Below are 141,471 nucleotides of genomic sequence, written 5' to 3'. Positions count from 1 at the left end.
AAAAACACACAGGTCAACTTCCCAGGTTTTTTGGTGGGAAAGGTTGGGCTGGATCCTAGAGTAGCAGGGGGTCAGGTTTGGCTAACTTTCTGCCCGCTTAAATCTCTAGGGTATGTGGCTTGAGCACCCACATAACACGTAACTGTCTGGGCCACAGTTGTGACAAAAGTTAGTTGGATTTGACTTTTGCAAAGGTTCAGACTTGTCAAAAGAGATGGATTTTTCTGTTATCACTTTCTTTGGGTGCTTTCTTCCCTTTTTTTTCCTTCTTCTCTAAAAATCAGCCGGACTAAAATTCTTCAAACTCAACAATAAAAACAACTGGCTTTATTCAACCATGTATCATATTCAAAACATCATTGTATGTATATAATCTACTAGCATGTATTGTGTTTTGAATAATTCTTGGAGATTTGGGTAATCTCCCCCTCCATCACAAAAACACCAACTTCACTTGATGTATTCCAGAAATGGAGTTCACCCACAGATTCTACTCATATCCAGCTACCAGAGCCTCCCAGACATCAAAAGTGTAGCTTTTAAACTTTCCGCTGCAGAACTAATTTTGGAAAAGTGACCAAGCATTTTTCAAAACACAATACTTAAGTGCGCAATGTCAAATCAATAAGCACTAAAAAAAAAAAAAAAAAGTCTTGCTCAAGCAGCAGGGCGGTCCTTGTGGGTCAGGGCAGAGGGGGGCCCGAGGCCCGAGGTTTGGAGTGTCTGCGTTTCTTTGAGCTAGCGGGCAGGAGCATGGGGTCTTCGGAGCTTTCGCGGGCCCGTCTGTCGGCCTCGTCGGCCTGTTCCTGGTCAAGCTGGGCCGAAGACATCGAAGGCAAAGGGGGGTTCGGTACGAGTGTTGCAGGGTTGAGGGCAGAGGAGAAGAGCAGGGAGGGGCGGGCGACGGTGCGGGGCGGTGAGGAGGAGAGGACGGGCGAGGCGGGGCGGGGCCGTTTCCGCGAGGAGATGGGACGCGGCTCGGGTGCAGGGCTGCTCCGACGCAGCGTCGACGGCGTCTGCGGGGCCGCCATCATCGCTCCCGTGCGCCCCTCCCGCGTCGTCCCGCTCGCGTGCAGCAGCCGCTTCAGGTACGGCGAAAGCATCGGCGCCGTCGTCGTCAGCACCGACGAGAGCGAGGCCGACGTGGCCATCGACTACGAACGTGCACAACCCAGAAACATCAGTTTTATTCCTCATGGATCAGAAGGAGAAGCCCCGTGGCCGCTGGAAAAGATGAACTGACGGAGCTTGGCGACGAAAACCCGCACGGTTCTTCCTCTGCCCGGCCCGTCGTCGAGGCCTTGTGGAGCCGGTGGCGGGAGATGTCGGACGCGCGTTCCTGGACGCGTTTCTTGAGCCGCTCGAAGAGCGCATTGGTCACTGTGTTGCGCGGATCGAGATAGGCGATGCGAGGGGTGGGGTGGGCGGGGGGCGAGGCTGGGGCGGATTGGCTCAGCGTTGAGGCGCTCGGTGGGGCCTGGAGAGCGAGGGTTTTCCGCGCCCCACTCTCTCTGGACGATGACGATGATGAAGATGAAGGGGCTGAGATAACAGACGAGGAATCCGGATCGTCGCTGGTGTAGTCCTCGTCCTCCGTCCCGCCGCTCTGGCCATCAATCTCGCCCCATTCGTCGGGATCCGCGTCGTGAGAGGGAGGGTCGAGGAGGTCGAAGAGCTGGAGACGGGGGTCGGCCCTTTGCTTGCCCTTGTTGGAGCTGGGCGAGGAGAGGGGCTGGAGGGCAAGCCGGTTGCGGATGTATCCGCGGTCCTCGACCACCTCGAGCCGGGCCAGGTCCACCACGTCGTCCGCCTCCTCGTCCCCGTCGCCCGCGTACCGCGTCGCGATGCTCTCCAGCGCCCGCACGAACTTGCGCATCGACCGGGCCCGGAGCAGACAGATGTTGTCCAGGTCGAGCGGCGGCTCGTCGGCTCCACTTGTCGTGTCCGGGGAGGTCGTCAGGAAGCGCTCGAGGTGTGAGATGTTCATCGTGCTGTGGTTCGTCCTGCTTTTCTGGCCGGGTCAGGCTCGGTGCCCGCCCCTAGCGACTCGCGGCATAACCCCCGGGGCCTGGTCCGTCCCCCGGTCTGACTCTGCCCAGGGCCCAAGTGAAGCAAGTGTAGTCTTACTGAGACTGGGTTGCATACACTGCCCAAAGGTGGCATAAGGTCGGTTGCTTGCTGATGAGGTCTCAGACCGTTGTTTGCCCGCAGCTCATTTGCAATTGAATTGCTGAAAATGGCTGTTTACTGATGAGAACTGCCATATGGGAGCCTAGCCTGTGATATGTATGAATCTTTTGGAAAGGCCAAAAGAAGAAAAACAACAGGAAGTTGCAATTGAGAGAAAACTGAAAAAATTAAAAGAGAAGTAGACATATGATAATCATCAGAATGAAATCAGAAGATCATCCAAGAGACCTTTTTGGTTTCTTCACCAAATTGAGTTTGCTGCATGTGAGTTGACTGGCTGCGGACCATGAATGTTGAAAAATTTAATGAATTGGTTAATGGATGTTGAGTTTCCTGAGGAATTCAATAAAATATAAAATAGTCAATGACAATGGGTAACTGCTAGGTGTTGAGAAACTCAAATGGATTGCAAATGAAAGGGAAGAAGAGTGGAGAAAAGTGAGGGATGGGATAAGGAGGAGAGAGAGGGAAAGCAACAGCATGTAGGCAAGGAAAAGGCTGGAAAAGGACTCAAGAGGCAGTAAGAAGGAAGCCAGGACAATGAGGAAAGGACAGGGAGGAAAGGATAAAGAGACTTGAAGTTGGGGTTGATCCAGTGATTACAGGGCTTCAGGCTCCACATGAGGAATTATATCATATGTCAAGGAGAAATTCCAACATCAGTGTATATCCAAGTTTATTAAAGACACAGTTTTATCTGAATCAGTGGTTTAACATTAAGCGGACCGACAGGAACACCACAAAAAAAAATTGGCAGCATTTCCCCCAGTTGTAAAATAAAATTACAGGTACAATATGACCTGGACCACTTGGCTCTTTAAGCAATTGGCGCCGAGCAAGAGCCAAGTGGTGAACTCAACTACCCCAGACGCCGTATCCTTTTATACTTTTCCCCCCAACCTCAACTGACCACGACTTCCGCCTCGCCTTATTCCTTTTCCGACCCTATTATGTTTCTCAACATCAAGTTACTATTTTCCCCTCCATTGTCTGTGTGCGTTGCAAGAATGTGAAGCCGATGATGTCCTCCAAATCCGGAAAGCTGAGACTATTTCTGTTTCCCGGGTTGGTATGCTATTCCTTCCGAGGCCTACACGTTGCCGGAATACTACCAATTCCGGGATCCTGAGACAGTGTCCCAGGCTACAATGTCTCTCCGGGCCCCGCAATTTCCAGAATAAGATGTTCGCCAATTCCGGGAAGCTGAGACCGTGTCCCAGAATAGATGTGCCAATATTGATACCAACATTATGTCTTGTTTCCAGTCCGTTGGGTTGAAGCTTTCCTGTAAAGATCAATTCCTGATGGAGATGTTTGATGGAGCGCAAGATATTTTTGACTTCGCCGCGATCAGTGCCCGCTTGGAGAAGAATGAAATGATGTTTACTCCGGAGCAGCGAGTCTTCTTCAATGGTGTGATGTATGCGGTCAATAACTAAGTGCCACAAACATTCTACTTGGATGGACCTGGCGGGACCGGTAAAACTTTTCTTCTCGACAGTTTAATTGATGGTTTGACAATCAACCAGAAGAAATGTGTGCTTGTTACATCGACGGGGGTGGCAGCGCTCCTGCTCAATGGAGGTCAAACGGCTCACTCTGCTTTCAAGCTCCCATTAACAATTAACAATGAGACCTTGTGCAGCATTGATGCCTCGACAAAATGCGGTTGTGAGATGATCACAGCCGACATCATTTTTTGGGACGAGATTGTGACGATGCACCTCCAAGCTATCCAAGCCGTCGACATATCACTGCAACTGTTGACAAATAATCCACACCCGTTTGGGGGAAAGTGTGTTGTTTTTCTGGGTGACCTTTGTCAAACTCTTCCCGTCGTTGGGTTGGAAGAGTGTCCGCGGTCTTGTCACGCCACTCTAAAATCTTTGTCCTTATGGGGAGCAGTCAAAAAGCACGCTTTAAACCTTAACATGAGGCTGAGGCAAAGCAAGGACACTGAAGCGGTCAAGAACTACTTGATCTCGGCGAAGGGAGATTGCAAACCACATCAATCAAGAAGGTGCAACTTGGAACAATCAATGTCAACTTGGCAATTTCTCCAGATGACCTCATCCAGAATTCTGTCAAGTATATATATGGAGGCATCAAGACTGAATGTCAAAGAACACAAGACAGTTACATGGAATATCTCAGTTCAAGATGCATCCTGGCCCCACTTAATGTTGATACTTGAGCTCTGAATCACGCGGTACTCAAAAAGATGAATGTAGAAGTGTTAACCTCAATTTTGGTTGATAAGCCAGACAATGAATCCTTAGACTTGTTGGCAGAGGAAAGTCTTAGCAGACTGGATTTCCCTGGCTTTCCTGAGCACAGCTTATCCTTAGCAGTTGGTATGCTAGTAATGTTACTACAGAACCTGAACATTCCGCAAGGCTTGTGCAACAGGAGGTGGAAAATGGGTGCAAATATCTTGACAGGCTCTCATAAATGAAAAGAAGTTACATTAACAAATATAACACTCCGGTACAAGGGTGAAGACCAGGCTAAGATTTCATTCTATTGCAATCAGTTCCCTGTAGTAGCATACTTCTCAATGAACATTAACAAGAGCCGGGGCCAAACATTGAAACAAGTAGTGCTTGTATTGAAATCTCAAGTTTTTGCCCATGGTCAACTGTATGTAACCTTATTGCGGGTGACTTGTCCAGAAAATTTGGCAATTTTTCAGATTGGAGGTTCTAAAGATCTTCTGAATGTATTTAATACATATGTCTTGCATTAGTTGTGTTATTATTGATTATTAATAAGTGTTTTTGTAGCCTTTGTAGGGAAGGTTTGAAATGCCAAGCCAAAAAGCATTTATTTTCTCTGTGAAAGGATATATGCTAGACTAGGCTCTTCGCCATGTTTCAGAGTCCGGGAATTGACATCAATTTTGTTTGACTTCTTGCAGTAATACAATGCAAACAATTAGATTTTTTTACACTTTCACAATTAAAAGCGCCAACAGTTGCAGGGCGGCGCAGCCGCCCTTAAACCCTAGTTGTAAAAAACAGGATCAAGGGTTCCCCCTATAAAATAACAAAAGAGAGAAAAAAAAATCAAGGGTTTCCCCTTATGTAAAACTTCCAAAAAATGACCGCACTAATCTCCATACAATAATCATTCAAAAAAAAAATCTCAACCTAGCCCCCCAACAACAGCAGAGCTGTGTACTCAGGCTCACCCCCCAGCCCGCGTCTAGCGCGCGGGTCAAAAGGGATGGACATGAAGGCCCCCGGCCAGCAGCTAAGGCTACGGACCCGTGGGGGGCCCACTCTTTGCCCCTCAGACTGCGCATGTGCAACAGCGGAGGGGTTGAGGGCGATGGATAGCTGGAAGTGCAGCATCTCCAATCACCCTGGGGGATCGATAGTCTCAAACACTGCCTCTCTTTTAAGCAGTTTGTTCCTCGCTGCGTTGCTAGACTCGCCGCCGCCATTTTCTCAACTCCCTCTGAATCAAATTCACCGTTACCCTTGCCATGACATTGTACATATCCACCGTCGCTATCTGCAACCCACCAACACACCACCCTATCATCACTGTGCACTAACAAACCACCGTGGCGCAACCTGACTCAGACTTGTACGTCACATCTGCCGTTCCTTTGCCTCACATTCCTTTCCCCTGTCAATGCTTCCCCATTTTTCCGCTGAAATTCCTCTGAAGCTCCATATTCGCCCCGCTCGACCAGCTCCTTCCAAAACCAAAACCGAAACGGGCCGCGCAAGTCAATCAGCTTTGGCTTGACCAAAGGGTCCAAGGGTAGCGGAAGTTTGCATTACCTTGGTAGTAACATGGGTGGCGAGATGGCTCGTTGTTGGATCAGCTCGGCATCGAATCAGAGCCTCTCTAGCAGAGGGCTACACGAGACACAGATGAGGATGTCTCAAGCTACCACCTCTTCGCCGAGGCAGATGACGACGGATCGGACGATCAAACCGCCTAAATTGCCGGCCCAAGAGGGCAGTTCGAATTTGGAGTCCGCCAAGTCTGAACCCCTCAAGCCTTCTCACCCGCCCTCCCAGACTTCTCCTCCAAAGCCACCAAAGGAGAAAAAGAAGTCGTGTTGAACTAATTTTTGCTCTGTGCAGGGACTTGGAAGAACGGACTGAATTCAGCTCCTAGACAGCTCTGCAACGCACAAGGGCCAACCGACGCCCTTGACACCCGCGTCCACCCCGCCGATCTCGCGCACATTCAGCTGTATGTCACTCGACGCGCGAGCCGACCAGTCCGCCGCCGACCCGCTCTCGCATCGCTCTCTTGTCTCGACCTTTAACAAGCTCCCTCCCACCCACAACGCATCCTTTGGCTGTGAATGTGTCGCACCCAACAACAATATCTGGAAAATTTTGCTTGCCTGTCCCCATCACCCTTTCCCACTCACCCCCTCCACTTGAAGATGTTGCTTGAGAAAAGTGCTGCTCTTGAAGTAGTGCTCAAGTGAGCCAAGCCAGTTGATCAAAAATTGTTTTTTGATTGTTTCTTTCTGTATTCTCATGATTATTTTGTTTTGCAGCCACAAATTTATGAGAGGTCAGCAATTAGGTAGATGGTAAACAAAAGAAATAAAGAACATACACCAAAACCAACTGCCTGTGAGACAGCAAAAGAATGTCTTTTGTTTTTCAGTTGTATCCAGGATCATACATGTTCCTGGAGAGGTTAGCTGTGCACAGTAGCAAGCATGAATTCTAAAGGTACCAGCCAAACTTTATCTCCAGTCATAATATCCATATACAATCATCTTAGGGAACCTAAGGACACCTACATACAATTGAGCCCTCCTGCTATACCACCATGGCTGGGACACAAGTGCTCAAAGCTAAGAGATTCTGGGCTATAAGCAGGTCCTAGAAAATTTGGAATGATTAAAAAAATTCATGCTTGGGAAGGAATTATTTTTGGTGAAACTTTTCTATAATTAATGGATGGTTGTAATAGAGGGGGGCCAGCCTTGCAAGGAAAACCTGATGTGTCTCAGGGATATTGGATATATTTGTATGAAGTTACACTTGGAGGCTAAATGGGGGGGGCATGAGATTTGAATGCCGGGGAGACAAGGAGAGTAAATAGAGAAGGTGAGTCAACTGAAGCTAAATTTTGCAGCGGCAAAGCTGCCTTGACCTCTATAATTCTGAATACCAAATTTGTTTCATAAAAATTTGATCATACAAATCAGTGAGAGTTGAATTCAAATCACAAAATCATAAAATCATGACACTTTTGAGTGATAAATTTTTATGTACAATTCTGGAACTTTGCTCTGTTTTGAGTTTTTGGTTGGAACCTATTTTTTCAGCTTAAATATGATTTTACGCAAGGCAACTTTGAACACCCTCTAATTAGGAAACTAATGTTAAATTTACCAATGTAAAAAGGGATAATGGTGAACTGTGTAATTAATCTGTAGAGGCCTAACACTGAATTTGCAGCGGCGGAGCCGCCTTGGTCTCTAGTATTCCAAAAGAGAAGAAAAAGGTGAAAAAGAGATCAAGGTGTAGAAAAAAAGGGAATATCAAGTCAAAGAAAGATTAGCAAAAAATTAGATTGATGAGAGAGTGAAAAAAATAAATGATTTGAATTATCAAAAGACTGATCATATTTGATTTCCTGTGAACCATAAAAACTCCTGTCAGCTTGTAGCATTAGAGAGCATAAATATACCATTCATTGACAAAGAACTTCAGTTGCATAAAGAAATAAGAAAAACTTACTTTCTTCTTTTGAAGAAATAAGTCTAGTTGAGTGGGGTTGAATTTTGACTTGAAGGAGTTTGAGATGTTCAGATGTCTTGAAGAAATATGATCTCCAGGGGAAGATTCTCATTTTGTGCGTCTTTGGGAAATTGGTGAGCATGAAGTCTTGGTGATACTTGATCCGGTCAGTCCTTTTGCCAATCCAAACTAAGCATGAAACAAAAATATGTTGGTTCAAAAAAACCTCAAGAAACTTTGCTGGGTTGCATTTTGAGTAATACAACAGCATCACTTCCACTGCAGCCTTTGTGATCAGGTCCATTTTCTTTGATTTGTTTACAGTGATGCCAAAGTTGAATGCTTCTAAGATTATTCCCCTGCCAAACTGCGCAAGTGCAACAGCAGACAGGGGTGAGACAACCCCCTGGCTGGAAGCCAGCCCGAGGAAATAACTCTTCCTTCAGGTTGAGTATTCATAGACTTTGCTCTGTGACCAGTCTCACCATTGCCCCACCTTTACAACAACCAATGCCACTGCTGTGGCGCTATCACTGCATTGCTCCGCCCTGGCAACCGTGTCTGCATCCCCAGCAACATTTTGTCTGGTTGCTCAATATTGGCTTCCATCCATGCAATTGCCATGCCCCTTGTCATTCCGCATGGCCCCCACACAACCTTTACCAGGCCCTTGCAACCATCCTGACTACATACACCAGTTCAGCTCTGCCGCCAGATTGTTGTTGCACAGGACCCAGCAGCCTACCAAGCAAAAAGACTTCCCTCCACGCAAATGGCCCACCCGCTACTTGAAATTTCTCATGGCCCCCAAAAAGATTGTTTGGACTATACTTAATTGGACAAGGGGGAGAAGGTTGGGACAAAATTTGGAGGCTCTGGGATGTTTATTTGTAGAGGCAGATTTCAATGTGGTAAGGCTAGTGGGTGGCGAGTTGCAATCAGAGTGATCTTCCAGTATGCAACGCTTCTTGACGCGGATGCGACTGGGCTGTTGTTTGGATTCAACGGCTGCTTCAAGTGGTGGGTGGGTATCCCGGCGTTGAGCAGACTGGCGGACGGGTTCACGCAATTCAGAAGCCTTCTTGCGTCTTAATTTGTGTGATCTCTGCATCCCTGCCTTCTTACGTATATTTTTATGTGGGCTTTTCTCTTTTCCTTTGCTTGTGGTGTGTCCCTTTGGTGGGTCATGGCACCCGCAAGGTAGATTCCTCTTGTTTTATCTCTGAGCAGAAATAACACATTGCCTGCCTGTAGCCTGCCACAAGCCACCCTTTCTCATGAATTCCATATATATCTGACCAAATTGACTGCTGCTAATGACCAAACATTGAATGCTGCACTGAAGCACAAGACTGAGTACCAACAAAAGGCCTTGTATCTAAACAAGAGTATTGAATTAATATGATTAATAAAATGGTGTTGGAAGCAATCTGTTGAATATGATAAATCTATGCTTAAGTCTACCTAAGTTGTGACATACCAGCATATTTCAGAAAGAAAAATTAACAACTTCTTTTCAGGTACTATAAGCAATACTAGAGGCCAAGGCGGCTTCGCCGCTGCAAGGGTAATTTGCGGTAATTAACTAGTCCAAGCACATATTTCCAAGAAGTACATTGGACATCTGCTATAGCACCAGATAAATAAGTGGAAGTCTCAATTTCTGAAGGGGCAGGCTAAATGCACACCAAAGGTTTACTTCATGCACTCCAAAAATGGAGTGAATAGTAGTTCACTCCAAAACTTTTGGAGTGGATGATGGTATACTCCAAAAATCCCCAAAAATTGGAGTGCCCAACCATGCACTCCAAAATATTTGGTGTGGAATACTCCAAAAATCCCCAAAAATTGGAGTATGCACCCCAGGCTGGTGTGGAGTGAAAACCTGGGCACTTCAAAACCAGCACTCCTCCCATCATGAATGGCCGGTCTGGGCCGCCCCCCAAGGGCAGGACATATCCCTCTTGATGACTGGGACCAACTGGTCATTGAGAGGACACAACCCCTCTCAATGACCGGCACAGACCAGCCATCAAGAGGAAACACCCCTCTTAATGACTGGGATGGACCGGCCATTGAGCAAGAGGACACAACCCCTCTCAATGACTGGGACCAACCGGTCATTGAGAGGACACACCCCTCTTGATGACCAGGACCATCACTCCAATAAATACTGGAGTGAACTTCTGAACACTCTAATTCAGCACACTTTTGGATTGAACAAAGGATGACTCCAGATATATATTGGAGTGAACTTCTGAACACTCCAATTTAGCACACTTTTGGAGTGAACCTTTGTTGACTCCAACATTTATTGGCGTAGACACACGTTCACTCCTTTTTTGGAGTGCATGTAGTAAATATTTGGAGTGAATAAAGCTGGCCCCATTTCTGAATTCACCATTGATTCCAATTTTTTGCAAAAACATGAGATTACCGCACTTGGCTATGTAAAAATCAGTTTCCAAGAATCATGAAGAAAAACATATGGCACACATTTCCAATTTTTGATTGAAAAATTGGATTCACAACCTGATATTCCTAACAAATTGGTGTACAGCTCTGAAATTGACAAACTACCCTTCTGGAAACCCAAAGTGTAGCCCAGAATATTTGTGTTAAAACTTCCAAATGAGCTATTATGCTGCATAAATATATTCTAATGGTTTGTGTTTTTGAGGAAAGTAGGACATTTTGTCATTTTCACCTGGGTTTAGATAGTGATACTTGGCTGAAAATACACACTCTTTAAATCAATCACATTAGCAAAAAAAGGAAGTAAATAAAGAAGAAAAGGGAAGGAAGGGTGAAGAAGACCATTGTCTAATCTCAATACGACCGCGGAATGTCTTTGAAGAAGATCCAAACTTCAAAGGTTGCCGTATGGAAAAAGGAAAAATGACCGCTTACATGGGAAAACCTTATATTTAGAAATCAATCATCTGCTTTCAGAATTTCATTTTCCAAATACTTGATCAGTCTGACTTTGATATCTGTTTTATCTTTGCCATAAAGTAAATCTAAGACAAATTTAGCTTTTATGGCCATGCCACCCTGTGAAGAATTGAAGAACAAGGGATATCAATTAGCATAACAAGCAGGATTCAATTGACAAAGGGGATGATGATGACAATTTCTAGTGCTACTCTGATTAACTCACAGCAAATCTGGCTGTCCCACATGCCGCCAACTGAGACCGCGGCAGGTCCAGGGTTAGCTTCTATGGCCATGCCACCCTGTGAGGAATTGAAGAACAACAGATATCAATCAGCATAACAAGCAGGATTCAATTGACAAAGGGGATGATGATGACCATTTGTAGTGCTACTCTGATGAACACACAGCAAATCTGGCTGTCCCACATGCCGCCAACTGAGACCGCGGCAGGTCCGGGGTTGACTTGTGCACCAAGAGCGTCTTCAGGAACTTCAACAAAATCAGCAAGGACTTTTTCGTTGAAGGAGAGGGAGGGTAAATCCAAGCAAGTCGCTTGTCACTTGTGGGCTGTGGCTGGTGTGAGGCAAGTAGTTCAGGAACATTTTGAAGGCTACCTTTGACACCACCTTGCCCAACTCACGAAAGTTGCTGCATCGCGACAGCAAGGACCGCGCTAGGGGATAATCTATCCGGCTGTTTGCTTTGTTGTATCCCCTGTTTAATGTGCCAATCATATGAAAAGAATTAACTTTACATATTAAAGGGGCAGATGATTTTTACAAAGTCCTTTTTACGGGGTACAAGGCCCTGTAAAGCAAGGGCCCTGTAAAAGTGTACATTTGGGGGGGCTATGTGTAGTTTTACAGTGGGGTGGCCTGATTTGTCACCTTGCAAAGGGAGGCCATGTAAAAAGTGCCCCATAAAAGTAACAATGAGATTACCTATGCAGACTTTTACAAGCCCCGCTTTTGCAGGGTGGCACTTTGTAAACTGAACACCCTGCAAATCTCAAGTTTTGACCTCCAAACTGGATTTTAACAAGTGGTGAGGACTACCGAGCAAAATTTAGGTTGTAAAAAATCATTTTGGGCGTTGCAAAAGTAAATTTACAGGCTGCCCAATGAAATTCACAAGGTTCTTGACTACTTACAAAACACTAAGAAAAAAGAAACCGAGCGATAAAAAAGAGGAAAGATCAAGGAATTACTTCCTAGAGGACCTCTTACTCCTTCTTTGGATTGCCTTGACTTCATTGGCAGACGATTCAGGTTGATCGGCTTGTTCCAAAGGGGGAGAGTTGGAGTTGGGTGATTTGGGCTGTTTGGCTGGATCGGCGACTCGTTTCTGCGGAGATTCTTGCGCAGGGTGTGCAGGGAGCTTCAGTTTCAACTTGATTGTTTTCTTGGCGAGGGGTTTGGTTGTATTCGACACCACAGAAGTCTCTTCATCGCTCAAGTCAGGTATAGCATTGTCTTCTTCACCCAATTTGGATTTGGTCTTGCTGGAATCGTCGTCCGAGTTGTCATCAGGCTCGCTAGCTTCCAAATATTCAAAGTTATCCACAATGTACTTGTCATCGTCGAAAGGTCTTTCCTGTTTGCAACTAACCGGGCTGGAATTAACTTGTGGATTGATCAGATTGCCCAAGTTCACAAAGGGGGTGTCGCCATTGGCATCTGGGTGGTCAGCGCTTATCTTGCTGATTGAATCCTGTACATATTTCTCCTCTGAAGCGGTCCAGCGACGGGAGTAAAAGAGCCAACTTGTAAATGGATGACAGCCCCCAATGGACAAGGCATCAGTGTTCACGAGTCAAGCAATACCTTTGTTTTGCTGATCATCGTGTAACCATACACCGGTGGTGCTGCCACGACCGCTCTGGACCACCTTGCACCAGTAGTGGTGTCCGTTCCAGAAGCCGCGAGAGAAGAGAGTGTATTTCTCGCCGGAAACCTTTAGTTGGTATGGCCAATCCATTGAACGCATGTATTGTTGCTGCTCAATTGGATCTGTGATTGAGGTGACTTCGGCAAAAAAGTATATATGTTGGGGAGGCAGTTCTTCTTTGAAGGCTAGCCAAGAGTTCTCCCGAACATACTGGACCGAGTGATTTGTATCTCTCGTGGTTTGAGAGAGCACCTCGACTTTGTTTGTGAGATCGTCCTTCTTGACCTTTGGGGGTCTGCCCCTTGATTTGGGCTTCTTGTTTTTTGAAGCCAAGACAGATTCGCACCGACACACCAGTCCGGGTGATTTGGAAAGCCCAGTAGTTGTCCAAACATCGATCAGTCCCTGTAAATCGGATTCGGCAACGTTGTTCTCCTGAAACATCTTCCGTTCTATTTTGACGGTTGTCACCAATCGGACTTGTTTGTCCAGGCATGGCTTGGCCGAGTTACACACAAACTTCCGGTGCTCAACAAGCTCAAAAAGTCCGTTCAAAGCCTTGGTTGGATTGAACTTGGGGTCCAATAGGAGCTCCAAGAAGAAGTCACACAAAGCAAACGCGCCAGGCCAAAAGTTGGCTTGGTGCTGTTCGTTGCAGATCTTGAACAATTTTGACTGTCCATTGGTCAAGACTGTTTTTATGCGGCCAATCTTGGTGATGTTGAAGGTCGTTTGGGAACCAAAGTGGAGAACAAGATGATAAAAGAGGGTCGCCCCTTTCCCCTTGCTGTTGCGAAGCCAGAGGGGGTTGTACAGTGCAAACAAGGACTCCATGTCTGCGGCCATCCAACAATGGTTTTGTAAGTGTTCCTCAGAGGAGGCCACATACGATTGGTAGGTTGACCACTCGCTTCGGTCAACGTTCGGAGAGTTTTTTGGTCGGCCGAGATTCTTTTTCTTGGTTGATGGATCTGGTCCGTCCAAAAGAGCAGCAGTGGTGTCGGGGGGTCAACCATCATTGATAAATTTGCACTTGGTGGGTTTGGCCCACCCCATCGAATGCAAAATGTTGACTTGCATTTTAGTCTGAGATCCATACTCGACCGAGATGCCACACATGACAGCATTAAATTCTTCCTCTAAGATGTTGATGTAACTAAAGAGCTCAACCATGCCTACCATTAGGCATTTCTTGCCCAAGCTGAAGATATCATAAGAATCAGCATCAAGCTTGGCGCAACATAGCAGGCCAAAAAGACTCACCTAATCATGTAATAGACCCGATGCATGCTTTCGATGGCATTGGTTGTATCAGGAAGTCCGTCGTCGCCATCAGGATGATCATCTAGCATAGGCCGACGAGACGGAAAAAGCATGGCTTGGACATCGGACATTGTCCACCACTCGAGCCAACGTTTGGTTTTGGGGAAAAGGCGGCGTATTTCGTCAATCTTTCCCTCATGTGTAGGTCCACCTTCTTCAATCGGATCGAGCAAGGCCATGCACTTCTTTTGGAAGTCAGCCTGAAAAAAGCTTGTCAGATCTCTTGAAGCTAAGGAGAACATGATGAAAGGTCAATTAATACTTACATCTTGATCGGCTGCAAGGATTGAGCGATTGCGCCTGACCCTTGTCACCTGGGCACGAAAGTGCTGGTGACAACCCTTGATCATCTTAGCTGCTCGAGTAGGGTCTGTACATGCGAAGACTTCCATGTACGCCGCTTTGAAGCCTTCCGATTGTGCAAGCGAGAAATCAACAACTTGGCGAACCATCAAGTCCCGCTCGGCAGGTGTCAGGTCTGGCCGAACAATCTGTCTCAACAGCGCTGTGAAGTGGAGCTTGTAATAGTTCGTGCTGAGGCCCCAAATCCACGATAGTTGTACCGGAATCCACCTTGCGGTTTGCTCGCAAAACATTGACGTTGTAAGGAGATAGCCATTCTCAAAAAAGCGATATGTCACATCGGATATAAGGCCTCCCTGGTAGACCTCGTTGTTTTGGTCTCGGGCCATCAGCCGGTCGGCCATCCACTTAGTTTGGAAGGTGAAATTTTCAGAGTTGGTCTGAAATCCCAATGAGATCACCAGCAGACCGCGCCTAACAGAGAATAATAAATCAACAGGGGGAAGAATTTAATTGAAACAGCAGGAACAGATGTGATGTGACTTACTTGTTCCATTGGAACATGTCCATCATAAATTTATCGCCAACACCGGCTCCTAACTTGTCAGGAACAATGTTGAGCTCACAAAGCATGAGGCGACGGTAGTATCTCAAACAATCGGCATTCACCAGCGAGCTGTGGATATCTGTGACACTGGTGAGGGGATCATCAAGGCTTTTGGATTGACCCATCTGGCAATAACAAAATTCAGGGTGGATGATCTGAATCTATGTGTGGCAGAACAAAAAATAAAGCCATACCTTTAATTTCAAAGCACCCTTGGTCGGGTTCTTGACGATCTCAGCTTTGAGATCCGCACGTGAGAGGGGGTCGGGTTTTTTGGATTCAGGCCATGGATGATCATGCACACCTTGATGTCGGAGTAATGCCCACCCGGACGGGACATGAAAATCAAATCGTGTTGCTGTCTCGTTGCAAGAAACCCAGATGACTTTTCCTGGGCATTGGCCGGCGGCTCCTGGGCACTGCGGCTCCCTAAAGATGAAAAAGAGCATGATGATTTTAATTTTTTTGCGGAATCAACAGCAGAGTGACCAATAAAACTCAAAAAACTCACCTATCAATGTACTCCTGGATGGCACCTCTGGCAGTTGGGGGTGAGCCGACCCACTGACAAGTGTCCATATCACAAACCAGGACCCCAAGGCAATAGACCCTCTGGACTTTCCAGATGCCTTTGGCTCGCTTCTCTACTCCGGTGGTTTTCGTAAATCCGACGGATCCAAAATTTACGATTATCTGATTGGCCTCCTTGACAAACGTGGTGGCGCCATTTGGGTAGATTGGGTAGTTTTCACGGTCTAAGGTACATCCATGATCTATGAACGTCCGGAAGCTTGCAAAATCAAGTGGCAACTCCCACTTGGTAACTACACTCAACGGATTTGAGAGGACTAGATCGGATGGGTTATTTGAGAGAACTTCATCTGATGGGTTGGACCCGGGTGGGTCATGGTCTATTGAGGGAGAGGTGGACATTGGACTAGCCGGACAGGTTTGTGGTCCGGGATAGGGGGAAATGAGCCACGAAAGAGGGGACGAGCGCTTATATTGGGATGGATCAATTGGGCTGTTACATATGGTCGGCTCCGACCACGTCCTCATCTGCTTGATACACACATGCACACAGTTCCATCTGTGCTTGTATTTTTTAATGGAAAACCGCAGAAGCTGTATTTTTGCAAGCCCTGTTATTGATTATTTTGGCTGTATGATAGTAAAATTCCACGTGGGACCTCCAATTTGGAGATTTAAACAGTACACCTGGCCGCACCGTAAACTTGGTAGTGTAATACTGTAGTTGAAACAATGAGGGTAGCATAATGCAAAGTGTTTTTTGCAGGGAATCCCTTTGCAAGGTGGAAAATGGGGCCGGCACTTTGTGAAACTACACATAACCCCCATGTTTTGATAATTTTACGCTGTGCAACTTTTACAGGGCCTTGCACCCTGTAAAAGGCACTTTGTAAAAATCTATGTCCCCCATATTAAATCTCTCTTATCTCTGCGCGCAAGAACACTGAGTTTGCCCGATTGCCCGATCGCCCGATCTATTCCAGAGTTTGCTTGGTTGGTTTCTTAGGGTCCATCACTGCCAGTGGCTCTGCGTTTGTTTCTTTCAGACAATTTGTTTTTGGGTGCTTCTGTCGCCGCTGAGGATCAGGCAAGGCAGGCGCCGAGGAGAATGTCATGGTGGGTGGAGCAGGCTGGGTCCACCTGTTTGCCTGGCTCAGCTTGGCGAGCAGAGTAGGCAACAACAGCGCCAGCTAAGGATTCTACGCGGCGCATGGCAATGTGAAGCCAATACTTCATCCAAACCCCAATTGGCACAAGTTAGTCAGGGCAAGGATGGTGTGGCGCACGGGCGGGCAGGGGCCTGGTCGGATGACGCTGTGGCTGACAAGAATTTCATGGAGCGGGTGGGGCAGGGTCCACCTGTTTGCCTGGCTCAGCTTGGCGAGAAGCGCAGCCAACAACAGCGCCAGCTAAGGATTCTATGCGGCGCATTGCAATGTGAAGCCAATACTTCATCCAAACCCCAATTGGCACGAGTTAGTTGGGGCGAGGATGGTGTGGTGCACGGGCAGGCAGGGGCATGGTTGGATGAAGCTGTGGCTGACGAGTTTAGAAAATTCTTGGTTCACATGGACGTGTAGGGGTCAAACTTGGTAATGGCTACAGTTGCAGCAAAGGTTGCTTGGGACATGAGGGAGTACGGAAGAACGGCTTGTATGTTGGCAATGGTTGTTAGAAGCAAATGAAGTGATGTTTGGTTTAGCCACATACTCATGGAGTTTTTGAGACGAGGTGGGGAGTGTGTCATGGTAATAATTGGGATAGGACCCAGTAAAGCCCCTATGGAACACAGTAACCTAAATTTCCATATTTTTGAATAATTCATACATTTTTGGAGCTCATTCATACATGTTTTGTGTGTAGGTTCAGAGCTTGGTCTAAAAATTCATACAAATTTTGTGCCTACGTTTTTTTGGGCAGAATTGATGCTGCTGCCAGGGGGGGGGGGGGGGCGTGGAGAGGGGAAGCAAGAAAGGAAAAAAACTGGGAACCAGACTGCTGTAACTGTTGAGGGGGGGGGGGGGGGGGGGGGGGGGGGGGGGGGGGAATGGGGTCACTTGGGCAGGGTTAATAAGAAGGGCAGAAAGTGGGATGCAACCTGTGGATGGATTGGGTGGCGCAGGGGGTGGTGGATTGATATACTTTGTATATACTTGTGGCGGTGGTACTGGAGCCGCAGCCGGAGGGTAGGTCATGAGTGTGGCACCGCTCCAGCCTAGAACTGTAGACTTGATTCAGACTGAAAAATCATTACAGACAAGGCTTTCAAACTTAGCTTGAGCCCCTGATTCTCATACATTTTTGGTTACTACCCCCCTTGCCCTCAGAAAAAATTCATACAATTGAGGTGAGTACCTTTACCGGCCAAAATGACCATTCATACATCTGGGGTGTGTAGGTTTTTTGGTTTTTGACAAAAAAATCATACATTTTGGTTACTGTGTTCCATAGGGGCTTTCCTGGGTCCTGTTGGGATGCACCAGCACTTGAGGCAAGGAAGAGGTGGCCAGTGGCCACCAGGAATTGGGAGGAGCGCGGGATATAAATACAGGGGGTGAGCCAACAGTTTCTGCCTCAGGAAATTCCTCCAGCTGTAATTCCAGCTGTGAGTTGCCTCAACCCCCTCCACTGTTGCACTTGCGCAGTCTGAGGGGGCTTCATTCGGTGGCCCCCCTTCTGCATAATGCCTTTGCGGCGCGCTGGGGGTCATCCTCTCACTGTTTTTTAACCCTGCTAGACAGGGATGGACAGTGGGCCACGGTGCATAAGCTTGCTGATGTTGGGTGGCTTGGTGGGGGTTACTTTTTGGCATTTCTCTCTGGTTTTTGTAGGTATTAGATCTTGTAATATTTGTTTTGTAAAGGGGAAACCCTTGATTTTTTTTTTTTTTGTGATTTTTGTCAATTTGTAGGGGAAGCCCTTGAAGTTTTGTTTCATGATTCACAGGCTTTAATATACTTGGATTATATTTACCAGATGATCCATCAAATTGATGTTTTGTTTTCTATTCCTTTTTCATATTTCCATTTAATTAATAAAACACAACCCATGCTTAGTTTTTTCCCTATCACTATACAGGCCAGACCTAACGTTTTCCAGCTTATTGCCACCTAGTGTGTGAAAGAATTTGTTCATTGCATAAATTTCAACAGACAAGAGAGAGAGAAAAACTTGACAGGCAAGAAAAGAGTGGCAAAAATGTACTTGTTGAATGAGAACAGAAAAGGTCTCACAGAGAGTGACATACATGGGGCAGAAAGATCACTGGGAGCTTTTCACTAGGATTCATCTGCTATGACTAATACATTGCTCCACAAACTGCTAAGAAAAAGAATTGACCAACAAAACCATGGCCAAATTACAGGAGATGAGGATTGTGTGGAGGGTGTGTCTGGCCAGAAAATGGGAAATTATACATGGTCATTTCAAGTTTTCCCATCCAATTTGAATAAATCTAGAATTTCAGATTTTGCTGGGAAATCTGAACTCTGGAACTCTGGATCTCTTTGGGGATCTTCACGGACCTAGATTTCCCTGTGAAATCTTAAATCTCTCAGCTCAGATCTGGGAAGTCCTCCAGTTATTGGAGGACTTCCCGTCAATCTGGGAACTCAGATTTTTCCAGATTTTGCGGGGAAATCTGGGCCCAATCATCCCAAATCCTAGATCTGCCTAGATTTCCCTGCGAAATCTGGGAAAATCTGGGTTTCCAGATCGGCGGGAAGTCCTCCATTCAGTTGGACTCAAGGGGCACAAGAGCCCAGATTTCCCTGAAAAAATCTAGACTTTTTGGGTCTAAACCAAAATCTGCGGGAGTCCCAGATTGCATAAGAAGTCCTCCAATATTCTTTGCCTCATCACTTGGCTCTCAATCAGCCAAGCTATGCGGTCAAAGCTAGGTATTGAGGGATGTTTTTGAGGCCTGAAGTCAGGGGTAGTTAATCCCTTCCTGATTAATTGTCAAGATATCCTCAGGGATATATGAGGACCATGTTGCGTTGATACATTCGCAGACATAGACAGGCGTCGATGGAGAAACTCAGTGTGATTAGATCGAGGCATGTTTCATATCCGAGATCGCCGGAATGTTCTTGTTCCGCGCAGTGCGCATACATGCCAGTGGCAGAGTGCGCGCGTGCGAGGCGTAGGTGGTCAGCCAACATGCCGAGGTCCAGCCGGGGCTCGGCCAGGCGCAGGAGAACAACAACCGCAACAACCACAAAGCAAAGCACCACCCAGCCAGCCGCAAACGATGTCGCAACCCAGCCTATACAGCTCAAACAACCCGCCCAGCCTGCCCCAGGACAAGTTCCACGAAACGCTGGTCAACTACCAGGGCAAACTGAGATCAGTACGCACCCAGGACATCAAGCTAGGCACCACCTCCGTCATCACGATAGCCAGGATCAAGATCCCCGCGCCAGACAAAGTGTCCTCCCATCTCATCAAGCGCTTCGACACCAATGCCATCTCGGCCAGCTCCTTCTTCAAATCTGCCTTCCCCCATGCGACCGAGGAAGAAGAAGCATGCCACATGAACTACCTCCAGGAGATCTACGATACTCGCCGGGCCGGCGCTCTCGACCTGGGTCCTGAACACAGATTGACTGGTGTCTGGTCAGTATCCTCCTATCTCTTGATCCATCTCGATTTCCCCTTTCTGACTACAATTTCTCTCCAGGGTACCGATTGAGAACGCAGCTGAACTGGCCGAGGAATATGGTCTCACACGATTCGTAGTCCCTCTGATAGCCATCCCCAACCCGAACCCGAGCCCTTCATCACCTGCCGCGATAAAGAACGCAGGAGAAAACGAGCCCTTAAGCACTCAAACGCCTAAAGCTATTCACCCCTCCAAGCAGTCTGACCAGACACCGGTCACTCGTTCCTCCAAGCGATCCAGGGCTGGGCCCCTGAGCTTCGGAAACACCAGTCCTTCGTCATTCAACCTCAGCACCTTCAACAAACCGCCCACTGAGATCAAGAAACCCAGCACTCATGATTCTAAGCCAACGGGCATCACCGATAAGGATAATGAGGAAAACTCCGCATCGCAGACAGATCCGGTCACTGCTGGTGGACAGAAGAATTCGCCCATCAAGACGACCACGACCGACGAGAATAACGAGCTGCCTGAGCATGCAGAGGAGACCGCCAGTCCACAGCTGATTGGGACCGACGAGATGGTCAATAGAGCCAAACAAGAAGCGCTCCGGCTAGTCTCCGACTTGAAGAACTCACAAATCAATGTCCAGGCAGCCAAAGAAAGCCAAACTAAGGCCATGGACGTCGAGAGCCGGACGAGCCCCGAAAAGACCGATAAGCTGAACCGCAAACGCAGCGTGGATGAAGTGTCAGCCGAGGAAGAGGGTGTCCAAGAGGCCGAAGAGACGCCGGAACGCTCGACGAGCAGAAGCTTCTTGCCTAAGCTGTTATGGCGACGGTCCGCGACTCAGGCCCAGGCGAATTCCAAGAAAGTTAAGCGATTCAACCAGGCCGGCTCGGCCGGCAAATCCTTTGCTCCTTTGCCGGCAAATACGCCCGATCCTTCAGCCGACCAGTCCTTGTCGCCGCTTAATCCCAACAAACGCAACTTGGCTATCGCTGGCATCGTTATCGCCGGCGCCGCAGCGTAAGCCTTCTGCTCTTTCCTCTTCTCTTCTGCATATCTGATCCCATCGTTCTTGTTTTTTTCACTTTTCTAGGTCCATCGCCCCGTACTTCTTTTGAGCCGCGTTCTTAAATCAAATACTCAAATTTATGCGTCTTTCATGATTTTTTATTCAGCTTTTATCACAGATTTCACTGATCCCAGAACCCGCATATCTGGAGGCAAGAATGCAAAAATAACTGGTTCTGATAATATATTCCTGCTGAGGGCCTTTTTGTTGCCTTGGTAATCTCATCCAAATCTGTCCCTGATCAGAAAGCATGCACTCTTGTTAAATGTACTCTAGCCTTCTCTAATGGTGCTTATAACAGATTCTGGCTGTCTTTTCTCTCCTCTCATTCTTTCACATGCCCATCTCCTCTCAGCTAGCTTGGAATATAACTTGGACTATGGGTAGCTTAATGTGGAATATCAGCAGCTCTAGGCTACACTGGTGTTATAGACCCCTGTACCATCATAGTGGTTCCTGAATGTCTGGTGCACCCACGAGGCACACCAATTTTTTGCAAATCACCCAAATCAATGACAATAGGCTCAACTTGCTGTTGCTACTTCATAATTTAGGCCCTGTGTGGACCTCCTGTGACAGGTTTGTGAATTTCTAATTTTATGATGCAAAAGACATTTGGAGAAGTTTCTTGGAAGGCCTTTAGATCCCCCCCCCCCCCCGCGGTTCACGTGCTTGAGCTTAACTAAGCGTCTCCAAGCGTCTCCAAGGAGGCGCAAAGCGTCTCCGAAGAGAGGCTTAGGACTCAAGTCAGATTCTTGGCCTGACCCTAACAGTAACATGGTTTTTTGAAGAAAATGAGCAATTTTGTATTTAAATTTATTTGATGATTAGCTCTACGTTTTTACTCCAAATCTCAGCTGACCATGTTGTAGCCCTTGATCTCAGCTATCTTGTACATATTTTTTCAAGTGATTTGAAAAAGAATTGGCTACTCAGCAGCCATTCTTGCCAGGGCTATTCCTGAGCAATGTCAAGGACCCATTGGGCCACTTGCAAGTCAAGATTGGACAGTTTCTCCCAATTTTGGCTCACAAGACCTCCCAAGGCAGTGTTTTTACATCACAATTACTTCCAAGGGATGAGGATACAATTTTGATGGGATACATGGTAATATGTACAACTAGAAGCTGGTTCTAATGGTACTGGAGGCTGTGAATAAATTAAAGGGGTATGCGGTGATGTGTGGATTAAAAGGATTTTTTGGCCATTTTGCTGGGCAGCCTCAAGCCTTGGACATTACACTGCAAAAAAAACTTGGTCAACTGCTTTCAGTTGACATGCAGAGATCTCAAGCCAAGCTGCCATTGTAACTCCACCTGAATGCACAAGTGTCTTTGTTGGCACAGTCACTGTGCAAGGTGCACAGTGACTGTGCATTAAAGTTTGGGTTGAGTCAAACCTTGAGTAAGGCTGGTGTAACACCACAAGCTTCCTCAGAGTTACCACATGTCAACTGCTCACAGTTGACACAGTTTTTTTTGCAGTGTTAGGTACAAGTCCTTCCTGCAAGCAGGAGGATGCTTGCGCCCTGCGAGCACAGGGAGGGACTTGTGTTAAGTTTGTCACATGCTATGACTTTGCACATTTATGTATAACAGTGCATCTAAACAGGGACTTTGTGACAGCCGCCGCAACTCAAGACTTGTGTGATATTAGCTCAACTAGTGAAAGTGCTCTTACAATTCATAATTTGATGCCAGGTGGGCACTACATTAATCTATAGCCTCCAATGTTTTCAATAACAAATTGATTGAAGCTGTAAATGAATGAATAAAAATTTTGAAGCAGAAGTTTCCTCATTTTTAAACTGTTTCAGAGGCTTAAAATTAATAATTTTCAAATCTAAATTCATTGGGAAAAAAATGATGATTTAAATATAGAATTATCTTGTAGATCAACTCAATCAATTCTTGATGGGTTTTTTATTTCCGTTGTGGAGGTGTGTTTGTTGGTGGACCTCTGCCTCTTATCTCCACCCAAGTTTTGACCATCCTCCAAGCTGTTGCCATGGAACAACCTGAATTATGCCTATTTATTGTATAGTAGGTTTCACTTTGTTCACATTTCAGTAGATCATGCAGTCTACCTTCATCTTTTTCTGGTTTTAGATCCCAACCCTTTCCAATTCTTCTCCAGAAAGATTCAAAGAAAGCCATAAGGTTTTTAAGATCTGTTGCTTTCAATATTCCCCCTTCATGCTTGCCAAAGAGTGAAAGATACAAAACTATCAATGTTGTTGTGATTTTGGTTATTTTCTTAATATGTCTAATCCTAGCTGGCATCAGATTAAAACAAGACCATCTTTGTGTTTGATCAGAAAGGTGGAATTTGGCTTCAAATTTTGATTTAAATTCATTTTCAATCTTTGTAAAGAACCCAAAATAGTCTTCAAGTTGTAATCTTCCATCAGAAATTTTTAATATAATGCCAAGGGTTGTGTTTAATCTCATGCTGTGTGTTGAAATATGGATAAGGTAGTTTGTCTCTTCTCGTATGATATGTTTGGAGGAATTTTACATCTTTATCCCTCAACATGAAAGAGAAACTTCTGCAAGGATCTTTTGCTGGTTTACGCTTCAGGGCTTGAAGAAATTCAAATAGCTTTTTTATAGGTGTAACTTCTCCAGGAATCTGCTTGTTTGAAATGGAATGTTCTAAACTTGGTTCCACTATGAAAAAATTCCAGTCCAAGACATTGAAGACTAGTCTAGATTTTGTTTATGAATTGGTTCAATCCCAATATTACAAGTGAAGGAATATTTTGAAATTTCTGTTGATTCTCTTTCATGAAGCTCTTGCACTTGCAACTTGTTGGAACTTGAGGCTATTTCATTCCTTGCGATGTAAGCTCCAACTGGCTTTTTGGGGAAGCCAGATTTATCTTGCTCTCTTTTTGAAATTCAGGAAGCCACTTTTAGGTTTGTATGGTTGAGTTGAATCAAGTGGAGTCAAGGAAACATCCTGCCTACCGCCTATATGGCTAAACAATTCTGTTGGCTCTTCTTCTGCAGTGAAAGCTTCTGCAGAAAAAATAAAAGGAGTGATCTGAGGATGGGGAAGGGGATCCAGTTGAAAAATCTTCTGATGGTAACTCATTCAAATCAAAAACAAATCTTTCTTTTCCTGCTTCTGTTAGAAGACCAATCCAGCTCTTGCCAACTAGATTGAACACCAGGGGCAAGAATCTGAATAAACAATGCTTCATTTTTTCTGCTGGATTTCTTTTCCGATGCAATTGTTTGATAAAATCAAGCAATAACATATCACCCAATTTCTCAGGTTCAACAAGAAATTTATATGGTGGCTGGACTGTTTTACCCATCTGAGATTTGTGTCACCATTCTGATGAGATTATAACAGTGCAATCAAGTCTTGTGTGGTAGCTGGCACATGACTACTGGTTGACTTGACACCACTCATATCATGTGGCTTGGGCTTCATCATCATCATATTTGCAGAGATCCGGAATGTTGAAGGGGTCTGTTTCAACCATGTTGCTACACCACACTGAAATCACCGGCCAAAAGTTTTTGCCGGTTGGACTCAAGGATGAGAAACAAATCAATAAGTTTTTCTGCTTGTTTATTTCAACTGGAAAGAAAGAATTAGAAATCAAATGATTGCCTGAATATTTCACAATTTCAATACACATTAACCCTATGAGAGAATGTTAGAAACAGGAGAACCTTCAGCCATGATAATAACCTAACACGTTGTTCCAATGATGATGACAATGGTCAGGATTTGTGCAGTAGAAATACTAGATAGGGAAAGTAGAAATATAACGGAGTGTGTGTTTTGGCACACTCCTACAAACGGAGTGTGCTTTGGCACACTCCTACAAACAGATATGTACTTTTGCACTTCCCATCCCACTTTGCCAACCTCTGGAAGGAGCACATTTTCTCAGCTTGTCATCAGAAATAAACTTGGTCATTGTTGATCTGCTCACATTGCATGACCAGTTCACTATGTACCATAAAATAATACATATCTATGCATATATTGCTTGTTGCTTGTGAATAAATGATGATTTGTAGCTACCTGGGTGCCACCACCAGAGTAAAAACAAGCTGGTTAAACACATGATGTGGGAGAAACTGGAAGTCAACACCGCGGCCACTCAGCCAAGAGCTGGGTCAAGAGTCAAGCTGACACTATGTATGTATGTATTTGCTACCAGGACATTGGAGGACTTCCCGTCGAGTCTGGGAGCCTCCCAGATCTCAATTTACAAACCCAAATTTGTAATTCTTGACAAAAAGGAAAATGTTTTCCTAACCCTACAGTTCATTAACTCCATGTACACTGGCTGAGTTTTTGATAGCTGTCTTAATTTAGGATTTAGAGGGGCATCTAGAGCTCTCTAAACAACGACGGGAAGTCATCCATTAGAGGACCGTCAGGCGCAGATGAATATTCAAAATAAGGAACGGACTGTAACGGAGCATCATTCTAGTCCGGGGGGCGTAGATCCAAAGGGAAGTCTTCCACTACAGCTCCACGCTACATACAGACTCATCGGTTAAAGCCTCCTTCTTCCGAAATGCCTTACTCGCTGTGTGTTCTGGGTAAGTTCCTTTCAATGAAGAGATCATGTCGTGCGATATGGAGGTCCTGTTGATGGATAGGGAAAAGGCTAAAAAAAATACGGATCTAGGTTGTGGGACCATGGGCGTTGCCATCTTATCGGGAGTAATCGAATCGCTCAAAAAACCGCAGGACGTCCAACCATCGTCGTCAGGCCCGCAAACCCCATCGGCTGAACCTGACGCTGATGTAGATGTGCCCCCGGAGGACTCCATCCCCAACCGTTTTATCACGTGCGTTTCGCGACCTGAATCAGCCCGGAAGTTGAAAAAGCGTTGGCTAGAGCTAGGTAGAGAAGATATTGAAGTTCGGGTCTCTGAAAATGTTCGCGGAGTGGCCGAATCCGATGTGATAATTCTCGGGTAGGTGCTTCGCTCATAAAACGATTTTAAATATCTTATTTTGCTTTCGGAACGCATCACTAAACCACCACATTTTCTGGCAAGGAAGCTGCAAACCCCAGATGGCCGGGGATGTTTTGGGTGCACCCGGCATGCAGGAAGCATTGTCTAACAAACTGCTGATTTCCATCCTGGCCGGTACGACCACAAGTCAGCTTCGATCACTCGTACCGTCCAGTACTCGCGTAGTCAGAGCAATGCCAAACACTCCGTGTCAAGTAAGTCCTGGCCTTCCACAGTTTCGCAAGTTGGATTGAATCAGTGCTGATTTGGGACTTCAGATCCGAGAAGGAATGACGATCTTGTCAGCTCTATCCCCGGATTGTCCATTTACTTCTCAAACTCGGGCAATCCTTCTCGCATTGTTTACGCCCATTAGTCGCTGTCGGTTTTTGGACGAGAAACACTTTGATGCCTGCACAGCTGTTTCTGCCTCCGGACCGGCTTTCTCATTGGTAATACTAGAAGCAATCGCCGATGGAGGAGTCATGATGGGTCTCCCCAGGGCTGAGGCATTGGAATTAGCTGCTCAAGGTACCGTCCCATTTAACTCAGCTTTGAGGGCATCAGATTTAGTTGACTTGATCCATCGGGCGCCGTCGTCGAAAGCCATGCAAGGCGCGGCACGAATGTCGCTACAAACAGGCTTACATCCGGCTGCCCTGAAGGACAGCGTGACAACCCCTGCTGGTTGTACCATTGCGGGCCTGTTGGCAATGGAGGATGGACGCATTCGTAGCACAATAGCTAGGGCAATCCAAACTGCCACATTACACGCCGCTGGCTTGGGAGGTGCCCCTAAACCACCCCTCAAGGACTGAATTTATTTGATCCTCGCCGCACTGCAACTGTTGATATTTCTTGGTAGGTCTTCCTGTCGAATGTCCTTTGTTCACAGATTCCCTCCCTCACTCATTTTGCACTATTCGCACTGACATCAATCTCACCGCAAGACGTGAGACGTGCAAGGTACCCCCAAGAAGGCTGTTAATTTGGTTCGAAGATTGCATGTTTCCTCGGCTTGCTGGGATTCCACTTTATACGCAAAAAAACAGGCCATGGAGCTAGGTTCTTAAGGGCCCATCTGAAAGTTTACTGGGGAGGCTGGAATGTTCGGTGAGGATTGGGAAGCTGAAATTTTTTGTCTCTAGGTTTGGTCTGAGTCTGTTTGGAGATGTATGGGGGGATGGTTCCAATTTTTGTGAGGGGAGCACTAGATGGAAGTTGATGATGGGTTATGCAGTGGTGGGATGGGGGATAAGGGCGAACTTAGCTAAGTCCCTCGATCGGAGGCGCGCGAGCGCTGTCGCGAAGCGACCCTCCGAAGGAGGGACTTATGCCCTACCTCGCAAAACAGTAGGCAGCAGAAATCCCATTTGGTTGGGGAAAATTTTCAAAAAATTCAACTGTTTATATCTCGACTCAGGTAAAAGGTATTGAAAATCTGAGGAGACAGAATTGTCCGCCTACATCTGCCCTTCCACCTGCCACCTCTCTGAGGCAGTGGTGCTCTATTTCCACCTTTAAATCTGAAAAGGGAAATCAGGAATTTGTGAACGCTCATAACACAGGTCCTTGGGTAAATCCATACTTTGACACATGCCAAAGATGGTCTTGTGTACAACATCCCTTGAGTCTGACAGATCAATACAAATGTGCAACCCAATGCGTGTGATTATCAAGGAGGTGGTGTTCAGCTGTCAGGTTTCAGAAAAACATGCACTAAAACAGCTGCTAGCACTTGCAAGAAGGCAGTCAGATGTCTTGTGTTGGATAATTATTTAAAAATCAGGTTTGGGTGTTAAAATTATATAAAAAATGTGAGCAGAGAGCCCAACACTGGGTCGCTACGCTACGCTACGCGTTAGCGTAGCGGCAAAAAGCGCCCATCTATTTTGCATAGCGTTAGCGCGCTGTTAGCGCCGCTACGCTGCGCTAATTTTCGGCGGCGCTAACAGCGCGCCAATTCTTTGTTAGCGTTAGCGCGCCGCTACAGTCGCTACGCTACGCTGCGCTGCGCTACAGCGCTTTTAGCGAAAAAACCCCTTTTTTCCCGCTAAAGGCGCTGTAGCGCAGCGTAGCGCGCGCTCTTTTGCGCCCTGCATGTGTAGCGTTAGCGCATATGCGTGCAATTGCGCTAACGCTACACTAAAAAATAGCGCATTTGTGCTGCGCTACGCTACGCTAACCGCTATGGTTAGCGTAGCGACCCAGTGTTGAGAGAGCCATGCCTCTTGCGCATCTTTTGGGGTAGCTCACTTGGCCTCAAGTACATTTGTGTAGCTGCTACAGAACAAGACATAACAAAACGTCCAAAACAACCTTCTGCTGCCTACTGTTTTGCGAGGTAGGGTGTAAGTCCCTCCTTCAGAGGGTTGCTTTGCGACAGCGCTCATGCGCCTCCAATTGAGGGACTTAGCTAAGTTTGGGATAAGGGGTGGTGGGGAGGCCCCTAATTATACCAAGAACATCAAGGCCTAAGGGTTCGCCTTGCTGGTTGAACCCTTGGTTGGTTCACTCCACCTTGCAAGTGGTATCCAGGGCTCTTGTGACACTCTCACTAGGCTGGAAGCAGGTATCCAGTGTAACGTTTTCATTGATTAACTGACAATATGACGTAATTATGTTTATATGTTTCTATGGGTTGTTAGTTATAATGAGAAACGGTTCTTATTTTCATGATAAGTAATAAACGGTTGAGCTCCTTGTTGAGAAAGGGTGTTAGGTAATGGAGAACAAGGGAGAGGGGAATTGGGTAACAACATGCGCAAAGGAAGATTTGGGGAAGAGTTATCCAACATAATAAGCCGGAAAATTTTTGATGATGGAATTGAAAATCAAGAGTCGACCCATAATATGAATGAGAACTGAAGTTGATTGTTACTGAATTTAAATTTTTGAAATGATGGAATCAAAAATCGAGAGTTGACCCGTCAAAACTTAATGTGATTGAAAATTGAGGTTGATCCTCACTGGAATCAAGTCCAAACTAAGCTTTAGGTTTGACCAGAATTGGAACAACAAAATAAGAGACAGCCTGATGATAAATTAATGGTGTAATGTTGAAAATCCATGTTGCTTCCCAACATTTGCGTGTAGCAGTCCATGAAACCTCAAGCTGCGGACTGCTAGTACGCAGTTTATCATCAGCGCAAACCTAGTTGATCAAAATCAAAAAGTGTTGGATTTTCGGCCTCTTGTCCTCCACTGCCTTCTACCTCATTTTCCCTTTCCAGTCCTCTCTTGAATGCCTCACTCTGATCCTGTTCTCTCTCATCTTATGCTACCTCACTTCCTATGACCTGTATATTGTAGGTCATGATTGTTGTTCCGTACTTGCCTTGTGACATCGTTTCCCTGCCGAGATTAGACTACCGATCTTTCCCCAATATCCTTGTTCTCTGATGTGCGCGCGCTCTGCATGTGAAAGTTCTGACTTAGTTGAGATATCTACTGTGTTTGAGTGTTCCAGACTTTTCTATTCATTATCATTTCTTATTCATGTCACCTCAACCACAGCTTGATCACTTGTACATAGACTACATTAGCCAGCCTAGATACAAGCAATCAAGCACCATCGGTTCTATCTCATTCATTCTCACGTCCCACCTGAGCCGTATGCGGTGAGCTATCCTCCTCACTGCCCACTATCTCAAGCAAGACACTTGTGCTCATTCTCTTGTTTCTCCTGCCTGAGTCCTTAGCTCAACAAAAAGCTCAACCAGCGGCTCTCAGCTTCTGGATTCCTTAGTCATCCCTTCCTTTCAACCCGCTGACAAAAACCATTTCCCCTTCCATACCTCCTTCCTCAAAAATCCTCGACTCACTCTCCAGCAATACACATTGCCTCAAGACACCAGTCTTCTTTGATCTCAATTGACTCAACATCATTGGTCAATCAATCAACCAATCTCTTATCTCTTGGACGTCTCGTCCTTGCTCCAACTTGGTGAGAAGAAACCCAAGAATATCTCTTGGCGTCTTCCTTTCTTGTATTTCCTTATCAACAAACACTAATCCTTCTCTCTTTCTATCCTCAGTTCTTGTCCTTGTCCTTGTTCTGTCCTATCTTTTGTCCTGTCTAGTTGTTTGTTATCTCATAAATCTCAATCATTGGGTATGCTCTATTTTTCCTATTCTTTATTCATCACCTGTTCATCTCTGACTCTTTGTTGTCCTCAAGATTTGGCTTTTAGTTTCTTAACAATAAAAATTATCAGGGTTCTTTACGTAAGACCGTAAGACTTTCCAAAATTTTGAAGATTTAAAGCTGAAGATTGTTTGAAAGTCTAATGATGAAGATCAAGATATAATCGTGAGAGACCCCCTATTATTCTTACTTATTAAGCGGCTATGAATAGACTCAAGAGAGACTATCACCTATTTTCAGATGTAATAAAGGTAGTTTGTCTTCCAAAGAAGAACAAAATCTTGAAGGGGATTTTAGTAAGAAGGCTTTATATTTTGAATTTTCGCGGATAATGATGATAATGAAACAAAAATATCTCAATGAGGAAAGGAAAGGAAAGAAGGAAAGAGAACAACAACATATAATAGCTATCAACGGAACAAAAAAATATGCGCATAACAAAACAATATAATGAAAATAAGAACTGTTCCTCATTATAACTAACAACCCATAGAAACGTATAAACATTATTACGTCATATCCCACTTTCTTAAATCCACAAAATCCTAGACCTCTGGATCTAAGTTTTGGGGTGTTTTTTTACAAATTTACAACAAAAAATAGCGCACACAGAAGTTAAATAACGGCACAAGTTGAAAATCCCCAAAGACCCAAAGGCCCTATGGATGACCCTCCAGCTGTGCCATAGCAACGAGCAAAAGTGGGCCGGTTGTTAAAGGTGTCCAGGTAGGGCCTAACCAAGCAGTTAGGGGGCTCCCAGGGAGGGGGTAGGACGAAACCGGATCCCCTGGGACAAATAGCTTTGACTCCCTCCCTTAAATACCCACTCAGCACTTTTGATGCTCACCAATTCCACCCACCACTTGCCGCCAAAGACTGTAGTGCACGTTGCCACCGCCTTGATTTTTACTGTTTGCCACCGCTACCGTCACCATTCTTCTCACGCCCAATCCAGGTGTAACTGAAAGCCCTACACACACAACCGCTGTATGTTCTGCCCTGCTGGCCCCATTTCACCCCCCGCAACTAGGCTGATGCACCCAGCGCTTTGGCCATAAAAATAAATCCATAGATACGCGGTCTTTGTACACGGTTCAACATCTGCCAGCAGCCTCAATCTTTGGTGTATACAATCCGCCATGCCTTGGCAACTAAGGCCGCCACCACATCGCTCTTTCCCTTGGTCCGAACTTTGCGCCAACTTTGTGTTTTCAATGCCCGCTCAATCTCACCTACATGCAGGTAATATGTACCTATAGACTCCCAACCTCACCATTGACTGGAGTTCAAACTCATCATCATCTTCACAACAACCAACACCACCATCACAGCCCTTGAAGTTGTTTTTTATTCCTTTCAGTTCCTGCAAAACACTCCCTCCCCACCCACCCACCAACCGCCAGCACAACCTAACAATGCGACTGGCAACCCAAGCATTTCGACAAGCCAGGCAGAACCTAAGGAACCCAAGAAGCTCAAGCCCATACCCTCCACCATCGCCGCCGTCCCCCTCTGGCCGGCATTTGCGCCAAGCAGCTGGTGCCTGCCCAGCACTTCCCTCGTTGGCACACAAAGGCCCGCCCATCTTTCCCGACCAGGCCGCCGCTTTTGCCATCCTTGTCCCCAGAGCTGCAGAAATATTCTCTCCCGACTAGCTTTGCAATACAGATTGGAACTAGAAACTCTGGCCTCCGCCGCTCCACATGCCTTTTTCTCTCATCTTCAGTGAGGGTCCACCGGACCCTTACAGGTGGGTGCTGATGAGAATAGAGTGCAGCACGCTAGAGGTGGTCTTGAGCACTTGACATATGTAACTCAATTTTGTAGCTCAGCACCCTGAACGGCGGCATCATTGACCACACACCCTTGGACCCATGCAAGATCAGCTTCTTGGGCCTGAATCAGTGTTGTCTCTTCTATTTTGATGAAGGGGAAGAGGTGGGACGCACAAGGTGTCAAGCTGAATCTGGCAGTGTAACACCTTCTTTGGAAGATAGTTGAGCAGAACCCCCGTCAATTTTTGGAACATGGATTGGGAGACTGTTGGCTGGGCAACAGGGCTGCAGTGATGGCAAGAATCATGCACCTTTGTAGTCAGGGCCGCACAGTTGGTATCTAGGGCAGTGGCGTGGTGGTGGCTTTTTGTTGTCATGGGATGTGGTTGAGCTGCTTGTATGTTGTGAGTTGGCAGGTGTGTATAAATAGGAGGTCCTGGGGTTCGACTAATCCCCAGGGCATCCTCTGCTGCTGCAATTCCAGCATGTGGTTTGTCCTCACCCCCTCCGCTGTTGCACTTGCACAGTTTGAGGGGCTAAACTTGTTGGCCCCCCTTTGCATAATGCCTTCAATGCGGCGTTCTGGGGGTCATCCTCTCACCATTTTTTAACCCTGCTAGACAGGGATGGATGGTGGGCCACGGTGCATCAGCTTGCTGATGTTAGGTGGCTGAGTGCAGATTATTGTCCTATTTTTGGTTTTTGTAATATTGTGATTTTTTGTTAATTTTGGCATTTGGATAGGGAAAACCCTTCATGTTTTTTTTTCCAAAAGTTGTAGAGGGGAAACCCTTTTCTTTTGTTTTGAGATTTTTGGAGATTTGTAGGGGAAACCCTTGAATTTTTGTTTTGTGATTCACTGGCTTTAATAAACTTGGATATTTCCTAAAAAAGAAATAAGAAAGATTCCTGATTTCAGGCTTCTTTGTAGTCTGCAGCAAGGGTGCAACCGCTGCGCTACGGAAAGCGTAGCGCAGCGCGTAGCGCAGCGGTTTTCTCTGTTCGCTGCGCTGCGCTATGTGCAGCGCTTGGGCCGCTGCGCTAAGCGCTGCTGAAAGTCACTGGGGAAAAATACTTGATTTCAGCGCGCTAATCAGCGCAACAATTAGCGGCGAGGCGCTGTTTTTAGCGGTAGCGCAGCGCAAATCCGCTAAAAAAAGCGGTAGCGCAGCGCCTACAAACCACTAATCAGAATACAAGTGGGGTACAAAAAAAACCCAGTGAAAAAAAGGGAGGAGACGAGGAGAAATGAAAATAGCAGAAGTTAAAACGGATAGGAATCAAGAGAATAAAAGGAAATTTGTCGAAGAGGGGGCTACTTAGATGCAGCCTTAGTTGATTTGGTTGATTTTCTAGTTTTACCTTTGTACTTTTTGAATTTGGGGTTGGTGTGTGCCTGATCAATCAACGCTTGGCAATCTGAGAAATCTCCGCCCATCTTGACGCCATTACGTAGCCACATGTGGCTACTGATACAGCGCTCAATGGTGCGGATTGCCAATCCCGCTCTACCTGTGGAACATACTTTGAGTTTGTACAAAGCCGGGTCGGCTGCTTGGGGTACGGAGACGACTAGATTCACGGCGGGTGGACGGCGGCGGGTTATTCAAACTGCTGGTTGTATTGGGCGGAGTAGAGGGTGTTTCTATATCGGAGCCAGAGACAATTTCTACTGATCCAGCCATGATGTTTGTTCGTAATAGTATGTTGGTAACTAAATTTTATATATATGTCCGGCAATGAGCGGAAACAAACAGTCAATGTGTTTTGGCGGAATTTATGGGTGCTGCGGCTGCAGCATACCTGCAACGTGGCAGGAGATTAGCGAGTGCTGCAATGATTAAGCACTAGCTAACGCTAAATATAGCGGTTAGCGCACATGTAGCGGATTTCCGCTGCGCTGCGCTATTTATTAGCTTTTAGCGCCTTTTTTGGCGCTGCGCTACCGCTAACAGCTGTGGGGATTAGCACTCACGCGCTAAATATAGCGTTAGCGTCAGCGGTTAGGGGTGGCGCTACCGCTAGTTGGCCTGGGGATGTAGCGATAGACCGCTGCGCTGCGCTAAAAGGCCGCTTTTTTTAGCGCAGCGCAGCGGTTGCACCCTTGTCTGCAGTATGAGAGAACAAAATACCTTGGAATCAACCTCCTCCGCGTCTTGAGAATCACCATTGGAACATTCACCTTTGCCTTTGATTTCATCTTCATTCTCCAATCCGCTTTTGCCCGATCCTGAAGTTCTATTGTCCTCAGATTTGGATCAATTGCCTTCAGAACGTTCATCTTCACAGTCGCTTTTTTGGGCTTCTGAATCAGTTTCCAAATCAAATTTTTGGGCTTTGGAGTAGTTCTTTTCACGATTGTTACTTTTGATTATCTTCGATTGTCTTTGTGGAGCGTTGAGGGCCCCCTTACTGGCCAATTGATCTTTTTTGAGCTTTGCCTCAACGATCTCAAATGCCAATGCATTTTGTTTGGTTGATTTTGAACGCTTCAGCAACGGCCTCCCTTTGCATTTCATTTTCACTTCGGGAGCTTGAATTGGTACTGCAACATGCGTTCCTGCGGCAATCTGATTGATTTGCTCAAGTAGATTAACCAATTTTGTCGGCTTTTCTTGAGAGAGGGCTACTGTTAGCTTCTTGATCTCATCATCCAAGTCAAACGTTTCTGAATCGCTTGTCTCCAAATAGAAGCAGAGTTTATTGATCAGAAATTTGAAGTGACTGCCTTGTCTATTGGAAACAAACTGATTTCTTACCGTGATTTCAGGGCTATACTTCAATTGCCACTGCTTATGAAAATCGCCTGGCGACAACAAATCTCTGATCTTCAATAGTTCCACAAGTGTATGCGCGCAGGGGATACCAATCCCAATCAAAAATGTTTTTGGACACGGCTCAGTTGGATTAAGCTTCCCGATTTTGTCATACTGAATGAGACACTCCTTGATTGCAAATGACAATATCTTACCAAGGAGGGGGATGAAACACTTAGGAACGTGGACAAGGGTTTTAATGGTATCTTGTCCAATTGTCATGTGAACGTGGTTAATCTGAGAATTGACCATGAGAGATAAAGTTTTAAAGACTGTAAGTAGATCACCCAATGAATTTGTTACAAATGTCTTAAGATATGTGTGACCGGATTCAACTCTTGATGTGTTGAGGTTTCAGAGGTGAGGGTGCTGGCAAGCCCGAGCAACAACAAATAAATCTTTGACTGGAATTATATTTTGTTTGAGGTAGTCCCAAACGGCCGGTCGAGTCAGAAGAAATTTCTTCAATGTATCAATACGTTCATCGTAGAGATTGATTGTCTTAGGGTACCTTACTAGCTGCCACAGAGACATGAATTTTTCCCAGGAATCATTGGGTTTGGTTTCTTCGGACTTGAATTTTTTTTTTGGCTAGGAAGTGCTTCTTGCAATTAGTAGTTATGTTTTTGTTGATGTGCCAAGTACAAATATTTGCTTGCAAATTGGGGAAAACTTCATGCAATGTGTTCCGTAAAGTGTTGTCCCAATCTACGATGAATACCTTTGGAATCTGGGAGGGGTGCCACACGTATTTCAGGAGATTATTCACAGCCCAAAGGTAATTTCCTTTGTCTTCATAGCGTAAAAGGCAGAAGGCAATAGAGAAAGAACGATTTGATGCGGCCTGGCCAATGATATGGAGCAAAGGGAGGTTGTAGCAATTTGTCTTACATGTCAAATCTAACAGGGCAACATGATGGTTGATGCAAGCAAGGTGAATGGTGGGCAAAAAAAAAAAATTCAATAGAGCCTTTATTGTCCACCTTGAGGTCCCATGTCCAGTTTGACTCTTTGAGGACAGACAATAAGGCTTCAGTTGGTGATCTACCAGCCAACTCTTCAAGGCGGATCTTCTGTAAGGCGTTTGTAACCGTCTTGTTAGTAGCATATGTTTCATTATCTGACGTTTGGAGTTGTAAGAGTATCTGCGCAGGCTTGAGATTTGATTGCAAAAGCTTCCAAATCTCCTTGAGCTGCTCAGGGAGGACTTTTTGGTGGGCAGAGTGGGCTGAAGGTCCGGGGGATGTATCATGGTTGTGCTTGCCATGGCGTACCTCCAACAGCCAAGGTTTGCCGTTAAGATCTTTCCTGGTGGGTACCAAGCCCTTGAGATTGAAGGGGCAGTTTATCTTCCTGCAGGCTGTTTGGCGTCCTGCTGTATTCAATCAAGTTTCATGAAATCCACCCAAACAATCACAGGAGATGTAGATGTTTTTCCCAGGGTGGGAGTTTGACTTACAGAGCGCGTATCCGTGATGTTTTGCCCTGGTTTGACAGAAGGAAAACAATTCGTCCATTGCATTAAAATGATGCTCAGGGGGTGGAGCCAGGGGTTCTGAAACATCAGCCCAATCAAATACAGGTAATAAGCACTTCAGATTGATCAAAAATAGCAGTAAAAACTGAAAAACCCGCCACCAGTTGTATAGTTGTAATATTTGAGATTGGTAATCAATTCAGGAGCTGACTTGACCAACTTGTTGTTGTTTGGAGCCGCCTTGACATAGTCATTACCGTTTGGAGCTGTCTTGACCAATTCATTACTGGTTGGAGACACATCAATACCGCTTGGAGCTGTCTGGATCAATTCACTATTGTTTGGAGACAGATTGATACCTCTCGGAGCCATATCAACCAGTTTGGTATTGTTCAGAGAAAGATTGATACCGGTAGGAGTCTTGTTGACCAATTCATTACCGTTTGGAGACAAAATGATGCTATTTGGATCCTCATTGACCAAGTTGTTACCATTTGGAGCATCTTTAACCAATTTGTTAGTATTTAGAAGACAATTTTCAGTATTGTTTGGATTACCAATTGGTGGAAATAATAAGCAAGGCGCCAACTCAGAGGGAGCAATTGAAGTGGAATCTGGTGGAGCATCAGATGGTGGCAAAGGTTGAACCAATGGAGGCACGGCGGGGGCAGGTGCAATTACGGTATGCACGGTATGCGGAAACATGGACAGTATTTTTTGCATTTGCAACCATACCTCAGGCAATACCGTGATGCCAGTGGTGGGAGTACCAGTGTTTTGGTTTCAGTTGTTTGGGTTAATTGACATATTCAATGTGATGGAGTGCAATTGACTTTCCAAGTTGAGTATGGTTGAGTGCAGTCACTGTTCAGAGTGCTTTCCAACAAGGGGTTGAGTGCAGTGATGACGTGGATGGCTGGCTGCCAGTGGGTTGAGGACTTGGTGGAATATTGGTGGGGTTACTTGGGAGTACCAAGTCATGCACTCCCTGTACATCTAGCCAAAATATTGGAAATGGAGTGCAGATCCAGGATACTCCAAATGTTATTGAGTGTCCCATTGGTGCACTGCTGGAGATTTGGTGGGACTTGAGTGCCACACTCTGCACTCCACCAGGATTGGTGTTTGTGATGCGGCACTCTATAACAATGGGGGTACATATCCATGCACTCCAATTAGGCTGGAGTGCATAGATCATGCACTCACTTTTTGGAGTGCAGAAGGCAAAATGATTGAGTCCATTTAGCCTGCCCCGTGTCCATAAAAGACCCATAACCAGTCACCTGCAAAAGCAAGAGCCTCATCAATCTCGTGCACAGCTTTGAAGTCTGGATGTCCAACCGGGAAAGTCGCAAGAAATTGAGTAAGGACCTGGCAAAGACGATTGAACGCTTGTCCAAACGCGTTGATTGGATCCATTGGAAGCAGAGGCTCAGGACAGAATTGCATCCTTGGCGCATCGGGTGTGACCGGAATGTCTTCGACTATAAATCACAAATTAAAAAAGAAGAATGTTAATAAGCGTGAATCAAGTCAATACCTGCTCATATGTGATGTTTGATAAAGAAGTGTGCGATGGTTTGCATCGATATCCATCAGGATTGACCCTCGATCCTCTGACATCTCTTCATCGGTATCTTCAACACCTGACTCGTTGCCCAACAAGTAGATCATGTGGGAGAGTGGGATCCCTTCGTTGCTTCCTACAGAACCTTTGTTGGCAGCCATGATCGGAAGGTAGACAGGAGAGTTGCCCCCAAAGATCTGGCGTTCCAGAGTGCATTCCGATCGGGGTGATTCATTATCAATATTTTCAGGTGCTTCTTCTTCATAATCAGGGAGGGAGTACTGCGGCGAAGGACTAGATTCAGATGGCAAAGAGTCGGACGAGGATGGGGATGAGAGAGGTGAAAGTGGAGAAGATGGGATCTCTACACTGTCGTTCGAACTAGCGCTGTCAGAAGATATCGAGATAACGGACTGATGAGCCATGTTGTTCAGCTCGTAGTGATGAGAGCGAGGTGGTTCGCTGAGGGAAAGAGCTGAGTGGCGGGACAAACCTGCTCCTTAAATACTCTGACCGGGCGGCCGCGATCAAGACCAAGCTGCGCAGATCGAGATCCGATCGGAGGTCAGCACTCCCTGGGCAGCCGATACAAATCAAACCTTAATATCAGTACAGGCAACAGAGCACCGCTTGGATCTTCAAATTAAGAAGATTAGAGAAGAATTGGACGCTTACTGGCAACCGATGCGCGCCGAGCAAACCCCTCTGTATCGAGACTCTACATCCCCGGTTTTCAACGTTCCGACCTACTAAACACCCGTCGCGATAAAATAACATGAATCAGTCCTGTTCTTTAGCTTTCAAACAAACCTGAAGCTCACAGGACTCACGAGCATGCAGATCGAGTTTTCTTTTTTTGCTTGTAGTGATGCCAGCGCAAGTGGTATGCCGAAGGACCTTCGATTGGCACGATGACAGTCGAACGGTACCTGTATGTTGTACGGTCTGCTTACATACCTGATCGAAGCTTCTTCAGCGACCTGTACACCTACCAAGACCCAATAAGACTGTTTAAACATAGTACATACATGTATAAAAAGGAGAAAAGGAGCACTTGATTCAGTCAGGCCGATAGCAAAAGGACTGCAGACGAATTAATTAAACCTTAAAGAAAGCATATACATATTTACTTACGAAGAGCGAGACCATACTCATACTGCGAGGTTGATCGTGATTGATGGCGAGGTGTATTTGAGGGTGTATCGTTGTTCGGCAGAAGGGAGGCCGAGCACACTGTAGTCGGTGCCGGCTGAGACCCACCAGGGCCGAACAACTCGAGCCCGAACCTGCTCCTAGGCCCGCGCCCGCACCTGCCGATGTAAGCCTCAACTTTGAAGGCACTAGACCCCCCGCGCGACTGCCCCCATGCAAAACAACGCGCGCGAGCCCGAAACGAAGCCGCTTGGCGCTGCGCGTTGCGCCCTCCGCATTTTCAGCAAGTCCATGAGGGCGGCGCCCGTAGCTGTACATGTTTCGGAGTACCAAGCTTTCAGGGGGTTCCCCGAGCTTGTCCTCCTAGGGTGACCCGAGCGTCGCATTGCTGCGAGTTGCTCCAGGCCACCCGATGTGTGGGTCGACTGCGCGAGGCGGCCCCCCAAGGCTGAGCGAAGGCATGGGTTACCCATAGCGACTTGCCCAGCGCGCCTGCGCACGCGTAGCGCGTCAGGCGGCGAGTGGCCATTCCTCCGCGAGACAGCTTGAGCGCCTGGCCGGAGGCTTCTTGAGGAGGGCCTAATGTAAGCCCCCCTAATAGGCCCTCTGGGGTGCTTGTTTCATTCTCCTCCTGACGGAGGAGCATGTCCTCCCCTTGTTTCCTTCTGAAGGGAGGGTGGGAGGTCGAAAAAGATTTCTGACGATTAGCGATACGCGCTCAGGGATGGAAAGGACTGGATGAGTGAGAGTGGTGAGGTGGAAGCCGCTGGCCGAGTCGACGGCTTTAAATACTCACCTGTCGAGCCCTAGGGACCTTGGAGCGCCTATGGGTATCCCTAAGGTCGGTCCTCTGGTGCGAGGCTCGGTCTTCCGCGGTACTCGATCCGAGGCCTTGTCGCGTAGAACCGCCTTCGTCGTGAGTGCGCGTATCGTGGAGCTTAGTTCCGGCTACACTGGTACCCAGGTTCTGGGAGCGAGCCTAGCCGGGGGTTTAGGGGAGGGGCGCCTAACATGGACCTCAGCCCCTTCTGCTGCGCGCCAGTAACTTCCAAACAAGGAGCATGAAGACGTACCGCGGATCTGCGCACCTCTCAGAGACCCTGTACATGGATTCAAGACCACATTATACATGAAATATCCTGGCCATTTACATGAAAATAAAAACTTTACACTAGAACCTCACTGCCTACATGATGATGAGAAGGCAGGGGTTGATTTCAGCCAACTCACAGGGATTAAATGTTTCAATTAAATACAAGCTCAATTCTTTTGAGGATAATTTGGAAAGCTGGCCAATTTTGGATTAAATATATCTTGTTTGGATTTCTTTCTCACATACTTTTTTATCCCACAGGATATTCTTCACATTGCTATATTTTATTAGGAGTTGTGAGGACTGGAACCCTGAAGTAAAGATTCCAGACTGGAATATCAGGTTTAAAAGTCCAAGATAAACACCAACATTATTGACATGAATTTTATCAACCAAGTTTTTTACAAAAATGTAGCAAAAAAGGTCTAAGTTTTGGCGTGCAGCCCTTAAAGGCTACTGTTGAATGGATTATCCCCAAACACAATGTGCCATGGATAGGCCCCCCAGCTTGTGACAGTGCAACAAGCAAAAAAGGGCCAGCATTTTTTTGTCTCAAGCAGGGGCCTATCCAAGCAAAGTAGGGGGCCTGCAGGGAGGGGCCAGGACAAAACCGGAACCCCTGGGGATTCAACCCAGAGCAATTGGGTCTTATTTATATTCACACCAGGTCAAAGCCACACAAGAAAGATACCATTTCGACTTGCCTCATCAACTCACCTCCATTTCCACACCAAGAACCACACCTTGTCTTTGCCCTTCACAACAACCTTTCACCCATACACTCACCACAAGTTCGTAGGGGCTCCATCTCCCATAGTGACAGTTACCACATTTCTAGGGTCTGTGTTCAAGTATTCTTTGACATCTAATCCCATTCTTCGCGGCCCGACTCAACGCTGACGGAACTCCTCCTACCGCCTCTCCATGTTGCATCATGAAAATCACCACATCTCTAGGGTCCCACTTCAAGGATCCTTTGACTTCTACTCCCATGCTTTGCGGCCCGATTCGACGCTCACGCAACTCTTCCTACTGCTTGGGCTCCAGACAACATCCACCGTTCCTAACTCCCATAAACTCCCAATAACCCCAAGCAACCGTAAGCCTTGTTGGACTCTGCCCGACAAGTGTTTCACACTAATTGCTTGCACCAACCACCCTCACAACATCAACTCTCATTCTACTTTTGCCCAACCGGATATCTCCATCGCCTCGTGGTCCCTCTCCATCAATTGACAAAAGTTTTGTACGGGTCAACGGTTTGACGAATTTGTCTCAAGGGCTCATTGTTGCGGTGGGGGACGCCAAGTTCCGGCTGCCACGTGTTGACGTCATCCTCGGAAGAGACTCCTGGAATTTCAGGTTAGTTTGGGGGGATGGTGAATTCCCTTCCAGAGAGAGGTTGTGTCCACAGATGGCTAAGCATATTTTGCCTTTGTTTTCATGTCGGAATCAGCGGAAAAACGGGAAGTTATGGATAAAAACTTGGATTTAAGACCACTGTGATTGCTGTCGATGAACACGCCAGGGCAACAAGGAGTCCAAATACTGATTGAAGAGCTTTGGCTGGCCTATGGCGTCTGGGTGGAGCATCACAACCTTGATAGATGTCATGTCGGATTATCTCAAACTTTATTGGAATTGAACAGTAACAGTGCATTGTATCAAAGGAATTGGAGGAAGATGTTGATGCCGTGGTGACCTCAACCTAGGGAACGTCCCGGTGCTTACAGACAACAACGCGACTGCCATAAACAGGAAGTCGTTCCCCTTGCGAGGCCATCTCAATAAGGACCAGCAACCGCCAGGAGGTCCCTGCAGCCCCGCCCGGCTTACAGTTTGTCAATTGTGCTATCTTCTGCCTTGCATGTTACGAGTATTTGTTTTGCGAGGAGACGATGAGGGTCTCACATTTGTTTTGTAACAAAACTTGGCATATACTAGCCCAGGTATTGGCTAGCTGTATCACTGAACTTTCCAAATGGCTGGTAACAGCTAAGCCTATGGGCAGCCGTACTGCAGCACTCTGCTACCTACTCACTGGATCTAGATGCAGGTGAGTCGCTCCCAAATCTGTCTTCCTTCTACCCTTTTAAGTCAGGAGCCGCGCCTGACTGGAGAGTCGACGGGCCTTCCAAAGCTGATGCTGATGGGTACTTGTACTTAGAGGATCTGATATTGTCTGTCTGACCCATAGCACTGGCATGGTGTCCCTGTGTGTCCCAGAGTTAAGGATGCAGGTTTAACATGTTTAAAAACCCAGGCAGCTTGTCACTCTGTAGTAGCAACATCAGTGCAGTGTTAAAGCTACAAAGCGTCTCCACTAGTTCAGATTAATTAAAGACTAGTGCAGTCCAATTTTTTGCATGGAATTGATTTGAATGAGAAATATAGATTTGTTACATGCATGGGATGCAATTATGGTGTTCAAAGTTGGTTTGCATGATTTTATGCATGCATAAATCATAAAATCATAAAAATATGTTGGTGAGGAAAATTTCTATTACATCATCAGACAGTCATATCCCCTGCAAGAAAGATTTTATGATTTTATGATTTATGCATGCATAAAATTATGCAAACCAACTTTGAAAACCATAAATGTGTTCCTTAGCAGGGAATGGGAGATGCTTCAAAACAGTCTACTTAGCCAGATTTAAAATCATTTTTGCCTGTCTAATATGGCTAGCCTGTCAAGGGTTGGGTAATTGAAAGTGGCGGGATGGCCATTGAATTTGCAGCGGCGAAGCCGCCTTGGCCTCTTGGATTTTTTGGCTGGTGGGAATATGGATTCCAGGTCCCCAAATGACTGTACTTGTTCTTTTTCTTGGTGGATTTTTAAGCATACAGAGAAGCTTCAAAAAACTCCAAGTAAATTCACAGAGGACAATAAGCTTGTCTATTGATTGTTCAAGAAATAGTTTGAAAAAGTTGCGCCCTTCATGCGCAGTGCACAAAGTGTTTGCAAACTTCACGGACTGCACAGTGTGAAGGAATTACGACCGGAAGCAAGCGAGGCGGAGGGGAAAGGGAAAAAGTTGGCTTAGCCAATAGCAGACAATGAGTCCAAAAAGGACCGTATTACTCACTCTCAGGGGCTTCAGTGCCTAAGCAGGGAGACACAAGGTGGGGCTAAAGTGCCAACTTGAGGAACAGCTTTGGTCAGAACTGATGACTTGATTTCTTGGAGTCTAGTGGTTTTAAGTAGACTACATACAATATGGTTAACTTGTGGGCGCAGATCTAATCATAATGAATGAGAAGAAAAAAGAGCACATGCATGTCAGAAAAACAAGAAAAGGTGACATGTTTGTGACAGGGAGGAGAGAGAAGATCAAGAAGAGGGAGAGCAAGAACAAGCGAAATTCCAACACAGTGCGCAAAGAGCTTTTTGCAGTGCGCAAAGTAAGTCTGAAAAAAAATTAAGTTTGATACTTGTGTTTTTTAATTTTGTTTTTTTGTTTGAGTTTAGATCTCAGTTGTTTTGTTTAAGTGTAAATCTTTGTTTTTTTTTTCAATTTATTTTACTTTACTTTTTTGTATGTTTTGATTGTGGTCATATTTTTTGTTTTGTGCAAAAATTTTAAAATTTTGTTTAAGATTAGAATTTTTGTTTTTTCAAATCAAGAAGGGGCCTACTCAAGTGAAATAGGGGGCCTTCAGGGAGGGGGTTGCTTCTTGGTGGTGGTGAGTTGCTTGTTGATTGTGGTCAGAAGCTTCTTGATTTTCTGATTAACTTCATCACACACCATGTCTGCTTCTTTGCTTGATTCCAACTCCATGGCAATGGGAGGGAAAACTCAATGGATATGAACTACACAACAATGGCAAAAGCAAATCTACCAGCCAGGATAAGAATACACATTTGGAAATCGTTCTGGAAGGTCCATAAGTATGATACTGTATTAATTACCAGGATCTGCTTTTGAGAGTTGTTCAGTGAGTGTTATGATAAGCTTCTTGGTATAGCCCTGAGGAAAGCTTCCTGCCCCCCCCCCCCCCCAAGGGTATTTGAGAGTGATCTCAATCCCCAGAGATTTGAACCCAAATACAGAGGGCTATTGACCCTTGTGTACCTCCTAGAAGCAAGTGTGGTCTTGATCTTGTGTGCAGACCATGAATCAAAAGATCTACCAAGCTTAGCCCTGGCCAAGAGACCCAGATACTTGGTAACAGGCAAATCAATTCATTACTGATCCTTTGACACACAAGGAAAGGAATAGATTATAAGAGGTGGGCCTTAGAGCAAGTGAAGGTCCCCCAGAATTGTCAAATTATCTTAGCTAACTTCTGCATTGCCCTTGTCTACCCTGACCAGTTTGCCAGCCCACCTTTGCCAAAGATTTTTTCTTTCAGATTCCTTGCTCTTTCCTTATCTTTTCTCAAGAATCTCTTAATACTCTTGGAATTAGATTCCAATATTCCTGAGAACTTCTATAGCTCATAAATTCATCCCATATTAGGGTCCCAGACAACTTAAAATCAACCTGCTCAGCAGGCCCTGTGGTACTCCGGAGGGCACTTAAATACCCCACTTTTAGTGGCCCCTCCGTTAAATTTAAACTAACCAAACATAACTTTAGTTCTTTGTTAAGTTTTTGCACTAAGTCTGGGTGCTCCATAGCACCGTTGCCGGTCTAGCTAGAAGAGGAATTCTTGGCATCCCCAAGCCTGACAGAGACTGAGGTCAGCATGGTGCTGGAGCACTGGATTTGCAGGACACAGAGACAAGCCTAATTGCAAGTATATGTGAGCCATCCCACAAACTTCCCCTCATTGTTGGCCTCATCAAGTAATGGTGTATTTTGGTCCACCTCATCAACCCTTTCAAAAAGGTGCAGTGCAAGCTCTCCAGAAATGTATGGAATGTCCACAACGAGGGTGGGGATATCACGCAGAGCCTTCATGTTGTAAAGGGTTTTAGCATGCTTCCACACCAGTTTTGAGAAAGCAGGGGTTCAGTTTTCCTGTAATAATCAAGAAGACATGATGCATCAATACAAGCAAGCAAAGCAGAAAACCGTCAAGCAATTCATTCACCCGCCGTTGTAGTCTAGGAATTCAGAAAGCGGAAACTTCTGCTGCCTTGCCACTCCCCTGGGTGAGCTGGATGAAGAGTGAAGCAAGCCATCAAGCGGTGTTTCCAGGTCGGTGCTGAGCGGGGACTCCTTTGCGGTTCTTGGGCTGAGCCATTGAGGTACCGGCTGCGAGCGCGGCGGTGGATGCCCCGCCCCCCCCCGGGGTGCCGTGAACTGTGTCCTCGTTTTCCTCGGCGCCTGGCCCAGAACCATCCACTCCCGCCGCACACGCCGAGCCCCGCCCTCGCCCTCGCCCTCGCCCTCGCCGGACACACCCCGATGCCGCCGAAGTCCACGCCAGCACTGCTGCTCGGGCTGGCCCTGCTCGTCCTCCTGCATCCGGCCCACTCGGCGGGCTACCCCCGGCCGGTGCACGACGACTCGCTGCCGCTGATCTTCAACCTGTCGGACCCGGGCGGGGTGCTGAACTTCCACCGGGCGGAGTCGCTGCTCTCCCGGATCCTGGTCCCGCGGCCGGTGGAGAGCGGCAACCTGAGCGACTGCCGGGCCCTGTTCGCCGCCCACTTCCGCACCCTCCAGGCCGTCTTCGCCGTCCCGCCCGCCGCCAACCTCTTCGCCAATGCCCGCTCCCCGCCCGCTTACTCCCCCGTCCCCCTCACCGAGATCCGCTCCTGGGCCCTCGACGCGCACCGGTTCCAGACCCAGACCCCCCTCGGCCTCAAGACCTTCGAGAACCAGGTGTTCACCCACGACCCCTCCGCCCCCAGAAGACTCGTCCTCGCCGCCCACATCGACTCCAAGTTCTTCCCCACCCCGCCCCACAGCCTCTTCGTCGGCGCAACCGACAGCGCCGCCCCCGTCGCCATCATCCTCCAGCTCGCGCAAGCCCTCACCCCCCTCCTCGACAGGAAACTCCGCCACGATCTTGCCTCCCCCGCCGCTGCCGCCGAACGCATCACCCTCCAGGTCGTCCTCCTCGACGGCGAAGAAGCCTTCCAGGAATGGTCCGACTCCGACTCGCTGTATGGTGCAAGGTCAATCTCTCTCTCCCCCTCCGTAACACCCATGTGTGTGTAAACTGATGTCTGTGCGAGAGAAGAGCATTAGCCTCCAAATGGGCCGAGCCCCTCCGCACGCCAACGGCGACGATGAAGAAGCTGCGCTCGCTCGACCAGATCGACAGCTTCATCCTCTACGATCTCCTGGGCAGTCCGCAGCCGCAGATCCACCACTTCTTTGAGGACACGGCCTGGCTCTTCGACGCCTTCGTGAGCGCCGAGGCCCGGCTCGTCCACGCCTCCCTCTTCGCCCGCTTCCCCTCTCTGCCCTCCGTGGCCAGCCATCTGCCCGCGAACTCGCTCCAGAGACTCCGCGCCCGCAGCCCGTTCTTCGTCAAGCGACTGCCCGGCCAACCCGTCGCCTTCGGATCCATAGAAGGTCAGCCCCGACCCCTCCTGCTGGCCCTCTCTCCCCCCCCCCCCCCCCCCCCCATCCTGATCGAGCCGTCGTTCTACCAGACGATCATCTGCCGTTCCTCAAGCAAGGCGTCCCCGTCCTCCATCTCATCGCCGCGCCCTTCCCCCAAGTCTGGCACACCATCCACGACGACCGCTCGGCGCTTGACCTGCAGACGATCCTCGAATGGTCCCTGATCTCCCAGGTCGTCCTCGTCCAATACCTCGGCCTCGAGCCCTTCCTCGACGGCTACCGCTCCGCGCGCCGTGATGAACTGGTATCTCCCTGACTTTCCCTTCTTCCTCTCCTCTTTCCCCCACCCGTTTACTCCACATCTAGCCTATACACCTCCGGCCCCCGCTGCAATCCCCGGCGCTCGTCCACACATCTCTACACACAAGAGTCCCGACACACTGTCCATACATGGCCTCCCAGCCGCCCTCTGTTTACCCAGAGCTCCATCATTTTTTTCCCCCTCTATGCTATCCTCTTGGGAATATATATGCGGAGCTTTGTTCCCAGTCGGGCATGTGGCCTCCACCCGGGCTTGACAGAGCAAGAGCGCCCCGCACAGGGGCCGGCATGGCCCAGCGAGCTGCCGGCGATCCGGGCCGGGTCACGAGTCCCGCCGCGTCTGCCTCCCCGTCCCGCCCAGCCCAACAACGCACTGACGCCCATGATCCTTCTCCCTTTTCCTTCGTCCTCTTCGCGCCTCCTCCGCCTCCGCCAACGCCCGGGACACGTCGATCGCGGCCCGTCCTAGTGATCCCGCCCGTGTCCGCCCCCGATCAGTCCTCCTTGTTTACAACACCCAGCACCCTTCCGTCCGCGAATCTCCCGCTCCAGCTTGTTTTTCCCTCCCCTCTTGGCCTCTTTTCCTCAGCCATACATCCCCTCTATGTGTGAATACTCGCTGTCTACATCTCTCGAGAAGCGTAGCTCTGTGAGGGTCCTCTGGGGCTCTTCCAGGAAGCGATGTCTCCTCCGCAGGAAGCCGCTTGCTGTGCCACGCTCTTTCTCGTTCCCTCCATCCTCTCGATGACCCCTCGCGACTTCGGCGGCATCCATTGCCTGGGCCGGCCTCGAGTACGGCGGCCCTTCCTGGGCCCCCGCCCGCCCTTCACCGCACAGCTGTGAAGGGGGGCCTCTGGGCAGAAACCTCGCTTGGCCCATTCTGTACTCCCTTGTGCAACATTCCGGAGCATCCGCCACGCTCATCCACGTATATACATCATCTGCACCCCGGACAGCCCGGCCGATTCGGCAGCCCGGCCCGGCGCTGGAGCCGCGCCGAGAGCTCGCACTGCCAGCCAGACGTGATCCACAAACACTGGCCCTGCCGCATTGGCTCGGGGCCGCCGGGGTCGGAAGAGGGCGGGAGCTTGCGAGGCCTCGGTGCCCTTGACTTCCAATATCGCACTGGTCCGGCGGCTGAATACACACTGCATCGAAGAGCGAAAACAGGCGCCGTTGGTGTAGTGGTTAGCATTGAAGCCTTCCATCGGGATCAGCTTTAGTCCGGGGTTCGAATCCCCGACGGCGCAATCTTTTAGCTCTTGTCCCGCGCGGTGCAGTATCCCCGCAACGTCCAGAGCAGCCTTTATTTTTGTCGGCGCCAGTGCACGTCCAAGCGGACGCCCACCGAAAACGATCCCGGTCTTGGTGGACGCGCTGTGCTCTTTTTGAGCTGGCTTGCCCGATCCTCCTCGCAAGCACTTGCGGGCGAGAACCAGCTTTGTACGCAAGGGTCCGGCTAAATGTGAACCTCGAGCATGAAAATCTTGGTTTGGGGTCTCCTTGCCTTCACCCTGAATTTCATTTCTCGCATCAGGAACAAGAACTGGGCATTGATGCCTGTTTTCTTTTCCCGTTTTTGATACTTGCTGTGACTCCTTGGGTGAGGGATGTCTTCAGTTCTGTTTCTCTGTGTTTTCTTCCCCCAACAGTCTTCTTTTAACTTAAAAAAATGGATGAAGAGATGGAACGTGGCTGGCCAAGAGATTTTTGTTTCTGTTTTGGGACAGTTGGCTACGGGTTTGCAGGTCATATCACCCTGGATGGTAGGTTCATGGAAATTCAAAATCTCAACTTGGGAACAAGAAGCATGATTGGAGCAGAGTCTGCTGCTTCCAAATTCTAAATTATTTTGCCTGGAGCATGGGAGTTGGTTTGCATCCAAAGCATAGATATTATTGGACAGAGGTTTCCTTTCTTAGTGTCTGATGATAGTCGCATATTGTGACCCCCCCCCCCCCCCCCCCCCTTGGCACAGGATCCCATCCAGACCCGTACTTAGTCCAGCAGTCCCCCTGTCCCTCCTAGCTCAGCAGAGATATTCCTTCCATCTCTCCTGAGCTAGGTGAGTCTGTCCAGTTTCCTCCTTCTCCTCCCTCCCAGAACCCTTGTAGATAGTCCTGACAGAGATTTTCCTTCCATCTCTCCTGAGCTAGGTCCCAAGCAATCAAGATCCGTTGGTTCTATAAGTTGTTCCAAGGCATTGCCTTTCCCGTCCCGGTCCCTTGCCAGTGAAGAGCCCTATCTTGGGCTCTTACACATATGTTCTGCAGTCTGCACTTGTTATTAAACCTAGATGATTGTATATAAACCACTACTTTAGTCCTTTGTAACGGTTCTCTAACCAATCATCAACTTGTGTCTCTTGCTGATCCTCTTTGACTGCCATCTCAGGTCTGTTTTCATCTTCTTGATATCTCCTTGTGCTGTTTTCCTTACATTGTCACATCCTTTAGGTTGGTTCTTCTTGAGTGTCATTGTCACCACATTTCTGCTTGTGTCTAACACCACCCCTTCATCACAAAGGTTGGTTCTTCTTGAGTGTTGTTGTTGCTGCATTTCTGTTTGTGTCTAACACCACCCCTTCATCACAAAGAATTTTTGTCTTATAGGTTATGAGCCCAGGTTGCGCTTAAGCACTGGAAAAACACTTTCAACTCAATCACTCATTGTTCATCACCATGTCCAATAACAAGACCTTGTCTAGTCTTCCAACCTTAACTGATTCCAACTTCAAAGATTGGAAGGCTGTTATTCACTCATACTGTGCAAAAAAATCATGTGCAGCCTATCTTGCTTCCAACAAAGCGGCAACTGCAACAGGAGCTCAAGCTGAACTCTAGACCAACCAAAAACACATTGCTGAAGCTGAAATCTGGACCAACCAAAAACACATTGCCGCCAGAGTCCTTGTTTGATACATGGGTCACAAATCAAGCTTGTTTTTTCATGGACAAGAATCAACAACAAGCCCAAAAATTCTTTACAATCATTTTGAAACAAAGACTGTCCAAAAGTAATCAAAATTTTATCAAAACTTTCTCAAAATTCCCTTCCAAGTCAACCTCAGCAGCTACATGTCAGCCATTGACACTGGTGTGGCCAACATTCAAGCAGTAGGCATGACCATTTGAGTTCTGCTTCCAACAGAACCAACATTCAATGAAAATCCCTTAGCCAAAATAATCATGAGCAAGATACGGTCCTCATACACCAACACCAAGGAAATTATTTTCACTAATCAGCCATTGACCCTTGAAATTGTGTGTACTCAACTCAATTCCAAGATTCTGGACACTCAGGAAGACACACCACATCCAGCAGTCAAGACCAAATCATCCATGAAAGCTAACATGGCCTATTGTGAAAATGGAGTTCACAACCCAAAGACTTGCCATTCAGAAGCCCACTGCTATCAACTTCACTCAGAACTCAAAGAAGCAGCAAGCCAAGAAGAAAGCACATGCAGCTGTCTTTGACATTCCCAACGGCGCTCAAGCGTATCATTGTTGATCATCTCAGTTTGCGTACTCATTTATTTCAGTCAACAAATAAATCTTCTTGCATAGTGGTTGTTCCAATCATATATTTCCCAACAAAGAGTATTTCTTTAACTATTCCCTGTTCTCATCATTCGTCTCAATAGCAGATGGTAAAAGTCTTCTAATCATTGGATCAGGTTTAATCAAACTCAAGAACACTAGTGGCAACAAACACTGGTTCAAAGCACTTCACTTTCCTCAATTATCTCATTCCCTCTTTAGCTTTGGAAAACTCTTTGTGGCTGAGTGTGATCTTGTTTGACAAAGTTCAGATTTTTTGGGGTCATTGATCAATCCAATGGATCAACACTTTTCAACAGATTGGTTGAAGGGAAAATTCTCTCAATCAATGCTACTTTGGTCAGTCAAATTCCAACATATCCCTGAAGGTTTTGGCTGCTGACTCTGAACTTCTACACAGACAAGCCGGTCATCCAAGCGCTGAAGCTCTGAAAATAATGTTTGATGTGGAATTTTCCACTTTATCTTGTGACTCGTGTAGGCTTTCCAAATCCCAATGTCTTCCCTTCTCTGGTACTCTTCCTCAACCTTGTGGTGTTCTAGAATTTATATACATAGATCTAAGTGGGAAGATCACTCCCGCCACAATCAGTGGTTGCCTTGAATATTTTAAAATCACGGATGCCTTTTCCTCCTAGGACCTATAAACACGTGTATATACTGTCTGCCAAATCTCAGGCATTTGAAAAGTTCTCTCATTATCTTAAAGAAGTAAACAACTTTCATGATTCAACTATCAGGAATGTTGTAAGTGTTACTGACGGTGGAGGAGAATTTTGTTCCAATGAGTTTGAGCAGTTCTTCAAAGATCATGGGATTATTCATCACATCACTGCTCCCTACTAAGGCTGGCACCCAAAAAGTACCCAAGTGTGGGTGGTTGGGATGAGGCCAACACCCCACCCAAACACTCGGGTGGTTTGGCAGTGGGCTTTCAAGGTCATTTGGATGGGCTTGAGCCTTTGGAAGGTCCAATGAACAGACCTGGGAGGCTTGGGAGGCTGATTGACGGGCTGGTAGGTTAAGCAAGGCTTTTTGACCTCAATTCTCTGATGGGGCAAGCGCATCCCCACTATGGGTCATTTGTATGGTGTCAAGGACAGATAACTTGAAGATTTCAGCCCAGAGGCACAGTAAAAAAATAAATGTGACCACCTGGGTGGACCCCATTCCACCCGGGTGGTTTTGGATCTTGGGTTTGGGACAAGGCTGACCCCTGCCCAAACACCTGGTGTGGTATGCTTTATGATTACCCATCTAGCCCATTTCACTGTTTCCTTTTTTTCTCACATGTACACTCAAATCAACCAATATGGCGGCAACACTGGATTCTACGGCCATAACTACACAGGACACCATGGACAACACACCTTACATCCCTCTGGATCAGAAGATACAAAACCTTCAAGAAGAACAGAGTGTGCTTTGGCACACTCCTAGAACGGAGTGTGCTTTGGCACACTCCTACAACGGAGTGTGCTTTGGCACACTCCTAGAACGGAGTGTGCTTTGGCACACTCCTACAACGGAGTGTGCTTTGGCACACTCCTACAACGGAGTGTGCTTTGGCACACTCCTACAACGGAGTGTGCTTTGGCACACTCCTACAACGGAGTGTGCTTTGGCACACTCCTACAACGGAGTGTGCTTTGGCACACTCCTACAACGGAGTGTGCTTTGGCACACTCCTACAACGGAGTGTGCTTTGGCACACTCCTACAACGGAGTGTGCTTTGGCACAATCCTACAACGGAGTGTGCTTTGGCACACTCCTACAACGGAGTGTGCTTTGGCACACTCCTACAACGGAGTGTGCTTTGGCACACTCCTACAACGGAGTGTGCTTTGGCACACTCCTACAACGGAGTGTGCTTTGGCACACTCCTACAACGGAGTGTGCTTCGGCACACTCCTACAAAGGAGTGTGCTTTGGCAAGAGGTGGATGTACTAGTGGTTTGAAATAAACGGAAGGGATGGAGAACGTCCGGGAGGACAAGATATGGAGAATGAAGCAGTGAAAAATATTTAAATTTGAGGGGAAAGACGGATGAGGAGGGGATGGGAGGCACTTGCCACATCACCTCCCTATTTATGTGGATGATGCGCTGCATCAACCCCTCACTCCGGCCAGAGGAAGCAGGAAAGGTGTGTGCTTCAGGGCAACCAACATCCTGCAGCGGGCACTTGGACGCTTTCCGCTGCCCCTTCCTTCTGCTCACAGGGATCTTGCCAAAATCACCTCCCAGCAAGCCGCAAGGATCAGGGACAACGCGCTGAGGCCCGTGGCAGGAAGGTCAAAAGCGCGTGTCCTGGAGTAATTGTTGCGGGAAAGCCAAAGAGATTATAACTGGGTGGGTAGAACGGTGTACATAGACGGGGCACTTTGCTTTGTTTTGAGTCTTCCAGCGCCTTGAGCTGCTTGCCTTGATGAGGGGCTGCTCAGCCGGAGCGAGCGGATGCTCATCTCACCTGTATGCAGCAGCAACCCGCTTGGCGCCAGACCATCCCTGGCTGCCACTCTCCGCCCACTGGCACACTCCGTAATAGGAGTGTGCCAAAGCACACTCTGTAATAGGAGTGTGCCAAAGCACACTCTGTAATAGGAGTGTGACAAAGCACACTCTGTAATAGGAGTGTGACAAAGCACACTCTGTAATAGGAGTGTGACAAAGCACACTCTATAATAGGAGTGTGCCAAAGCACACTCTGTGATAGAAGTGTGGCAAAGCACACTCTGTAATAGGAGTGTGCCAAATCACACTCTGTAATAGGAGTTTGCCAAAGCACACTCTGTAATAGGAGTGTGCCAAATCACACTCTGTAATAGGAGTGTGCCAAAGCACACTCCGTTCTAGGAGTGTGCCAAAGCACACTCCGTTCTAGGAGTGTGCCAAAGCACACTCCGTTCTAGGAGTGTGCCAAAGCACACTCCGTTGTAGGAGTGTGCCAAAGCACACTCCGTTGTAGGAGTGTGCCAAAGCACACTCCGTTGTAGGAGTGTGCCAAAGCACACTCCGTTCTAGGAGTGTGCCAAAGCACACTCCGTTCTAGGAGTGTGCCAAAGCACACTCCGTTGTAGGAGTGTGCCAAAGCACACTCCGTTGTAGGAGTGTGCCAAAGCACACTCCGTTGTAGGAGTGTGCCAAAGCACACTCCGTTGTAGGAGTGTGCCAAAGCACACTCCGTTGTAGGAGTGTGCCAAAGCACACTCCGTTGTAGGAGTGTGCCAAAGCACACTCCGTTGTAGGAGTGTGCCAAAGCACACTCCGTTGTAGGAGTGTGCCAAAGCACACTCCGTTGTAGGAGTGTGCCAAAGCACACTCCGTTGTAGGAGTGTGCCAAAGCACACTCCGTTGTAGGAGTGTGCCAAAGCACACTCCGTTGTAGGAGTGTGCCAAAGCACACTCTGTTGTAGGAGTTTGCCAAAGCACACTCCGTTCTAGGAGTGTGCCAAAGCACACTCCGTTCTAGGAGTGTGCCAAAGCACACTCCGTTCTAGGAGTGTGCCAAAGCACACTCCGTTCTAGGAGTGTGCCAAAGCACACTCCGTTCTAGGAGTGTGCCAAAGCACACTCCGTTCTAGGAGTGTGCCAAAGCACACTCCGTTCTAGGAGTGTGCCAAAGCACACTCCGTTCTAGGAGTGTGCCAAAGCACACTCCGTTCTAGGAGTGTGCCAAAGCACACTCCGTTCTAGGAGTGTGCCAAAGCACACTCCGTTCTAGGAGTGTGCCAAAGCACACTCCGTTCTAGGAGTGTGCCAAAGCACACTCCGTTCTAGGAGTGTGCCAAAGCACACTCCGTTCTAGGAGTGTGCCAAAGCACACTCCGTTCTAGGAGTGTGCCAAAGCACACTCCGTTCTAGGAGTGTGCCAAAGCACACTCCGTTCTAGGAGTGTGCCAAAGCACACTCCGTTCTAGGAGTGTGCCAAAGCACACTCCGTTCTAGGAGTGTGCCAAAGCACACTCCGTTCTAGGAGTGTGCCAAAGCACACTCCGTTCTAGGAGTGTGCCAAAGCACACTCCGTTCTAGGAGTGTGCCAAAGCACACTCCGTTCTAGGAGTGTGCCAAAGCACACTCCGTTCTAGGAGTGTGCCAAAGCACACTCCGTTCTAGGAGTGTGCCAAAGCACACTCCGTTCTAGGAGTGTGCCAAAGCACACTCCGTTCTAGGAGTGTGCCAAAGCACACTCCGTTCTAGGAGTGTGCCAAAGCACACTCCGTTCTAGGAGTGTGCCAAAGCACACTCCGTTCTAGGAGTGTGCCAAAGCACACTCCGTTCTAGGAGTGTGCCAAAGCACACTCCGTTCTAGGAGTGTGCCAAAGCACACTCCGTTCTAGGAGTGTGCCAAAGCACACTCCGTTCTAGGAGTGTGCCAAAGCACACTCCGTTCTAGGAGTGTGCCAAAGCACACTCCGTTCTAGGAGTGTGCCAAAGCACACTCCGTTCTAGGAGTGTGCCAAAGCACACTCCGTTCTAGGAGTGTGCCAAAGCACACTCCGTTCTAGGAGTGTGCCAAAGCACACTCCGTTCTAGGAGTGTGCCAAAGCACACTCCGTTCTAGGAGTGTGCCAAAGCACACTCCGTTCTAGGAGTGTGCCAAAGCACACTCCGTTCTAGGAGTGTGCCAAAGCACACTCCGTTCTAGGAGTGTGCCAAAGCACACTCCGTTCTAGGAGTGTGCCAAAGCACACTCCGTTCTAGGAGTGTGCCAAAGCACACTCCGTTCTAGGAGTGTGCCAAAGCACACTCCGTAATAGGAGTGTGCCAAAGCACACTCCGTAATAGGAGTGTGCCAAAGCACACTCCGTTCTAGGAGTGTGCCAAAGCACACTCCGTTCTAGGAGTGTGCCAAAGCACACTCCGTTCTAGGAGTGTGCCAAAGCACACTCCGTTCTAGGAGTGTGCCAAAGCACACTCCGTAATAGGAGTGTGCCAAAGCACACTCCGTAATAGGAGTGTGCCAAAGCACACTCCGTAATAGGAGTGTGCCAAAGCACACTCCGTAATAGGAGTGTGCCAAAGCACACTCCGTAATAGGAGTGTGCCAAAGCACACTCCGTAATAGGAGTGTGCCAAAGCACACTCCGTAATAGGAGTGTGCCAAAGCACACTCCGTAATAGGAGTGTGCCAAAGCACACTCCGTAATAGGAGTGTGCCGAAATTGCCCAGGACTCAAGGATGTGACTTAATGTAAGTCATGGTGCCTTGCCAACCTCCAAAGGATATTGCTAAATTTCAATTTTCTACCCATGCCAACTGCAGCAGCTTAATTATGAGCCCCACAACTTGCTGGACAAAGCTTTGAGAAATCTGGGTTCCATTTGTTATCATTTATTTTTCATTTCTCTTATCTGCTCACTGGCTTTTCTCTTCTTGTGTGTAGAATACTTTTTATTGTACTTATTTTCCTCTCTGTTTTCTTTTTCTTCCTCTGCTTTTCATTCATCCCACTTTTCCCTTCTTGTGTAAACTACTTTTCACTATGTATGTATACTTCACCTTCACCACACTTCGGCTTTGTCACCAGCCGTCCTGCATATACCCAAGAATCTAGAACCAACCACTGCAAGAAAAAATCTAGAAACTGTTTGCAGTTGAGATGCAAGAGCTCAAGGCAAGCTGTGCCTCATGCAAGAATCAAACACTGGTTGATTCCATTGACATTGTTTAATTTATGCAAGAGTGAGTCTGAGGTAGGGCTGGACCCCGGGACTGGGGTTGACGGGTATACCCGGCTATCCGACCCAATGGGTTTGGGGCCGGAAGTGTTTTTCTCAAAAAATACCTGTTGGGTATTTGCGGGTATAAAAGTTGGGACACTCTGAAAATCTCACTGGGACCAATGGGTATTTGTACTTGGGGACATTGCCTGACAGGCTGAGATTGCTTCCTCAGGGCTTCTTGGATTGCAGGTTTTTATGTATGTACATTCAATCAATTAAACAGAAATAGATCACAAATGTTTGAAAAAAAATAGATACATACCTTATGCTCAGTCTTTTGATGCTTGAACATAGAAACAATCAAGCGTAACAAAGCACGCGGCACCGCCAAGCCATAGGTGCAAGCGGGGCTTACAACTAACAACAACATTCTCGCGTGAGAGAATATCAAAAATAACCGTAGGGTTCCTTTCTCACAAATTATAAAATATTCAACTCATTCCCCAATATCCTTAATCTATCTCAGCTGATTGTTGCCATCTTAGCTCCAATCCTACATAGGTAGCTTCTCACCATTGTCTTTTGTTATTTTTCTATCTTTTTTTAAAAACAGTGTCTTTTGAATCTCTTGTTGGCCCTTTAAGGTTTTCTCTTCTGCCTAATTAAATCCCAATTTGGCTTTTGGTGATTGGAGATTAATGCCATATGTGGCATACCCCTCTAATTAAGAAATGCACATGAAAAAATGAATTATGTAAATGACTGAGAGAGGGACCAACCATTCAAGGGAGTACATGCTCCACACCACCCCAATGAACTCGAGCTCTCCTGCCCTTGTCATTGTCTGTCACTCCCCCCTCTCCCAAGCACAAAAACCGGGTGCATCTTCCAGAAACCCGGTATTGAGCTCACCAAACACCCAAGAACGTGTCTCCAGCTGGTACGTGCAGAGTGCAGCACTCGCCCTCGGACACTCTGTCATCCTGGCTTCCTTGAAGGACCATCCGCTCCCTCCACGGTCCCCCCGCAACCAGGGAGAAAGCTAGCTGATCTCTGTTGAAGCAAGCCAAACTTCCCGCTACACTTTGGGGCAAAGCAGTTACTACTGCCGTGCTGTGTGAGAATATTACCCCAATGAAGCAATTGGAATGGACCACCCAGTATGGTTTGGCTGTTGCTTCAACTACACTTGTCTACGCACTTTTGGATGTCGCGCATACATCAACATTCCCTAGGAATGCCGAGTGGGGAAGTTTGGTGATACGTCTAAACAAGGGATCCTGGTAGGGTATTAGCAGGGTGTCCATAACTGGAGGATACTCACTGCAGGGAGCCAGGTTGAGTACAGTCACGATGTCATCTTTGATGAGACTGTCTTCCCAGGAATCTCCCCCAACTCCTTTGCCGATACCTTGCCTTCAGACACCTTTGAGATTCTCCTCAACCCATTGCCAAGACCACGGCGGATGATCAGCTTTGGCTGGTTTCTCCGGATTCTTTCAAAGACCAGGGATCCGCCAGAAGATCCTGTGCCAGAGGACGCGGATCAAGCTGATGACTCAACTGCACACCAGCAAGGAAACCTAGATTGCGTGGTCTCATCATCTTGGCCCCAACCGGGCTTTGACTATGTCCCGGCTTTTCAGCCAGCCCCCAAGAATATATCATCCAATATCAATGCCTCCAATATACTCACATTAATGCGCCGTGCTCACTTCACCCTTTCCACCAACACCACCAAACCATTCCCAGAAGCTATCTTTGCCATGTCCACCTCCCAAACCTCTCCTCTCGCCACAGTCCCTTGAACATGCTGGGAGGCTCTTCGCTCACCCAAGGCGGCCAAATGGGAAGCAGCAGTTCAAGTTGAGCTTGAAGCGATTGCTCGCCTGAATGTCTGGGATATTTCCCACCCCGTAGGATCAGTCATTGTTTGGCACCATCTGGGTCTTTTGCAAGAAGTATGATGCCAGCGGCAATCTTAACCAACTCAAGGCCCGTTTATGCGCGCAAGGCAGCGCTCAACAGGAAGGAATTGACTTCAACAAGACCTACGCTCCCACTGGCCGTCCCTCAGCTCTCTGTGCGGCACTTACGATTGGTGTCAACAAAGGAATGGACATTCACCAAATGGACATGTGTAATGCCTTTTTGAATGGCAATCTAGAAGAGGTAATTTATCTTTGTTTTCCAGCCCGTTTGAGCATTCTGCCTGGTCACTGTCTCAAGCTGAAGAAATCAATGTATAGTTTGAAACAGGCCCCTTGATTTTGGCACACCACGCTCAGCAACTTCTTTGACACCATCAACTTTTCCCCTTCCCCAGCTGATCCGTGTCTTTTCATCTCTCAGTTCCCGGTTTATCAATGCTTTGTTCATGTCTATGTCAACAACATTGCAATCATCAGCCACGATGTTGATTGCTTCAAGAACCTTGTCAAACAACAATTCCTCATGGATGATTTAGGACTGGCCAGCTCTCTGCTGGGATGAAAATCACTTGATACTCTGATCACCTTTTTCTCTCTCAGGAACATCACATTGACAAGATCTTGAACAAATAAAACTTCTCTTCCTTTTGCTTGGTGGCCGCTCCAATGGTTCCCAACACCCGCTTAGCCAAAGCGATTCCAGGCAAAATCGCTGAATTCCTTGTGCTTGGAGCTAATTATTGTTGAGCTATAGGGTCCATCAATTACATCTCCTGTGCAAAAAGACTCAACAAGTCATTTTCCGGGTCTCAGCTCTCTCAACATCTCAAAAAATCCAGGTATCAAGCACTGGAAAGCCTTACAACATCTTCTTTGCTATCTCCACTTGACCAGAGGTCTCTTGCTTTTCATTGGGGGTGGGGACAGGAAATTTTGAGTCTACTGTGATGTGGACTGGGCCAATTGTGTGGATTCTTGGTGTTCTTACTCCAGCTATCTGGTCACTTGGGGCAATTCAATATTTCTTGGAAAACCAAGAAACAATCTTGAGTTGCATCTTCAACTACTGAGGCGGAATGCCAATCTCTATACGCCGGGGTCCAAGAAGGCATCTGGCTCAAATCTCTCATCAAATTGATTGACAACTTCTCAACATTTCTGATTCAGGTCTACTGTGACAATCAGGCTTCCATTGCTCTCTCTAATAATTAACTTGCTCAACAATGCAGTAAACACATTGATGTCAAATACCATTTTACTCGTGAAGCTGTGGCACCAAAAAAATCTGTCTTGACTACATCTTGACAAAAAAAATGCCAGCCAACGGTCTCACCGAGGGACCCCTGTCCGTGCTAGGTGGTGGCAGTTGTGTGAGGGGAAGGTGCTTGTTGGGCTGCCCTTGGGGGTGGGCCTTGAGTCTGATTATATGATCTATAAACTCTCTCTGATGGTCCGTATTCTGGGGATCAGAATGCCATGCCCCTCCCTTCATCCAAGTTCTGCAAACTTGGACTCAGGGAGGACACATGTCACATACATTTCATCACATCCTTTGTGCGCTACACGCACACACACACAACAAGAACAGGAGAGAAGAGAAAGAAAGAAACAAAACAAGACAAGCCAAGACAAACACCAGGAAAAAACAATGATCACTTGTCTGCAAGTGACATAGCAAAGTAGTACAAAGGGGCCTTTGTAATTTTTCATGTCACTTGTAGGCAAGTGATCATTGTTTTTTCCTGGTGAAAGAAACACAGTGAGATGAGACAGAAATAGACAAACAGAACATGAGAGAACCAAAGAAAAAGAGGAAAGAGAGGAAATAATAGCTCAAGAAAAAAAAAAAAAAAAAAAAAAACGGACTTACTTTGCGCACTGCAAAAAACTCTTCGCGCACTGCACAGTGCGCGCAGTCCCAAACACTTTGCGCACTGCGGGTGAAATACACAACTTTTTCAAGATTTTTTTTGACCAATCAATAGAACGCCTTTTAATTGGTCTCTCTGAATTTTTTGGGAGTTTTTTGAAGCATTCTTCCATGTTAAAAAAAATCATAAAAAACCAGAACAAAGGTAGGATGTGGGGGCCTAAAAAACAAGGTTCCTATAGCCCAAAAATTCCAAATCATTTATTGAGTAATGAAATATATAAGAACAGCTACTTTGATACTTTTGAGCCACTTTGTGCAAAAATAAGGGTATGCAAAAACAAAGTAAGTCCGAAAAAAAAACAGAAAAAGAAAACCAAAAACAAATCAGGGAATAAACCCACAGCAGTTGCTGTGTTAGAATAGGACCAAGAAAGAGGAAATTAGGATCTTGAGTATGTAGCCTTCATGAGGATCCTTGAAGGGTGAGGGTGAAGTTGAGTCCTGATAATCTTACAGGTGACAGTAATGCTCCTGACTAGCTGGCCAAGAGAGGGGCCACCACAGCATCAAGCACCTTTCAATGTTAAATTTCCTCAAGATGAAATTTTCTGGCGCTTGAAGCTAAAACAGGGGGGGGGTGGTATTGGATGGAGGTTTCCTTTCTTAGTGTCTTATGCTATTTTCATATGTTCTGCAGTCCGCCCTTGTTATTATACCTAGATGATTGTATATAAACCGCTACTTTAGTCCTTTGTAACATTTCTCTAACCAATAATCAACTTGTGTCTCTTGCTGATCCTCTTTGACTACCATCTCAGGTCTGTTTTCATCTTTTGTTATCTCCTTGTGCTGTTTTACTTACATTTTCACATCCTTTAGGTTGTTTCTTCTTGATTGTCATTTTCACCACATTTCTGCTTGTGTCTAATGCCACCCCTTCATCACAAAGAATTTTTGTCTTATAGATATTATATCCCAACACTGCACAACTTGGCAACATGATGAGTTACTTGGATCAGTTATATTTTTGGGTCTTATATCTTGGTTTCACCCTAGAACTCACACAACCCAACAAAAAAAATTGGCTCAGTTGATTAAATACCAGTTCCACCAGACTGGGCAAAGCCAAGTTTGAGTAGACTGAATTCAAACCAGCGGGCATTTAACCAATGCAGCCAATGATGGCAACAATCTGGATGAGAATCATCAATGATATTTTATGATCATATTGGGGTTCTTTTTGGGGAATAGTATTCAATGGATGCTCTTTCTGTGGGTTTGTAGATTTTGGTTGAATGGACATGGAAATTTAATGTCTGGAATGGGATGTGATTTGGAGCTTGCTTGGCAGACAAATAGGTGATACTGGATTCAAGGAACAAAGAGTTCTGCTAAGTTTTCTACACACTGGTGTAAGGAGTGGAATCTCCTTCACTGATGAAGTGGCTCCAGAGGGGCACAAAGGCACGGATTCTATGACCAAGGACTGTATTTCAAGATGAGCGGGAGCTAGCTCAGAGAGATGTGTCAGTCTACAGGGATCTCTGCTCTATCCAACTGGTCTAACTGGTGAGAAGAGAGAAAGAGTGGATAAAGTGAAAGGGGTGAATGGCTTACCTAGCTCAGAGAGATGTGTCAGTCTACAGGGATCTCTGCTGAGCTAGGGAAGGAACAGGCTGAAACTAAGTACCAGTGGATTATGTAATCTAACAATGATAATTGTGACAGCTTTGTGAGACCCCGAAGGAGGGGGCTTACAACTGGTGCTATCTGTTTGTAGATGAAAGCCACACCTGAGCAATCATGTCTTGTGTGATAAAGCTTTTTCTGTTGGAATGGCTTCTCTTGGATCATTTTTCAGAACTTGAAGGCAGAAGCATACCTGCTTATTATGTGATATATCATTATTTACATAATCTTTCAAACTTAACAAAGTCCCTCAAGACTTTGGGGCTGAACTCGCGAAGCAAGCCTCCGTCAGGAGGGACTTAGACCCTAGCGCCCCAAGCTTGCGTAGCAAGAATGGAATTTTGGGGTAATTTCTTGATTTTTTCTATGGCTCACCTCTCACACCCACTCCCATGTGATTAGCTCAAGGTCAGCAGAAGATGCTGGAGAAAATAGTAGAAAGTATTCTATCTCCATTGATCCCCTCTATGTTTTATTGTGGACAGAACTGTGGAGCTGAGGTGCTGAGCATAGACCCTTTCCATGTAAAATCCACAGATTCAGTATTTTTGACGTTTATTTTTTTTGGAGGGGAGGGAATGGATTGAGATGCCTCAAATTTTCCAGGTTGGACAGGCACAAGCTAGTCTTCAACCTCAGCAAATTCAATCTCAAGAAGGTCTTTGAAGCAAGGAATTATACACTTTTGAAAATTCCTCCCACCAAAATCTAGAATCTTGCCCCTGCGAAAAGGGGCAATAAGGCGCAAGTCCCTCCTGCCAAGGGCTGTTGGAGGCTTGTTTTGCAAGACACACACCCGCAGCAGCAAGGGAATTTGTTAAGTTTGATAATATTTATGCATGAGATATTCTAATTGTGCTCACTTATTTTTCTGCCTAATGTTGTACCATATCTACAATATACCTGCATGTATCTGCATACCAATGAAAATTAATTTTTGACCAATGTGAATTTAGGGGTCATGTAATCAAATATATCTGGTTTGTAGCCATACACCTTGGTAGGCAACTCCATGATACAAACTGTGTGTTGATTTGGATAAAAATGAACCAAAGAGGACAATACATTTTCCCAAGAGGGTGAACCTTACCGTTATGAAGACTCCCCTTTGAAGTTAAATTACAGAGTCTGGTTATTTCCTTGCGCTCATACTTCACACTTCAGCCTTCTAATTTTGCTGCAATTAAAGCTTCTGATTGACCTAATGCCATCAGAAGTAACAGGGGGTAGCCCTCTTCGAAATTTTCTCCATTCCATAGCATTGGAGGCTGGAGGGTGGCCGCGGTTATTTACTTTGTTATTCCATGAACATCACCTCAAAACAAAATGACAACATGAAGTGTGCATTGATGGCTGGCTTGGTTACTGTTTCTCGTATCATCCGCCACGCTCGAACGCTAGAGGGCAGTCACACTTTTGACACGATTGAATTACACCCCCGCCAGGCAAAACACTCATTGTATTGTTGCCAAAGTCAGCTGTATCAGCCAACTTTCCAGTTGCAAGTTCCCCAAACAGTGGCTGTAAGCTCACCATTCGTGTGGTGATTATCTCATTACTCTTAATTTTCTGCCGCTATGACATTCCCGTTCTTAGTTATACGTCTTTTGAGTTTTATTTTTTTCCTTCAGCCAGATGATAATCTTGTGAGCGGCAAGGTGTTCAAATGTGATAAATCTGTTGCCCCTGTAACCCAATATACCACTTCCCAGCCAAGCATTGCATCAGGCACCCCAGAACCATTCTTCCCATCTGTTGCATCCGGTATGCGACCGAGCACTCTGAATACAACCCTATCACCTCCCGTTCCATCCTTCAGTGCAAGTTGCAACTGGCCCCCCACCTAGTAAGTTGGTTTCTCCTATTGGTTATCTCTCAAAATAGCAACGGCTAAGACCAGAGACTCATGGGTTCCTCATAAAAAGCAAAAGAATTGGCTTGCAAATCCGAGGCAGGAGAGAAAACGTTTGCATTCTGCGTGGCTGACTCATGCAGTAAAACCGCCAGTGAGGCTCATTTCTTTTAGCTTGAATTTCTCAAAATACTCGTTTGGTTGATAGGATCTAACTGTATCAATGATAATATTTTTGATCTGCTGCTCTTTTGATAGCTTGCAAAGGCTGCAGGTCAGATTTTGGAATGGCAGTAAAAGTCAAGTGCATGTCTTACAACATACAGAACCAACAGAATTGTGAGTTCCTTGACCTTTTTTTCCTTTTAGATAATCATGTACGACTCCAAAGGGATCAGGGTTATATTTTCTTCCAACTGAATTTTCTCTGGACTTCAACAGTCTGTCAAGACATCAATGGTATCAAGTTCGTGTGTGCTGGAAGTTGTGTAGCTTGCACCGGTAAGCTAGACGCATTCCTCTTACCTTCATTTCTTCAGTAAAAGAGGCTTTCATTTCAATCTGTCCCGGGAGGTAGATCGTACCATGTATCATGGCTGGTTTACCTCCTGGACAGGTACCCTTTGCACAGGCTTGGTTCCCGGATTTCAAACTAATGTGATCATTATTTTGTTATTAAGCATGTTTGATCTGCGAGTATGATAATGTCACCAAAACAAAAGCGTTCCGGCCACCATGGGAGCCGGAGAAGCGTATCTCTCCATTATTAATCGCTGAATCCAACGCAACGCCAATTTGTCCTTCTTTCTGGATGATCTCCATGGTGGTCTTCGTAAATCTGGTGTGATATTCATAATTTTCCGGCGGGCTCCATCAAGATTAAAAAATAGAACGATAAAACTCAAAAATCTACATCTATCCCCTAGAGCCAAACAAACCAGCAGAAAGATGTTCAGAATCAGGTTGATCCCGGCGGCAAATTGAGCCGTCAAATTGATGCCGGCGCCGAATTCAGGTTTAACAGGGTTTAACCTACTCTGTTAGGTTGGTCGGGCTGACCCTGGAGGCAACATGAGTTGTTTTTACAGCTAATTAGATGAGAAAAAAAAGATAATGAACAGGATTGATTGTGAAAATCTGAGTCCTAGCTCACATCAAAGCACATCTTGCAGAACTGCAGACTGGCCAATATACTATCCAATGCTTAAAAAGGCGTCTTGCACAACTTTTGTGGGGACCCAAAACCTGTAACAGCGCTGGCTACATTTCAAGTTGAGGTTGGGGGCCATGCTTGAGTTTTACAACCCCGCCTACGTTTATCAACCTCCCTTGGGGCTGCATACAAGTCTTGAGCAGGCTTTTGGGGTCCCAAAACCTGCAAAATCAGTTATGCACATGTTCTTTGGGGACCCAAAACCTGCAAAAGCAGTTTTGCACAAGTTTTGTGGAGACCCAAAAACTGCAGAAGTGATGGCTATATTTCAAGTTGGCATTGCGGGCCAAGCTTGAGGTTCATAACCTCATCTATGTTTCTCAACATCCCTTGAAGCTACCTATCAGTCTTGTGCAAGTTTTGTGGGGGCCCAAAGCCTCCAAAAGCAGTTTTTACAACACAGGGTAGTTAGATTACAATGTGTTATCCACATTATTTGGGTAACATAACTACCTGCATTATCCAACATGTCCTGTTACGTGATGAGTAATGAGCCATTTAATTGCAATCTGGTTAGCGTAACAGGATCATTTGCCAAACCCTCTAGGCTCTATGCTACATTATTGCTTGGATAAAAAAATAACAAGCCATCAAAGACCGTTTTAGAACTGCAGTTGATTCATTATTTCATGTGGAACGTGTATAAAAGAAGAATATGAGCATTGGTGTGATACTGTTGTAACCTATCCAGTTAGGTTACAGTCGGTGACACTCACCAGACATTCAAGGCCAGTTTTCAGCTTGGAAAACCAGCTGCAGAGCTTGTTTTCCTCATTGCATTATTGTTCTCATTGTTTTGGTCTCTTCAGGTTATGAGCCTGTAAATCTTGCTCTACCGTTTCTTTGTCTTACCTCTCAACATTTCTCTCTATCTTCAAGGTAGCTCATTACAGAGCGTAATTGACCTGAACAAATTTCTTTCTCATACTTTATCTATCTGGGTATTATCCAAGAGGATAGTTTGCCTAATGCTTCAGTAGTAGATAAGATCTCAACTATGCTTTATCACAACAAGGTTCTTGATAGTAAGAGTTTTTGTTGATTTTATAGTTCATCAAGTATAGATTTCTTAAGTAAAATATATAAGATGACACAATAACAAAGAATATCCCAATAGGAAAAGAGAGAAAGGAAGAGTGAACAACAGATTTTGAGCAAAGCAAAGTAGACCCAAAAAGTTGACCAAATTCAATGACGACATCCAGCAACAGAAACACATCATCAACCATGAAGATCAAAATCACCAAGGAGTTCTGATTGCCAATCAACCAAACTCATGGTTAATTAATAATTGCATATTAATCAGCCAGATCCATAATTAGCTGCATAACTTTTGACACGGGTTGTTACAGTAGCATAATGAGATCTTTTTCCATTTTTTACCAGAGGGTCACTAGCGTAACTGGGATAATGGCATGTAGCAGAGATAACACATTGGAAGGCGTGTATTGCCCCCTGCCTCTGCAAGAACTTCCCAAAACAGGGTTTTCTCCTGTTATAAAAAAGGCTGGGTGGCTTGCCCAACCAATCACAAACACTCCTATCTGCCCCATGCTACCCTCCCATTTTTCCTGAACCAAGGTGTACCCATCAAAAATACCTACATTTGCCATGGGTTCCACCCCTCAACAGCCAATGGAAGAAGAAGAAGATCCCAGAGACCAATCTGACCGGTCTCAACTGTGTTGATCTAAACACACCTCCTCTGTAACCGTCATGCCAAACATGGTACCAACATCTTCAGACTCTAGAGTACGGGCTACAAATACAAATCCTCAAAAAAAGCCGCTGGCACCCTCTTCAGAATCCGGAGATTCACCTCCAAAGAACAAAAAGAAAGAGACCAAGGGGCCTTGTCAAGTTGAATCCTATGTGGCTTTGGGAGGAGGTACCCCTCACAGGAGTGTTTGAGGACACAGGGACGGTATTGAGATCATTAGCCTCCCAAAAAACAAAATAATCCTTATGTTTCTGCCCCACGCGGCTCATTCTAGTAGTCATGCATTATCCGTAACAAAATTACAACTCAGGGTGTAAACGGGTCAAGTTTGGGTTGCAAAACAGCGCCCAAACCCAACCCAACATTTAGTGCGGGTTGGTTTGGGTCGGGGCAGATTTGAAAATATGCTGCCCGAACCCAACCCAACGTCATACTATTTTGGGTTGGGTCAACCCAACCTACTAGGCGCCAAAAACCCCCAACATGACTGTTGGAGGTGTCTTAGTTGGGTTGCAGGCTGACCCAATTAGAAAATAGGCTGCCCAAACCCAACCCAACAATTTTACAAGTTGGGTTGGGTTGGGTTTGGGTCCTTGTCATTTTCTTTAAGAACGTGCCCAAACCAAACCCAAAACCCAACGGGTCTCGGGTTGGTTTTGGGTTGGCACAACCAATTTACACCCTGAATTACAACTGCCTTGGTGAAAATGCATCTTAATTTTATATTTTTCCCTACCTTTTGCCATTAATATAACAGGCCAATAAAAAAAGCACAAAAGAACATACTGTAACTATTATGTGTTACACGTAACAGGATGGATAACTTGAATAATCCCGTTAGATTACCATTATCCAACCCATCATTGGTTTTGAGTTCAAAACCTGCAGAAACCTGTTTTTGCACGTTTTGGGTCCTCACAAAACTTGTGCAGAACTGATTCCAAAGGTTTTGGGCCTTGGGTCCTCATGAAACTTGCGCAAAACTGATTATTGCAGGTTTTGGGTCCCCTGGAAACTTGCGCAAAACTGCTTTTGCAGGTTTTGGTTCCCCACCAAAGGTTCACAAGACTGCTTTTTTTTGAAGGTTAAGGGTGCCCAAGAAATTTGTGCAGGACTGATAGACAGCCCCAAGGAAGGTTGAGCAACAATTGTGGGGTTGTAAAACTCGAGCATAGCCCCCTTGCACGGTCCCCATACTGGGTGGAGCCGAGCAAGCCGACGTCGGTTCAACCACTGCTGTGTGCCAGCAGACGTCGCGTGGCCCCCGCCGCGTGTCAGCTGTGTGGTGGAGGGCGGGGCGAACGAACTGGCGGCCAACAAACCTAAAAAAGCCAGATCCGATGACCGCCACCAAACGCAAGACAGCCAAAACCCAGCAGAACGAACCATCCACCAGACCGGGTAGGCCAACCCCACCCCCCCGCCACCTCCATCCCACACTTGTTCCCTCATCTTCCATCCCACCCCCTCGTCTTCTGCTCACATCGTTACACACTCCCCCCTCTCCCTGATCAACCACCATCCTAGCAGGTACCTCTGGTGTCAAATACCACTGTGACGGCTGCTCTGCAGACATCTCAAACACTGTCCGGATCAGATGCGCCCATCGCCAGCATATCACCACCAACCTCGGCACTCAGATCCTCACCCAGTCTGCCCTCGTGTGTGACAACTTCGATCTGTGTGGCCAATGCTTCTGCGAGGGCAAAGAGATCGGTCAACACAAAGCATGGCACGACTATCGAGTAATCGTCTGTAAACTTCCCTCATCTTCTCATCATCAATCCCGATCAATCGAATACTCATCGCCGCCATCCTCCTAACAGGAACCACACTCGGTTCCTATCTTTACCGAGGATTGGGGTGCTGATGAGTAAGTCGTCAAGCTGATGGAACTGATGGAAACAAAACTGACAATCGGATTCAACTATGATCAAACATCACCACCGCTTAGAGAGCTGCTTCTAATTGAAGCCTGCCAAATCTATGGCCTCGGAAATTGGAGTGACATCGCCGACCACGTCGGCAACGGTCGGACGAAGGAAGAAGTCGAACGGCATTATCTCGACGTGTTTATTGGCAGCGATGATTACCCGCTTCCTGTTTGTCAAACTCTCAGCCTGTTATCGATACCGTGCGAGCAAATATCTAATGATTGAATGCAAAGCTCAGCCGATTGATGCTAGGATCGAGATCGATCAGGACGAGTTCCAAGCCCGTAAGAAGAGAAGGTTGGAGGAGGTGCACGCTCGCCCTTTACGTCAGTCTATTAATTTATGCATTTCTATAACTGTGCAACAAAAACAAAACAAAAAAGGAACGAAAAAAAATAATTGAATCCCTGTCAAACTTTCCCTTCAATCCTCAGAAATGCCACCGCCCAAGCCAGTATCGTCCGCGCCCACAAATCACGAGATTGCCGGGTTTATGCCTGGGAGGTTGGATTTCGAAATTGAGTGGGAAAACGAGGCTGAAAATATGATCAAGGACTTGAGTTTTGGACGAGTGTATCGATTCGGTGGTGATTCGCAGCCTGAAAAGCTACCAGAGGAGGATGACATCGCAGAAGAAAAGGACGAAAATAATGCAGCGCCGAATCAAGACCAGCAAACGATCCCCCCAGATTCTACGGCCAAACGGAAGCGCGGTGTCGGGTCAGGGGCTGGCAAAACAACCCAAAGGACAGACGAGACAGCACCAACAAGGACAGATACTGTACAAAGACAGTGCCCTGATGAGAATGATGGCGATGCAGCAGAAGCCGACGGCCGAGATTCAATGCCATCATCATCTGTTGATCCACTCCAAACCGGCCCCTCCCCGGATCCTAAACCAAAGAGTAAAGAGAAAGAGAAAGAAGAGCCGAAAGCCGAGGATGAAGATGACAATGAAGAGGTAGACGAAGAGCCGCCGCTCTCAGACGAGCCTGACCTGGACTTAGAACTCAAGCTCACCCTCCTAGAAATTTACAACGACAAGTACGATCGGCGGTTGCAAGCCAAGGCAGTGGTCTTCGACCGGAATCTTTTGGAGTACAAAAAGGTAACCAGCAGCTGGCCGGACTTAGCGTCTATGCTGTGGCCTGCATTTTGACGCTTGCCCTCAATTATGGCTGCATGTAGATTCAAGCGGCGGAGAGAAAGCTGCCCAAGGAGATCAGAGACCTAGTGATCCGGATCAAGCCCTTCGCCCGGCTCCAGACGGCCACCGACCACGAACAGTTCCAGGAAGGCCTGATCTGTAAATACCTATTTCGGCTGACTTTACTGCGCCCAACCAGGGGGGGGTCTGCAAGTGACAGTTTCGCATCGCTCTGTTTTCTAGACGAAATGGCGCTGCGGAAACGCATTGCCGAGTTGCAGGAGTACCGCAAGATGGGCATTACCAACTTGGTCGATGCCGAACGGTACGAGAAAGAGAAGGCGGCCCGGGTAAGTCTTTCCGTCCTCCTGGTCGTCTCCCCACACTCACAAAATCCTCTTCGCGCGTCTTCAAAAAAGTTGTTTGCGAAGCAGCGCGAAATGGCCGGACATGATCGGTTTGGTGTGCGTAAGCAGAGAGTCAGTGGGGCTGGGTTGGGCTTGGATGAAATGAGCAGTCGGGAAGGCACCCCTGGCAGTTCAGGAAAGGCCTCCAAAAAGAACTGTAAGTCTTCTCAATCTCGAGGCTTTCCGCAAGATTCTACTCAATGACCCTCGGCTGATCATATGCACGATGAATACCACCAGCGGCTGTGCCACTGAGTCTGGCGACGAGCGGCTCGAAGCAGCTCCTTCACCCGTCCGAGCTGGCGCTATGTTCGCGACTGCAGATCCTACCGAGCCCGTTCCTGATGATCAAGGAGGCGATGTTCCGGGAACATGTGCGGCGAGCGGCGCTGGGACAGACGCTGGACCGAGCCGACGTCGTTGGGCTCTTTCCGCCGCTTGGCCTGGTGGGGGATGCAGAGGAGGGCCTGGAGGAGGGCGAAGAGGACGAGGGGGTGGAGCAGGGCGCGGGCAAGGGGCATGCGGGGGCTCCCTTGAAGGAGCACAAGGTGGAGCTTATTTGGGACTTCTTTTTCGACAACCCCCCGCTGCTGTCCGGGCTTCAAGCCGATCACAATAGCTCCACTACCACCCACCAGCAAGCCCCAAACCACTGTCCAAACGGTCCGCACACTCCGTCCATCCCGTCATGATTAATCCGCCTCCCTCTCTCTCCGCTTCCTTGTTTGCTTTCGTTTCTTCATAAAGACCCTCAAGAGAGGACGTAATGGCTTGTTTTTTCTTCGTGTTGTCTTGCCCAAAACAACATTCTCTTCAGTTGTATTTTTTTAATGTTTTAGCAATGCAAGATTTTCCGCACTGTACATAAATTTGGGCCTTCTTTTTCGACGCCCCGCCGCTGCTGACTGGCCTTGAACCCAACCACAATACCACGGCCTCTCACCAACAGGCCCCAACGCAGGATGCAGATATCATTTTCGACAGGGTTGGGAGGCCTCCGGCCGGCGGGAGGGGCCCTGATGCTTTGTATTGTCCCGACCCTCCCAGCCGCGGAGTGGGCAAACCACTGCGCCGGCTGGAGGGAGGAAGGCAGACAGCGTCCCCCCTGAGGCCCGTGTTAGTTGAAATACATATTTGTCAGTTGAAGACGTATTTACGTATGTACGTTGGGCAACCAATTTCGAGCACTCACTTTTCTCAAACAATTAATATCGGTCAAGGACAGACACCGCCTGGCACAGCCGGTATTGGCTATTCCGCTCTCACGTTTTTCGGCCTGGAAGGTTCCAAAGGAGAGCTCGCGCCGGCCGGATCCACATTCATTCCACCATCAAAAACGTGCATAAATACTTCACCAACAAGCGCCTGCTAACAACAAGCATCCAGTTCGAAACCACTTCCAACGCCATCCATCCACTCCCAAACCACTCCCAAATCCATCACGAGAGAACATGCGCCCATCCATCATCTTCATCGCTGCAATTGGTGTATTCCAGAATGCTATGCCGACTGTTAGTGTTGACGTGCGTATTACAGGTGGAAACTCATCTGTGAGCTTTCAACCATTTCGTTCTTTGGACTTAGAAACGGCTAGAAAAATTCTCCTCACACGAAGTCGTTGTTGACCGGGTATCCTTTTACTATCTCTCACCCAACTCTTACAAAGCCCGGCATCAACTGCTGTTCTGATTGCCCGCCGGGCGGCCCGCCGCACGCATGCGATGGGTGCAACCGCTGGTGCTGATGCTCTTTTATCTTCAGAAATTCAGTGCATTGGTACGTGAAACTTCCCCGATCTTTACCGCTACTGCAGAAGAATTAAGGCCCTGGACTTCCCCCTGACCCTCAGCAGCTACGATCTCGGCGACTTGCCAGGCATAGCGACCCCCTCGGAGTGCATGACTTTATCTCTATTTCGCCCTCTTCTTGTTGTGATGTTGATGTTCATATCAGGCAGTCTACCCAATGCACTACAGCTCCTCAAAATCTCGTGCACTTGTTTAAAATGAATCACCTGTGACCAGTGAATGCAATTTCTTTACTCTATCAATCATCAGAGGACGTGCCCGCATTCTTGATGCAGTCAAACCTCTCTGACCATATGCTTGTATAAGGGCATAACCTCTCATACCACATACTCATTTGGGTCCGCAAAACAAAATTTTGGCCTGTAGCTAGCCCTTCTAACCACATAACTTGCCAAACCACATAGTAAAATCTGTCCACCAAGACTCAAGGGGTGTGAGGTTAGAGAGTGGAGGAATTCCTGTTGAGTCCATGGGAGCCTCCCAGATCTCAATTTACACACCCAAATTCTTCATTTTTGACAAACAGTGAAATGTTTTCCTAATCCTCCAGTCCATTGATTTCATGTGCACTGGTTAAATTTTTGATAGGTGTCTTGATTTAGGATTTAGAGGGTCATCTAGAGCTCCCTAAATGACAATGGGAAATCATCCAGTGTAATGACTTGAGTGCCACAATAAAAATTGGGACAGGCCACAGATTGAGTATCTTGTGAATGTCTACAGACTAGCTATACTTCCAAAAGGTTCACCTAAGAATTTTTTATCTAAGATAACAACAGACTAATAGACAAGGCTTTAATTCACACTTCTGATGATCATGATATATTACAATGAGGAAAGATGTTTACAAATTAGGATTTTATGCCCTTTCATATTTATACAACTAGAGGCCAAGGCGGCTGTGCCGCTGTACTCACAGGAGGAGTAAAGCACACCCAGCTCTTGGAATCTGCTATGTGACAATGATAGAACAGAAGTCACTATGAAAGATCTCACTCTCAAGACAAAATGATTGGGAACAGCCTTTTTCATCAGGTGCCTGGTTCAAAGTGAGAAAATCTGTGACAATTGGATCAGATTTGATCATTTTCAATTGAAAGGATTAGCCTATAGAATACCTACTCATCATCCTCACAGTACCAAGTGAAGCATGATGAATAACCACCAGCCTGCTTTGAAAAATTCCTGCTGGATGTTTGCAGAAATTGCCAATACTACCCCAGTCTTGAATATTTGTGTCTCATCACACAATATAGACCAGCTGTTGGCTGGTCAGTTGAAGCAGTTTGAAAATGGGCTGTGGTGGACGCAGCAGACAGGCTCCTTGGCTGTGAATGATCAACCATGTGAATATTTGTGTCAATGGGATGGATCCCTTTTCTGTGAGAGGTCACCCTCTCAGACCTGAACTGCCACCCCCGGAAATTAAAAGATTTAGAGCAACTAAAATGAATTGTTTATTGACAGTTAGAGCTTTGTATTTACAATCATAATAATGAAGTTTGAAAGTAATCTGAGTGAGAAGATTGGTCCGGGCATGTACCTAAAAGCGGGACAGGAGATGCCCGGGGACTGAGTCTGGTTTGATGGGAGTGGAAGGGGTTGGATGCACGCTAGCGCCGCCTTCGTGTGTTACAGGATGTTCTGTTTATTCCTGCACTCCGGTCGGCCGTGCAACCAACATCAGTCTCTTTCTCTGGTAGGTCTGTTTGCTTGGTTTCTTCCCACTTACGGGTGTTAGCCGAGTTACTGGAGTAACTTCGTCTTCTCTTGTCTGTACGGTTCTATACACTCTTGTACTGTTTGTTTGAGAACGGTTTTCCAACATTAGTTCTCTGTTTTTATTTCTGTGCTTACGGGTAACCAGTGCCTCCGATGATAGTCGTGAGAGCAGGTCTGTCTGGGTTTTGGATCCGAGTTGTTCCACAAGAGGTCTACAAATGAGCACGATAAAGTCAGCCTTAACATTAAGTCTGCTTTTTGTTCCTCTTGGGATGTACAAGGTTCTGGTCTGTGGGCTGTGACCATTGAGGTTCTTGCTTGCGCGGCATCTGCGGTCAACGAAGCAATACACAACAGTTAGCTTTGCCGTGGTTACACGGCAGTTGTGGGGCGCCGTCAAAAATGCCAGAAGTTTGGTTGTCAATTTGACGCACCTTGCTCTGCGGCCGTTGACGGCCAAAAAACAGGTCTCCGGTCAGCCGTCAAACACACTGTCGAAGTGCCAACCGCCCCGACCGCCCACATTCCGGCAAATGTCGGTCAAACCTACCGCCGAATTGACCACTTGGTCAAATTGCCAAGCAAAGCCGAGCCCCACAAGATCAGCGGACAGGGACGTTTGACCGCCCTGACGGGCAAACCACCGGCAAATTGGCGGCCAATCACCTCACCACGCCCCACGGCCGTTTCCCGCCGATTGTTTTAGGCTTGGTCCCATCGGGAGCACTCACAGGGGACTCTGACCAAATGCAGACAAAGGAATCCAGGCCACCAGGGCCTTTTTTTGTTTTTTATTGCATGTTCATAGTTTTTTTTGGCTTTAATATTTGGTGTTTTTTTTCTGCTTTTTGATGCCTTTTCTGTTTTTCTTTTTGTTACAAGCAAGCATTAAATAGAGAGTGGTTGAGAGGAGCAGAAATAAGAACGGTTTTGTTCGCGCTTGTGAGAAATAATTTGTTCTACTTTGAGTGCCTTGTCAAGGTTACCTCGGACTTTGATTTGGTTGGCAGTATAAAGCTTTTGAGGATTCATCTGTTATCATAAAACAGAAATCGATTTTCAGGGTCGTCTGGGCAACAAATACAAGCAGACCCTTGGCCAAGAACAACATACCTCTCCGGTGGCCAGAGCTACTAGGTTGTTGTCTGAACACCATATTGTAACGTCCGGTTTGAACGGTGCCTTTTGCAGGAGAAGAGTCATTCTATCCAGCCAAAATGACTCTTGAGGAGGATGGTTGGCAATACATACAATCTGCGCTAGTTCTGCGCCTGTGCCGCCTGCTTGCCAAGCAAATTGAGTGATGCTGTCACCAAACATCACCAGCTTGTCCATTAAGAATGGCTCGCACTTTGTTGTAGACATTTCAGATTGTGTGACCTGGCGTGAGCATATAATCAGTTACTTTTGTTGAGAGGGCATAAGGATTTGAGACGGGTCATTAGCGAGAAATGAGGCAAGACTCACTGGGACAGTAACCATGATGACTTTGTTTTTGGGAACAGCTCGATGTGCGACTAAATGCTTATTCCTATTTGTGTTTATGTATCGGAAGATCAGACAGTTAGAGATGATGAAATTAAGAGGCATCCAAAGACGGTGGTGTAGTCGCAGTATTGATTGTTGAATTGGGCCTTTTGGAGAGTTGAGTTGGATTTGGAATTGAATGAGATGAATGTGCAAGGTTTGTTTGCCGAGCCACTGCACTGATCTCTTGGAGACATCATGATGATGGGGGCTGGTGATCTGGACGGGGTGCTTGGGACAATGACAAGGAGCTTGGTTGAAGGTGACATGTCCCTCTGGAGGGGTGATAAGGGACTTGGTTGGAGTTATTGCTGGGGATGTGGAGGGTGACAAAGGGACTTGCTCAAAGTTTGGATGTGCCTCTGAAGAGTGAGGTGAAGGGGTGTTGAGGGTGACATGTCCCTCCGACGCACAGACTTTTAGAATATTCTGGAATCTGCGTAGGCCCCCTCTCCTGATTGCCGCTGGTGAGCTCTGGTGGTTGCCGGTGTGCTGGCCGTCAAAGGTTCTTGACGGCAAATTGCCGCTTTGCCCACCAGTGTTTGATTGGTCAAGGCATGTTTACCGTCAAATTGGCTAGGCAAGTTAACATAACTCGCCTGAAGTCAAGTCAACTTTGCATGAGCTTGAGTGTTGGCGGGGGTGCGGTCAGATTGGCGGCAATTTGACAGCGCAAGGGTCAATTTGCCGGTGGCTTCCACCCCGCGTCAATTTGACGGGCAAAACCCAAAATTGTGCAACCGCTGTGTAGGTTTTGGTCTGGACTGCAAAAGGGGTCTAACCTTTTATGGCAGCTGGGCTTGCGCCTTGGTCTAGCCGCGCGAGCTTCCTTGGAGGTTGCTGCGGGTTTGGGTCTGGTTCTGGTTTCCTACAGAAATTTGTGGCGTACAAACCTTTGGGCGGCTTCGCCCATTACAATGTTAACACCACCGGGAAGTGAATCAACATGGTCAGATTTGAGATGGCAACAGCCAAGGATTGGAATCTGTAATCTTCCCTGATGATCTCAGCATCTAGCTAACAGGATCAACATTGAAAGCCAACAGCTTGCGGTGACTGCATTTTGGGGCCGGATTGGCCGGGCGGGAGGGGTTGGATGGAGGTCTGGGCAGGGGGTAGCAGAAATCGTCGGCGATGTATCTGAGCAAGCTTGCAAGGTTCGTGGTCAATGGACCTGAGTTGACAGTCCAAGGGGCAAGCAGCAGCAGGGAAGCCGGAGTGGGTGCGGGTCAGCGAGGGCCTTGGTCCACGACAAGCGTCAGCCGGCCATTCTCCTTGTCTCCAGCCAGGTGTTGTTGCCGTTCCTGAGCAAGCGGCGTTTGCAGACGCGGCAGGAGTTTAAGCCGCCGATGGCGACAAGGAGACAGAGAAATCAGTAGACCAGGATGGTCATTCTTTTCCACCAGAAGGTACCGCCCAATCTCAAACAGGCATCCAGCTAGTAACTCATGATGACTCACCAGTAGATCAAGGCAAAATAAAATTCCACAGATTCTCCTTCAGCGCTCTCTTGTGCTGTCGTGAATGGCATTGCACATCTAGGTTGGAGAATTGTTGGTAGTAATTGGGCTGGGCGCGCTTGCTGGTCCAGATTGGCTTCTGGATTGTCTGCTGTTGTTGTGGGACATGATGGGTGGGCTAGGAGTGGTGGCTGTGTTTGGAGAGCAAGCGGCTGGAATATTGGATTCAATTGGTGGGCCGTTGCCCAAGCCAACAGGACATGACAAGCTGTTCTGTTCCGCGCATACTATTGGGGAGGGAAGAATTGGTTTGTAATGTTTGATGACTGACCTGAGCATCAAGGGGCAGAAGAGGCACATGAACATTTTGAATTCATACACTATTACATAGTGAAGCCGAAATGTGAAAATTAATCCTGACCTATCTTTTGATTTCCTTCTTCTACTTGCTCTTCAGCATTTTGATGATTTCTTTGCATGTATTGAGAGGTTATTTGGATTTGTCTTGGGGATCTTCAGGGCCGCAAGCGCTACTGTCTGGCGATGGCTTGAAAGAAATTGAGTGGTTTCAGGTGGGAAGAGGAAATCTGATGTAGCTCGGGATACCAGTTGCAAGGGCTGCGGGAGGGGGGGGGGGCTTTGGGTCTGGGCAACACCAAATATGGGAAATAGAGTATACAGGCATCTTGGAATTCCAAATGGCTGGCGCAGTTGCCATGGAATCAATTACAGTTACATTGGCCATGGCGTGGTGTTTGCATGGGGGGAGCCAGTATTGATTCCAGGGAGAGCTTAAAAGGCGGATAGCTCAAAGATGTAGTTGTTTCCCCAGGTAATTGGAGAAGCTGCACTTCCAGCTATCCGTTGCCCTCAACCCCTCCGCTGTTGCACGTGTGCAGTCTGAGGGGCAAAGAGTGGGCCCCCCAAGGGTCTGCAGCCTTTGCTGCAGTCCGGGAGCCTTCATGTCCATCACTTTGAACCGTGCGCTTGACATGGGCTTGGTGTTGAGCCTGTGGGCATGAATTTGGCGCTATTGGAAGGCTGGGTTGAGAAGTTGCTTGTGTTTTTATTGTGATGGGGAAACCCCCCCCCCCCCCCCCCCCCCTTTATTTTGAGATTTTGTTAATTGGGAAACCCATGTTTTTTTCTTCTTCATTTTGTGTAATTGTAAGGGGAAACCCTTGATCTTGATTTTTTTTTTAATTTTGGCAAAACTGTGTCTTCAATAAACTTGAAGTCCGTACCAGCTAGCCAAGAAAGGCTGCTTTCGGCGGACAGCAGGGAAGTGTATTGACTGGCCGGACGACAGAAGGTGTCTTGGCTCGCCGGGCCCGGGGGAAATATTGCTCCTTGGAAGTCACCTTCTAGTCTCCATGCTCACCGAGGTTGCTCCCCGGCAACCACCTGCTACATGCTTGCCAAGGATGATTCCTTCCCACTGGGCAGAATTCTCGACGCTTGTACATGCCTGCAGAGAAAACTGGCCATCAAATGGAGTACATACTCCCTTCTCCACTTCATGACCGCTTACATTGGCGGCCATCAAGAGGGGTTCCTGAAACCCAAATAGGCATTCTTGTGCCGGGCAAGCAAAATGTGGACTTCGAACACCTTTTGCAAGCTTTTTTGAAAGAGTAAGGCTGGGTGGGACAATCATTGCAAGATCATCAATGTGTAGGTTCTTAGGCCATTTTTTAGCAGATAAAGAAGTTTTATTCGGGGGTGCAAAGTGCTCCACTCAAAAGAAATTGGAGTGGCCGGCTGATCACTCCAAAATAATGTTTTTTTGGAGTGCTCAGCTAGCCACTCCAATTTCTTTAGAGTGGAATCCTGTCAACACCGCAAGAGCTATGCTTTGCTACAAAAAGCGGTGCTTTTGCATAGCAAAACAAAACCCCGCTAATCTAGATCCAGAGTAGCGTTAGCCCTAGCGGAAAACCGCTATTTAGAGCGGTAGCAAAGCACCAGCACCGTGAATTTGAACCGCGTGTAGCAAAGCAGTATTTTTTCCAATTTTGCTAAAGTTTAGTGTAGCGGCCAAATTTGCACTTTTGGCGTTTGTTAGCCCTCTAAGCGCTATGTAGCGCAAGAAGCATAGAAAATGGGGTCACTTTTTTGCCAAAAGCATAGCGGGTGAGTCCGCTTTTCTGTGGAAAGTGCCAAAAATCTAATTAATCATCAATCCTCCATCATTTTATGATGTTGAAGAACTTTGAATGATGCTACAGTAGCACAGCCAAATCAATAAAGTAGTAATTTTTTCGCTACTGTAGCAGGAAGGGTAGCGGAATGCTGCTACTTACCACTGAAAATAGCTTGCTATTTTTCTGAGTTTTTTTCCTATTAGAAAAATAGCAAAAAGCGTAGCACCTAGCCCACTACTAAAAGTGGAGCAAAGTGAGGTCAAATTAAATTGCTATGCGCAGCGTAGCTCTTGCGGTGTTGACCCTGTGCATCCAAAAATTAATGGAGTTCAACTACACACTATTTCCATTGCTCTTGATGACCGGGACATACAGGCCATCAAGAGCATACAACTTCTCAACAGCCGGTCCAGACCATTCATCAAGAGAACTCAACCCTCTCAATTGCTGGCAAAGACCGGCCATCAAGAGCATACAACCCTCTTGATAACCGGTCTGCACCGGTCATCAAGGGGATACAGCCCTCTTGATGACCAGTCTGTGCCGGTCTTTGAGGGTACTCGACACTCTTGATGACCAGTACAGACTGGTTATTGAGGGGACTCAACACTCTCAACAACCAGTATGTGCTGTTCTTTGAGAGGATAAAACCCTCTCAATGAATGGTAGAGTATCCCCTCAATGACCTGTGCAGACCGGTTATTGAGGGTGTTGAGTCCCCTTGATGAGTGGCACAGACCGGTGTGGAACTCTTAAAAGATCAGGAAAGAGCTGTGAGGGGAAATAGTCAACTACACTACTAATAATGTAGAAGAGGCTACAGGTGCTGGTGAGGCTCCCATCTTGACTAATGCTGATGGAGAGAGGGTTACACTAAGGCCCCGTTTGGCTGCCGCGTTATACATCATAAATCGTGTAATTTATGACGCCGCAACCCAAAGTTTGCCCCCCATTGCCATCAAAACTTTGAAACCCCCGGGGTTGCGCGTCATAAATTTGACCATTTATGACGTATAACACGGCAGCCAAACGGGGCCTATGAAAAAGAAAAGGGTGGGGCTGATGATTCTCTTTGACTTAGATGGCTTTAACACTAATGGGTTTGAGGTGTATCAATCCTACTGAGTGAGAGAGGAGAAGTGAGATGGGGAGAAAAGCAGAAGCTCTTGGGGAGTCACTCTGAGATGTGTAATGAGATATATGCTGGGGGATATATTTCTGAGGGGTGAAATATTATCTAAGTGAGGTGTGTAAAGGTACTACTGAGTGTATGTGGGGGAAGGTGCATACAAAGTGTAGTGGGTGAAAGTGCATCGTGGGGATACAACATCTAGAGGGGTGTTTATATATGTGAGAGGTACTACAGGGGGGTGATACATGATGAGCACATAGTAACAATATCTGAAGATGAGCAGTAATGATGAAGGTGCAATGACCAAGGAGTGTACATGAAAGGTAACTATGTAGAATATGAAATAATGAGGAGCATTTGGTAATAAATACAAGAGCTATGAAGGAATGTACTGCTGATTCATATGAAGGGGAAAATGAGTAATGAAGTTATGTAAGATCTGCAGTCCTATGTAGCTATGATACTAATGAATGATGTATGTAATAATGCTAAGGATATGTATGAAGAAAAGACCTGCCAAAACTATACATGCCAATAACTGCTGATCCATTTGGAAATCCTAGGTAGAATGAGTGGGTGAATAGGGGTAAAATGGGGTGTAGAATCTGAATATGAAGTAATAATGAGGTATTTATGAAGGGTTTAGGTGATATGAGGGTGATAGTATGAACAGGAACAGGGTTACCACACCGGTCATCAAGAGGGTTGTATCCCCTCAATGACCGGTGCAGACCTGTTATTGAGTGGGTTGTATACTCTTGATGGCTATTCTGTGCCAGCAATCAAGAGGGTTTTATGCTCTCAATTGCTGGTCTGTACCAGCAATCAAGAGGGTTTGGTTCTCTCAATGAATGGCATGGACCAGCCATCAAGAAGTTTTCTGCTCTCAATGGCCGGTCAGTCCCAGTCAACAAGAGAAATGGTAGTGTGTACACCATTAATCTTTGGAGTTCACAGGGTCCCACTCCAAATAAATTGGAGTGGCTAGCTTTGCACTCCAAAAACCAATATTTATTGGAGTGCACTACCAAAAAGTAGTGCACATGGTAATTTTTGGTAGTGTGTAAAGCATTAAACTAGAAAAAAAAACACTCAAGGAGGGGTAAGGGTTTTTTGAGACTCTGGAGTAGTTTCTACACTAAGTCTATATCCATGAAGGCAACATACACTGGAAGAAATATGAAATGTAGGACTAATTTTAGGCCTCTTGCTTTTCAGATGGCTTGTTGGCCTTGATCCAATCTCAAAGACATATTAATACCTAAACCAATTCTTCTTGAGGAAATATTAATACCTAAGGCCCCATTTGGCTGCCGTGTTATACGTAATAAATGTGCAAATTTATCACGCGCAACCCAAAGTTCACCCCCCGCCTCCACCAAAAACTTTGACCTCCCGGGCGTCGCACGTGATAAATAAGCCCATTTATCATGTATAACGCGGCAGCCAAACGGGGCCTAAACCAATTCTTTGTTCAGGTGCATTTGATAGTTTTCAAGAACCCACCCAACTGTAGAGAAATATGATTCAGAAGCCACTGAGGGTTTTGGGATGATTATTATTTCCCTGGTGACCTCAGATAGTGACGTGAACCAGGCGGAGCTATAGGAGTAACTCTTGGGCCACACTAGTTAGAACAAGTCCAAATAATTCATATCTTTTTTGATGAAAGAGTAGAATACAAAATATGGGCAATCATCCATGGCCCATCAAGATTTCTAGTAATTATCTTCCAGCAGATGGAATACTAGCATAATAGTAGCAGCAGGTAACAACAATAGTTATGCTACTCAAATGACTCCACCCAAACAGGTGGTATTCTTGACTAAAAATAAATTAATCCCTAAACAAAGATCTCTATGATGTTGCACAGGAGGCCAATCATACTCTCACAGTTTTTTTCTTAGTTTTAATGTTTTGCACAGAAGGGTCATCATGATCTTCCAGTATTGTTCATCATTCTTGAAGCAATGAGTCCAATAACCATTGGCATGATTGTGATTTTTATACCAATGACCAATGAGAGCAAGTGATATCCAAAAAACCATGTAACTTGAATGCTGTGTGGAAATGTAGTCAATCAATTCTTTTTGAATTGTATCAAAATTTGATGCCAAAGATATCTGTGTTTTAGTTTTATCCATTGTCATGATTGTTCCAACAAGAGGATAATTTCTGAGTCCTGGCTGAAGTATGATGTTATAGAGCCATTTGGAAAAGGCCTCATGTGCATTTTCAATTTGCTGGATTTGAAATGAGGTGAGATAATCTAGTAAGTGGTGGTGGCACAGTTGCAAATGGAAGAGCAAATATTCTATCTTTGACACCAAGTCATTCATATAAATTTCCTTTTGATTTTTGTGCACAATTCTGATGGTGAATTTTCTTGCTAGGATATTGACCATTTCTTCTTCAAGCAATACTGGAAGGTTGTACATTGACCAGCTTTTGCATGGTTTGAAAGGCAGCCAAGGCTTTTGTTCCTTGAAAGCTGTCATGATCAGGGTTTCATGTTCTCCCAAAATGACTGGTTTAGATAAAAATTTGGCTGGTAAAAGTAGATGTGGCAGATCACTCAAGCTGGGAACTGTGAAGTTTTCTATGTGGAAGCTTGGTTTGTGATCTTTTGATGATTTGTCAAGATATGGTTGCACAAGATTGTCAGCTTGCCATAGAGAGAAAGTTGCCTCCAATACAAGTGATTGTATAGTTTGAAACAACTGTGGTCCATCCTCCAAAAGCTGTGCCTGTGAATTATTGTTGAGATGTTTGTGCCAAGCCTGGAAAATGGAAATGGAAGTCCTGAGGCAGTTTTCTGTTGATGGCTTCTGGCTAAGATAGTCCAAAAGCGACGCCTGGAGGTGCCCAAACACCTTGCCATCTGATGCCTGGCCTTCTCCTGGTAGCATTGACTCTGTAACTACTCCCATTACTGGATAACCGCCGCCGGGCGGATGGAAAACCTCTTCCCAAAGCCAATTAGTCAGTCGGACGTGAGAAGTCTTCTCGGCTTCCAAGTTGGCCCCTGCAATGTTTTCCATTCTCAACATGGCCGTATTGATGAAGATGATCCAGGCTATTAATTGGTTGAACATATGACACAATCCACGTGGCACTTTGGTTCTTGATCCACTTCGAAAAGTCTGGTTGATTACCCGAATAATCGAGGGTCGAGATGAGTTCTTATGGAAAGGTGAAAAGATAACAGCCGGAAAACCGTTGACTTGAACGCGATCGTAAATTGTGACCTTGTGGTCGTCAAATTGTTTTCGGATCTCAGTACCAAATTTTTCTGTGAACTGTTGCAAGAATGGGGGGCTCATGCTGTTCTTAGGATAAGACGTGAGTTCGAGTTGCTCTTTGAGCTCTTTGAGAAAACCCATTGAAAAACCTGAATGTTCCATTATGTAGTTTTCATTTTGCTTGGCTTGTGTGACTGGCCGTTCAGCCTGGCCGGTTGCGGCGTTCATCTCGTTTTCGCTATGGCGAATATTATCAACCACTAGGACATGTGGATCGGGGACGTGCTCAAAAACCTTCTCGCTGCGGCTGGGATTTGAAGATTCGGAGGTTAAATGCAGCATTTGGGCTGGATTCAAGCCGCACAAGAAAGAAGTTAGGCTCAAATCTCAGCCAGAGTAGTGCTACTCGATTTCTTACTCACGGTGAGCTTCCTCGGTGTGTTCAGCAGGTCGAAGAACAGGTACCAGGGATTTGGATCTAGGATGATGTCCATTGTTCTGTATTTCCTCGGTGACGTTTTCATAATCAACAGACAATCTCAAATTGTCGTTATTTGAGCCGTGCTCATGAAAATCTTCGCTTTCGGCGTCTCTCGGGGTTGGAGCTTCTGAATCGAGTTCAATAATCGGAGCTGAAAATGAATCACACGCGATGTAAATAAACATGTTCAGTAAGCAAAGCTTGACAAGATACATGATCCTGACTTACAATGCCTCTCCTCGTGGTACTCCACATTGAGATCCAGTAGCTGAGGCATTAAATGGGCCTGATCAACATGGTGCCCGTGGGCGCGGCTCGGCAGGAAAGATGGCCAAGTAAAATCGTCCATCGGAGCTGAACAAGCATGTTTTTAACCCCGATCACAAGAGATACAGATATATGTACATGAAGATTTTGACTTACCACTGTTGTGGTTCACAGAAGATCCCAGTACCTTAACAGGTCTTGCCAGCCGTTGTTCTAAGGCTTGAGAGCCTTGTGGGACATGATAGTCTTCAGAGTCAGATGGCCACGAGGCCGAAGACGCAGCCGAATCCCCGCTGCTTGAGCCCAACTGAAAATTGGACGGAGAAGGAAGATGAGATTCTGATCCTGATGGCAAAGTTGAGTGATGCCCCTCCTTGACGCCTGGGAAGTATGGGGTGTTGGTCCGAGCAGGTGAGAAAGAGTGTGATGACTGGTCGAAAGTTAGTGGTTTGATTGAAGGCTGTTGATAGGCTTCCGCCTGGCTATCGAGCCCTCCTAAACCTGGAACCCGCGCCCAAGAGGCTTGGATAAATACAGCGGACATTTGGAGGGTAGGATCCATGGGCACAGTGAAGGATGCGGCATGCTTACTTTGCCACGCGGTCAAGAACCACTGCTCAAGTTCAGTTGGCGATGAGCCTCCTAGACGAACGGTAGGATTCAAATGATCCATGGTGCCTTCTTGATTTTTTTTTCGTTTTCCTGCATTCGATCCCAGTTTTTCTTCTTGAAGAATATCTGGCGTCAAGATGTCAGTTTGAGTTTAACCACCCCGCAGCATTTGTCAGCCTGGATTGAAATATCAGCACACTATTCTGTTTGCCATCAGATCCCTTATCGCGTTCCATAGTCGAGAGGTGTGGCGATGTTTGGCCCGCGTGTTGCTGATCCTGGCCCAACAGTCGCTTTCGATTCGACAGTTTCTCTTGAAAGTTGGGACTCGGAGAGGCGTCTGGACCAAGCGAAAAACTGTTCCCTTCAGAGCCTCGGGCCTGACTGTTTGAGTCGAGGTTAAGGGGGATGGTGGCATCATGGTCTGGTAAACCTTCCAGGAGCGGCCTGGCCAGAGCCTTGGAACCAATTATGAGCCACCCCACTTGCAGGAGAGAGAGTGAGGCAAACATTTTCGAAGAATTCTGAGTTGTGAGTGGGCGGTCCCCAGCGCAGGGCGATAAGCGCCGTTACGGACACACTCAGGTCCATTTGTCATGCGTTGCAGCCGGACGTGGGTGGTATGTGGAATCTCTCGCCGCCCCAGTGTACAGTGCCCCGCACCTCTTCTCGACTACCCCTACAGGGGTGTTCCAAATTTTTGGGGGGGGAAAATCAAAAAAAAAAATTTGGGGGCAGGGGCTTTTCTCTGATGATTGCTGATGTTTTTAGGGGAAAATGATGCTGTACAACAGCTGTCAGAACTTTTAGCCTGAGAAATAAGTGTTATACATACATTGTAATACATATTTGAATATATTACATAAGTGTACATATTATGGTTATTGTGAGGTCTCCTGGCATCCTGGCTTTGGCAAATGAAGAGACCTTCAAAAAAACAACTCACAATGGCGCCTGCTAGCAAAGCTTCTAACGCACAAAGAGCCCGCCGCAAATTTGAATCAATGCTGAGGAAGAAGGTTGGCCGCACAATCAAAAAGCAAAAATTGAATTCCAATCAAAGCTGTCCTATTGAGATTTCCAATGAGGACAAACAGGCTGATGAACAATTTTTTTGCAATCCTGACAAAAATCAATTCCCACCGGCAAGAACTCAGCCAATTGCACTCGCCAAATGCTGTAATCATATGGTTTACAGTGTTTTATATACATAATAAGTCCGTCAAGTACATAAAAAATACTTTATAAACCCATAGTACATACATTTAAACCCATAGTATAGGCAAGTGTTCCAAATTTGACCACCCAAAAAATGATAACTTTTGAAGGAGACATCCCAGAGGGATGTGCTATATAAAATCCTTTTCTACAAGCTCCATAGAGCTCAAAAATGTGCTGTATGGAGTTATAGGGTTGATGGTCAAAAAGTTATGGGGGGTCAAAAAATTTTGCGGGCACGGGGTAGTTGAGAAGAGATGCGGGGCACTGTAACGTTTCCGATATTTATGGTGTTCAAAGTTGGTTTGCAGAATTTTACGCATGCATAAATCATAAAATCATAAAAATATTTTGGTGAGGAAATTTTCTATTACATAATCAGACAGTCATGTCCCCTGCAAAAAAGATTTTATGATTTTATGATTTATGCATGCATAAAATTATGCAAACCAACTTTGAACACCATAATTTATGGTGTTCAAAGTTGGTTTGAATATTTTTAGGGGGTTGATAAACGTACCCGGGTATTTCCGCGTTTGTACCCGGTTTTTGCGTACCCCCTTTTCCGCGTGCGTACCCGGTTTTTTTCTACTCATTTCTACGCAGCGCAAATAATACCAAAATTCATCTAAAATGATGAACATAATTATCATGCAATCAGAATTTCGAAAAACTCAATTTCCAAATGATTAATCAATTTGTACCCGGTTTTTTGCGTACCCGCTTTTCTGGGGTAAATACTAAGGGGATAAATTTTTTGTTACATGCCCCAGCTGCACAAAAATTTTAGGGTACTTATAATTGTGAATATTCTACATTCCCTGAAATTTTTAGGATTTTCAGGGAGTGCGCGGTGGGCTTAGTAGGAAAATTCCCACTAACTGAATAACTTTTTTGTTACATTTCCAAGCAAGCTAAAAATTTCAGGAATATTTAAAATATGTATAATCTACGTGTCCTGAAATTTTCAGCAATGGGGTGGCATAAAAACATGAGATATAAGGGGTGTGCGGCAGTCTTAAGGGGAACAATCCGGCTAATTGAATAGCTTTTTTGTTACATATCACAGCAGTCTAAAAACTTGAGTGAACTTTCAAATATGCATCTTCTCTGTGACCTTGAATTTTGAGCAATGTTGTGGCATCAGAACATGAGTTATATGGGGTGCGCAGTAGTAGGTATTATGACTACCGCGCATCCCTTACATCTCAGGTTATGATGCCACAACATTGCTAAAAATGTCATGTCACAGAGGATATTCATATTTGAAATTTCATTTAAGTTTTTAGACTGCTGTGATATGTGACAAGAAAGCTATTCAATTAGCCGGATTGTTCCCCTTAAGACTGCCGCACACCCCTTATATCTCATGTTTTTATGCCACCCCATTGCTGAAAATTTCAGGACACGTAGATTATACATATTTTAAATATTCCTGAAATTTTTAGCTTGCTTGGAAATGTAACAAAAAAGTTATTCAGTTAGTGGGAATTTTCCTACTAAGCCCACCGCGCACTCCCTGAAAATCCTAAAAATTTCAGGGAATGTAGAATATTCACAATCATAAGTGCCCTGGAATTTTTGTGCGGCTGGGGCATGTGACAAAAAAGTTATTCCCTAAGTATATACCCCAGAAAAGGGGGTATGCAAAAAAGAATGAATTAATTAAAATTGGTTTTTTTGGTATTCTGATTGCATGATAATTTTGTTCATCATTTTAGACAAATTTTTATATTACTTGCGTCGCGTAGAAATGAGTAGAAAAAAACCGGGTAGGCACGCGGAAAAGGGGGTACGCAAAAACCGGGTACAAACGCGGAAAAACCGGGTACATTTAGTAACCCCCTATTTTTATGCATGCATAAATCATAAAATCATAAAAATATTTTGGTGAGGAAATTTTGTATTACATAATCAGACAGTCATATCCCCTGCAAAAAAGAGTTTATGATTTTATGATTTATGCATGCATAAAATTATGCAAACCAACTTTGAACACCACAATTAACCAGAGTTTTGTGGAAAAAAAAATCAAGGGTTTCCCCTATTTTTTATCCACACAACAACAAAGAAAGGGTTTTCCCTATCTTTTAATCACAAAAAAGCAAAAAAGGCCTTCCTCATCTGAGGAGAGCCTCCACAAAAAACACAACCTAGCCCAACACCAGCCAAAGCTGCTGCACCCTGCAGGCCCATACTGCCGCCCAACTCACCGGATGGGTCAAACATTATGTCAGGAAGGCCCCCAGCAGCGCGGTGGCAATCTGCTAAGTGGGGGCCATCTCTTTAACACCCCAGAATGTGCAAATGCATATGCAGAAGCGGGGGAGCCTTAGACGCACTGCCTGCTGGAATTACAGACAAAACAGATGCACCTGGGGGGTGAACCTGACTGGCCAGCTCACAGTCCTATATAGCCTAGCCCCCGCGGCCCGCGGGCCTCTGGATTTGGGTTGGACTTACCTCCGGGTTCACAACAACAACCCCACCAAGATGACCAAGGCAACATCACCACCGCCATCAATATGTGGTCCCCAGGTATACATAACTACTGACATTGCTGAACCAGTTACTCCCATTTCGAGTTGTCCATACCTCAAGCGCGGCAAACAATCCATTCCACCCTACCCTCACCAACCATCCAGGAACACCACCACCACCACTGCCATGCCACTGCAGGCTTGCACCATCCCCCCACATTGGGCGGATGGTTCAGCAGGGTGGTCTCCATGATGGCAAACACTGCGTAATGGTCAGCTTTTTGCCAAGCTCATTGTGCAGAATGGTTGAATACTGGCAGTTACTTGCAGAACGGAAAGACTCTACATCGTAGGGTTCAAGGCCAGCCATACCAACCTCTTCTATCCCGCTAACTCAATCAATCTCGTCAAGCTGGCCAATGACCATGCTGTCAGGAAAAACAACCTTGTCATTGTCAAGGCTGATCTTGGCAAGGTTGTGCGCAACCATGTCTTGATCAAGCAGGTCATAAACTTCCAGACCCAGCAGCAAGAACTACTTCAAGCCCTGCCAACCAACAGTATCCCCCCACTCTGGGCCCAGCTGCTGGAATCCTCAACCATGCCATTGTCACTGCAACTGCTCTCTCCCAAGTCCCACTGATACAAAGCAGGCCGTTGATTGCCATTGATTTGGTTGATGAAGCAGCTTCTGCTTTGAAATTTCCAAGGGACAGTCAACCAGAAGCTGTCAACAGACTTGAGTGTGAGAAGCATCAGATAGGAGTTGAAGCCCACACCTTGGCTAAGGAAAACGTAAGTGCAAAAATTCCCTGGTGCTGTCGCGCAACCAATGATCAGCTTGGTCACCCCGCCAAACCTCTCCTGTCTGCTCTTGACCAAGACCAAACTTTGCTCTAATGGCATTAATAGGATCTGTGGATGGCGCCCCTTTACACCCCTACATCAGATCACAACCAAACAAGTCACATGAGGCTGATGATATGAGCAGACCTGTCAAAGCTGCCAAACCTTCTTGTGCACCCTGTATGATTCAAATTATGCTCTCAAGGGCCCTCCCTCTGATCCAAGTTTATTAAAACCACAGTTTCACAGAGACTGACTTCATGGGTTTATGCTGCATTTCATTGAAATTGCAGGCAAAAGAAATTAAAAGTTGCAAATTTGTGTTTTTAAGTTTAAAAAGTTAAAGTTTGTTTTTTTGCTTGAGTTGAGAGTTTATGTTTTGTTTGAATTTAGAGTTCATGTTTTGTTTGAGTGTAAATTTTTGGTTTTGTTTGAGTTTATTTCATTTTTTTTATGTTTTGATTGTGGTCATATTTTTTGTTTTGTGTGAGTTTGAAGTTTAAATAAAAAGTTTTGTTCAAGATTCAAATTTGTGTTTTTTGAAATCAAGAAGGAGCCTACTCAAATTAAATAGGGGGCCTTCAGGGAGGGGGTGGGACGAAACCCAGATCCCTGGGGGGACAAACAGCTTCCCCCTAGCCCTTTAAGTATTGGTCCCAGCTTGCACATGACACAAGGCCCCTGGGCCCTGACATCCTTTGCACCCACCTGAACACAACTCTGTTGCCAGGGCCCTGCACCTGGGCAGACAAAATGCTGGCCTGTACACACTTTTCCGAGTGTTTACAGGTCAGCTTGAGAGGTTTACTCCTCTGGATGACCAGCCAGGGACATCCAGGGTTTTTTCGAATCCAAGGAAGTTGGCTTCAAGCAGTTAGAAGTTGCCCTCTCTTTCCAGGAGGCTTCGAACTCTTTGGCGGTCCACACATCTCTGGATGACCGGTGTGGAACTACTCTTGGGATGAATAGAGCTGGAGAGGGAATGGTGCTTTAATGGGCTGCCTCTCTGGGAACAAGAAAAAGATATAAGAGTGTGGACTCTTATGGAAAGGTGTGGCTATAGAGGATTCTTGAGGTATGTCTTGAGGGTTACTTTTCTACTAATCTAATATTTTGTACACAGATAACAAGCTTGTCCAATCTGATTTATTGGCATAAGCAAGGCTAATGATAGGTGACCAGTGATCTGAATTACTTTGACAGGATCTGATGGGGAACAAAGGAAGAGGAAAACAACCCAGTTTATATACACAAGAAAGAGGAGCCATGAGGAAACAAGGATAACCTGAAGGGAATCATAGAACATTCTACTTCTATAGGATGAAACAGCCATGTGGTCAGAGTAGTGGGTCAAGGAGTCACATGATGGTGTAATAGTGGGTGGGGATGATGCCATCTTCTGGGGGCTATGGTGCAATCTTCCTAGTTGGAGGAGGGGATATGTGAGACATAACAGGGGTAGAATATTCTATGATCTAAGATAGGAGGAGTTAGGTGTTTCATGAAGTGTTTCAGGAAGTAATAATCTAGGTGGGGTTTGGGGCTGTGTCTAGTATAATGTGTATCATGTTGGGTTTGGAGGGTGAAGGGTTTCAAGGGTGCTTGTACATATTTGAGCACATGGTTCTAAGGAAACACAGAAGAAGGGGGTAACATGTGATCTGGGTAGATGTTTGAGACTAGGGAGAGGGTTTATCCAAGAGAGGAGGAGTTTAGGAAGAGGGAATACTATTATCCAGGGTATGACCATTGAGTGGGGATGTTGTGGGCCTTGGGCTTTGCTGACAAGGGGGCCAGAGGTATGGGATTTAGTCTTGAGGTGTGACAGCCTTGTGATTGATGGTTGCTGGTTTTCTGGGTAGATCAGGATTGGCTTACCACATCCACCCCCAAATTAGATGATGTCCCCATCATCCAGAAAAAAAGAAAAGAGGCCAATCCTGAGGAGAGAAGAAAAGCTAGCATATGACAGAGGATGAAGGAAGAGATGAACTGAAGCAAAAAAGAAACTATGTTGTGTAGATTTTATGATGCCCAAAAAGTGAAATTGAGGATGAGAAAGATTTTATGTGGAGGCTGAGGGGGAGAAATGTTTTTTTATATCTTCACCTTTTTCCTATATGTGAACTTGAATTTGAGGGGAGAGGTCATGAGAGGAAAGGGAAGTATATTGGCTTGCCACCCCCAAATTGGGTGAGCTTGAGCTGGGGTGTGAAGATTAATCTAAAAAAAACTGAGAGAAGGGACTGATCTCTTGGGGAAATGAGGAAACAACAACAGCCACCCCCAAATTGGGTGAGTGTGACTAGGTAGCAAGGCTTATGAGATTCTGACTAGTAGGGATAGTCCATGTCCCTTCAATATGAAAGTTCCTGGAGTTTTACCAAAACCAATATGAGACATGCCCTTCAACCTATGGAACTTGAAGTTAGCAAGGATCCAAATATTCCATAGATTAATCTTTTGGATTTTTGGAAGGGGAGTTGGGGAAAACCAAGGTACTGGGAGTTTATGCTGAATACTGGTTGACTTGATTATTTGCTTTAGGAATTTCGGAAAAAATTGAGCGCCAGAATCCTTTTGGCTTGTGTCAGGGGGTTTGAAGAGTGGATATTCAAGGTGATTAGGGATAAACTGGTGAGTTGGAAAAGAATGTGATTCCTGTGGATTGTTTGTTAGAGAGGCTGATTCCAATTTTCTTTGTGTGGGTTTACCAGGGTCTTTGTGAAAAACATGGCTTCCCAAACTACAAATGGATGCTGAGTTGGGAATGGAGGTTTTATCAACTAGGGATAAATTTGCACCATGATAATTTGAGGAAGGCAAGTTTGGCTGGGAATAATTTTCTTCAAAAAAAGGTGGACCAAATTCCAATGTGGGTTTTCCTACTAAATCCAAGGTTGATCTCTTTGTGATGGAGGCTGATGAAGATATTTGGTCTATAAGTTTACCAGGATCCTTCTGGAAAATGCAGGTCTCCAATTTGGCTGAGGATTGGTTGGAAAGAGGAATGGGCTCAAAATTCTGAGTGAAGAGTAATGAGAATTGTTCCAAGGAAGAGTCTATTTTACTATCTATAAAAGGTGCCTGGGCTCCAAGAATATCCAAGGGTAGTGGACTTGAAAGGCAAGAATTTTCTAGAAAAAAGGATTGGCAACATCCAAGGGTGGGTTCTTTTGTGGTTTTATTTTCTTCAGATGTAGCTTCATTAATGGTTGAGTCATGCTTGAGTGAGTAAGTTCCTTCTGGGGGGACATTTTGGCTGATATTTTCTGTGGCCTTTTCTTCAGTTAATTCTAATTTAGTTTTGAATGCAAATAGAGTATCTGGAGGTTCTTTAACTATTAAGTTTGGTGAGAGAATCCCAGGGATAGAAGTTTCTTTATTAGTTCCACTGGCTGATCCTAACTTCTTTGCTCTTCTGTTGTCCAATTTTTCTGAATTTCCAAGATTTCCAAGGACCTGGGAAGTGATTTTTGACAAGCAAGGTGTCATAAGTCTAACTGGGGAGCTGTCTTCATCTTCCAGGTCTTCACTATTGACTTTGATCTTCAGCATTGAATCCAAGGGTAATCTTCTAGAACTGATCATCAAGGCTTCCACATCTTGGTCCATGTGCTCTATTACTCCAAAGGATACCTGAGGTTCCAGGTTACTTGCTTGTGCATTTGGGTTGAGTGTTCCAGAGGGTAAGTGGATAACTCCTGGTTGCTTCTTTGCTTGGTGAAACTGGTCCACAGTTGCCTTGTAGGGGGTATTCCTGTCCCAGGGAATTTGAGATCCATCAGGGAGTCTGACTGTATTCCCTTCTTTCTTGCAGAGGCCATTGAGTTCATCCAGGTTTAATAGGTTGCATCTATGCATGGTGTGGCCCATCATATGACAGTAATTGCACTTCAGGGTTGCAGGGTCCCTCTCATATTGAGCTGGTTTGTAGGGGACATGACTGGAAGAGATAAAGGGGGAAGGCTTTTGGACATTCCAACTGGCAAGGTTCCTAGTGAGTTGATCCATGGATTTATCCTGAGTTTGGTTTTGTTGACTCATTTTTGCAGGCTGTTGAATTCCTAAGGGTTTTTCCTGGGTTGTTTCTTCCTCCAAAATTGACAGGGTCTTGAATTCCTTGGAGATGTAGTGCATGATGACTAGGTAAGGAGGGAGAATATGGGAACCATCCACAGAGCTTTTCATTTGTCTATCCCTAAGGAGCTCCCTACAGACTGATACCTTGATGGGTGTGCTGACACAGTTGAGTACTGCATGTCTTATTTCTTCTGCACTAGCCATATGCTGACACCTAACTAGGTAAGCTACCAGGTTGTCCAACTTGATGCTGAAGTCCTGGAATTCCTTCTGAGTTTTGATTCCTTTGGCCTGAGTAGTAAAAAGGAGCTTGTCCAAATCATTCCTGGTGTAATTGAGGAGAGGTAACATTTTTCCCCATCTTTGGACTAATTTCAGTTTAAGCTTTTCCCAATCATGGCCAACCTGTTCAGTCATTTCCTGTACCTCATTGATCAGTGATTCTCCTTCCAAGAAGACAGTGATTTGGATGGCTATATCACATCCTAGGGCACCATCCAGTTGAGCAGCATTTTCTAGCCTCTTGATGAAGTTACTGATTTCCATGTTGGAACCATCAAAAAAGAGGCCTTTGGCCATGGATTTGATCTTGACAGGTTTTCTTCCAAAAGGTTCTGGGTTGTAGGCTGGGAGTTGGATATTGGCTTCCAAGAAATGGTGAGGATTGCTAGTGTTGGTTCCCATCTGGTAATTTTGGGCTGGAGAGATACTTGCTGACTGGGCTGCTACAGGTTGGAATGGTTCAGGGAGAGGGTCCAAGGCAGGGCTTCCAGAACTAGGAGGATTGGCATTCCTCATGGGGCCAGGATTGGTGGGTAGGTATGGATTTCCAGGGTAATTGACTCCAAATTTTGCAGGGACATAATTTCCATTCCAGGGCTGTTCAGTAGGTCCAGGTATTCCAAATTGATTAGGTACTGATCCAGTGTTTGCTTGTCTTGTGTGACCACCAAATGGGGGTATTACTAGGTTGGGTATGTGTGTCCACTTGGGGACAGGTCCAGAAAAGGATTTTCTTCTAGGTTGGTAAGACATGATTCTAAAGATGCTTGGGTGGTGGGAGGATAAGGTTTGTTAAGTGAATTGATAGGAGTAAGAGTTGATTGAATATGATCCTGGGGAACTTGAGATATCAGGGAAATCTGTCAAGGTATGTTTTCCACAAAACTCTGGTTTTAATAGACTTGGATATATTCCAGTTCATGAGGATTAAATTTTGAGATGCATACAGAGGATAGCTTATCCAAGTTCCTTTTTTATTTCTGGCAAGAAAGGGAACCTTTAACCTTTTTGAGATGTGCATCACAACCCTCAACCACAGGGAGAGGGAATTATAGCCTGCAAGTGTCTTGCATGTGAGGATGTTGCAGTTTTGGTGTAAACCACATTCCATGCCTCAGGAAAGATATCTCCAACAACCCAATCAGAGGAGTTCTGAGGCCTTTAATCCTGAGCTTCTTCTTTGTGTATCCACATTTACTCTGCTCCAATCATGATGTTTTCCCTGTTTCAAAGCTTGGATTTTGGATTTCAACAAAATGCAAGCTCTTTTTAGATGCCATTTTATGTGTGATAATTGTGCGTATTTATCACACACAACCCCTGGTGGTTCAATAATTTTGGTGGAGACAAGGGGCAAACTTTGGGTCACATGTGATAAATTTGCCTGTTTATCACGTATCACGTGTGTGTCCAAATGGGGCCTCAATATCACAACCCCATATGTGTAGACTTCTCCAAAATCAAAAAATTTGGTCTTGGCAAGCCAGCTTTTGAGACTTTCTCTGGGCAAAAATAACAAAAAGCAGTGGAGAAAGTCAACATCACTGGGTAATTAGAGCATGTCCAAAAAATGGAAATCAAAAACTGAAGAGAGGGATTGATTCCCTATCAAGCAGTGCTTGTTCCCTGAGCAGGCTTGCTGCCATCATGAGAAACGGAGTTCAGAAACAAGAAATATAGAAATACTAGAGGCTAAGGCGGCTGCGCCGCTGCGGGGTACAGCCCTACTATTGTCTATCTTAGCCTCACATTCACACAATCCTTTGCACAATCCTACCCCCAGTATTAGGAAGTGGTCCATGGACATCTAAGTCTGATCATTTTCCTGGTAAGAATTGGCACAAAATTATTCTTACTTTGAAATAAATCAAGGAAAAAGTTGACCAATATTATCCAAGAGTATAATTAAACATGATGATGAGTTAAGCAAAATGTGGAGAAGATGGCATTGGCATGTGTTAATCAATTAAACCACATACAGCATCTCTGGTTTTCATAGGAATTCTTTTCCAAGGAGCAAAAAACAAAAACATGAAAGAATACTGCAGCTCACAAATTTAAATCACCTATGTTGTGGCTAGAAACCCTTGATCCTCCATTGCTCCTACCTGACCTCCTCTTGACTCCCACATACTCCAAATGTGGAGTTTGCACACCTCACACTACAGCAACCAAGAACCCACCCAAAGTACAAGAAATCTAAGTGCTTTATGCCAATTAATTTTTTAGATCTTGGAAAAGTTAAGAAAGTAGCAGGCCAATGCTGCCACTACTGCCTTTTGGCATTGCACAACATGCTTCAGTCACAATTGATTATTATTCATTCTATCATCTGTGCTGGAATCCAATCAGACTCTTTTTATTGGTGGAGTTATCTCAGTTTGGGTCCTGGGATTGTTCCATTGCAACTACTTCCCTCAAAGGGGTTGCAGGAGGCTGATTTGCCAGCTGTCACCAACAATGATGCTCCCCATGGAGATCATATGGACTTTGGGCCAGGCCACACAAGCTGGGAACAGTGGTAAATTCCATGAGGGTCAGATGACGCCTGAGTTGGTCTCTTTGACCTTTTCAAAGGGGGAATTGAGCACACGGAAAGACTGGAATGCTCAATGACTTCTGGCTGGGGGTCAAGCAATTTGGAAATTGAAGAAGACAATGATCAGAAAAAAATTGAATCAAACCAAAACTCACTTCAATCACGTTTCCTGTTCCGGCCTCACCTTTAGTTTGGATCATTGCGGCACCCTCTGAGATTCTTCGCAGGGCTTCTCCGAGGTTCTTGGCTCCACAGACAAATGGGACTTTGGAGGCATGTTTGTTGATGTGGTGCTCAGGGTTGGCTGGAGTGAGGAATTTGGATTCATCAATATAATTGACTCCGATGGCTTGCAAGATGTGTGCTTTGACAAAATGTCCGATCCGGGCTTTGGCCATGACCTAGAAGGGGGGAGGTCAAAAGTAAGTTTGGGGGTGACAATGGATACGGCTGTAGTTCTGGAATAAAGAAGAGCGTAGGATAATACTGATGGGGATTGTGATAGCGTTGATGATCTCTTTGATCATTGCTGGGTCAGACATTCGAGAAACTCACCATCTCGACGGATATTGGATGGTACCCGCTCAAGTGCCTTTTGATATAGAAAGCCAAGAGGTATCTTGAGACGCCAAGACGCGTTGGCCCAGGCAAAGCACAAGCGTGAGGCCAATCTTCTGCAGCTCCGCCGGGACCGTGACATAGCCAAGGCCCGAGAGCGCCAGCGTGACGAGGACCGGAAGGCTAAGTAGCAGGCGGACATCGAGAGGCGCGCAGAAGAGATGTGTTGCTATGAGGCTAATCAAGAACGGCAAGAGCTCATCCGCCATGCTCACCAGGCCACTATGCTTGCCTTCATCAGCTCTCTAGGGTCGCGCGGCGCCCCGTAGGTGACTTGGTTTGGACGGTTCATACTCCTTATGTATGCAGATGCGCACGCCGCGGTGATGATATCAACATACCATTATTTGTTAGTTTTCTTTAGTCTAGTTACAAGAGGTCCGTATTTGTTTGTTTTCTTTAGCCTAGTTACAAGAGGACCGAACTCCTTGCAATAAGATTAGCATAACTCATCCCTGATCTGGTCCCTGCGCGTCCACATAGAGTTAATGTGGGGCAGGGGACCCTGATCATTGGCGGGTACCGGGCACGGGTTCCTGCGGGAATATTGTGCCAAGGTCATTTTCCTTGGTGGTGTGGATGTCCCAGTCCTGAAGGTAGAGGGTGCCCCGGCGGTTGAGAAGATTGTGTAATATCGTACACGCAAAAACATTGTTGCGTGCACGAATAGGCCAAGCTGCCTGAGCCCTCAAGAGGATGCGGAACCGGTTTTTCAGCTTGCCAAAGGTTTGTTTGACTATTGTTCGCGTGGAGGATTGTACGTAGTTGAAGTCGCGGTTTTTTTGGGTTTGCACCGACGGGTACGGCAAGAAAATTCTGAAGTTCTCTGGATAGCCCGCGTCCCCGATCAGCATTGCGCCACAAGGTTGCTTGCAGAACTGTCGGGGCTGATGGAGGATGCGCTGGATGAGACTGGGGCGTTGAGCTTCTGGGAGACTGGGGCATTGAGCTTCTGGTTGGCTTGTGACATACTGTGGCAGATGGTAGTTGTGTGGGGCGCAGACGCCGAGGAGAAGGGCTTCTTAAGGGGTGGTACACACCGGGACAAGTGGGTTGCCCACCGATCGTCCTCCGTGGCGCCCGGCTGCCTCTGCAAGAGATTTACGCCTGCATGTCGTGATTTTGCCACATGTAGGCTGGGTGTCGCCACCCACTGTTCATATGTCGTACAGGTCAGGCGCCCCCCATACAACCATTGGACGACACCTATGACTTGCGACGCAGAGGCGTGTGGCAAAATCACGACGGGCGCACGCCCGCTGAGGTCGTTCGCATGATGTCGGCCCTGTCCGCCTGATGCTGTCCTCATCCGCGCCGTGTAGGAACGTTGGGGATGCCGAGGAAGGGTGTGAGGAGGGTGTTTTGAAGGGCGCGGTACATGTGGCCTGCGTCGCCCCCGGCGCCTGGCAAGAATGCGATGAGACGACAGCAAGGGGTGTCACCGCCGCGGTCTGGGGCCACGACCAGCAGAGCAGCCGCAGGCAAATAGCAGGAGGCTCACGTTGTGATGCTCGCCGGTTTCAAGAGCGGGAAAGGTGCAAGCAAACTTAGTTGCTGATCCATTGCAGGGAGAAGGTGGTCTATTTATAGACCAAGGGATGAGACGGCTCGACAATAGGAAGAGATAGAGAGAAGATAAGAATAGAGGAGACTCATTGGATGAGCTCGTGAGGGATTCGAGAAGATACAAAGGAAGGCCGGACTTGGAGAAGTCCGGGCTGGATTTGGTAAACTAATGTACATGCTTCGAGATAACAAGAGAAAGAGAGATAATACAGAAGGCCGTGAACGGCTCGCATAAGGGATATCGGGCCGAGAGCGGCGAACAACAGACTAGGATATTTGACTAAGAGTAGCGAAGAAAAGAAGACCGAGAGCGGCCAGAAGTGTAGAAGAGACTGCAGAGGGCGATACCTTATGACCCGGAGGAGCGGCCGTTGCCTTAAGTGGAAGCCGGGGCTTCACATCATCCCCTCCGAGCTTCCAAGCTTCCGAGCTTGGTTTAGGCGAAAGGGATTTGTCCGCGGGCTCGTTGTTGTGCCTCGTTGTTGCCTGCGAGAATTCCAGTAGCCTTGTGCACATTGATGCTGAACTGTAATTTAGAAGCTGATCCGTGATATCTTTTGAGACGGTCCCCGTTAGTAGTAGACTTGTGAATCAGCGGGCTCAGCCAGTGATGGCATATTAGATGTGGTGGGGGGGGGGATCCGGGATGACCTTTGGTGAGGGCTTGTATAGTGAGGATCAGGGAGGAAGCGGAGGGGAAGACAAGGGGGAGATGAGCAGAGAGTGATGGTTGTCGGTGAAGAGGCTGCAGTGGTGGTGGGATGGGGGCACATCAAGTGGGCTTGAGGGGTGGCACAGAAGAGCCGAAACGGAGCGGGTTATATAGCCAAGTTCCCCTAGTGGGTGATGGGGGTAGCCCTAAGTGGGTGATTGGTGTGTGTTGCGGCTCCACAGCATCACTACATACTGCGGCGCCACCGCGGAGAAATGGGTGATCAAACCACCGGCCTGCTCACTGGCCGGCGCATCCCGTCGAGCTCGTGAGTCCTCGCGTACACGTGGCGCCAAGCAGTCGAGGCCGACTGCTTGGCATCTGTGTGGCCACTGTGTGGCGCAGCGCTCATGGCATCTATCACCGGCGCGATCATGACCGGTGCGAAACGGCAGCGTCCTTACCTGACGCCACCATAGGAAGCCGCCCCAACCAAGACGCTTGGGTGGCATCGCCCACGGGCGCCGGACTGATGGTGTCAAGGGCAGCTGTCCACCTGCGGCCTATACTGGCGCCCCCACGGCCCTCACGACCCCAAGCGTGACATGGTGGCGTCAGTATGCCAACCTGGTCATCCTGGCGTACTGTACCGCCCACCTGGCGCATGTACGACTGAAGCGTCAGGTGGGCGCAGGCGCTTTTGCCGATTTGCCCGGGTGTGTAGATACAGGCCAAGTGGGATATTGGATATATTCAATACAATACTTCCGGCCCAAAGCGGCCGGGTCTGATACGTCTTGAACGGCGAGGTTGGGGGATCGCAAGATGCAGAAGCCAAGACAAAAGGCTTGTACAGGGAAAATTTGGGTATCTGAATTGTTTGCCGGGGCTTTGGGACGTGAGAACAGTAACTTGTGGGAAGCCTGGGCGTCTTGAGGGTCACTTGAAGGGCGGATCAAGTGAGAGATTAGTTGAAAACGCGGACTTTTGGGGAAAGGGGTTGGCAGACTTGGGCGATGTACTGATTGATCAGTTGGGATAGGCTCATGAATGTATTTGGCGTGGCTGAGGAGAGTTAGAAACCAAAGGCAGGGTTGTCACGGGTTGCAATAGGAATATCCACTTGGCGGTGTTTGAGTGCATGTCGAGTATATAAAGAGGTGAGTGGCCAGCGTGAGGGTTGATTCCCCAGCCGAGTGCTTCACTTGGCTCACACCCCTCCGCTGTTGCACTTGCGCAGTCCAAGGGGATATACATAATGGTGACCCCCCTTTTGCATAATGCCTTAACTGCGCGCGCTGGGGGTCATCCGTGTTTTGTCTTTTAAACCTGCTAGGCAGGAAGGGACAATTCACAAGTTTTTCTTATTTTTTGTGTTAAATTGTGGGTATTAAATATGCAACTATGTAACAATGTTGTAAAAAAACTTAGTGGCCCCTTTTTTTGTTTTATTGATTATTCAAAAATAGGGGGAACCCTTGATCCTGAATTCTATGTTTTGCTGTCTTTAATAAACTTGGATTATTCAAAAATAGGGGGAACCCTTGATCCTGAATTCTATGTTTTGCTGTCTTTAATAAACTTGGATACACCTCAACCTCATATCTTCATGTGTGAGCCCCCTTTTATTGGGTATAATTCTCACATATAATCTGCACATGGTGCTTGCCAGGAAGTTCTTGGGAGGCTTTGTTGAGCTAGATACAGAGGCAAATTTATGGATGTCCTGATGATTTTTTTCAAGGATATTGTGGATCCACTATGGGAAAATGATAATGCAGAAGGCAAATGGGTAGATGGCATAATGACTGGGGAAATTTTGGCCTCTTGGCTTATAAGCAAACCAGCCAGAGGGTCTATTTTGGAGGGGTGAATTTGTTGGTAAATGGTTCCTCACAGAAAGGTCCCCAGCTTCTAGCCTCAGGGCCCAGGCCAGATTTTACATCTTAGTTGCAAGTCACTCCTTTGGATGCTTGCCCTTCACACAAGCCTGGGCTTTACCAGGGTGCACCAAGTTGGGGATTTGCCTTCAGTTAGGGCATGCATGTGCATTTGCAACTTCACAAGGGTATGTTTATCCCCTGATCTAACCCAGGCCATAGTCAACAGTGTGAAGACCAGTTGGTTCTGGAGAGAATTGAAAGCTGACTCTCATGAGTCCTCAGTACTGTTTATTTTCCTCCTGTATCTTTGTGAATGCTTACCAAAGAGGTTGGACATTTTATGTTGAGAGGAATTTGACCAGGCAGACTGTTGTTTTATATTGCTGTTTGTGATCAGATAAGCATCTGCTGTGATTCTCTCTTTTGACTGTTTCCTCTCAATAATGAGAAGCTCAAAGGATTTTGTTTATCAAAGATTTGTTTTGTATAATCACCTTCAAGGATGTAGTACTATTTTATAAGGAAGCATAAGACATATGTAGAAGATGATTCCAGAACAGAGCATAGTGGTTTGGATATCGACAGAGTCAAGAGACATAAATTAGGTAGATTGGTATCATATCTTGCTATAATTTGAGCCATTCTTGTATTTACATGTGAAGGCCCATATGTCGAGGCAAAGATTGTACAATCTAGACAAGATAATCAAGTGGAGGGCGGGGTCTCAACACGATGATTGGTTCATGTAGTACTAGAATGGACCGAGATTGACGGTGAGACAATCGTGCCGGCAAGAATAAGAAGAGAGGGATGGTGGAGAAGATTATCTACTTGGCGGATCTTTTAACCAAAGAGAGTTTCGTGAGACCGATTCGGGTTTCTCGCCCTTTAGAAACCCTTCCACAGAAGGAAGCTTCATTTTTTTCCTGTTTCCTTCCAGCCTTGGACAGAGTTGAGGGGGGGACAGAGATTTAATGGCGGGCGGGAAGGGGTAAAAGTGAGGTTGGTTGTCACTCGCCAGCTGGGGAGGTTGGACTGGATGTCGTGGGGAGATGGCCTTCTCACTATCGTCTTCGGATATCCTTCTCTTGCGTTGTGTCTTTTTCGAACCAGCCGCCACTGCCTTGAAATTCTCGTTTAAGACGGGCACGTTTAGGTTCTTGGTTCTCACCCTCATCCTCATGCCTTGGGAAGCGAACAGGTTCGAGATGTCGGTCGACGTATCCATGCCCGGGAAGCTCTTGGCCGGATAGACTCGAAATTTTTCGCTCATGGTCGATTTGCAAAGATAGACCTTACGGTCCACGATTTCGTATCTGTACACAAAAATGATGGGGCTTTAGTCATCAAGTGCTTGCTGAAAAACATGAACCGAAGCCTCTGGCGATGAAGAAAAAAGAAGCATTGACTGACACACTGAACTTGAAGCGATAGGCTCCCTCAACGCGTACTCCTACGTCGTGAAAGACAAAGTAATGTCCCTCGGTTATTCCGCTGGTCTTTTTGCCCGCCCGAAGCTGGAACATGGAAGAGACGATACTGCCGACCATGTACGACTTATTTGTATGTGGAATCCCGTAGAGTTCTTTATAGGGTGCAGTGGCTTCACATAAAGTGCAGTAGCACATGAAGTACGGCGAGCGTAGTAAAGTGAGGTCTACACTCGACTGACTCGCGTTCGCAGACTGCGACACCTCGAACTTCAAGACCGGCGGAGGATCGAGGGGTCGACTGATGATGGATTTCCATACAGGAAATAGCCAATCAGTAAATTTATCGCCCAATCGAGAGAGAGAGGCACAAGTCAGCAAGCCAATCCAACTCAACAAATGGTGAATAATAAAACCAATACTCACCGATCGGCCTTGTCTCCACTTCCTACCATGCGGGAATGTATGGGCTGTTGTACGATCTTCAAAGAATAGGTGCTGCGGGTGGATCAAACAGACAATGAGTTATTTGCAGCGAATATTTCTCAACTCGAGGCTCACAAGCAAGCAAGGAGTGACCCATTCGGAAATAGAAAAAAATTCAACATACTATTCTGCACGGGGAGAGGCCTCACTGGAGGACGCCGAAGCATACTTGTACACGGGCTCGTTGGGAGATACTGGACTGCCAGACGGGAGTGATCCATGAGAGGTATCCGCAGACCTTGGCGCCTCCATGGCGCTAGTTGGACTGGGATACTGTGAGTTTCGGGTGGGCTGATAAGCCTTCTGGTCTCGCGACTCTTGCTGGCAACAAGAATGGCGGCAAGAGGTGGGATGTGCGGGATGCGCCAAGTCCTGGGGGGGCAAGGTAATGTTGCGTGGGGGGTTCATCATTTGTATACCACTGGGGGCGCTGCCTGCCCGGTCACAAGGAGCTATCGTGTTTTGGAGGAGAACGCGTTGGCCGAAATCCAGCAGTTGAGGGAGGGGATCGTCCGAAGCGTATTATGTATGCCGAGTACGTCAATCAATCCACTTGGGCGGCACCATAGGCTAACCGAAGTCGGATTCTTGGCAAGCTGCTTAAAAAAAGGAATAACTAAGTAATAAATCTGTTGTATAGCTGCCTGGTCGTGGCGGCGACGCCTGGCGACGCTGAAGATACCCACAGACACCAGTGGAGCTTGACACTGCCCAGCACTGCCCCCGCCATTTTCACATTTGCCAGAAGGTTGGCGCGCTCTGCACGAGTTCTTGAAAACTCGCCGGGCGGAATACAATTCTGATGCGTAAATACATATCCAGCGTAAATGGTTCATTGAGTATGGAGCATGGGTATCAGCGAAGCCATCCTGCATACAACTCTGGGACTTCTTCCCAGAGGTCTGGAATTACTTGTTTAATCGGCTTCAATACATCAGATCCTATCAAATTACATTTGAATACATCCTCTTCGGTCCAAAGTGTAAATGCGTGACGATGGGTGCACAATACAAAGGCAACGACGATGAATTGATACATGCTTCCTAGCAAAGTTTGGGCACTCGGAAGGAACTAGCCCGTGTAAAGTTTGAGTTTTGAGAGGAATGGGGTATACAGTATGATTTAAACCAACGGTTCACCGAGTCGGAGGTGAGCAATTCTGAATTTGATACATAAATACATTGCAATTTGGGGCACGATCTGGCACGATTAGAATTTAGATCCTCAGCGTCGGTATTGATTATGTACCACATGCCCACTGCCTGCTGCCTTGCCACCACCAGTATCAGCGACCAGTACCATGGACAGGGCTCCTAGGAAGCATGAATGCGGTGTGGGTCGGCATTGCCTTGCGGTGAAGGGTCCCCCCTGGACGTTGTCAGGCTGGACAAATATTTACAAACCATGCTTGGGGGTACAAACCATGAGAGCACAGTTTGCCACCACAACCTACTGTATACACCCTACTACGTAGGGACCGTGAGGTCCCGCCGGAGCCCATGTAGTAGCCACCGGCGTGCCTCAGCAAATCTCGCGCGAGGGTGCTACACTCTCCCCCCATTTACATACAATTTACAAGTCCCTCGGGCTTTGCGACCTTCACCGGTGTTTCCCGTGCAGGGACACCACTAAAACCCGTGAAAGCTCAGCTCTGGGTGTGTGCTACGAACAAAGTCGTAAACACCGTACTTATCTTTACTAGCCTTGGTCGTAATCAACTCAAGGCAAAGCAAAATGACCCGACCAGTCCGCAGAACAAACAACCGAATGGATACATCCATCTCAACTGGATCCACACGAAGCCGCCGAAAACGCCGTAGGCCAAATGAAGAGGATATTGCAGAGCAACATCGATTTGAAGAATCCGTTCGTTCAGGCCGTCGAGCTGGTATTATTCCAGTCACTCGTCAACATCCAAGTCACCCGTCAACTACAACCTTCCTTGAAAACAATGAAATTTGCGACTTGGAGGAAATTATTGACGAACCTGAAGAAGACACTCAAGTACACAGTCAAAGAGACCCTATGCTTCAAGAACATGCAGCTTTTCACCGCCTTCGTCGTCATGCCGAAAGAAGAGAACAAGTAAGTCATCAGTGGTCGCAGCTGGAAGCCCAAGCTGCATCAGCATACCTCCTGCAACAAGAAGCAACTCTCAACTTCACGCGTAATACGATTGATGAGTTTACAGTTCCCTCTGGAAGTTGTTCATGCGCACCAGGTGACATCAATCATCGTCATGTTGATCTGATAGACATTCTTCGTGCGTCCCTTTCTCTTGTTCCTCATCACCTGTACTAATGGTCATCTTATGATTCTTAATAACCATGCATTGCACCTCTAGACCAACAACCCAGACGCTCAATTCCATTCTGTAAATGCATCCCCGATGTCATCCGACTGCTACACTATGGTTACTTTGCCGCATCTGCCGACACCCCGCGAACAGCTTTCTCTGTCCGGCTTATCCAACTCCATCACTTCATCTGGAAAACATCAGTCATATCTACCTCGGCTTTTGTCAAAGGCCTATTGGCATTCTTGGATACCCGTAGCACCCGGCCACTTTTCTCACGAAGTGTCAATTTCAGAAAGCGGGACCTGTGTACTCCATTCTCCTGTAGTGTTGATTTATACTCGCGGATTGTGACTCTTACAAAAAATCTCCTATCAGATGGCCTCCAAATCTCTGCAGCTAATTCTTGGGCAGATAAGTGTCCTCGATGTTTTGGACCTAGCATAAACGAAGTTAAGGCTGACCCAAATGAACCAGACTTCATCATCGCACTTGATGGAAATTTTCAACAACGACATTATGCTCATGCCAGTAAGGACAACCCTCGAGAGGATCAGTATCCACCCAGTTTTATTAAACCGTCACAAATAATGACAGACAAGCAAGCCCTTGAGGATTCCAAGTTGTTGGCTCAAGGTATTGATGTAAGATTTGGGTCAATTTGTTTTCCTGATTATCAACCAGAGCTGACAAATTTATGCATTCCAGCCTCCATGCTCTGATTCTCACAAGGCTGCAAATGACAGCCGAGATGGATCTACATGGGATAAATGCGATGACAGTGGCCTCTTTTCAAGTACTTGTCGCCATGATGCACCACTTCTCTTTGTTAACATTTACAAATCAGGCGAGAAGTATGTGAAATGTCTTACTTTATTTGTGTGAATCATTGATTGTTCATCTGACACGGTGGTATAGATTGTACTATCCTGTTTCCATCATACGAACTGTATTAGAAAACTTTCCCAAGCGTAAAGTGGGAATTTTATATGATCTTGGGTGCCACCTTGAGAGTCACATGAGGAAGGTATGCGCCTCAAATCTTGATGGCTTGGATCTCTTGAAGTTTTTCTAACTGCTGTCTCCATAGCGGAATCTGCTGACGAGCCAGATACAAAACCTGAGCTTTGGAACCTCTGTCTTTCATGCATATGTGCATGAGTGGGCATGCCAAGTTGCGTATAACCCTCGATTCAACTCATGGTGGGGTTTATCCGATGGCGAATGCTTGGAAAGGCTTTGGTCTTTCCTATCAAAGCTTGTTTCTCCTCTCCGAGTTTCCACACGTCTTCATCGACTGACCAGTATCCAGGCGCAAGCTGATTATCATTCAGAACAACTTCTGGAGATGAGTGGTAAGCATTTCTTTTCGAGTATATCTCATTTGAACCCCTTCCTTGGAGCTGACCGCCGCCTCAGCCCAGTGGCTCTCAAACAAACTAAAAAATGCCAAAGAGGTTGGCGATGAAGCTAAGAGGTTTCTTGATACACTGCATCAACAAAGGAACCCCCATTTCCCCGACCAAAACCAAAACTACACCGATGAGTTCCTTGAGGAACAGTGGATTCTAGAGAAAGAGTACCATCGCACCACCAATAACACCTTAAAGAACAGCCGACTTGAACTTGGCGGACTCCTCTGCTTACAAGATAAACTTGATGCCGCTTGGTGAGTGTTGAAACACATCAATCCAGTTTTGAATCAAGCTTTGAATGTTGAGAGAAAATAAACAGGGGCACCACGGCATTAACACCACAGCAGGCACTTGCTCGGGCTACTACTTGCGGTAGACTCACAGAACAGATTAGGGCTGTCCGCGAGAGGCTTGGTACCTTTTATTTAACAGACCGAATGACTCGTATGTGATTTTTCCCCCTCAGCTCCTCGCACGTACTGAAACTGCCTATTTACCTCCTTGTGAATGTAGAGGAGGAGAGTGAGCTGCTAGTGAAGGTATGGCATACCAAAACCGAGGTCAGACGCCGTTTTCTAGCATTGATTGAAGAGAAGCAACCCCTACTACGTGTTCGACAGGCCGGAGAAAGCACAACAATTGGTGAATACCTTTTTTAGATGATCGATGATCAAATACCCAGCTTAATTTTCACAAAGAATAGGCACTCGTGGGCAGCAGAAACTAGTGGAATCGCTCCGCAAGCATGCTGAGAAGATGCGATCTGTGCTTAACTTGTACAACAACCATGTTCGAGCATATATTTCCGCCTGTCCAGACCGGCCACACCCACCTGAAATGGAATATTCAGAACTCCTTTCGCTCCAATCTGATGATACCTTCTGGAACGATGGGACGTTTACCAATGCCAACGAGCCGTGGGCAACCGATGAAGCAACAAAAAAAGGAATTAGACAGCTCTCTTACTTCAAAAGATCGATTGAAGAGCGCCGAAGACTGGGCTGGGAAACGAGGAGAGCCATGCGATGGGTAATCGAGCGTCATCAACTACTCAAGACCATGCTTCAAACTGTTCTCCGATTGTTGCGCAATCCAGAAGCATTGCCAATCCCTCAAGACATTCAAAACTTGCTTGAACATGCTCAGTTAGTCACGCTTCCCTCCATTTTAGACAAGTTAAAAGTTGCAAAACTTGTACTTCATGCAGCCTTCATCAAGATCCTCAACATCCAGATGGCATGGCATCCCCAAATTACGGATGTTTTCAACAAAACCACAAGACAGCCTCAAGATGGTGACATCCTCCAACTATGGAATTCTCACATGAGTTTTATCTACCGGTTTCACCGTATGGGACTGCTATCTGGTGTACCGGGGGACATCTGTGAAGGAGTCATCTCTGATGCGCCAATGGATTCTTATCCAGAAATTTCTGCCACAGGGCCTTTTTCCCTCAACCATGTGCACAGTGATAATGAAGATGAAGACAAGGAAAATGAAGAAGACCAGCAGGAAAATGAATTAGAAGATTCCCTTTCTACAAATCTGCTTATGAATTTGGGTACAATCAGTAACTTGTAATGTTTTGGTTGGTTATTGTTAATAGTACCTCATAGAACATCTTAATTCTTTGTTTGATTTGAGGGTCTTTACAACCAACCTGTAATAATTGTGATTGGTTTCAAAAACTGTGAAAATCAGAATGATATTCTTTCCCTTCCTCCAACTTCAAGCCATTACAAGAAACAGATGATGCAAATTCATCTGGCTTCTCAATCTCCTTTGTATTTGGCAAGCTCTCTTTATCTTTCCAGATAACATGGGTGAAGAAAAGGCACAAATTTTTCAACTTTCAAGCATGTCAGTCATGGTAAACATTTGTCATTTGTGTTCTCAAAAACTATTATCCCTTAAAGCTTGCCAAAAAACACACATTTGAGCATGGATTCTGCATAGATGATTCATCAATACACCAATGATCAATGTTGTAGTCATCACTGGCTGCAGCCCCAAGAGCTTGCAACACCAGGAAAAATCAATTGTCACCAGACATCAGGTGACATCAAGCAACAATGACTGTCACTTTGTTCCAGCTCTGGTGCTACCACAACTAGGCTACAATGGCCCCTTTGTTTCCTACAAGGGCTGTCCATGCGGCCAACTGTGCAGCTCGTGGGTAGCTCAGTGGACTTAGTCTGATGTCACCTGTAGTCTAGTGACAGTTTATTTTTCCTGGTGCATTTTTTTTTTTTGAATCAGAGCTGGAAATGGGTATGCAAATGGTGATTAAGTGTACCGTGATTGGAGTCACTGTTTGAATCAGAGCTGGAGATGAGTATGCAAATGGTGATTAAGTGTACCGTGATTGGAGTCACTGAATTTCACATTGCCTGTTTTTGGAAAACCCCCCGGCTTGACTTCTTTTGTGGATGATGGTTCCTTGAGTTTAAACCAGTATTACTATCAATGACAAAAATGACCAGATTTGGATTATTCATGGCCCAATTGAATGACAAAAATTACCAGATTCAAATTAATCATGGCCCAGTTGAATGACCAAATTGCTGGCTTTAAGTTTAGCTGATTGCTAATGGCCCAACTGAACCTCCTTTTGTTGCGCTTTGCCAAGGAATATCAAAGATCTCCTTTTGCTGCAATTTCAAAGAAATATCAAAAATATAATGATAGAAAGCTAGGGAAATTGGCAATTTGCAAATTTTATTGCATGCAAGATTTATAAGTTTGTAATATAACAGTCTACAGAGGATATGGCAACACCCCATCCGCCTGATTTCAATCTGTATTTACATAGTACAGAAGCATACCAGCACTGCCAACATATTTGGCTGGGTTGAAGTCATCCCAGTTTAACTGGGATGCACTCAACCAATTTGAACTTGGTTGATCTCAACCAATTTAATATAAACCCAAGGGGGGTACCTTGGATTTATATTTCATCAGTTGAGATCACCCAAGTTTAAATTGGTTGAGTGCATTCCAGTTTAACTGGGATAACCTCAACCCAGACAATTATGCTGGCAGTGCAGTATGGTTCAACAAGCATGTCCCAAAGAAAAGAGTAAAAGAAAAATCCAAGATCTTTGATCCACATGCTGATGTTGTTGCCCAGATCTTCTTCTCTAGATGCAAGGTGAATTAGCTGGATTGTAAGGTGGGGTTTTGCTTCATCAGGAGCTGACACTCAGTTGATCTGACTTGTTCCCAAATAGACAAGGCTTGCCCTAAAGTTTCAATAGTCTGAATGATGATGACTGGAGTCGTGAGTTGTTTATGAATTATGGCGGACTCAATTAATAAGTGTTAACTTCCAAAACAGAAAGTGACTTGATGTCTAGGAATTACGGTGGACTCAAATTGAAATAAGTGTTAACTTCCAAAACAGAAAGTGACTTTAGGTAAAAATGCTGGTTCCAGTCATCTTGGCATGAAAAGCAATGAAAAGCATACTTTGACCAGTGGTATGTTTGTACATGAAATTAAACTCATCAACTGGGAAGCTGTTCACACCATTGACCCAGAACAAAGGGGCTCCAGAAACTCGAATTGGAAAGCTCAATTTCCTCATAGCAGACTTGTACATCATGTTTTCTTGTTTTACCAGAAATTATGTAGTGGTTACGGATAGTATGCATATGCACATTTATGCAAAACAAAACACTCCCTTGTTTGTCCCCGCCTGCTGTTTCCAGCACCACAGCGAACCAACTTTCTTGACATACAAGCCGCAAAAGTAAGTCCTTTTCCCTCAATCTCTGTCTATGGAATCTCTGGTTGCTGGCAAGGCACAGATGCGGTCTGCCCTCCAGAGGCCACCAATCTATCCCAATCTTCTCACACCAAAAAGCACTCGGCAACTGACATTGGATTCTATTTAACCAATTTGCATCAACTCCCCCTACATACTCCGATTGCAGCATCCGATGGCTTTGCACTAATCAAATGAACAAGTAAGTCTTTCTGCTTGGTGTATCCTCTGGTTCAGATCTCGGTCTATACATACACACAACTTTGTACTGAAACACCTTTCTCTGCCTCTCATCAAGCTTGATCATCGATCAAATGCTGTCGAATATGATTTAAAATTTTCACTGTGACCCTGGCAGCTATTAGGTTGGTTTGTGAACGGCGCGGGCTGGCCGGCGGCCGTCTGGCGCAGGAAAGTCTCGGCCCGGGTGCTACAGAGCACAGCTAGGAGCGCCGCGACCCCCCGCCGAGTGAATTGCCGGTGATGATCAGCCCGTAGCTCGGGTTGTTGACCAGAGCTTGCTTGATGACTTCTTGGACGATCGAGGACTCTGATGACTTCATGGACGTTCGAGGATTCCCTGCACAGACGGAGGGAGCATGCAGCAGATAGGGCGCATTCGGGTCCCGGTTGTTCACGCCGATTGGCTCGTACTTGCAGGTGAGGTCGACGAGCATGTCGGAGAGGCTGAGGGTGCCACGGCCGGACAGGACGACCGCCCGGGAGTCGTGGTCAATCCAGACGTAGTGGACGAGCATGATGTTTGAGAATGGCCGAAAAGGTGGGTAAGTTGGGGTTGATGTATTTGCTGATCCCAGCTTGTTGCTCCGAGAGATGATAGGTTTGAGTCATATTGACCAAATCCAGAAGGCAGTTCCCTGAGCTGGGGTCCTTTGGTTCTGAATCGAGTAGCTTTTTCTTTTCTCAGGGACATGTCGTGGTGCAAGAGCTTAGCTGGACTCTATCGTTCAACTTTCTGTCGCCGCCACCGGGAATCTGGTCCGACCAAGTCCTGTGTTTCTGTGAGAGCCTATTTGTGATCGAGGGTGCTGGCCATTGTGCTCGGTCAGGGCTTTGTTGCCCAGCACTGGATTGGGCTCGGTGAACGAGCTGAGCCAGGTCTGGTCGACGACAAGGCCGATGTGGCTGAGAATGAGATTCTCCAATGTCACTCTTGCTATCAGAGAGATCCTCAGGCCCTTCAGATGTGAATCTCATAACGTGTATCACCGGAATTTCGATCAAAAGGCTGGGCCCAGCAGGGCTGACATGAAAATTTTTACTGCCCATCACCTTCCGTTATAAATGTATATAGGCCAATCGGTTGTTCTTGCCTCTTCTAGAAGACCGACATTGCTGGATGGTATTCCAAGATAGAACGTGCTTGATTGAGCCCCTCCAAGGCATTGGCATCAAGCGTGATGTTGCGTTCATGTAGGGAATAATCAAACGGATTGGACTGTGGCGCCAATATAGAATTTCAGTAACTTATTGAGGATCTGGTATCTTTTTGGTGCTGTCAAGGGCAACAAAAGTAAAAAAGGAAACTGTTGCAAACTGATCATCTAACATTTGTATATTAGCGGTTTAATGACTTCCAACTCTATGCTAGGATACATCAACAAGATGTTTTTAGAGAAATTGTTTGGATGGGAGAAAAAGCTGCCATTAACGGAATGAATGAACAAAATTAACGGAATGAATGAACAAAACAATGTTGTAAAAACTTGCTATAATGAAATTGGAATGAAATATCACTGTGCACTTGTACAAGTTGGCTCACTTTCACCAGTTTCCAAACTGTTGTTGACCCGGCCGCCTGTGTTCGATTGCTCCTGAAGAGAATTTGATGTGCAAGAGCTGCTGTGATTGACCCGCGAGCGCTTAGGAAGGGGGACCCTGGGAATTCGCACAAGGTCAATGAGCTGGTTGTCCAGATCTAAATGCAGCATCTGCACTTGCGGTCCAGTAAGGAATCGACTCGGCTGCATTATCCAACTAGGGTCAATCCTTGCATTGGGCGCAATAACAAGCTTGTAACCTATATCGGCAAGGCACGCTTCAGTATTGGTCCAGGGCCATGTCTCACGAATGCCTGAAGTTACGTCATCTTGGAAAGGAAAAGACCAAATTTCAGATGTATTCTTGAAGGACAACTGAGGATTTGGGCTTACTGATCAACTGGTGCATGCGATCAGTCACCGACATTCCATTTCTGACACCTGTGTAAAAGATGCATGTTTAGCAACACTCAGATAAATGTTAAGTCAAGGAAGCTTACGTCGTTTTTTCTTTGGTCTTGCCAGTGCCGCTAACTCATTTTCAGTGTGCCCAGTGATGTAGGACTGGAACCGGGCGGGGTAATGCTTCTTTTGATCGGAGTCAAGACTGAATTGAAGGAAAGGGGTGGCTCCTGGTGTACTTTGCATGAATTGGAAGGCATGCGGACCAAGGTGATTGGAGACCCCGAAGATGATGAATTCAGCGCTGTGTCTTGCAGCAATGCGGGTAGCCTCATTTCAAAGTTTCAAAGGGTCAGATTCAAACGGTGTGAGATGCAGATTGTCAAACAGCTTACTAGCTTGAGCCATTCATCCATGTGGTCCTGCACCTCATTGGAATCCTGCTTGAAAGAGACGGTGCTCCTCAGATGAGGAGTCTCCGAAATTGATGCCATGTTCCGAGCAGCACTGGACTGTGCATTGGTATCCTCAGAGTCGGAGTGATCATCAAGGGCTCGTTCTTCCGCGGTGAGCAAACTTTCCAAGTGTGCACGCCTTGCTCGATTACCGGTTGGTGGGCGATCTGTTGATTCTGGCTGCATGCCATTTGAACTTGTGCACCTATCATCAACACCTTGTTCTGACACGGAAGGCTTGGCAGAAGCAGTAGCATAGGCACGTTGTTCCTCTATTGTCTTCCCGCGCCAAATCCCCGATACCTTTGCCCTGGCCTCCTCATTGTCGATTCCTTTACTAGCTGCTTGAGTTGAGAGTTCAATTAATGACGTGTTGGTTTTTGGGATAAGAAAGCAACCACTTGCCTCGGAATACCCCTCGCACCTCTTCAGTTTTGAAGAACTCATTCCAGCAATTGGGACCTTTGAGTGCAATTCGCTTACCCCTAAACCGTCATGAAAAAATATAAAAGTTCAGAACATTTTGCAAGTATCGACAAGGATGATCAGGAAACAAAGTAGTTACTTACAGGAAGCCATCAACCATGGGCATAGAGACCCCGCGTTCGATAGCCTTGATGATCAACATCTGACGTTGTTCAATATGGTAATCGAGAAAGAACTGTTTGTCTTCCTCAGACATAGATCCTTTGGAGTTTTCCTGGGCTTCTTTTGCAAGCTCAAGTATAGACTTTTTCATCATCGCGTCGAAGGACTGGGGTAACGGATCAGAATTGTCATCAGGCTATAAGGCCCTCTTTCTTTTCTTCTGAGGGGGATTATTGAAGTCGTTCAGAGGTGCAGGTTGAGATGCGGGTATTGGCTGGTTGTCATTTGCTGGAGATCGGGTAGTAGTGGTGGCAGTGTTTTCAGCCGCGTCCTCTAGATTAGATACGGCTGGAGCAGATCTCCCCATCCGTAGTAAATCTGCATGCTCGTCAGCTGAGGGCAGGGGATCACGATGATCTGACAGGGAGCGATCAAGAGAGCCAGGGGGGAAGCGGTTCTTGGGAGCGGAGGCAGACTGTTTAGCAGCGGCAGACTTTTTAGCAGCAGCATATTTCCGAGAAGTGGGAGTCGTCTTAGGCACAGCAGGCATAGTGGATTTAATTACTGGACAGTATCGCAAGCGAGGTAGTCTAGATGAGAGAATTGATAAAACAGAACCTATTAATCCTAATGCAGCAAAGGTTGAAACAAGTAAGCTCCAAAGAGGGTCATCAACCATCTGCAAGACTGGCATCAATGAGAAGGGAGGGTGAGGCCAAAAGAAAATCATAAATTGTGAACTTACCTGTTGTTGAGACCAGATTCAGATCCACAAGGGAGGCAAGCGCGAAGGTCTTTGTTGTGTGTTTTTGCGGAGTTGAGCCACCCGGTCAGCAGGGTGCCAGGGGTTTGAACCGGGTGGACCGGATGTGCCGCAGCGCTTTGACCATCTGGAGGGCGAACATGTTGAAATTACATGTAAATGGGGGGAGAGTGTAGCACCCTCGCGCGAGATTCGCTGAGGCACGCCGGTGGCTACTACATGGGCTCCCGCGGGACCTGACGGTCCCTACATAGTAGGGTGTATACAGTAGGTTGTGGTGCAGTTTGCCATTTGGAAAAGCGTATCCAGAGAAATGTTACGTACCCCGGTTCATTCACCAGACCTCACCAGACCCAGCTTGTTCTAATCAACGCAAGGAAGCTTTTATTAACGTACGTAACACATTGCTGGGAAAAATGAAGCATTTCAAAATGCGGCACTCATTTAGATACATTACAAAGATGATGATTTGTATGAGGCTGTTGCTTACAACGTGAGGGCAGAACAAGTACATATTTATTTCTTTCTTTCTTTTTGTATGTATGTATTATCATTAATCTGCCAATTGACTACATTAGACTACATTCCTCCTACAGATAGCCTAGGCCAAGGGAGTTTTGAGCCTATGTACGGGGTCTGGTCAACATGAGTGAGATGTAATGGACCCTACCTGTATTGTTCACTGAGCCTCCCGCACCGCGAATATCCTCCATCCAACTCTGCCCCTCATGTCATCCTGTGGTTGCGCTGTGGCCAACACAGATTTTCCACAGGTGGCAACCCGCCAGCGTGATGCGGGGCCGGGGAAGGCTCATGGGCACATCGGGGACACACAGCCAACAACTTGCGGCCCAACACGCGGCGGCAGGGTGCAGCAGGAGCAAGTGTGCCTCCAGGCCAGCTGGGGAATGCCGACGTTGGACGAGTTTTTGGCTACATTTCCGTGGTGAGGGGATGCGTCCTGGGGACAAATCCCCTAGAGCGCCCCTGGGATGCACAAATGCGCCGGGGGAGTATTAAGGGAGGAAATGATACAGGGAGGGGAGAGGAAAGGATGCGTTCTTAAGCGTCCAAGGCGATGCTGGTCCACCGGGTATCGCGCCTCGTGGACAAGTTGATCTCGCGCAGCTCAGGCCGGGCGGTCTTTGTCCGAGCGCAGACGTCCCAGCGGGCGCTGCGCGACGGCTGGAGGTTCTCGACCTTTTACACACGCACCGGACAAAACAGACAAGAGAAAAAGGTCAGTGGCGGCGCGGGGGGACGGTGGGGTGGAGGACGGACCCAGTAGCGACATCCTTCCTTCAAGAACTGCTCGGGAAGCAGCGATAAGTCTTGTACCGATATCTGGCCCACCAGTCTCCCCGCCATCGTCATCGTCGTCCGAGAAGCGGCGTTGGAGGCGTGGAAGTCGATGACGGAGAGTTGCTGGACGTGGCGCGTCCTCCTCGGCGGCACCCGCATCTGTCCCATCCCCCCCGAAAAAAAGAACACTTCATCAAGATCGTATGTCGGGGAAGTGGGGGCGAGGAAAAGAGGCGCTCACGTCGAGCATCTTTCGTCCCTCGTCGGCCGCGGTGCTCCGGAACGCGTCGTAGCGTCTTTGCGCCGACTCGCGCAGCTGGACGAGTTGGGCGCCCGAGAGATGCGTCAGTGCGTCGCTGGACACCTCGTCCTCGAGCAACTCTTCACACAAATCATCCGCTACACCGGGCGCATAAATGTTCCATTTTAGCATTCACGGGGGCCGAGTGTTGGGCGCGGAGTGCTCTTTGTGAGAGGGGAAAGGACAGACCATCAAACGCAGCGTCCTCGAGAGACGACCGTTCTTCTTCTGCGCTCTTGTCGCCGCCCGACGAGCGTCGTTTGCCATCGCTCTTAGCGGCATGGACAGTAGCGACGAGGTCGGCGACGAGCTGGATCTTCTCGAGCTCCTTTTCCTGCTCCTGTGCGACGTTGTCGGCCTCTTTCTCCCGCTCTTTCTACACAAACAAGGATCCCGCAAGATAAGAATAATTTGATTAAGGCGAGTGGGATGGGTGAGGGGAGGAGAGGGGACACGCACCTCCCAGGCCAGCTGGAGCATGTTCTCCTCGGCGATCCCCCACCGCCCCATGCGACCCTCCTGGTCGACGAACATAGGCGGGAAGAGCTTGACGATGACGATGTCGAGGAGCGGGATCCTTCCGCCGTCGTGGGAGAGGGAGCGGAGGGCGGCGATCCAGGGGCGGGGGCGGAGCCCGAGAGGCTCATGCCAGCGGGCCCGGGCGGTCGCGTTTCCCTCGAGATACAAGCACGCCTCGTCTTCTCCTTCATCCTCTGTCTCCTTCACCGGCGCCCGCTTCTTCTTCTCCCCCGGGGTCTTGTTCAGAGCCGTCGTCGCCACCGGAGGTGGAGCCTCGGTCGTGGCCCCGCTGATCGCCAGCTTGAACCCCACCCGCAGACCCCCCCTTCTCAACACGCGCAACAAGACCGGGTCCAGATGGGCCTTGATGCGGTACCAGCCGTCGCTGAGCTCGAGGATCTCTGGAACCGTCGGGCCGCCCTGGATGGCCGATGATGAGGATGGGCTGGACCGACGGACGATTCCTACGATGACAAGACACATCGGCATGCTGGGGGGACAGTCATTCTCCAGGATTCGCTTCAGAACTGGACGGTCACCACGCACAAACTCGCGCTCATACCTAGACCATCAAACAAAACGGATGAGCCAGAGCTGTGGCGCTTCTAGACTACAGGATTCTCGAAACGAGGGAGGGTGGAAGCGTGCTCACCGGTATTTCAGCTGTTGGACGGCATTCGAGGGCTTCCAAACCCGGGATAGACAGTCGGGCTGCCAGCGGACGAACGCGGCGAGTTTCCAGACGATCAATGCCCAATGATTAGCCACCCATTTAGGCGAGCAACGGGAGATCGAGCAGCCGGCGTGGAGCAGCTCGCCGAGCGCCTGGAGAGCCCCGAAGGGCTCGGTGAACGCATTGAAGGTCCAGATTGCCGCCGACTTCGCCGTCATGTAGACCACCGACTCTGGCCTGTCTAACGTCAAAGCCCACCCCCATCATTATTTGTTAAGAGCATATCTCCCGAAGAGAAAGAGTGAGAGAGGAGGACCAATTGGGGGATGGTGGATTGCCCATGCTTGTCCTACTCACACTGCAAGTGACAGCAGATGGCGCGCCGAATATCCCTTAGGTGATGCGAGCCACTGTGCCATTGGGATTTTCTGGCGCGACCTTGTTGACAGGTCGAAGACACTCTGGGGCTTTCCTCCCGATGAGCCCTGTCTGCCGAAGGGAGTGACCGGGTCGATGTACATGACCGAGCGCCGAGAGGGGTCTGCCGAGGGCGTTTCTTGCGCCGGATAAAAAGCGGTGCGCGCAGGCGTGCACAGCGAGACGGGCTGGCCCGGCATGGGCTCGAGCTTCTTCTTGAACGGGGTGACGAATGAGCGGGGTTCCTGGGCTTTTCCCTCGCGAGAGGCGCGTCTGGAAGTGGCCTGCGGGGTGAGCCCGATATGGATCCGATTTGAGATCCGTCTGACGGGGGCGGTGGTGGTAGTATGGGGGAGCGAGGGCGGCTCATTGGGGGAGTCTTGGAGGGCGGACCGGACGGTCATCCCGCTGGAGAGTGTGCGGACGGGCGTGGACATCAGCGTGGCGGCGGTAGTCGGCTGGGAGGGAATCTTGGGAACCACCGCGCTGAGAGACTCGTGTAGCTTGGCTGAGAGGGAGGGATGACCAGACGGGCGAGTTCCCACGCCTGTCAAGAGGTCCGTCGTGGCAGAGAGCCGATGATGGCTGTGTGGAGCGGGCCGCAGATTCGATACATCTTTCAGCGGAGATCCAGCGCGGTTCGTGGGGGGTGGGCGCGAGTCTGACGATTGAGAGGGGTTGTCCAGATGCGCGCGGGCGCGCTCGATTGCGCTGATAGGGATATGGATAGGGGTGCCAGATGCCGTGCTGAATAGGCCGCCCACTGATGGCTTCGACGAGTCTAGCTTGGTGGGCGGCGGCGGCATTGAAGAGCTGCTCGGAGTGGGCGCTCGGACGATCGGGCGGCTGTCTTCGGTTGGAGATTTGTTGGCGCCATTGGCCCTGCTACTAGGAGAAACGCTAGAAGAACACGACAGCTGTGAAGCTTTCTGGATCTTAGCTAGATTCCGAACCACAAAATATCAAAAGTCAGCAAAGGGACGTATCTGACAAGAAAAGAAAAACATACCTCGATGTGAAGGACTAGGCGAGTCGGGCTCAGTGTAATGCGGCTTAGGGAAGGGAGAAAGCGCGGGATGAGCGCAGATGTCGAGCGCCTTCCTCATCGCGTCCTTGGAGGGTGGGGCAACCGGGGTTCCGCGTGCGGTTTGGAACCCGAAGACGGGGCAATCTTGGGTCTGCGCCGCCGACGAGGAGGATGTCTAGCCAAGATAGAGCCAATATCAGAGAGCGTGATCTCGAGGGGGGAAGATGATACCAAGGAAGGAGGGATTGAAGTACCTCTTCGGCGGGCTCATCCATGGGAAACGGCTGCCCAGCGCCGGTCTGGAAGAGCGAGGACAACGCGCGGCGCGGTTTCGCGGCCGGCAGATAGGGAAGAGCGTCGTCGTCCATCGGCCGGGTCTGGCGCTCTTCGGGCGTGCTTTTTTGTGCCGAAGTGGCGGTCGGGGGCGGATACAGAATGGCGGGTTGGAAGGTGGGCGAGCCGGATGACGGCGGGTGGATGGCCATCGGGAACGGCTCGCCGGTGCCGGTTGTGAAGAGGGAGGACACGGTTCTTTTGGTCTTGGGCGCCGGGTTCGGATTGGAGGGGGGACGGAGAGGGCTGGAGATCGATCTTCTTGGGATAATAAAATGGGCCGAGCTTTGGCGGTGGTCTGGGGATAGTTGACTCTTCCTCGACTGGCTGGGTGCGTGGTCGGGTTCATTTGGCGGGTCCGGCGGCTTGGGTTGATGGGGTGTGGATGCGGTAAGCTGTTGCTGCTCCTGCACGGCTGTTGCTGACGTGAGCTGGCTGGCGGTAGGCAGGAGTCCATTGTGGGGAAGCTCGGATTGGTCGAAGTCCTCCTGCTCGCAATCGCTCCAGATATCGTACTGGCTGATCTCAGGGTCGTTCTCGGACACCTCGGCGGTCAGCGGATAGTTTTCCTCCTCGGAGCGTGGCTCGCTCAACGGGGTCAGACTGTCTTGTCGGTCTGATGGGGTTTGAGGTGCGAGCGGCGGAGGGATCGTCGTGGAAGGAGACGCCGGCTGAGGGTCTTTGGCTTCCGATCCTCGGTGTGCTCGGTCCTCCCGTCCGCTTCTTCCATCCGACGAGAAGCCCGGGGTGTGGGGTGCGCCGGAGACTGCGTGTGAGGCGGTTAGCAGGCGTGATATGTATACACTGAGATGATCGGGATCATGTGCAGACCTTCTGGCTCTTGTCCCAGTTTCTGTTGCGGATGGTCAGCAGCTCGTGGGCCGGGTTGTTCTGCTTCTGGGGTGCTGAACCTGGTCCGCTTCGCTGGTCTTCCGTCGCTGGTGTTGCTGTTGCTGTTGCTGTTGCTGGTGGGTGCTGCTGCTGCTGCCATCGCCCGTTGCTCGGCTGGTGGTGGTTGGTGGTCATGAGCAGACCCGGTCAAGGGCGAGTGGCCGTGCCGGACCCCACCCCGCATACATCCACATCCCCCAGCCGGAACCTTCAACTTGGAACTTGTGCAGGTGCATTATCGTCTTCTACACTCTGAGAGCATCTCCGTGGGCCCTAAATAGTAAACCAAACTAGATCTACACGGTGAAGGTTCTCTTCATTTCAAACACCTCTCAAAAGATATTGCACATCTTACCATGTATCCCATCAAGCTTGTGTCCTCATCCCTCGCAAGTAATTGTGATGTAAAAAACTGCCTTGGGAGGTCTTGTGAGGCCAAAAACCGCAAGAACCTGTCCAATTGTAATGTGTGGCCCATCAAATTGCTCAGAAACAACCCTGGCAAGAACGGCTGCTGAGCAGCCAATTTTTGTTGAGAATACTTGAAAAAATGCGTACGAGATAGCTGAGATCAAGGGCTGCAACAGATTCACTAGCTAGAATTTGGAGTCAAAGAGTGGAGCTAATTATAAAATAAATGTAAACACAAAATTGTTGGTTTCCTTTGAAAATTCCCTGGCCAGGAATCTGACTTTGGTGCAAAGCCTCTCCTTTGGAGACTCTTCACGCCTCCCCAGAGAGGCTTAGTTAAGCTCAATGAGAGCAGAATTTTGTATGCTGTGGAAAACACACATTCAATCAGGTTCTGTGTGGCTTCCACGGCTACCCCTTTGGCCCTGATTCAAAACTCCAGTTGGATGGAGGAGGGTAATGGCTGCGCAACCTGCAGCACTTCAGCAAGTTCTTTGACCCAAAGCTTCAACTGTCATGTTCTGTGTGATTGAACTGGTCCAATATCCCCGCATGAACAGAAAAATATTTCTCTGAGAGTCAAGGAAAATATTTTCAAAGACTTTGGTAGGTGAGTCCATTCACGCCTGGACGCCTCGGGGAGGTCACCAGAGATAGTTCAGAGATGGCTTTGGGGTGGTACCCCTACACCACGGCTCCACTTGTAAAGTGAGTCGCGCGGCGGGCGGACCCTCCCGTCAGATTTGGGTCGGGCCGTCCTGGTAGGACGTCGAGCAGCCCTCCGGGTCGGCCCGACCCTGCCCAACCACCCGTCGGCTGTTCACGGCAGGGAGGGCAGGCCGACCTCGTCCGACCGTGCCGACCCGCAAGGCAGCATGGTCGGCTTGTCTGATAGGTCCGGCCAACCCATCTGCCCGGTGGGTCAGCATGGTCGGCTCGCCCTTGAGGTTGTCAACAGGTCGGCTGCCCCCGGAAATGAGCCAACCTTCCCAACGAGTCACCGGACTAGTCGACCTGTCCGTTGGCCCAAGGTCAGAAACTCACTTGAAAAAGTGAGTTTCCTGAGACCACCAGTACAATCTGCCAAGCGTGCTTGCAGATCATACATAGAAGAGAAAAGAAAAAAAAAAAAAATTGTGGGACTTCACACCGTTTGCTCTTCATGATAAGAAGAGAATGCGGTATATGATTGTAACTTAGATGGAAGCTGATATGAACATCGTTGTCATCGCAGTGGTCGTAAGCGATTGCACCGGTCAGCGGTCAACCTCCGGAGGTGTGGCGCGGTTGCCAGATCGACCCACCCTTGGGAATATTTTTGCTTCTTGGATCTCCTCATGACCCGAGGCCCTGCGGCCGACGTTGTGGTGATTTATATAGGCAAGCGCGGTAGAATGTCCACGCGGGGATAGCGCGGGCGGGGAATGCACAAAGCCGCTCAGGCAGAGTGCATTCCGGTGACATAAGCACTGGGGATGAGGTCAGGAAAGCACGCTAGGAAAGCTTACAGAAAGTCATGCGCGGATTGGAATGCACGGATTGCGGATTGCGGATTGCGGATTTCGGATCGGAGCAGAAAAGACAGGGCTGGACTGCAGCGGGACTACACATGTGGACTGGTAGCAGCGGCGTGTCAGCGGGTGAGCCATGACAGCCAGAGCGGGTTCCACCAGCGGGTGGAACCGGGGTGAAGGCGGTGGCAAGAGAACAACTGACGGGGGCTAGACAGAGGACGGTGGGAGGACAAGCGTCAGAGAGGAGCGGAGTCTGGGAGAGTGACGAGCGGGATAGCGGGCGGAGCTGGAGGACTAGTGCGGGAAAGTGTCAGGTGTGCGGGATCGGGTGGGAACGGTGACATGCGTGGAGGGAAGGACGGGGGTGGCTCAGGGTTTTTCTCCTCTCTTTTCCTCATCCTATTATCTTTATCCTACGGATTATTACGGATTTCAATCATCATTGTACTTACAACTACGGACGTACAAGAGTTATTGGGAGATTATCTGTGTTCTTATTCTTATTAGAGAGTTACTGCGGATTCTGGCGCTTACAAAGTGCGGAGCTTTATTCACTTGCGGATTATTACGCTATAGATCAGGTTCGGTAGAGGAGCGCTGAAGGCTAGCGGAAAGTAGCAGTGCGGAGCCGAGTTACCAACAATCACACAGCCTGGACATCAATATTCTTGAAGAAGGCGGTCAGCGGACATTCTACACCAGCTAACCACTCTTATTTCTCACAACGTCTGGGCAATCCCAGCTTGAAGCCCAACATCCGGGTAGGATTTGTGGCCTAGCCGCTGTCAGGGGCAGCCCGACCTTCCCGACATACACTCCTCCCAACGTCCACCATGCAAAGTATTACTGCAGGGGCGGAGAGGGGGTGGCCAACGTCGGACCGGACATCTGCCCGCCGTCCAACTGCACCCGTGGTGTAGGCCCCTCCGCGCCGCAGCGCCTCAGCGGTGGCTGCGGCGTGTTTTCCTTAAGCTCTCTTTGTCTAGTAGCGCTGGCACTAATAACTGCTCACATGGAGAGAGCCCCGGAAGTCAGGGAGTGACTTCCCAAGACTCTTGTGTGCGGGTCGGGGGGAGGATGGTCCCCGATCCTGTGTGCTGCGCTCTCGTGGTGCTTCTCCTTGTGCAAAGTCACCCAGGAGGGGGGACAGGACAGGGAGAAGTCCCAGAGGGAGGAGAAGGCAACGGACCGGATCCTCCCGGAGCAGAAAGCCCCCGGAGGGAGTGTGGGCGAAGGCGCTAGTTACTCTGGTTTGGAAAAGCACAGAGCCGGTGAGAGATTGGTGGCATGAGATTTTGTCAAAGGAAGTGGGGTTTAATTGGTCCAGCATCTCTGTAGTTCCCGTAGAATTTCGCCGGTGTCGGCACTCTCTTCTTCTGTGTATTCTCTGATGTAAAGTTTGTAACAGTCAGAGGTCCAGCACCCGAGCCAGCAAAGACCGTCTTCGTGGACGCCGGCCTTGCAAAGGAAAGAGGTCCCCCCAACTCTGAAGGAATGGCCAGAGATCCCAGAGCACCCATTTTTGTTCCAAAATTGAGATAGTGCACGACACGCAGCAGGTTTGGTGAGGTGTACTCTAGTGTCGGTTTCCCAGTATCCAAAGAGGGAGGTGTTGTGTCCCGCAGCATTCTTGATTCTCCTTTTGAGGGCTAAGAGCGGGCAGATCATCATTTTCCTCGCTGCCAGGTGGATTTCTTGAGTCTTTCCGGGACTGGCCGTCTTGGCTCCCCGGATCGCCAGTGTAGCACTTCTCTTGTGGTCGACTGTTTGGAAGCTGACGTCCCTGACAAGCACTGATGCCGACTCTCGGAGGGGTCCCGTTTTGTCGTTGTATGTGAGCTCTCATAGCCTAGCCAGTCCCCAAAATGCAACAATCACCAGGTCTAGGAGGGCCTTTTGGAACTCAGATCCGTCGATCCACGCAGGGGTGAGCATTACAAGGTGCCTGATCAAAACGGTCTTCTTCTTGGGTTTAGCGGACTGCTCCGCGCCAATGTATGCCGAGGACTTCAGGAGGACGTTGACTTTGTTCTTGGTCTCATACGGGTAAGGTGGGGCCTGGGTTTTGAATCATTTTCCTCCCCTTGTATTGTAGGAGCATCAACAGCCAGTATTCAAGGTCAACCTGGGCATCTTTTGGGAGGGTGCGGTCTGTCTGTCTGTGGATCCACTTGTTTATCCACCTATATAGGCTGTTGAGGTTACAGTGTAATTGTGGGAGGATATACAATACATGATTTAGTCTTCCTGCTAGCTGTTTGACTTGTGCAAAGGTGAACTTGGTGCCGGGAATCAGGAATGCCTTCACTTGTTGTATTTGCTGATACTTTTTGTTGTCTTGGAGGCAGACAGTTTTCTTCGTGGTGTTCCAGATGTTGAGTTACATTCAATTCACGCCTAAATCCGCCACTCATCATGAATACGCGGCCAACATTCCAATTCTCACTCGCATCTTGAATATACCAAACATTAACCTAACCCTATCAGGATCCCAACGCCAAAAAGCAAATTCATCCCGCCCCGAGCTTGCTAGTCTTTTCTTCACGCGTTTACACTATCAACCCGTGAAGAAGAGACTAGTAAGCACAAAATTTCCTCAAAGACATCACTCAAACCTCAACAACTCGTCAACAACAACTAACAATAATTTTATCCAACTTCCTTTTATCTTCTTTTTCCCTTTTTATCATCCATCCAGGATCATTGTGCTCTTACATGCGTCCTTCACCCAAATCCATAACCAAATCTAAAATCAACACAACTGCCCTTTCCACCGCAGGTATGCACTAATATAAAATAACTCCTCTATTCCTACATATCATCTTATTACTGTCTCATTGTTCATTGCTTATTTGTCCTTATCTTTTTCTCTCCTTCTTTTGTTTCCATGTTAGGTGTGTTTGCTTGAGAAGTCGTTGTTGCCGTCAGAGATTATTTACACGGTACAATTTTTGTCCCATAAAGGTTAGTTTGAAATAAAATTCACGCGTTTACACTATCAACCCGTGAAGAAGAGACTAAATCATTGTGCTCTTACACGCGTCCTTCAACTGAATCCATAACCAAATCTAAAATCAACACAACTGCGCTTTCCACTGCAGGTGTGTTTGCTTGAGAAGTCGTTTTTGTTGTCAGAGATTATTTACACGGTACAATTTTTGTCCCATAAAGCTATACTGCTCAAATCCCAGGTCGATTTCTGTCTAGAATTTACATGGTAGCGAGAGATCAATGGCCAAACAGACCCAAAACCCAATTCCACCACCTGCTCAAGGAGATCGAGCTCAATTGGAACAAGCCCGAGAACAACTCAGAATCCAAAACGCCCAAAAACTAGCTTCCAAGAATGCCATCAATCGAGGAGGTCTTGTTCTCGGTGCAGACCAAGCACATGCGTTTGCGATGTCCTCTATGCTCAACAAAGTTAAAGGAATAGAAGATCTCACGGACAAAAACTACACCATTCGGTGTTGTCAAGTGGGAGGATCTCTCAACTCAATCTTTCTGGCTAATTACCTTCTAGATATCAACTTTACCGACCTCTCAGTTGTTCCAGCAATTAATGAAATCAATAGAGGATGTATCATTGAATTCATGTACTCTAGAATGGACAAGACAAATGCTGCAAGATTCAGAACAGCTATAAATGACGTTGAAATACCAATGGTTAGAGAAATGATCCCTCCAACCAACGAAGAACTTGAAGAGAACCCAGACGCACAAACTACCCCTGGAAGAATGATTCCCCTCGTCAAATGAGGCCCAGCACACCTATGGAACTTAGTTAAAGACTTTCACCAAGCAGACAACAAAGCAACACTATACCTGGTTCAAAACAAAATCGAGAACTTCAAACAAGACTTCAAAACCTCAATCTGTTCTCATATTGATGATTTTCTCAAGCTCAAAAATAAATTTTTCAATTGAGGCGGCACACTCGACGAAGCCAGTATGGGTAGAAGATTACTTCACTCAATGCACACATCTCATTCTGTCGAAGTCAGACACATTCTCCAGAACGTCAAACCAATCAATACTCAATCAGTTATCTGTTCCCTAAAGCAATACAAAGATGAAAATAACGAGTTTAAATTCTCTGCAACTGGAAAACTCAGCAATGGAATTCATAACCTGAAGCTTGCTGGCAACACATCAAGACAACCACAATCAGATCGACAACAATGCACCCCGGAAAAATGTCAAGGACCCCATCCGGCGTCAAAGTGCTTCAAAAAACCCGGAAACACCCAAGCCAAACAAGAATGGTTTGAAGCCAGAGGACTCAATCCACCAAAGAACCAATCCAACATTGCAAAAGTCGCCAAGCTCGAATCATTGCAATCTGACCAATCTGACCAGACCGAATCCATCAATATTGCCAGTCATACCGGGACAACCACAATCACCAAAAAGAAGAAGAACTACGTCTTCATGGCGTGTGGTAATGAAGTTAACACAGTGCATCCAAAATTTGAGGCAATCTGGGACACTGGGGCATCAAGCCACATGTTCAATGACTACAGTTTCTTCAATAACGTCAATAAAATGTCAAAATCTCTAGATACAATAATGACGGCTGGCTCAGAAGAATTGAAGGTGGAAGCTAGAGGCAATGTTGTTATTCAAGGATTCACCATTGAAAAGTTCACTCTGACCAACTCGCTATATATTCCATCTAAGGAACAACTTAATTGCAGCCGGGGCTCTCAAACAAAAGGGCGCTATAGAGGTGCAAGACCCAAACAACTTGTCAAAATTCATTGTTGCTTTTGATGATGAAACATTCCTCCACGGTCAATACATCAATAACCTCATGGTCGTCAAGATTGAACCTGTCAGCAAAGTTCATATCAATTCTATGACCCCGAATGAAGCTGACAATATCACATTAAATGCAGATCACAATTGTCTAGGACATCTGAACCCAATGTACTTAAAAAAGACTCTAGCGGACGCAAGCTGCAACACTTGCAAGCTCAGTAAATCAACCAAGCTCCCACTAACCGGAGTAAAACCGTATTCCCTCCATCCTCTAGACAACATCCATACAGATCTGAGTGGCATTATTAGAATTCCTTGTATATTCAATCACTTGTATTTCATGTTGATTGTTGATGAACACACTAGAATGGTTTTCATTTCTTTTCTAAAATCAAAAACTAAAGAAGATGTTTTCAATGCAAGTCAATCATTCATAACCCGTGCCAAAAGACTTTGTGACAGAAAGGTTAAGATGATTACAACCAATGGAGGCGGCGAGTTTCTCAATTCACTCCTGATTCCTTTCTGTGACTCTCTCGGTATTGTTAAGAAAACTAACGCTCCATACACCCCCCAACAAAACGGCCTGATTGAGCGCTTCATGCAAACCATATTGACAAAGGCAAGGTCCTTGCTACTCCACAGCGGGATATCCAACAAATATTGGAGTTTGGCGTGCAATGCGGCAGTTTTCATCCAAAATCAAATCTTCAACAAATCAAGGAATGGGCTTCCGCATTCAGCATACAAGCTATGGTACGGCCACAAGCCAAACCTTAACTACATCCAAACTTTTGGATGCCTTGCATACATCCATAATAGGAAGGCTCAAATGGAAGGCAAGTTTAGCCCCACGTCTAGGAAATGTTTGGAAGAATCCATATTGTTCCATCAGTTGTTTGTGAGAGAACGGCCCAAACATTCTCCCTGCCACAATCTCTTTTGCAATGGTGGCTTCAATCTTTTCTCTTGCCAGCATGGATCCTTGGTGATTTGGTGGGGTGTAGTATGGGATTCCAGGTCCCAGGTTGTGCTCTGGGATTCCTTGGTGGAAACCCTTCTTGAAGCCGCAGATGAAATCACTATATTTCTCAGCTAGCCCTGCTTGGCTTAGAGCTTTTTCCCATCCATCAATATCCATCTCACAGGTCACGCGGGTAGGCCACTTTGGGAGACCCAGGTTGTTCCTCTCAGGTTCAGGGGTTGCTCTCTGCTCAGGCAATCTGTCCCTAATGAGGTGCACAGAATTCACACATGTTAGGGTGGGATTCTCACGTATCCATTGCATGGTGGGATGTGGGGAAACATGGTGAAGGAGTAGGGACAATTGTATGGGGTGCTAAGAGGAGGATGGGAGAAGGGGGGAGACATCCTTGAGGGATCTAGAAAGGGGCAGTTCTGCAACAAGAGTACAGGGGAGTTAGGGAGGACAAAAAATAAAAGGGTTAGGGAGAGGGTCTATGTCACTTACTGGTTGTGGTCGGGTTTTGCATGCTTCCTCCAGTGTGGTTTGGGTTGAAATTGTTCCCCTTGTACCCGCTTCCAGGGGGCACACGGCCTTGATTGGGTTTGGGGGGAAGGGAAGAGTGACCTTGCATTGTGGAGGAGGACTCATCCATGGTCCCTTTTTGGTTTGACTTGGTTTTTGGTGGGTTGGGATGAGCTGGGGGGTTGCACCTGTTAGATTTTGAGGGTTGGATCCCTTTCATCGGGTCGCCTCTGACCTTGCCGTCGCCCATTGCGTATGGGTTGTCTTGGAGGCCTATCTTGTTGAAGTCCCGACAGGTGGAGATGGCTTCATCGGCCGTTTCCTGCTTGAATTGGGAAATATTGGAGAACAATTCTTCTCCTTTTTCTTTGACTCAGAAAGCAAACACATTGTTTCAAATCCGGATGCCGTACCTCAGGGCTACCATGAAGCCTTGTTTCCGGGGGAGACAGTAGCAGTGCTCCTTGTGAGCTAGGATCCATTCTGCAAGGACCGGGTAGTGGAAACTGTCCCACATGTTTAATTAGAAGCAGCAGTGGTTGAGGGTCCAGTTGGAGAAGTTCTGAGAGAGCTTGTCTGGGACTGGGAAGCTGTGATAGCGTAGTCCCTTTTCCAAGGCTGATTCTTCAATCTTTGGTTGGTTTTTCGAATGTTTGGCCAGGGCTTTTTCTTGCCATTCCCTGTTGAAAATGGTGAGGGGAAGTGGGCCTTTACATTTGAGGAGGAGTTTGTGGAAGTAGGGGGGGAAACCACCGTCGTCGTGGGAGTTTGATCACCCCGTGATGAATTTGACATTCCGTACTTGCGTCATCTCGCTGGGGGTCGCTGGTCTCTTCTGTGGGATGACCGGTGACTGGGTGATTGTGGGTCCAACACATCTCAACGCTGTCTTCTGGTCTGCCAGGACGGCTTTGAACATCTTCATGTAGCGTTTGACCTTTGTGTCGTCTCCCGCTCTTTCCGCTTGTAACACCTTGGTCATGAGGATTGCACAAGCCTCGCGGTTGGCTGCCTTGTTTGATTTTTCTTCAACTTTGATGGATACCGGCTCTTTCTTGACCGCGGCCGGTTCTATTGGGAGGTCTCATGTGGTGTCATGGTCAGTCCTGGTTCTTTCTCCAGCTTGGTTTTTTGGTGCTTACCGCATACCGGGCCAATTATCTCAGCAATCTCTGGGTCGTGGAGCGGCCCTTTTGGGGGTTATCCTGAGGCAGGTTCAGCTCTTGGGGTATTCGCGTTGTTTTTTGCTGCTGCGCCGGTCGTAGGCTTGGAAGCTTTCACCGATTTTGTTGCTTTGGGCGGCTTGGGGTTCGGACCTGGGGCTTGCAACAATGTGGCCTGTTGGCTTTTGTCTACGTCCGGCTCTTGGGTTTGGGTGACGGGGTGTTGGGCCATTTGGCTTTCCTCACCTGCCTTGGAGGCGGTTTGTTGGGCAGCGGCTTTCACAGAGTTTGTTGCGTCAGAGATATTCAGTCCTGACATTTGGCAAATAAGGTTTGGGGGGGGGGGGGTGGGGAATGAGTTACGGTGGGGAAAGCGTGGGTGTTGATGACATGTTAAAGATAGGGTTTTTGGATTTTACAGAAGTGGGGGTTGAAGTTAAACTGGTTATTTCTGTGTGTCATGTTATTTTTAAAGGAAGTACACAAAAAGTTTTTGATCCAGGAAAAGGGTGAGTGGGAGCGGATGGTTGCTGGATGGAATTCAGGATATGGGAGAGGAGGATGGGGAGGAGCGTGACACTTGGATTGGGAGGGGGAAAGCTCTAAGTTCCTCCTGACCTCGAGTCCTTGGTCAAGGGTTTGGTGACCTCCCTCTAGTCCCTGTACGCCGCTATCTCCGCCGGTAGGCGTGAGATAAATTGAGCAGCTGTTTAAGCCACATACATGTCTTAGGCTGGCAAGTACAGGGAGGGGCTGGACGGCTCCATGGACTCCACCAACCTCCCACTACGCTCCCGGTAACACCACAAGAAAATATTTCCTTGAAGTGTTGGAGGACAGAAAATATCTGCTGGAACTTCTTGATAAAGTTTGAGTAAATATCTTTTGTTCCGGTAGATCTTGTTGGAAATGGTTGATTTCAAATAAAAATGTGAGGTCATGTTTACAAAGAGGCTTCAATTTTTTTTTTTGCCAAAGTTCCTCATAATATTTCCAAAAAACAGTCAATTACTTTTGGACTCCATCCAAAAACTTCTATGGTGTGGTTGGTGAGCAGGAGGGCGTCGGGAAGCTCAGCGGTAGGTCAATTGAGGTGTGAATAGCCACAACTTGCAATAGGGTTGAGGTTTCACACATTGTATTGCTGGAGGCAGGTTGCAAGCGGGGATTTCTCTTGTTGTATAAAAGTTCCTCTTAGCAATATCTTTTGTAGCCTTCAACTCAAAGAAATTTACGAGATGTTCTGTGGGGATTGTTTCTGTGTTGTACAACAATTCAATGGTTCTGAACACCAATTGCTGAAGGAAAAAGAGATGAAAAGGATACATCACTGTTGCAGTATTAATTGCCTTGATTCCATGCAACAGATTATTCAATCTTTCGAGCCATTCCCATTTAGCAAAATCCATGACCAGATCCAGAAGAAGCCCATCAATCCTTCCTTGTTTAGGAGCAATCCGTGTGAGAAACTTGTATTTATTGTTGGTTTTTAAACTTGCAAATTGAGTTTATGCTAGTTTATGCATGCGTCTATGCATACCAATCTGCATGAGTCATTGATCTACATAGTGATGACGATTGATCAGAACCCCGCTCAAAAAACTTTGATCATCTACAACACTATTTGCCAATAACTCAAATTCCCCTTTCCGTTCCATTCCCTTCTTCTTATCAAATCATTGTCGCTTTCATTGTCAACCCGTCAACCTTCATCAATTCAACCTTACTCAAAGACATTCTTCTTCGCATCAAATCAATCATCAAACCAAAAATCAATCCTAACTCTTGCCAACTTCAAACTCTCAGGAGTAGCTAGAACCAGTCTCTGGGCAGGTATACAGTCTTATTCCTTAGTTGATAACCAGAATCGTTCAACTTGTTATTGACATCTTTCTGTTTTTATAATCAATCGTTTTAGGCTGTTTTGTTGTGACATTCCTGGTGTTTGCGCGTCGTCATTGTTATCATTGTGTTGAGGTTTCTTTGATTCAATTCATTTTCTTTAAAGGTATTTATCTACATTTTATTATTACAGTTGTTCTTAAAAAACTAATCTGTTACATTTCATTCTTTAAAATGTTATTTACTTTTATTGAGTTTTATATTATAAATGTTGCAATAAAGTAATCATCTACCATTTTTACATGGTAGCAAGAGTCATTACTTGACAGTTATAAAAAACTCAAAATAAGAAAAACACTTCTAGATAAATACAAACAAGATGGCTGAGCTGGGGCTGGATCCCGCGGGGTACCCGGCCACTTTGAGCTAGCCCGGCGCCCGTCCCGCGGGTATACCTGTCACTTGGGTACCAAAATCGAGCAGCCCGAGCCTTACCCGCGGGTATCGGGAACAGGAGCAGGGTACCCGCGGGGCGGCCGGGCTACGGGTATACCCGCCAGCCCGCGGGTATACCCGCGACCCGTTCCCGATTCCCGCGGGTAAGGCCTGTAAAGGCCCAGAGCTATGTACTGCACCCACTTTGCGCCCATGAGTCATGAGGGCCCCAGTCCGGGCTGAAGGACCTTTTCACTTTTGATATGTGCATTTTTTTTTCTCACTTCCTCCACGCGGGTGCAGATTGGTAGCCTCAGCGCACCTGCACATGACCTTCCTCATACCCGATATACCCGCGGGTATTTCTGAGGCTGCCCGTGGACCGTACCCGCCGGGCAGGCCGGGTACGGTCCAGGCAAAGAGGCGTCCCGGAGCCCTATACCCACGGGGCAGACCGCGGGTATACCCGGAGAGGCCGGGAACGGGGGCCAGCCCTAGGCTGAGCTTCCAGTAAACCTGCAAATTGATGACTCCTTGTCAAGCAACAATGATCATCAAAGTGACAAGATTCAAATAACTAAACTTCGTTGCAATAATTTCCCAGAGTGGAAGAAATCATTCAAACACCTTATTGTTGGTCGTGGTGATGAAGAAGTATTTGATGAAGTCTGGTGTGAGGAACACAAAAAAGAGAAAAAGTTTTGAAAGAGGACATCTAATGCATATACTCTTCTTGAGCTATGCGTTTCAGCCAATCTTTATCCCGTTGTTCAAGCAGTCAATACGTTTTCTAAGGCTATGAAGGATTTGGCTGAAGCTTGTGGCAAAAATTTGTTAATCAAACTTGGCAACAAACTCTTTGCACTCATTCATATTGATTATGTTCCCGGAACATCTATTGCAGATCACATTAGTACATTTCAAACAATGTATACATCTTGAAAATCTGCCCAATTGGCTACTCCAGGAACTCAAGTCAACACTGCAATGGCCGGGATGTTCTTCCTCAAAAGTTTTCGACATGACAAATCACTAGCCCCTCTTATTCAAAATCTTTTCATTGTTACTCCATTTAAATTTGAGAAACTTGCTATTCAAATGGGCATTGAACATAGTTGAAATCATATATCCGATTCAGTTAATTCTATTTCCTCAAAACCATTTATCTGAACTAACAAAGACAAGTTTCAAGCAGTTGAGAAGAAATTCAGAAACGTAGTTCCAAAAAAAAATCAATCTAATTCATCGGGTTCATCTTCTAAACCTAAGATGAGCAATCAAGAACTTGATCAATTAATCAAATCCCTTACCAAACTTTGTACACAAAGTTTAAAATCAATAGACAAATCAGACGGTGAAGATGTTGCTGACACTGTTACAGAGAACATAAATGATCTGGAGGATACAGGTTTCTTTATCAAAGATGAGACTACTTTTCATATTGGACCTGTTGATAGTGAACAAATTTGTTTAATTCTTGACACGGGTGCATCAAAATCAACTGTTTCCGACGTTTGACTCTTATCCAACTTGCAGTCAATCAACAAGACGATGAAAACATATTCTGGTTCCATCAAAATTACTCACACCGGATCAATGCAATTCGGAAAATATGATTTACATCCTGTTTATCTTGCACCTGCCGGCAAGTGTAATCTCATATTGGTTTTACAGTTGGAGGATCACGGATTTAAACGCATACACAAGAAAAAGCTGTTCTTGGTGAATATGGGTTCCACAATAATCAAACAATTTCCGCGGAATGGTGATCTATATGTTTCATCTGGCTCAAGTGTGGTCACCTCGAGGACACTGTGCTCTATCGAGGAAAGCAATTCTCTCAAAGATTGGCACATAATTCTTGGTCACCCATCCAATGTCTATTTGAAAATTGTTTTCGAATTGATGAAAATCTCGCCAAATGGAAAATCTGGATCATCAATAAATTGTGAGGTGTGTAGAATGGCTAAGTTGAAGTGTTCTTCACATAGCAATCCCCTTCCTTCTTTTTCTGTTCTGTTCAAAATGATTCACATGTACGTCTTACAGATTTCTCCGAATTCCCAAAATTCTTTTTGATATATTCTGGTTTTGATCAATGATTTTTCCCGGTTCAATCAAATTTTTCTAATGCAAAAGAAATCCAAATTGGAGGCTAAGATCATTTCATACCTAAATGAAATAAAGAATCAGTTGGACATCACGCCTGCAATACTTCATACGGATCGCAGTGGAGAATTTGGTTCAGTAATTTTCAAGGCTTTTCTTTTGCAGTGTGGAATCTGTTTGGAACAAAGACCGGCTAACTCTCCTCAAACAAATGGTCTAGCCAAGCAATTTAATCAGACGCTTTTGATGAAGATGTGTTGTATGCTTGCGCAATGCTCGGTGCCGTTGAGCTATTGGGATGAGGCTGCTAAGTTTGCATCCTCACTCATCAATATGTTGCCGACTTCAGCGTTAAACTGGCAATCACCAAATTTGGTTTTAATCAATAATCATTCCTTGATTGAGCAAGAAATGTTCACACTTTAATTCCTTTTGGCCTCAAGGTTTATGTACATTCTCAGACGCCTTCATCCAAGGTTCTCCCGCCGTCAAAAACCTTCTTTTTCCTTGGCTATGAGGCCAGATGAGATGCCTTACAATTTTTTGATCCTGTATCTCGCCAAACAATCATTAGTAGAGATTTCACCCCTTCTATACTATCTTTCCCGTATAACTCTACATCAGCAATGATGAAGTTACCCACAACTTTGCCCACATCATGTGCAGATGTAGATTTGCACTCGGAAAATATCACTCTTGATGCTTTGTCCAAGAAGAAACAAAACAATTCAAACAAACCTCTGCCAATTTCTCACTCTACTCCATTGTCTGTCCTGTCTCCCCCAACTTCTTTACCTTTGCCTCCATCTACTCTTCCACCTATTCCTCAATCTCCTGCTTTGGATGTTCCAATTCAACAAACTGATCAACCTGCTTTGTCAACAAAACAGCCTCCGACCAAAAGATTCACTTATGAATGGCAACCATAAAAGATTCCACAATACTGCGAGGTTTTATTTCTGCATTAGGAATTTGGTCTATCTGACAATCTCAGAGACTTAGAGAGAAAGAAAACAAATAATGTACCTAAGAGCGGAACTATTGCCGGCTCTGGTATGAGAATGGAATAAGATTGAAAGGGACTGCTTGAGCAGCTTGAGCCACGCGTTTGTGGTGATGGAGCTTCTGCCTGTGTGCAGCAACTGAATCTAGAGTCAGTGCCTGAATTCCGGGAGGAATCTAGAGAGAGATATAGGTTATCTCTTACTTATGCTCGATCAGGCTTGATGCTTTAGCGTCCGCCAATACGAGTGCGAAGCAAGCTGGAACTGCTGTAGTCTATTGCACATGCAGTTCTCTCAGTCAGTGACTGGCAATGCTTTATGAGGCTCTGCATCGATGGACTTACCGCTTGTTGAGCTGGAGATCCTATTGATGAGGCTGGAACCGTTGCGGTCTGAATCGGCTTCGGGCGTAAGCTTGCTGCAATAAGATTATTAATCTTTTGATCAGCTGCTCGCTCCTCAGCTTGTGACGAACTTAACTAAGTCCCGCCTGAGGCTTCGCCGGAGGGACTTATGCCCTATCAGGAATTCTCGCGTGAGACTTTCGGATATTTGATCCGTGAAAACGTTATATTCCTCGCCACTCCTGCAGATCTCATCCTCCGTTCTTCCAACCCATTTTTCCTGATGCGCCTCCTCATCCCCTTATTTGTTATATTTTTACCATTCTTTGTATCTTTGTTCAATTTTTTTTATAATTTTTTTTGTAAAATCTCGAATAAAAGCAAAATAACTATCATATCCCAGCATACCACCGGGATTTATGAGCACAGACCAACTTTTTACTTAGCGCCGAAAACACGACCGTTTCGAGGATTGATCGAGGCTAGCAAGCCTGATCGAGACTAGTCCTTGCACTCCGTGCAAGGTCATTGAAGCATGACAAAAAAAAAGGCCAACTGATCGCCATCGCAAACATCCGCACAGAATCACAAGTTACAACAAGCAGAGAACAACGCCAGAAGAGATACCACCTACTTGCGCCCTAACTATGGCGACGACAAATGACGAGAATGCTCATAGCCCACTCGATGCTCTCAATGTGTCCCAACAGGAAAACATACAGTCGAAATTATCACTACGTGAAGATCTCCAAAACATGTCCCGTGAAAAGCTTGAGGAACACATCAGAACAACAAATGCCAAGTTTTACTCGGAACCCCTGAAACCAATTCAGATGGAAACCGTGGTCAGCTTGGTCCGCGGCAAGCATACTTTTACGCTTGCTGGGACCGGTTTTGGTAAAACAAGGATCGGCGAGGTATACTATCGCCTCTTTCCTGCTTACAAAAAACCTATCGTGATTGTTTTGAATCCTTTGGATTCTCTTGGCGATAATCAAGTGAGTTAGTCCTGGATAACTTAGCAATGTGTACAACAGAACTAATCTGTATGTGTATCTCAACAAAGGTTTTGGAGAAAAAAGCCGTCAACATCAAGGCCGTGAACTTGACCAAAATGAACTTAACACCTGAAATCGAAGCGCAGGTTATCCGAGGGGACTTTGGCTTTGTCTATCTGGTTAGTTGTCTTTGCCATCTTTTGAAAAATCTCCCTGAGGCATTGAATGAATTTGAATTTTTGAAAAACAGAGCCCCGAGGTTCTGTTGAACAACGGGATGTTCCGAAGGATGTTCTTTGATCGAAAATTTCAGTCTAAGTTGGTATTAACAGTCATTGACGAAGCGCATATGGTTTACGTGTGGGGCCTTGTTGCAAGTGGGCTCGGGAAAAAAATCAGCTCTCACATGAAAATCCAAGACCGAGGAATCTTTCGCCCGTCTTATGGAGATTTAGGCGCCAGGCTCCTCGCAACTTATGGTGTCCCAATCCTTCTCTTATCAGCAACCTGCCGACCAGTTGCCATTGAGAAAATTTTGAACAGCTTGAAGATGAAAACATGACTCAAATACAGGGTGAACTTACCCGCCCGGAGATTCGTTTGGTACGAGTGCCAATGTAATGTTCTCTTGGATCCTGTAACGACCTCAAGAGGCTTTTCGGTCCCAGAAGCATGGTCCCAGATGAAGAGATTCCACCGACTCTGATTTACGCCCCAACACGTAATCTAAGTTGGCAGGTCCTCCGAGCTATCCACGACGCTCGTGAGATTTGAGCTGGCCATCTGGACCCTGGAAGTACATTCGCTCGGAGATACCATTCTTGTACTGGTGACATGGATAAGATTGATATCATTGAGGGGTTTGTAGTGTATGCCATGCACCTAAATCTTCGGAGTCGGAAGAATTACCGAAATGAAGAAGAAAGAACGACTGTGCAATATTCCACAGAACATGAGAGGCCCCAAGAAGAGTCACAATGGCGGAAAGATCTTCTTCGACGTGACCGCTGGGCTTTCGTTGAGCCCTCAGACTTTCAACGTTCATACAGGTGGCGAGATCACCGTCAATAACCTGGAGCCGAGAGAAAAAATCGGTCGAGCTTAGATCTGTTTGGCGCAAGAACCCTTGTAGGACCTCGCCCACACCCTCAGTAGAGTTGTCCGAGGCAATCATGAGCTTGAACATTGTAATGTCGGGTTCTTTCACATCTATCGGATCGATTGGGGGTGGATCCTTGTTCAAGGGATGTTGCTTATCTTCTGGGGTCGCTAGAAACTCAAGCAGGACTCGTAAGATCTGGCTTTTGAGTACAGCTCGGAAGTGTTCAGCAGAAGCGGTGTCGGGAAGAAACCACGATGGTTGAACCTTCATCTCTGAAGATCTTTCGATTGCTGTCTTGAAACTTTCGAGGGAGAAGTCTTTTGGATCAAACTTATCAATGAGCGTACGGTCGGGAACATGCAGGTAGCCCCACGTTCCGTGAAACATCTGAGTGGTTTTTTCGACTGATTTCTCGTGAATGGACTCTTCGAAGTCAATGTTGTCCATGCATATAATAGGTGCCAAGGGGGCTTGTGACTTTCCCATTTTTCTGATGACCGTTCTTTCTGCAATTCTTCCAAGTGAACTGAGGGCGCGATGGGCTGTTCGTCGGGAAGAGGCAAGACCGATGTAGTTGAGATAACTGCTCACTCTTTCGGTCACTCCACATGCAAGCAAAACAACAGCATTTTGAATCTGAAGGGCGTTATCGCGACGGTTTGCCCCAAAAGCAACCATTGAGCAGACGGTAGCGGCAATGATGTGAGGTCGGTTTTTACGATCAAGCTCTTCTTCGACGTCTTCCGTTTCCGCCGGACTAGTTTTCATCTTTCGTGTGAGCAAATCATCTCCGGTTTTCAGTTTTTTCTTGTTCTTTTGCTTTGCCGATTCCGCTAGACCAGTATCAGAATCTGATGTATCTGAATCGTATATTAGGCTGCCAGAGTTACCTCCTTTGTCCAGTCCCGAGTCACAAGTTGTGGCCGCTAGTTGTTTCTTTCCTTTTCTGTCCGATCCCGAGGCTGTATTCTTCTGGGCAGGATCTGTAGGTGACGGTCGGTCTCTTTGCACCTTGTGAAGGATGAGATTATAAAGGAATGGCATATCCAGTGTGACGTGTTGTTCCATGCGAGCGGCTTTTGCTTCATCAGAGAAAAAGGCGGGCGTAATTTTTTTTGAGTTGTAATAGTTACCCTTGGGGAATTGACCATGTGCACCGCCTTCTCCGGCAATGATAAGCTTTGCCTGTCCAGCAAGAAAACAAAGCCTTGAGTGGAAACACGAAGTAATGATCTGATTTTGCACTATCAGAACACACACACCTCTGACAAGATGTAGGCGCTCCATCGAGCCTTTCCTTCAGTTGTCTTGTGTACAAGCTCCTTGATGGTGTTGATAAGCAGCATCGTCGACGGCCATCCATAGGGTGCCCCCCAAATTCGACGATTTGATTTGATTTTTGGACATTCGTTTTGGAGGTAGGCCTGGATGAAGCGCTTTGCGTCTAGATTGTACGCATGTAAGACTTGATCGATGAATAACAACTTTTCGGCCTGGTCCGACAGTGCTGGTAGGTTTTGTAGGCACATCGTCATCTTGTCAGCTCTTGCCGGTAGCTGACTCGGTCAAACTTTTTGCGTGGGGTGGTTGGGTTTCAGGAGAATGATCGGATCTAATGGTCGAGAGATAAAAGCTAAAATGTCAGTAGGGAGAGAGGAAGTGAAAAAAAAGGATGCACGTATGTGATATCACGTTGTATCAGATCTGCCAATCGCGCACGGGCTTTGTTGTTTAGTGATCCGCTCCGAACCTGGGGAATCAAGTTTTACATAGTTTTCAAAAAATAAAAACAGCACGAAGATGAAGAGGAGATGGTCCCAAATTGTATGAGAAGAAAGACACGATGTAGGCCTATCATGCATTAAGTTTTTGAATTGCTAGCTAATCATCTAGGTTGAGTTCTGGGCACTCAAAGTTGACTACCACCAAAACTCAGAATAGTCTCACGCGAGAATTCCTGATAGGGCGTAAGTCCCTCCGGCAAAGCCTCAGGCGGGGGAGGGACTTAGTTAAGTTCGAGCTTGTGACGAATCCAAGGAGCACTACTTACCTTTTTGGTGGAGTGCTTCTCTTGGATCGCTTAGGCTCTTTGTCGTGTGGAGACGTGGCTAGAAGGAGAGGAACAAAGTTTCAGCTTCTTGCCTACTCCTATTGTCTGAGAGTCACATGCATATGCATGGACCTATGGGTCGCGCGGACTCACCATTCCCCCTTGCGGGGTTAGGGTTTCGCTCCTTGCGCTTCCTTTGCTCTGGGGCGAGCCCTGAGTCTTGACATCCCGCCATGCTTCGATCCAGTAGGGTTGAAGCAACTTGAGACAAAGGTTTAATGCCGATGGTTTCAAGTGCCCGTCTTATAATGACCCTGCCAACCGGTTTAGTGAGAAAGTCGGCGGCGTTTGCCCCACAGCGAATGTAGCTTAGTCAGATCAGTTGCCTGATGATGAGTTCACGGACAAAGTGAAGACAGATCGACATATGCTTTGTACAAAAGCTGTTTTGAGATGTTTTGCTTTTGGCCAAGTCAATGGCTCCCCTGTTGTCGACTAAGAATTCAATGTTTTGCGATTTGGGATGGATCTTGACTTCGGATAGAAGATTGGATAGCCAGGCTAATTCCCAACCTAGGTCCGACAAGGCTTTGTATTCAGTCTCCGTTGTTGACAGCGACACGGTAGCTTGGTTTGATGATTTCCAAGCTATCAAGTGAGATCCCGCAATGATTGCAAAGCCAGTAGAGGACCTTCTTGTATTGGGGCAGTTCCCCCAATCCGGGTCAACATAGGCCTTCAATGCATTATCAGCTCTTTTCAGAAAAATTAAGCCGAGAGTCATTGTTCCCACCAGGTACCGATAAACCTGAATAGCAGCGTGATAGTGCAGTATGCCGGGGTTCTTGAGGTATTGAGACAGAGAACTGACCGCGTACGCTATGTCAGGTCGAGTTAGTACGCTTAAGTAGTTTAGTGAGCCGATTAGCGCCCAATAGTTGACGCCGGTCTTCTGGAACTCAGCTATTTCTTGAGTAGTTGGCTTCTTCAGGTAGACTTTTGGGTTGAGCGGGCATGATGCCGGATGAAGGTTTTCCAGACCGAATTCCTCTAGCTTCTGCTCAATGAACTGCGACTGATTGATGTGAACGCCTTTCTCAGTTTGCTCGATATTCATTCCTAGGAGGAATTTAGCCTTGCCCAAGTACTTGATCTTGAACTCTGCCTCCATTTCCTCTTTAAATTGGAGCGGTTGCTTGCTGACAAAGACGAGATCGTCAACGTGCGCGTAAACAAAGGTGTCTGCTCTTCCTGCAATCCCGCAGCGGTAGAAGACGCAGGGATTGGCAATCAAAATGGTGAAGCCAATCTTCTTCAGGTAGTTTGACAGCCGGTTGTACCACACTAATGGCGCTTGCCTTAGGCCGTATATTGCTTTCTTGAGATTCAGCATGGTGTTGGGCGGCAGATTGAGTCTGGGAGGCGGAAGGAGAGTGACTTTGTCTTCGAGTGGGCAAGTAAGGAAAGTGCTCCTTACATCAAGTTGATGAACTTCAAGTCCATGATTAACGGCAAAAGAGATAAGCAGCCTCAATGAGCATGGCTGACCCGTGGGTGCATAGCGCGCCTCGTAATTTAGACCATAGGTTTGCCGGAAACCTTGAGCACATATTCTAGCTTTGAACTCGGTCACCTTGTTGTCTGGGCCTAGCTTTTTCCGAAAAGCCCAAGTGGCCGGAATTGGCATATCTTCGGGTTCACGGGGCCGCTGTAGCCACACATCATGTTGAATCATGTTTGCTACTTCCTTCAGCTCTGCCTCTTTCCAGTTAAGAGACTCAGCTGAGTTCATTGCCTGTTGATGGTTTTGAGGCTCCGACACAGTTGTTGCATGATACATTTGGCGCTGACTATAGTTACGGATGTTAGCCGGGTCAATGTCACTAGTGATTAAGGTGGGATGGCGAGGGCCGATAACTTCAAGTCGCGGGAGCAATGTTGGTTGCAAAGGATGTTGCTGCTGATTGGTCACGGCCGTCTCGTCCTCAGCGTCTTCTTGACGGTCTTCATGTTCCTGATCCTTGTCGCCTAGTTGCGGGCCAGGCGCTAGCTCTCTTAATACCTGTTCAATGTCTTCTTCTTCCTCACGATCTTCATCTTCATTTTGCTGGAGTTCATTCAGTTGATCTTCCTCAGTGAAGGGCAGAGGATCCTCTTCAGTGAACAATGGTAATTTGTCGATTCCGAAGACGTTGAGACTCTTATTCATTGCAGGATAGACAGGAAAAGTCAACTCGTCAAAGTGCACGTGTTTTGATGTTACGAAAGACTTGTCTTCTGGCCGAAAAATTCTGTATGACGTGAAGTCATTGTTGTAGCCCAGCATTATCCCGTCCCAAGCTATTGGACCAAATTTTATTCCACGGTTTTGCTTTGGTTTCACGATCCAAGCGCGACATCCAAATGGCCTGAAAAAGTTCATATTTGGCTTGATTTTGAACATGAGCTCCATTGGTGAGGCTCAACTTTTGCTGAGAGAAGGCAAGCAATTGGTGGTTGCTGTGGCAGACTTGACTGCTTCGCCCCACCACTCCGGGGCCATATTGGCCTGCATCATTTGAGTCCGAGTCATTTCAATTACCGTCCAATTGGCGCGTTCAGCAAATCCGTTGTGCTGAGGCGTATAAGGCGGGGAAACATTGTCCTGGATTCCGGCCTCCTTGAGAATTGCGCTCAATGCTTTCCCAACAAATTCACCACCGCCTTTGGTTATCAGTTTTTTAATGGTGTTACCTGTCTGCGCCTCAAAGAAAGACTTGTATTCAAGAATGGCTTTTGGTGCCTCACTCTTCAGCTTCAGAATGTCCGTGTGTATGTAACCGGAGTGTTGATCCACTATTGTGAGAAAATAG

The 141,471-nt window shown here is 46.9% G+C and overlaps 18 protein-coding genes across 18 annotated transcripts; 8 read left to right on the top strand and 10 right to left on the bottom strand.

Moving 5' to 3' along the window:
• Nucleotides 1–683: 683 nt before the first annotated feature.
• PtA15_1A596 (uncharacterized protein) lies at nt 684–1,987 on the bottom strand (the record flags this gene model as incomplete). Its single annotated transcript, XM_053165639.1, has 4 exons — nt 684–815; nt 1,012–1,154; nt 1,240–1,380; nt 1,576–1,987. The coding sequence occupies 4 exons, from the start codon at nt 1,985–1,987 to the stop codon at nt 684–686; spliced, it is 828 nt and encodes a 275-aa protein (XP_053016811.1).
• Nucleotides 1,988–6,005: 4,018 nt separating this feature from the next.
• PtA15_1A595 (uncharacterized protein) lies at nt 6,006–6,269 on the top strand (the record flags this gene model as incomplete). Its single annotated transcript, XM_053165638.1, has 1 exon — nt 6,006–6,269. The coding sequence occupies one exon, from the start codon at nt 6,006–6,008 to the stop codon at nt 6,267–6,269; it is 264 nt and encodes an 87-aa protein (XP_053016810.1).
• A 13,487-nt stretch (nt 6,270–19,756) lies between these two features.
• PtA15_1A594 (uncharacterized protein) lies at nt 19,757–21,234 on the top strand (the record flags this gene model as incomplete). Its single annotated transcript, XM_053165637.1, has 3 exons — nt 19,757–20,121; nt 20,186–21,136; nt 21,210–21,234. 3 exons carry the CDS (start codon nt 19,757–19,759, stop codon nt 21,232–21,234), a joined length of 1,341 nt encoding a protein of 446 aa, XP_053016809.1.
• Nucleotides 21,235–25,731: 4,497 nt separating this feature from the next.
• On the top strand, nt 25,732–26,997 carry PtA15_1A593 (uncharacterized protein; the record flags this gene model as incomplete). Its single annotated transcript, XM_053165636.1, has 5 exons — nt 25,732–25,756; nt 25,846–26,137; nt 26,226–26,394; nt 26,458–26,710; nt 26,786–26,997. 5 exons carry the CDS (start codon nt 25,732–25,734, stop codon nt 26,995–26,997), a joined length of 951 nt encoding a protein of 316 aa, XP_053016808.1.
• Nucleotides 26,998–36,520: 9,523 nt separating this feature from the next.
• PtA15_1A592 (uncharacterized protein) lies at nt 36,521–37,099 on the bottom strand (the record flags this gene model as incomplete). Its single annotated transcript, XM_053165635.1, has 2 exons — nt 36,521–36,897; nt 36,952–37,099. 2 exons carry the CDS (start codon nt 37,097–37,099, stop codon nt 36,521–36,523), a joined length of 525 nt encoding a protein of 174 aa, XP_053016807.1.
• An 8,464-nt stretch (nt 37,100–45,563) lies between these two features.
• PtA15_1A591 (uncharacterized protein) lies at nt 45,564–47,466 on the top strand (the record flags this gene model as incomplete). The annotated part of the gene is made up of 4 exons (XM_053165634.1): nt 45,564–46,279; nt 46,345–46,682; nt 46,763–46,977; nt 47,464–47,466. The coding sequence occupies 4 exons, from the start codon at nt 45,564–45,566 to the stop codon at nt 47,464–47,466; spliced, it is 1,272 nt and encodes a 423-aa protein (XP_053016806.1).
• Nucleotides 47,467–47,579: 113 nt separating this feature from the next.
• On the bottom strand, nt 47,580–48,202 carry PtA15_1A590 (uncharacterized protein; the record flags this gene model as incomplete). Its single annotated transcript, XM_053165633.1, has 2 exons — nt 47,580–47,883; nt 47,949–48,202. The coding sequence occupies 2 exons, from the start codon at nt 48,200–48,202 to the stop codon at nt 47,580–47,582; spliced, it is 558 nt and encodes a 185-aa protein (XP_053016805.1).
• A 19,640-nt stretch (nt 48,203–67,842) lies between these two features.
• On the top strand, nt 67,843–70,682 carry PtA15_1A589 (uncharacterized protein; the record flags this gene model as incomplete). Its single annotated transcript, XM_053165631.1, has 10 exons — nt 67,843–67,903; nt 68,030–68,253; nt 68,329–68,375; nt 68,457–68,604; nt 68,675–68,762; nt 68,871–69,544; nt 69,625–69,742; nt 69,827–69,933; nt 70,003–70,147; nt 70,231–70,682. The coding sequence occupies 10 exons, from the start codon at nt 67,843–67,845 to the stop codon at nt 70,680–70,682; spliced, it is 2,064 nt and encodes a 687-aa protein (XP_053016804.1).
• A 3,726-nt stretch (nt 70,683–74,408) lies between these two features.
• PtA15_1A588 (uncharacterized protein) lies at nt 74,409–84,976 on the bottom strand (the record flags this gene model as incomplete). The annotated part of the gene is made up of 11 exons (XM_053165630.1): nt 74,409–74,552; nt 74,634–74,702; nt 74,772–74,900; nt 74,988–75,051; nt 82,697–83,372; nt 83,448–83,657; nt 83,735–83,860; nt 83,930–84,080; nt 84,153–84,511; nt 84,585–84,843; nt 84,896–84,976. 11 exons carry the CDS (start codon nt 84,974–84,976, stop codon nt 74,409–74,411), a joined length of 2,268 nt encoding a protein of 755 aa, XP_053016803.1.
• A 3,294-nt stretch (nt 84,977–88,270) lies between these two features.
• PtA15_1A587 (uncharacterized protein) lies at nt 88,271–88,726 on the top strand (the record flags this gene model as incomplete). Its single annotated transcript, XM_053165629.1, has 2 exons — nt 88,271–88,313; nt 88,404–88,726. 2 exons carry the CDS (start codon nt 88,271–88,273, stop codon nt 88,724–88,726), a joined length of 366 nt encoding a protein of 121 aa, XP_053016802.1.
• Nucleotides 88,727–95,831: 7,105 nt separating this feature from the next.
• On the bottom strand, nt 95,832–96,391 carry PtA15_1A586 (uncharacterized protein; the record flags this gene model as incomplete). Its single annotated transcript, XM_053165628.1, has 3 exons — nt 95,832–95,894; nt 95,989–96,234; nt 96,389–96,391. 3 exons carry the CDS (start codon nt 96,389–96,391, stop codon nt 95,832–95,834), a joined length of 312 nt encoding a protein of 103 aa, XP_053016801.1.
• Nucleotides 96,392–101,375: 4,984 nt separating this feature from the next.
• PtA15_1A585 (uncharacterized protein) lies at nt 101,376–102,879 on the bottom strand (the record flags this gene model as incomplete). Its single annotated transcript, XM_053165627.1, has 4 exons — nt 101,376–101,868; nt 101,966–102,283; nt 102,409–102,480; nt 102,593–102,879. 4 exons carry the CDS (start codon nt 102,877–102,879, stop codon nt 101,376–101,378), a joined length of 1,170 nt encoding a protein of 389 aa, XP_053016800.1.
• Nucleotides 102,880–104,293: 1,414 nt separating this feature from the next.
• On the top strand, nt 104,294–104,846 carry PtA15_1A584 (uncharacterized protein; the record flags this gene model as incomplete). The annotated part of the gene is made up of 3 exons (XM_053165626.1): nt 104,294–104,553; nt 104,723–104,731; nt 104,813–104,846. 3 exons carry the CDS (start codon nt 104,294–104,296, stop codon nt 104,844–104,846), a joined length of 303 nt encoding a protein of 100 aa, XP_053016799.1.
• A 2,392-nt stretch (nt 104,847–107,238) lies between these two features.
• Nucleotides 107,239–107,760, top strand: PtA15_1A583 (uncharacterized protein; the record flags this gene model as incomplete). The annotated part of the gene is made up of 1 exon (XM_053165625.1): nt 107,239–107,760. One exon carries the CDS (start codon nt 107,239–107,241, stop codon nt 107,758–107,760), a length of 522 nt encoding a protein of 173 aa, XP_053016798.1.
• Nucleotides 107,761–110,388: 2,628 nt separating this feature from the next.
• On the bottom strand, nt 110,389–110,703 carry PtA15_1A582 (uncharacterized protein; the record flags this gene model as incomplete). The annotated part of the gene is made up of 1 exon (XM_053165624.1): nt 110,389–110,703. The coding sequence occupies one exon, from the start codon at nt 110,701–110,703 to the stop codon at nt 110,389–110,391; it is 315 nt and encodes a 104-aa protein (XP_053016797.1).
• Nucleotides 110,704–111,548: 845 nt separating this feature from the next.
• PtA15_1A581 (uncharacterized protein) lies at nt 111,549–112,769 on the bottom strand (the record flags this gene model as incomplete). Its single annotated transcript, XM_053165623.1, has 5 exons — nt 111,549–111,553; nt 111,729–112,040; nt 112,120–112,167; nt 112,227–112,458; nt 112,524–112,769. The coding sequence occupies 5 exons, from the start codon at nt 112,767–112,769 to the stop codon at nt 111,549–111,551; spliced, it is 843 nt and encodes a 280-aa protein (XP_053016796.1).
• Nucleotides 112,770–113,367: 598 nt separating this feature from the next.
• Nucleotides 113,368–113,721, bottom strand: PtA15_1A580 (uncharacterized protein; the record flags this gene model as incomplete). The annotated part of the gene is made up of 1 exon (XM_053165622.1): nt 113,368–113,721. One exon carries the CDS (start codon nt 113,719–113,721, stop codon nt 113,368–113,370), a length of 354 nt encoding a protein of 117 aa, XP_053016795.1.
• Nucleotides 113,722–114,996: 1,275 nt separating this feature from the next.
• Nucleotides 114,997–119,532, bottom strand: PtA15_1A579 (uncharacterized protein; the record flags this gene model as incomplete). The annotated part of the gene is made up of 10 exons (XM_053165620.1): nt 114,997–115,134; nt 115,216–115,395; nt 115,478–115,635; nt 115,727–115,913; nt 115,997–116,618; nt 116,709–116,966; nt 117,087–118,086; nt 118,156–118,348; nt 118,428–119,216; nt 119,338–119,532. The coding sequence occupies 10 exons, from the start codon at nt 119,530–119,532 to the stop codon at nt 114,997–114,999; spliced, it is 3,720 nt and encodes a 1,239-aa protein (XP_053016794.1).
• Between the last annotated feature and the right edge of the window lie 21,939 nt (nt 119,533–141,471).

The sequence above is a fragment of the Puccinia triticina genome, chromosome 1A, assembly GCF_026914185.1.
Source record: "Puccinia triticina chromosome 1A, complete sequence".
Classification (NCBI taxonomy): domain Eukaryota; kingdom Fungi; phylum Basidiomycota; class Pucciniomycetes; order Pucciniales; family Pucciniaceae; genus Puccinia; species Puccinia triticina.
This window is presented reverse-complemented; position numbering and strand designations above follow the sequence as displayed.